The sequence below is a fragment of the Neodiprion pinetum genome, chromosome 1 (genome assembly GCF_021155775.2).
Source record: "Neodiprion pinetum isolate iyNeoPine1 chromosome 1, iyNeoPine1.2, whole genome shotgun sequence".
Taxonomy (NCBI): Eukaryota; Metazoa; Arthropoda; class Insecta; order Hymenoptera; family Diprionidae; genus Neodiprion; species Neodiprion pinetum.
The window spans coordinates 25348623-25459190 of record NC_060232.1 but is presented as its reverse complement, the minus strand read 5'-3'; the positions used below and the strand labels follow the sequence as shown (position 1 = coordinate 25459190).

General features: G+C 40.6%; 1 protein-coding gene and 1 long non-coding RNA gene across 4 annotated transcripts; both read left to right on the top strand.

The window, feature by feature from the left end:
• Window positions 1–46752: 46752 nt before the first annotated feature.
• Window positions 46753–91337, top strand: LOC124218280 (uncharacterized). Of its 3 annotated transcripts, none has more exons than XM_046624877.2 (7): window positions 46753–47784; window positions 55355–55740; window positions 77239–77357; window positions 82144–82237; window positions 83029–83408; window positions 90627–90685; window positions 90823–91337. In XM_046624877.2, exons 2-5 carry the CDS (start codon window positions 55540–55542, stop codon window positions 83197–83199), a joined length of 585 nt encoding a protein of 194 aa, XP_046480833.1. In that variant the 5' UTR covers window positions 46753–47784; window positions 55355–55539; the 3' UTR covers window positions 83200–83408; window positions 90627–90685; window positions 90823–91337. The 3 variants fall into 3 exon arrangements, with proteins under 3 accessions (XP_046480833.1, XP_068992240.1, XP_046480823.1); XM_069136139.1 differs by having other exon boundaries at window positions 77215–77357; XM_046624867.2 differs by lacking the exons at window positions 90627–90685; window positions 90823–91337 and having other exon boundaries at window positions 77215–77357; window positions 83029–89612.
• A 355-nt stretch (window positions 91338–91692) lies between these two features.
• On the top strand, window positions 91693–101356 carry LOC124212669 (uncharacterized). Its single transcript, XR_006881714.2, has 3 exons — window positions 91693–92005; window positions 100681–101124; window positions 101201–101356. It is a non-coding gene; the product is annotated as an uncharacterized lncRNA (long non-coding RNA).
• The last annotated feature ends 9212 nt before the right edge of the window (window positions 101357–110568 follow it).

Genomic DNA, 110568 nt, shown 5'->3' with positions numbered 1-110568 from the left:
CGGGTATTAAAACCGACATTGTGAGGCTGGATGATAACGGCTGGATTTGATATATACATGCATGTAACATACGCATACGTGTGTATTCGTTACTTTACATATCGGAAGTTATGACGGATACGAACGTTCTCGGTGAAATTCATTGACGAAATACCGATGTTCTTTATCCATTCAAAGTGCAACGAGAATACATAGACGTGAAAAGAGATTTCGATGTGGAGGAGAGAAATTTTTAAATTTCCGTGGAGTGAGGAAACATTGAATACGGAATGGTGGCGCGTGCCTACCTACTCCTATTACCATTTCGGCGTCATTGCGCATCGACTTATCATACACGGGGAGTTACGCGAGTCGGGAGAGAGAGCATCATTTACCACTTTATGCGCATTTAAATTCTACGGTGAGAATTTACGCGAGCTTCGAGCCCTCCTCGAGAAAGGGGCTGCGTTTTTCTCCGCCCCCGCCATTCGGCCGAGACTCGCGAGGGTCCTGTCGCGGATTTTAAATATATATTCAATTCCGGACTTTCTAAACTTCGGAGCCCTCGGGCGCTCTCGACATCGCATCGGTCAACGAGCTAGGGGTGAAGTGAAAAATATTATACAACCCACCCGTCCCGTCCCGCGTGCGTTATTTGAGATGCCAAAAAATACCGTCCCGATCGTTGAAAACAAATTCAAACTCGTCCCGCGGTGACTTGTTTCAAAAAATATTCAGCGCGGAAATTTTTCGTGCATCCAACTTTGACGAGATGGGGGAAAGTAAGAAGAGGCTTTAATAAAATCTCTCATTAAACCGCCACCTAGAAAATTCATCACCCGGTTTACCTTGGTTCATGCGGCTTACGACTCGAGGAAGGATCGCTCGCTGCTGACTTGGTTGAAAGTTTAGTTAGTGGAAAATTATCCACAAACAAATTCACTTGCACGCATATGTTGACACATACGTGACTCTAAGAGTATTCAGTTAACCTGGTTAGAGTATCTCGCTCAATTAACTTTTTTTCAATCAGAGTCTGCGTGTCGCTTGTGGACAGTTTCGGGTTCAACCTTTCGCGCACGGAGAGAAGAAAAAGAACAGATTTTACTCAAATCTACGAGAAAAGAGGAAGCCATTAAGGTTTTCGGTAGAAAATACCGACGTCAAAAAATGATTGCTATAAATTTACAGATTTTATTCTGCACACGGTGGTTTTCACTGTTTCTAGAGTAAATTCTGAATTTTACGAAGTATGTCTTACCGAACAACCTAATGTATCCCTTTTTTCCTGCGGTTTTGAGTAAAATCTGCACTTTTATTCTCTCCGTGCGTTTGAAGTAAAATATTACGCAATAATTAACCTCGAATCAATACCCAAAAATGTATTGCGTTCCAACTCTGTCCCCAGTGTTGTTGAGGATGTTCATCACTCGTGAAACAGTCGGTTCAAAACAAGCGTTCAATTTAAACACGTGCCAGAAGACGTCACGAACCAAGGAGTCAAAATTGTTTACTCGATAAAATCAATTCAATATTTTCGAAAGACTATTTTCTACAAAATTACTGTAACAGATTTCTTCTTTCGTTCTTCATTCAATACTGCCATTTGTTGATCATAATCGATATCAATGCAATAATGTGAAATTAAATATATATCGGTAACAACCTGATACATTGCAAATCTAGCGAAATAAGGCCTGACGGATGAAACCACGCATTAGAAACTCCAATTTTTGGCCCAAAGAAACGTCCCTGTAAGTTTCAGCAGAATCTTGGAACCCGAAGTCTGATACTCTCTTTGTCAGTTCTACGATAACCGCATTATAAAATCAACAACAAACCTCGATTTTTGGCTAATTCGTCTCCTTAAACTAACTCCGAATCAAACTTTTGAACGAACCCTACACTCGAAGTCAAACGGATGGCAGTTCGTTGTAATTATAAATTATTCTCCATTATTTTGCCACCCAATTCGTGACGAGCTTCGATGCTTGATTTACTGTACCGCGGAGTCACCCCCTGACAGGAATCAAGCGCAGCTCCTGTTAATCCCCCAATTTAGTCCGGCACTAACCTCGATGTTCGCGATCAGATTTTGTCCGGGATTCGCACCCTAGCATGAAGGTGAATAATTAATGTTAAAACATCGAAAGGAAGAACGCCATTTGCGAGTAAGTGAAGTTTCCACTTTTCAATCGTCCTCACTTTCGTTGGTTACGCGTTAAAGCTCTTTCCTATAAACACGCTCGCCTCACAATCGAGTCCCAGGTTGACAGTTTGCTTTGAAAAAATGTCCTCGCAGTACCATCGTGTGCTTTTCTGAATACTGAAAGCCGCGAATCGCGACAGGTATTTGTCGATCCGTCTGTTCACGTACCATTCAAAACGTCCGCTAGTCATAAGTCGCGCATCACTCAATTCAGTAACTTCGAACCGACGTGATATTTTGCCAGACTTTTTCAACTAGGTGCACTTTGCTCATACATTTCAAGTACCAACTTGATTAATTATTTAAGACTCACGATTTAAATCGAATAATTGTTTGAGTCAGACCTCGTTGTGGAATATAGGTCAATGAAATGATGTAACATTTGCACATTCATCACCATTTTATTCGTCTAAATATAACCCATTCAGAATCTAAACGTGGTTCGATTTTCCATGCATTAGTTGATCATTCGGCTAGAAAGGATATGATATCGACGTGGGGCACTATTGAAGGTCTGTGCAGCGAGCTTGAATCCATCAGGAATCCTTTGATGATACAGGGATTATAATGGAGTAGGTACTTAACGGTAGGTTTCGTTATCGTCTGGAACTATCCCGATGTGTTACGGCTTACCTTCTCTTCAGAGAAAAAAAGAAGCCTCAATTTGAAAACCGATTCGAGAATTAAAGCCTTTAATCTTTGAAACAGAAAATATACTCGAAAAGCACATCGCCCAGCTCATTTGCGGTATTCAATTAAGCTGTGCATTAGCATCCATCGTTGCTGGTACTCCATTAGAATTTCAATGTTTCTAGGACTCGTCGATGAAACGAGAGCTTTCGGTTGCTGACGTTGCAGCTTACAGCCTCCCGATAAATCGTGACGGTGACGCGAGTGAGGGCTATAAGCCACAAAAGGTGCGTTAAGGGGAGTCCAGAATCTTTTCGATGACACGGACTCTTCAGTCAAAACGTGAGACTGCTTGGCAGCAAGGATTTAAACTTTGCGACTGACAATGAGCTTACGTAGCGTTTCTCTGTTTGCTCACCATGTCCGTGCTTCTTTATTTTTCTTCTTGTAAGTTTATCGCTCCAGTCAAGGCGTCTCCTGCATAAGGAACAAAGGAACCGCCAAAGCATAACCGATACTCTTCCCACGAATCCTAGGCACTTGTGATGATCTGCGTTGTTAACTCGACAACCATTGATTTCGATGGTCAATTCTACTGTTGAAATGAATGTATGAAATTCGATGAATCCCTTCTCTCCAAGGACGATGTTCGATTACAAAAAACTACTCCACTCAGTCGGATAACCATAACAGACCGCAAGGAATTGATTTTATCAAATGTCACGTAGACACTCAAAGATCACTCTGCATTTCAGTCAGCTCGTGCCTTTGATGTATTATTTATCAAAAAGTATAAAAATTCTGCTTGCGATTACTCTTCTGGTTATATCAAGTCCCTTTTAATGGCATGTAGACGGATAAAGTGTAGATTCTCTTCACGCAGAGCGGATTTTAAAGAACAAGAAAACAGTATCTCCCAAGCTGACTTGAGAAAATTGTCCTGATAAAGGATTCCCTGTGTCGACATTGAGCGCAGACTGTCATTCCATTCCCGTTACAAGTGCGTAAAGTATACTGCTATTTAACACTCGGGACGTGCAGCTTCAAAGCCGATTGTTCAGATCAGTCCAGATATTTGCATGGGAATGGACCCCCCGGGAACATTTGTGCACACATGTAGACAGAACGGGGTACTATAAGCTATTTTATGTACACGGTTGGGTGCCATAACCGATTCAGAGATATTCACGTGCAGCGCAGTTATTTAACAACCTGCCCTCTCCAATGCTCATTTGCGAATCAGATCACAGGATTCGATAAAATAATTTCCGGTGAAAATTCGAAACGGGTGTGTACCCACGTTTATATTTTCACTTGTTCATAGTTCGAGCGAAAAGCGCTGTCTGCAGCAGCAATTAGAGACAGACGCACAGCGTGCTGTTCGAACTCGAGTACGGAACAAAGCCGGTGGTCTCAGTCTGAGGGAGACTCGTTGTGTCGGAAGACTGTAAGGGGATATCCTGTGGGACTTGAGCTCCAAAATGGCCTCCATCCGTTTCCGCGGGACTCCCGGAAGCTCGCATTCCCATCTTGTTAAGAAGTCATTATAACGTCTCTGTCGAGATCCGGACTTCCCCGCGATTTCCTCCATGACGTAGAATTCGACTCGTATTTCGATAAGTGAAAAACTTCTGTCTCCGCGCGCTCTTTACGCTGTTCGCTTTGATCCAGAGTCATAACGAAAGGAAAGGAGACCAGACCGCCGAGCGTGGCGTACCCTCGGGGAAATTCACTTGGCATTCTTTCCACCCCCTCTAGGTAAGGCACAGCGACGATGCAGAGTTTAAAACAGTTTGTTTCACATGCCTTCGAGGGGCCTTCTCTTCGTTTTCACCTCAATCAGGCAAGCCTGCCTTATACTCTAACCGCTCGACACGAAACCACGAATCTTTTGCCCGAGGCCACAATGCGGCAGAGGCTCGAAAGCACAGGGGAGTCCGTATCCTTGCGGCTCGGCACTTCCGTTAAACTTAGCCCTTCCGTTTTAGGCCTACCGAACCTTCACCTTTTAACCGTACTTCACTAAATTTCTATCACCCGGGGCATCGTTAGATCAGAGACATCAGGAACTCTCAATTGGATTGCGGCACTCGGAAAATCATCAAATTAAAGCAGTCCTGGAGAAAAAATAATGTTTGATTCTTGATCGTAGCGAAACTTCGGAGCTTTACTCAGTCATGTTTCAACGACGTGCAGTCAAGCTCGAAGCGCGAGGTACGTGGAACTTGGTTATCAAGAAATTCCCTCCGACTTCGCAAAACGTTCTTCGTTCTAAGGTATATTATGTATCAACCCTCTCAATTAGTAAAAGTTCCCGTGATGAGCTCAAGGCTTTTACATAACACGCGATGTAAGCCTGCAGGGGAATAATTCAATATCTCGTGATTAGTTCTTGTTCGAAGTTAACTCTTCGAAAATTAATGTCGAGCTTAGATTGTCAAAAGTAGTCGTGATAAAGCACGTTAAATTCTTGGAGAAATTCTTTCAACAACGATCCGCAACATTTTCGTAGCCACAGGCGTTCTAAAGAACTTGGAAATGAATTTATACAGTCACATATGAAGATTTCTCGTCATGATATACGGAAACGATCGATTACTGATAAAATTGATTGATTGAGAAGGAGAAGAAGCCAAAATTTATCCAGGCGGATTAGGATCTTCATCTTATTTTATCGTTTCACGATGAATCGATCTAATTGATCAATTTCAGTAACAGTGATGATAACCTCGTATGTTCATTGAACTGCGAGAGTTCAAGGGTAGTTTTTCTTCAGAAGGAAAATACTTGCGAGGTTCTTTTTTAATTTTGTCAATATGCTAATTCAGCGGTCAACGGGTCAAAAATCGATTTCGGTGCAGATTACTGGATCATGACGTAAATTTTTACTCACAAAATCAATTCAACGTTATCCACTATCAGTTTCTTACCCTCACGTGTATCATCCTCAATTTTTTGCAGGTAAATTTCAGGGGTCGTTCTTACCCCTCAAACGGACGAATGAGCAACATTTTTATACGTACTTATACAACGTATCCCAGAATAAAAAAACAATCCGTGAGGCACACCTCGAGTACTTACGATTAGCCTATCAATTTCATCGAGTTTCATCTACCGATGGCACAGTGGCACAGATGACCGCGTAGTAAATCGGGAATGATTGGCGAACACAAGCAGCGATTACAACTGGGCCGACATTCGCCTTTCCGAAATTGCCGATGCTGTAGATCGAGGAAGAGACACGCGGATGTGATGCATGAATCATTATCCAGAGCGGCGGGGGCGCGTCGCGACGCTCGGCGTCGATCCGACGGCGACAACCGGTTGAACCGGTGAATCCGTCGGCCGCCTGTCTGCGCGACGCCAGGCGTCTTCTCGGGAGGCGTCTGTCGACGCACACTAGAACGTATAACGCAACGCTATTTATTGATCCGCACGCACAATTCAGCCCCAGCCGCTGAGCTACAGTGGCGCTCAGCGTCCGGAATTCGCAAAAGCGAATCCCGATGAGAACCGATCTGCAATTATCAAAATGTTTGGTCAACAACGGCGACGACTTTTTCCTCGAGACTACTCGACGCCGCTGTGTGTCTACACAAGTAACTACCTACTGGGGTAAAGTTTGCCGACGGCCAAGCGAGTATCTTGTAAAAATTCGTGTAGCTTAATGAGGCCATAACTTACAATTTATTCAAATGTATGCTAACTGATATTATGGGGCGTTCTCTATTCAAATTGCTGCAAAATCATATTAGCCAAAATTTACATGAAAAAATCTTTAATTTCCTCCCCACTTCTCTCTCTCTCTCTCTCTCTCTCTCTCTCTCTCTCTTTCTGGCTCTCACTCTTTATTACCGCCAACGTCAGTAGCCGTTTGAAATTACGGGGCAACTGGCTAACTTGAAACGTCTGTGCAGGCTAGAGGAGAAAAACTTTTTTTCCTCATAATATTGTGTGCATTATGCTTTTTATTTACCCGGCTCATTTTACCAACCTCTACTTCGTAAAATTCCTTCCCACCTTATGGCAGGTCTTTCCCTTTCCCACGCACACCCGATTATATTTCTCGATCCTTCGACGCGTTCCGGCAATTAAAATGGCGAGCGATTCAGCCCGCGCGTTATTTCTCATAACGAAATTCCGGGCTAAAAGCAACTCGCATTCAGAGAGAACACAACCAGATAGTTCGAGATTGAATACCACTGGGAAAACGCGTCACAGGTACCAAGGGATCAAAGTTCGACGAAACGAAGTTAAGTCCTGGGTTACTTTGGTCCACCCCCGCAGCGGTAATTGGAGCACGCGAGCTGCACAAAGGATCCAACCATTGAAAGTTGGAGCCTCGTCGAGGAGGCATAGCTAGATTCTCGAAAGAATTTTCTCCTCAACTTACCGTCAGACGGACAATTTTTTGGAAAATGATAAAATAAAAACATAAAAAAACCGGATAAATGCGAGCGGATCTTGCGCGCTGAGAGTTCCGTACAAAGTTGATTGTCTTTTTTTTTTTTGTTTGATACAACTACGAATTAACTGTTTTCGGATTTTTTCCTCTACTTGTGTGCCGAGACGTCGCTTCTCTCCAAATTTCATGATTTAGGTTTTAATGAGCGAGTTTGAGCATATCAAAATATGTGACATGAACGGGCGTATCTTTTGATTACGCTGACTTGGAAGTTTGAATTTTTTGCACCTTGTTCGAAGGTTTTGACCGTTATTAATTGCAACTTGATACTCGAACCGGCTCCTGAGAAAAAGAGTCTCTACAGACGGACAGACCGACGGACGGACAACGAAGCGATCCTACAAGGGTTCCGTTTTACCTTTTGAGATACGGAACCCTAAAAACATGGAATTTATTTCGAAAGCACTCTTTATCGCGCGGAAATTTCTCTCTCTCTCTCTCTCTCTCTCTCTCTCTCTCTCTCTCTATCTCTTTCTCTCCTGGTGTTAAATTTCGCGACACGTCTCTTCACCCTTTCCCTCCGCTGGCGTTCAGAGTAACAATTTCACCTCGAGCAGGGCACGGCCTCAGTCAGAATTGCGAGTCTCTTTTGTGCCGGAGGAAATCCCGTTCCGTTTACAACGGCTATGCGAAAGTGCCTCTTGTCGTTGGGTACAAAAGGGTTGAATTTCGGAGCGCGGATTGCGGCCCGGTCTAATGATCGGAATACGATAAGATAGCCAGATGCGGATAACGTCGTTGGGCCGTCCGATCCGAACAGATCTGCTCGTCCTCCGAACGGTTTGCGAACCCTGAGGCGAGAATGACCCGCGTTTTCTCACCTCAGGAAATTCCGTGTTTTCCCGGCGGCGTTCGCTCCCAACATCCAATATTTACCCCTTGTGCTCGTCGTCATCGGTCAACTGTCATCGAAGCTTCGTCTCGCCTATCTCTTCGCCCCGTGTCGTCAAGCTCGCGTGTTTCACCGGCTTATAAACAAACCGAAGGCGTTTCTCTCGGTGATCCGCTATTACCCCACGTCAATATTTGTCCACCGTCCAACTCATGCCTGCAAATTCTGCCGAGGTATAACCAGCTTATACATTACCCACCTGACCCAGGAATCAGGGCACGTGAAGCTCTCTCGAGACTCTCGGTAACGAGAACGATGTATTTAGAGCCGGTTATCACGCGTTGAATTCCTTCGTAAGCGGGGCTTCAAAGTCCCTCGAATCTCATAGCTTTGACGAACAGAAATTGAGACGCGAACGAGAAAAACCGACGCGGCTTATAGACACGATCGCGCTGTGAAAGATTGAACTGTGTATCTGAAGCGGCAATTTGTTCGACTCTTGGCTCCGCAAACCCGAGAATGGAGATCTGGGTTCAGGGCCCATTTTTTCCGAGGGTGTAAACGCCCGATTTTTCGACTCTAAATTGCTGTCTTCAGACTGTCGAGAGATCGCTGATATGAGGCTATCATCGCTGGGACCGGCATCTCGAACGCTCGCATCAACTTTGCACATTACAATAATCCTCGTGCAGCTTGTACCAGTGAAGCAATTTCAACTGCATTTTGCGGTATAATTTCTGGGGTTCTGTATAAATCCACTTGTGATGTTTCCCTTGGAACCAGACTAGAATTACTGTCTTCAGCTTGAATTGGGACCGCTGATATTATTCAGTCGATCTTGTCAAGTTATGCAGAAGATTGAACTCCAGCTCTGTAAACGCAATATGAATAAAATGGCAGAATATCCGATATCGAAACTTCGTTTTTTGTTCGAATAAATTTACAGTTCGTAGATATCTATTTTTCTGAATCGTGAAAGCTAGCGTAGCTCCAGACAAAAATTACAGATAATTACTCCCGACTCGTTTTCGCCGAACTTATATCGAATTATGTGTTGCGTCAAATTGTTTCACTAATAATTTATGAATCTTTTGAACAAGCTAAGCAAGATTCTATAACTTTACATGTTGTTATCTCAAGGCATAGGAAGTTCTGAATCAAAATTCATCAACTAACTAACATTGACACAATATTTTCATCCAAAGCTCGAACGAATTCACAAAGTTGATCCTGTAATTTTTGAGGGCTGCCAAAATTCCAAAGTACCGTAAGTTTTGGCTGAATGGTTTTCCCGTAGTCAGTGGATGACTGAAAACGCCGAAAATCGTGTTCCTGTGTCGTCTATAAGGTTCGTTTTCAATTGTACAGAATTCAAAGGAACCCCTCGGTATTCGGCGAAACCTGTAATCTCTTTGATATCGAAGAGCGGGTGTAGATTCGAGTGCATGGTCAACGCTCGTGTCTGGGAAGCCCGAGCATAGGCATTCATAGTTACGGGTTCCGGGTTGAGTAGTACTTCAGGCTCTCAAATCTGGCCGCAGAATTGGCCATCTTGTTCGATTTACGAAGGAGGACCAACAATTCAAAGGAGATAGAAGAGAAGCGACCGACGCAAGACGGGAAGCTTCTCTCCTTTCGTCATAAAAATCCAGTCACCCACCCTAAGACCTCTCCTCCCTTATCTCCGAAGGTTCTTTTACTATATACGAGTATATATCTGGCAACGTATTGTCGGGCACCGATTTCTTTGTCAGGGGTTATATTTATGCGCGTCCACTTGGAACACGAGGTATGTGTTTCCACTTCTGGTTCAGAGAGTCACCCTTCGACCTGTCGATGACCCGCGATATTTTTACGGATACTACCGGGTCGTATTCTACTAGTGAATAGAATAATACGTCACGTTAGCGTTAAACTCTGCAGGCATTGTGTGGGCTATGTCTATTTTAGTGATCGTCAATAGGAATATTATTCCGTAATCGCTGCACGGTCGGCGATATTGCCTCCGAAATGGTTCAGCCTTAGATAAGAGTACTCGGAGATTTAGCTTTCGAATTTTCCAAACATCAGTGACACGTGCAGGATACTTGGTTATAATACTTGAAAAGCGTGCTTTCGTTCCACCCGTTTCAGCAACAGAATTGATACTTTAGTTCCCAAAATCAATTGGAAACAATTTTGTCGTCAGCCTGTATTGGGGAGCTTTTGATCGGTGACCATTTGCAGAATATCATAGAGAGAGAGAGAGAGAGGGAGAGAGGGTGCGGATATATCCTGATCAAATACTCCGGAATAAACTCATTTACGTTTGATGAATATTACGGCTGGTTTACCGTTCGCGTTAGTAACTCTGCGGCGATGACCACTCAAATTGCATATTGCACCTTATGCACCCTTCGGAAACGCTAATGGGGCAAAAAGGTGCCAGGTTTAGCAATGAGTGGTGTCCTGTCCGTATTCGTCTGTAAAATGTTCGACTTTATCCAACCGTAGAGACGTTGAAAAAGTTTCTACTGTACTTGAGATAACTGGTTACAATATCTTGTAACTTTTTAACGAACCACGTTCTGCTGAAGACAACTTGAAATCTCGTTTACTTTTGGAATAGAGATGTGTATGAACAGTGTGAAATTATCGTACCGAGCAATCTCGAGTTTACTAACCCGAATTCACTCGACTTGTACGTATTTGAATAGACTGTTCATCGGGTCAGTGACTTTCGTGTTTATTTTCTTCTTTGCCAAACTTTGGAACACGTTTTCAATGATCTCTGACCTCATGAATCTTAAATTCACGGTTTGTTAATGTTCCGCTTCTACTGCTTGGTATAAGAAATTGTAATTGAATTAACAACAGTATTATTACGCGGTGATGACTATCAATCGTGATATTTTGAAATTAGACAAAACCCCAGAGACCGTATTCATCCAGTGATTAGTTTAAAACTATTCTTTGATTTCGTATTACGGGTCAATAATGTAGTATGGAGAATTTTAGTAACAAAATTGTCTAGTTTAACGAAATCACCAGTCAGATATGAATCAAATATTTCTACCGTTGAAGCTGGTTCTCTTCGTATGTTGCACAATCGCATCTGCATGAATAACGAATTTGCGTTTAAAAGTAAGTATTGACAATGACTTTTCAAGGCGTCAGCGGAGAATATGTTGTATCACAAATCATTCGTCATTTGAATGATAATTTTAATCATCGTTTCTCGTTAACCGAATTTGAAAATCATCCTGCTGCAGTTCGTCAAAGTTAAAAGTCAAAATGACACCGGCGGGTAAAAATGAAAGTAACATGTAATTTTTTGGAAAATGCGTAATTTCTCGAGACAATTGAAACAAACTTTGGGTCTTATCGAGTGTAAACAGTTTCAAAGTTGAACGATCCTTTAAAAAGTTAAGACAACCGAGAAATCCATTGCTTTGAAATTAACGTGAAATGAAAAAGAAGAACAAGGATACGAACATGACGTCAGTCGCATAATTTATCACTGTCAAAATTTCATTTATTTCAATTACTATTTGTTACGTACAATTTTCCCGAGTCTTGAGCAAGTTTTTTTTTTTTTTTTTCTTTTTCTCTGGTATTACATGGGACAGCAGCAATACCCGGTTATTTTTACTCGTACAATCTCATTACAGTCTGGTAAAAAATGGATGTTGGATCTGGCTTTATTTTTCGCACCACGAGACGCAAGAGCCGTGGAAATTATGTGGCTGGGTGAATGTTGCACCGGACAGACGTCGCATGGAAACATTACGCGAGAGCTTAGCGGCGAGCGAAATGTTCGCCCTCTTTGATAAATTCTTGAGAAGTTTGTAAAATTTGATGAAAAAGGGATCCTGAGATTCTTTCGGTAGGATATTATCGGTGGTTTATTCAAGGCTCGAGGCATCGTCCCAAAAGCGAAAGGTTCGTGTCACAAAATGAAGTAAAGTAATTTTTCAATCGCTTCTGAAAATAGCTTACAAGGAGAGAGTATCGAACCTTCGAACCATAGACACTACTGAAACTTTTAGCGATGCGTCTTCGTCTCAATGTCTGATATTTTACTTGTAAGTCCACATCAATTTCGTGAAACTAGAATGTCGATTTGCGTGGAACCCCGTACAAGGCGGTGCAAACCGTGCAAATGCGGGAAAACGTAGGTATCGTGACTGGAATAATTTTTCTCCCAATAAAATCTGGAGCGTGATGCCTATCATAGAATCACGACTTGTCAGCAACGTTCCGTGTCGGCGTTGGAAAATTGGAGACGGGGTTGAAGTTCCGAAAGCGTCTAATTCCGAATTATTTGGTGGTGAAACTTGAAGCAAAGAAATCAAATTTTTACGAAAGGACAAAATTTCGAATGGTCGGAAAGCCGACGGCTTAAAGTTCCGAAATGCAAGATTCTGAAAATTCAAGTTACGATAGAGCAAAGTTCCGAAAAGTAAAGTTCCGAGATAGCCAAACTCCGAAAAATAAAGTATCGATTAAGTAAAATTCCGATAATTAAAATATACTCGCACGGCGTTGTTTACTCAACGAGTCGGTATAAAAAATCAGAAAAGACCAGGATTCCGAACGTAAAAATATCGAACAGCCAAAACAAAAAAAGATCACAGTGATGAAATTTCAAACCAGAAATTCAGGGAATTGAAAATCTTGGATCATTCGTAATTTCGATGTTCTAGATTAAATTTTCAAATTTTCGCACTTTCAGAACTTTGACTTGTCAGGCTTTATGCTCCTTCGTCATTTTTTTCCTTCGAAACTTTATTTCTTTACTTGAAGTTTCACCGCAAAAAAATTTGGAATTAGGCGTCTTCGGAGCTCTTAAAATTCGGAATTTCAACCCTGTCCCGAGAATGGTTAAAAAAAAGGTTTTAAAAAACCGCAATTTAATTCGGAGAGAGCGGGACGAGGCGATCTGTTTTCCAGGTATTGAATCGCGGAAAGTCCGGGAGCACAAGAGCCGAGTGATTTTCTCGGAGAGAGGATGAGAAGAGCCGTCGGCGATAGTCGATCGAGCGCGTATTTTCACGAACGCGTGAATTCTCTCAGGTTCCCAGCGAGTGAGTGACGTGCGTGGGCCGCGTGCGTGTCGCTCGGTATCCTTCGGGGATTCCCCAAGGATTATCCGTCTCTTTCCCGTCCGCCATTGCCCCCACGCAATATACTGGCATGTCACGTCGCTTTGTTCCGAGCGTTTATTCCCGCTTATCGAAAAACCACGAGAAGTCCGAATCTAGCTGGACCCCGTTCTCAGCCTCCTTCAACTTCGTCTGGTGCGGTATTATGGTGGAAATTCGCGGCTTAGAAAGCCTGCAGCCACAACCGCAGAGAGATTTTTTACAAGTATTCATTGTTCGTGAGAATTTTCGACAGTTCTGCTTAGTTCATCGTTTCAGTTTCCCGAAGAGCCGCGACGCCTTGGGGTCATTCAATTATCGCCGCTTCGTCAAGTTCCTTCGTAAATTGCGTGATACCTTAATTACTCGAGTGATACCGATCGATACTCGTTTTCATCTCTCTTCTCTCTGAACGTTTTCTGTTTTCCGAGCCGACGGAGAATCGAAATAGTAATTTTCGTATGATTTTAGGAACTCGGTATGTGCGAAGAGTTAGAAATTAGTTTGACCTTGAAAACAGTTAGGTAGAAAAAAAGTCGAGAAAGTTATCCGATAAAAAGATCTCTTTGAGTAAACTGCAAATCTGACGAGATATTGTAAGAAGTTCTATTACGACCAAAAATCCTGATCGATATTGGTGACTGTAATTATTTCCAATATTTTCTGAAAACAGAGTGAGTGGGAGTTTAAAAATCGAAGTATATACGTTCATAGTCGATGGAATCGCAGAGAAAACGATACTTGATGGAGAAATAAACGAGCTTTTATAAGAAACCCGAACACCGAATTGCCGTTGGCACGGTTATGGCGGTACCTATTTCCTCGATACATCTAAATGGCAGATTCCGGAAAGTCGGATTTGGCTACAGGATCCTATACGGATCCTTTTACTTCAAGATAGCGTCATAAGAAATCCAATTCAGTTTCAGCCGTACAGTTTGATCTTCCGTAACTAATGTAACTACACAGATTACAATTCTCGAAAGCCGAGCAATTTTTTAGCGTCAAATATTTTTCTTTCCGATACGTAATGTCGAAGATCATCGTTACGTAGGCTAAATTATCTCGAAGTCAACTTTCTTCTCGTTCTTTTCGATCCTCGTACGAGTCATTCTCGTTACACGAATGGCCAAGGTAAAAAAGCGAAAAATATCGTCCGAGGATCTTCCGCAAGAAAGCAAAACGCGGAGGGGTTTCTGTTTAATCACGGGACAATCAAGAGCCCCGAGTGATCTGGCAGAGCCAAGAATTCGCAGTTTGAATTGGGCGATCGGACAGTAAAGATAGTCGAAGCGGAAGGAGTGAAGGTGGGGCGAAGTTGAGATGATATCTTTTATTGCCTTGGCGAATGTTTTATTTCGTTGTTTGCCTCGGAAACAGCCGATGCGGATTGTTGTTTCAGTTATATCAGCTTGTTCTACGTAGAATAAGATAAACACACCCCCGGCATATCCGTTACAATAACAGTGGGTACCGTTCTAGGAAATCTCAACGTTCCCAATTAATTAGGTACCTATTTGCATGGATCTAGAACGCGTCGAACTTCTAATTAGCGTTATAATTGTTCGCCGTTTACACGCCCGGCGAAACACGCGGTAACTTTGAATCAAAGGACCCGCTTCACTCCCGTCTGTTATCGAACAATTCGTAACGATCCTTCCTGTTCGATAGGAAAAATTTACGGCTATCTCTCCACTACGCCCCAGCTCTGAAAGTTACATCTAACTCACTCGCCGCTAAACGGATATATCAGGTATAAACGGTGGGTTTCACTGAAATCGCATGCGGGTTGCCAAATTCGGTATTTTCAGAAATGTCCTTTAATTGTTATAATCACATTTTGTTTTTTTTTTTCCCCCTACACAGGGAAATTTATCTCACTTTCTGTTGTATTTTGCAGATGAATGGTTACACGTGGAGTGGCCCATTTTTAGATCTCACTGTCAGTTTTATTTTGTTTGTTTCGCGGTAAATGAGAATCGATTCTTTAGGTCTTGAGAATCTGTTAAAAATTGTGTAGCATCGGAAAGTAATTACCGAAAATTATTAAAAATAATGTAACCAACGAAACTTTTGATCTCCATTTTGCAATCAATTTTTGGCAACTGAAACGTTTTAACGTAATTATAAAAAATAAATTTTATTGTCTTAGAGCCGGACTTGGAACGAATTTAATCGGTCTATCTTATTTTTTTAATTCTGTTTTTCACTGAAAACAATTCTAAACCGGTATCAATGTGAAATTGACAAAACAAAGTTGAATGTGCTAAAAAGTAGACAAAAATCGCTCCACAATGGAGCCGGTCTAAAAATGTTGCAAGTCAAAAATAGAAGTTCTGAGAAGTTTCTGGATATTTTCAGATCGTTCGAACAATGTTTCAGTTGATCCTAAAAATGGAATATCCTAATGAAGAAGAAAAAAAAAAATAAATAAAAAATAGGGAATACAGTTATTAAGAATTTTAAAAAAGGTCTTTTCAAAATCACTCTTAATATTCACAAACAATAGAGCAGTTGGATAAAAAATGTGAAAAAATTCGGGGTATTCTTTCAAAGTTGGGATAGTTGCAGAAAAAATTTCACACAAATCAAAAATGGCGAGGGTCAGAGTTAGGTTGGGTTCGCCTGGAATTCCCGATTATATACATGTACGTATTTGGGCGTAAGAGGCAACGTCAGCAGAAGAAGATTGGCTGGAAATTGTGCGCAAGATTGGTATACCTTCGAAACTGGTACGATGGGGTAGGAAGCGAATACACGTACGATCGGGCAGTTGGCCCTTGGCCGTTGGCTGTTGGCCCTGGATAAAAAGAAGCCCTAGCGGCAAGGCAGCAGAATCACGCGTCGTCGGCGAAAATTGATCTCAATTCCGAAATTCGGGCTCCGGAGACACCGGGGTGCACTCAGAGCGCTGGCATCTCGATTTTTCCCTCTTAACTTTATTTTTCTCCTTTTTATTTCGACGCCCTTTTTTACCCGGCGCCATTTCATTCGTTCCTCTCCGCTGGCTTCAGACTTTTCGAATTTTCATTCCCGTACGCGACGGGTTAATGCGGCGTTGGTAACAAATTCAAGCGATTCGTATACACCGGGGAGGATATGAAAAAAAAAAAAAAAAAAAATTGCCGGGTACTCGCTCGACACCTAATCTCATTCGCTGGGTGTATTTATCACGCCGCTGCTTCGGCGTCTCGCTTTATGTAAAGGTTCGAAACTCATTCGAGTATAGCCGATGTTCTAATACTGTAAGAACAACTGGAAAAGTTCGGCAATTTTCCGACTTGCGTTGAGAGAAATAGAAAACACAAGTAACTAATTCAAAGGGCCGAGTGATTGACTAATTAAAAAAACGATGATTCGAAGTCAACCATTTATTGGTTAACCGTGCAGTCCTAGACAATGAGAGAATGTTCGGAGATTAAAAGACGATGGTTCAATTTATCAAAAACACTTATAAGCCAGTGTGATCGGTGTTATAAATTCAATGTACGAGTAAAAAATTCATCATAAGCCTCACAGCGAAATTTGAGTTCAACCAACTTGGCAGTGACAGCTTTCTAGAATCCTTAAAACACATCGACGAGAACTTGCCGTAAAGTTCTACATTGCCTTCATCTTAGGGGATGGAATATGGAATCTAGTGCAAAGCACATAAAAGTCTGAAAATGTAAAATACACCGTTTAATTTGCGTGAAAATTGATTATTAGCGAGTTTCTTGGTGGATCTAAAATCTGATTAAGAATTTCAGAAACTAACACGAGTGGATTGCAAATAGCGAACAGAAATTAAGTAAGTTGAGCGATTTGTTGTCGTTCTGAATTTAACTTTTTCGAATTTGAATCTTCTGTAAAATTTTCTCACGTCATTTGTACCGTTTAGAACAGCTCCTCGAACTCCACACACGCCATTTTAAATTTCGTAATTAGCTACCCGGCAAACCCCGTGAAATTAGATCCCATGAAAACTGTATTATTTCGGGAGTTGTTCCGCGAAGTGTGAATAACCGAATGCTCGGTCACCTTGGTTTCCGAATGAGGCTGAATTTCGGTCAACCCCGGCTTCGCGCGACGGCCCCGTTTGCGTTTTTTCATCTCCCTTTTTTTCGAATCTGCAAGACTGATGCGTTTCCCGTTCAGCGACGTTGTTTTTTCATCGAAAAGCTCGCGGCTAACGTCTGGCCGCAGGGGTTATTTTTATTTAGGGCTTCTCTTGGCCGCCGATTTGTCAGTGCCGCAACATTAAGTGCGCGTTAGGGGGCGGCTTCGGGATGTCGGAGGATCCAACGGACGCCTTGGCTAATCTCGAACGCCCAACAATCGCCCACCTGATAAAGCGAGCCTTTGTTTTTCCCGAAAACAATTAGTAGCCTAGCGCAGAGGCTGCCTAATTTCGTCGCCCATGCATTTTTCTCCGAAGGTATCGTGAAATAATTTTTGCAATCTCTTATCCGGAACAGCGTCAAGAAAACCTGGAAGATTGGTATAAATTTATTAAACATTCAACGATGTTGAGAAAATTTTTTATATACTCACACGAAACTTTAGTCGATGAACGTTAAAATATCGCTGTGAAATTGTCAGAATCACGTTATTGTCAAGACAAAATTCAAAAAGTCGAAAGAGAATTCGTCAAGCCGATTAAAAAATGATATTTGTATCGGCTGCCGATCTATTTTTATAGACGAGAAATACAGGGTGAATTGAAAAATTTTACACATGAATATTCTATTAATGGTATACTGGGTATTACAGCTCGATACACTTTACACGATTTTATACTCTGCTGCGTGTACAGCTGCATGTAGAGTAGAGTTTAGGTCACCCAGAAATGCAAGCTTTTAATTGCCATCCCGTCAATCCAACCGAGGTCGAGCTTTTACAAACGATCCTAGTCGTTGCCAAGCGTAAAAATTTATTCGAGTGTCAAATCGATTTCTCCCGTCCACAACTAGACGGGTTTTAATCCCCATTTCGGTCAGATTCGCGTCGCGTCATTCGGTCCTATATATTACAACGAGTTTATAGGAACATGGAATTGTCATTAATTTTGCAACGTCGATCCTACGTACACAAAATGCAACGACAGATTATTCCATTCAAAGAGCTCGCCGCATTAACCGAATAGAAGCAAAGAAAAAAAAAAAAAAAAACAGCGAACATTGCCCGAAAGCTTCAAGTTTTCAATTATCAAAAAGTTTATTGGTGGACGGATTTGTAGCGATGACCACTAAACTAAAAATAATCGATGAATCGATTAATCGAGTCTGAAAAAATAATCGAATACGATTTCATTGAATCGGTAAAAATGAATCGATCACTTCGTATTTTTTTGAAACGTTACATTTTAAAACAAAATTTCGTAAATTTCAATGTGTAGTCCAAATAGCGAAAAAGTTTTTTGATTACTTATAGTTTCATTCAAAATATTTTTCAATTTCAAATAAAAATATTCATTCATCTTTCACTTATTACGTCCAGTAGGTGCTTAGTAAGTAAGACAACAATAATAATTCACACTCTGATCACATAAATTGGTATTGTATTGCTTCGTTCATACGAGTAAAGAGCAAGAACCAATTCTGAGGAAAAATAATCGAATCGGTCGATTAATGGAGTTTGAAAAAAAAAACGATCTAATAAAAATCGATTATTTTTTATCGTTGCTCTGTTGAACAGACGAACAGCTGTGCCATGAAAAAAGTAAAATACTTTTGATTTTGGAACGAAGGAAAAATCATTTCTCTCTGTCAGTTACTTCGGCAATAATTAACAATTGATAAATCAAGTGTATTTTATTTTTTTCGTGGCAGATGAACAGCTGCGACACGAAAAAAGTAAAATTTTCTAAATTTATCAATTGTTAATTGTTGCGGTAGTAACCACAAGCGAGAGAAATGATTTTTCCTTCGTTCCAAAGACATTTGCTTCATGACCGACAAAAATTCACCTGTCATAAATAAACCGTTGAACGGGTTCACATTGAAACATATCTTTTTCCTCAGCGAGCAGTGCGGTATTGCGTTTCTTTGCGGAGTCAGATCTGGTTCCGCGGAACGGCGGTGTTATTGCCCCATCCGTTACCATCCCCCGCAAAACGGACGCAGACCGCAGCGAAATTACCGATTTGTCAATTAGTCTCTCTCTAATTTATTTATTACCCTCGCAGAGCTATTTTTACCGAGTTATCTTTCGACCGATGTGCAAGACGGAATCATGCCATGCCGAAGAGCTTCGTACCCGCTGCTTCTAAGCTCCGGCCTCAGCTGGCTGTACATCGTAAACCGGGTTGCTGCAGACGCGTTAATTCTGATATAGGACCGCAATATAGTCGAGCTTACCTCGTCGAGTACGACCTTGGATAAATAATTAATCCGTATTGCAATTAAACCTTCTTTTTCTGTCCATTAATACAATTTCCCCACCGACTATCTCACACGCTACGAAATTTTTATCAGTTTTGTATTTTACCTTTAATTCGTCTTCCTGCCAAACATACATGGCGACATTTCATTTCGGGTAAGATCGTATTTTTTTATCACATCTTCGACGCATGCGAAGCGTCAAATTTTCATGATTTTTGGGCTTGATGAAAAAATCCTAGTTCTGTGTTTCGAAAATGAGTCTCTAACTCACCGTGTAAATATGTAAACAATCTTTGGTCGCAATTTTTCAAGATTACTGGTCGTCTATTTATAATCTTAAAATAATATATCAATCCAAAGATATTTTGTAATATTAAATTTCCAGATTTATCCTGAACATTTACTAGCAATGAAAAAAACTTATTTCATATAAACTTCTACTGAATATTTGCTATCGAACTTAACAATAATAATTGAAAGAATAAAAATAAAAAAATTGCCATAACCTTCGCCTAGTTACATTACGCACGATTTATCGTTAGGGTCTTAATTTGCAAGAGTGAAAAAAATCATCGGTCAACTTTTTGACCTTTGGTATAAATTTTCCGGGTCCAACCAGCCTCCGCAAGGATTTCCGAAAGTCCGCGAGACGCGTACCATAGCCGCAGAAGCATTCGAGCGGGAAATATTTCGCAAGGAGGCGAATTTCTTGGCTGATTTTTCAAAGAGCCAACGAAAGCTTCTCGTTGGCAGCGGAAACGCTTCGAAGCTCCGGGTTCCCTCGAGTTTTCACCGCCTGTTGTTTTTCCTTCTTCACGAGGTCTTTTTCCCGTTTCACCCGCTCCTGCAGCTTCCTCCCAGACTCTCTCGATGTCGCCGTTGTCTTTATCGACGCACTCAGAAGCAATCTTTATATTGCATCCTGTCGAGCCTCACCCCACGTGGGAAGGTTCTATCAAAGGAGCGATATTACGCAATCTATACGGAGCAGCAGCCGGAAGGATTATCTTCGGTCTTTGTAATCTCAGCATCCTTGCCCCGATCCCTTGAGCGTTTCCCATTTTTCATCGATGCGCACGTCTCGCGCCGACCGATCGCAATTGTTATAAAAATTTATACCTTAACCTCAAGGCTGCAGAATTTTCTGCACCTACGACCTTTCCACCGAATTAACCAACTCTGAAAAACTCAGCCTCGATCCTGGTAAAAATGGGAAAAAAATATTATCGTTGCGAAAACTTTTTCCTCAAGCTGATTATGATTGGCCCTTGGCGAGACAGATTAGCTGGAACAATAAGGGCGTCTCGAGGCGCGGAAATTGAGGGAAGGTTCTCGGTGGCTGCTCTTTGTGGTTCAGCTTTTCACGACAGCCAAGAAGGTTTAATACCTGAAGGTTGGTCGGGGAGCGAATACTCGTTCCTCGACGTATTCGCAGCCAAGCTGTACGAGTAAGGTCATTTGTCTTGTCTCGCTGGCCCCGCGAGACTTGCTGTGATGAACGACCCGCGTTTACCGGGTACTTTCGTAAAGGCGAACTAAAAACTATCAGAGAGTCGGCGAGCGTGCTTTTCTTCCCGTACGATAAAATTCAGTGAAATTTTAGCGAAATTTGATCTGTCGAAAAAATTAACGCGCATCGATTTTTCTTTATGACTTTTTTCGGCGATCCAATGGCTCGATGACTTCGGATTATCGCCTCAGCTGGATGGATAAACTTTCAAGGTCGTTTTACTTGTTCTCATTCCGAAGGCAGTCCGGAGTTTCATCAGGCTTTTATCTCGGATCTCGAATCCAATTTCATCAGCCGGTTAAGCGCCTGAAAAGAATAGCTGACAATTTGTGAAACTGTGAAAATTTTATAGATAGATTCATTATCGCAAATTCCATTATCCAAGTCGTCGCCACGTTTGTCGGTATTTCCTCACGGTCACGATGCATGTGATAAATGTGGATGAATATTTCATATCGCGCTTGGCCAGACAATCGGCGAACAATTGAGCTTTATTTCTAGGTCACTGTTTGAAATTCTCGGTTTGATTTGCAGATTGTCCGTCATCTTTGAGCTATCGTTGGTAACTATTGAACAGATCGAAATTAACAAGTTGAACAATCTATTCTCCGAAATTAATGCACGTTTTCACTCCGTCAAGTACTTTGAAGAGGTTCAACCACCATGCAGTAATTTCATGAAAATCCATCGTTGCACTCCGGTGTTCTGCATGCGTTGCACCGAAATTGTGCACAACAAATCAAAAGCAACCCTCCCTCACCCTCTCGGCGTGGCCAGTGCCTCGTACCGATAGATATTGTTTTCTTTTTCCGTTCTTGTAGAAGGTTAAATTTGCCATGTCAAGTCACGATTTGCCCCGAAGCAAGGCAGAGGATCCGAGATGAGGGCGCTGGACGGCCGAAGTGCTCGCATCACCTAAGGCAACTTCTCTTTCGCTTTTTCTTCCTGGTTACTTTTGTTCTCGTGAAATTTAACCGAATTTATTCTGCGCTCTCACCCTACGCAGCTATAATACCACACGATATGTTAATTAAGGAGAAACCGACGTCGTTATTTTTCTGTACCTTATAATTCCATTGTTGGAAATATTCTTCTACAAGCATAAGTTCCGTCTTCCAATCTGTGTCAACTTAACGATAGTGACGTCAGTTTTATGAGATACCAAATAAATGATATCACATCGTGCCTCAACTCTTTTACGCCATTTCCTCATTTTCCTTGAAATGGTAAGCTAAAACTGTGACATTTGTAAATAGCGCGAAATTGAAAATTAGGGACTGAACTACGTCGTTCGTTTCACTGACGGCGTCAAAATACAAACAAAGAAGGGCTTTTTCTACTATTTCAAAACCACTCTTCGTCTAACCGTGCAGCCAGCTATCGGCGTTTTGTCTTGTCTAGTCTTCTGATCTATTGTTTCCAAATGGGTCTACTTATTTTCAATTAAATTCTTTCGAATAGTTAAACATAATTATATCTCAATATCAACTTGTTTGTTCATCGTTTCTTTTCTGTGTATATTGTGGTAAGCCCAGTTTATCTTCTCACGTGTTACTTCATTTTTATAAATCGCCCCGAGACCCACGAAAGCGATACCAATCTCGTAATTGACGACATAATTAGATCGAAAGGAAAAATGCTGTGAGAACTATCTAGACCAGCACCACTCTTTTAAGCCTACTTTTGGCGACTATTCAAAATTTACACAACAGGATATATTCAGGAAATTTGACAGCAATTATCGGTCTCCAATCGTAATAAGATAAGTCATTTTCTCCTTCTACGTTGTAACGGTTTTTTTTTTTTGAGGTTCAACCGATACGTTTTGATTTTATGTTATATTAGAAATCTAGATATATTCAATAAACAAAATACATTAAATCAGGAGGAAACAATGTAGAACACAGATTTATTGAGTTTTGGTATAACCTTTTAAAAGAACAGGCAATCATAGAAAATCTCATTCACTCTTTCATTCACACGTTAAAATTACTCAATGCGATTACCGACGTTTTGTATATAATTATTCTGGTAAAATTTTTGTACCATATTAACGAAAGACTGGCTCTCTTTTCCTTTATGGTTCAAATTTAAAAATGATTCTAGTGAAAGAATGAATCTACTGACAAAGGACTCTAAATTATGGTGAGATTACAATAAAGTTAACAGACGAAGATATAAAATACTGACTTAAGAAGGCTATTACAGATTTGTGGCACAATCCACCTACAAATCAGTAATGAAAAGATGACTTAGCTCGGAATATCTCTGATGAAGCGAGGTGGCCTAACGGCTCCGTAGATGATCATGGATGTTGAAGTTCTTTGATATTCCTTTTATAGAATCGGTCTTCACCGATTATACTGCGTGGTCGTTCGTCGATCAGATATTTGGATTTGTTCTTTAGGCTCACAGGCTCCGAAAGATTGGGATTGCGTTGGGTTACACTTCTTGTATGAATCGTCGTCTCAAATTCCTTTTTTTTTTTTTTTTTGGCTTGTTTTGTTTTCCCAAATGTTAACGAAATTATAAGAATGTGAATATGACAGGACTAGACTTTATATCGACCGTTCGCTTCGACCCCGGCTCGCAGAGAGAGAGAGTTACACTTATTTCACCGGATAGGTGATCTTGACCGACGTGACACCTAGAGTTAAGCGTTTGCCCTTTATTTTGAAACGTTGTATGTGCTTAAGGCGCGTACATACGAATTACTTTATATTCTATGTGACTCGCATGTAATATCGTTACATCACCCCCCCCATTTTCGAGATTGTTGTGAGAACGAAAATATCGAAAATTACTCGTTATCCTATATTTGCAGTAAAATCTAAAAACCTCTCTTTAAATTACTTCTTACTTATCAATCATTCAATCCATTCATCCTTCATCATTCATCATTAAAATTATCATTTTAAAATCTAATCACATTTTCTTTTAGCAAACATTTTGTTTAACTGGACTTACATCTAAAAAATTCTATAATCTATGCATGTTGGACTTATTAGAACATTTGAAGGATTCATGACGAGTTTTTCGTGAATTTTCATTACAAAAAATTATCTGTTATTTAGCACTTGGATTTGTGGGCTGATAATATTTGCGTAAACTCACACGATTGAAAGTTCCCAAGTTTTTGTTTTTATTTTTTGTATCTATTAAATTATATGCATTTTCATTAACTTTTTTGTTTATTTTGTACGGACCTTTAAACAAATGGAAGAATTTGTGTGTTAATTTATCGATAGCGGAGGATGGATATGGTACACGTAGTAAAACTAGATCTCCTTCATTTAAAATTACAGTTGAAATTGATTTTTGATTCCGGCTTCTATATTCAAAATTTTTCTTCAAGTTTTCTTTGGCTAACAATATTTTAATATCGTGACTATTTTCAATTCTGTCTGGAAATTTTACAATTTTTGTTAATTCATCATGCGCTGTTTTATTAAAATGAAGTTCGTATGGAATAAAACCGGTGCTATGGTGTGTTGTTAAATTTAATAATTTTTCGATTTCTTTGACATATTTTGCCCATCTAGTATGCTTATCATTGCAGAAGGTACGGAAAAATCTCCCCAGTTCTCTCATCACTCGTTCAGTAGGATTGGATTGTGGGTGTCTAATTGATGAATAGCAAACTTCTACTCCTTGTTTTTCTAATTCGACTTTCCATCTAGCAGCTGTGAATTGAGTTCCATTGTCGGATAGCAATCTTTTTGGTTTTCCTACGTTTTTAAAGTACTCGTTGATTATTTTATTTAATGCTATTGTTGTAGTAGCTCGTTTTATGGGGTATAACGTAACTAGTTTTGAAAATGCATCTATTGCAACTAACAAATATTGGACTCCCCCAATAGATCTCGGCAGAGGGCCATAGAAGTCAATTGTAGTCAATTCGTTCGGGTGATCAGCTGTTACCTGCTTGTACTTTCCTTGCATGCTGTAGGATAATGCCTTTGTTCTTTGACATGTGTCACATGCTTGAATACGTTTTTTGATACCTTCTCTCATTTTTCGCCAGTAATAATATCTGTTAATATATTGGTATGTTTTATATACACCCATATGACCTATTTTTTCATGTACAGAAATTACGAGTAAATCTACTATACTTTGTGGGATTACTACTCGCCAATTTTGATCGAATTTACTTTTATAAAACAACAAGTCTTCATGTACTTTGTAACAACCATCAGATGAATCTGTATTGCATTTATTTATGATATTTTTCAATTCCTCATCTTTTATTTGCAATTGTTTTAAATTTTTCAGGTTTCTTATCAACGTTGGATTCATTTTAATAGTTTGAGATGCGATTTTGTTTAGTTCGAGTTCTACATTATCTACTAGCAGTTGGTTTATTTTTGCTATTAGTAACTTGTTACGTTCGTTTGTACTTTGTTTCCCGTTGATATTTCGGCTGAAAAAATCTGCCACCACATTATCTTTTCCTTTGCAATGCTTGACTGTGAATGTGTACTGTTGTAAGATTACAACCCATCGTGATAATCGTGGACTTAAAAACGGTGCTGTATTTATAAAAGTTAATGCTTTATGATCTGTTATTATTTCAAATGGACTTCCAATTAACCAAATTCTAAATTTATCTAATGCATACATTATTGCCAGTAATTCCTTTTCCGTAGTTGTGTAATTTAATTCTGCTTTCGACAAACATTTACTTATAAGTGAAATAATTTTATGGTTATCTTCCTCATCAATTTGGTACAAAATCGCACTTATTCCAAGATCGCTTGCGTCTGTTTGTACTCTACATATGACGCCAGGTAAATAGTGATTAAGGGTTACACAGTTTATAAAACTTTCCTTTATCTCTTTAAATGCTTTCGTATGTTTCTCTGTCCATCTAAACGGTGTATTGTCTGTTAATAAATCTCTCAAGGGCGTGACATAGTTCGAATATTTTATGCTAAACTGCCGGTAAAAGTTACACGCTCCTAAAAATCGTTGTAAAATCAATTTACTTGTTGGTACTGGAAATTCTCTAATCACCTTGATTTTGTCTGGGTTGGGACTAACTCCCTCAGGTGTTATAACGTATCCGAGAAATGCGATTGACTTCTTACAAAAAAGTGACTTATTTAGACGAAGTGTAAAATTGTGTTTCATTAAACGATCAAATATTAGGCTTAGGTGTTTCATATGAGAATCAAAATCAGTTGAGGTTATTAAAAGATCATCTATATAACAAGTCAGAAAGGAGGTAAATTCATTACCTAATGCCATATTTAGGGCACGTATGAATCCACTTCCTGCCGTCTTGAGACCAAATGGAATTCTGCAAAAGTGGTATAAAGTGCCACCGTGTAAAAAAGCTGTATATTGACGTGAATTTCTCTCTAGCGGGATTTGCCAATATCCATGTGTTAGATCAGTAGATGTCATGTATTTTACACCATGATATTTTCTTAATAATTCATTTATTGGTGGTGGACATTCGTTATCAGACTCAATTATGTCATTTATATATCTGGCATCTAAACATAACCTCACTCCATTCTCCCTCTTTTGTACTATTCGCAATGGATTGCAGTATTGACTATTTGATCTTTCTATAATTCCTGCTTGAAGCATTTTCTTTATCTCTGCATCTACTGCTTCTCTAAGTTTAAATGGTACCGGGTATGATTTTTTAACGATTGGCTTGTCTTTTAGTAATTTGATAGAGTGTTCATAAATGTTTGTACATCCGGCTTTCTCTGAAAATAGTTTTTCATATTTAATTAGCAATTTTTCCAGCTCAGCTTTTTGCTCTTCACTTGTACCCATAAGATTATTCGCGATCGACCGGACAGATTCGAAAAAGTTTTGATCATTTGTTTGAGATCTTGTTACTTGAATTTGTTCTATTAAAATTGATTCGATATTTTCATCCAATTTATCTTTCAAAAAATTGTGATCTTCCGATTCTACTGTTTTCTGGCAAACTAAATTCTTTTTGTAAAAATTATGGTCTTGTGATTCTATTGTTTCTGCGTTATTTTGTTCATGTTCGTTTACATTTTGAAATACAGATTCATTACATTTTATATTATTTTTTACACACATCAAATTTAGATTTTCTAATTCATTATTTCTCGGATTATCTCTTTGATCTACCGATGCAATTTTATCAAATTCACTTATTGCTACACATATATTTTCCTTATCTACTAAAATATTTTTATCAATTTCATCATTTTCTACAAAGATATATTTTAAATTTATTTCTGTTTCTTCATCAATTTTATTCTCTTCTACACAATCAGATTCATTGTCAATTTGCATCACATTTTCATGTGTTTCTGACATTTTATCATCATTATCACATTCAGGATCTTTAGTTGTGATATTTTCAAAAACTGTTTTTATATCTTCATCATCATTTTTATTTTCTTCATTATTATTCTCTTTCTTTGAATTCTTTTTAAATATTTCTTTACCTATTTTTTCATGTTCTTTTTCTGAATCTTCAGTTCTTAAAATTTTGATATATATTTTCGCGTTTTGTGCAAATGAGCTCAACCTTTCCGCAGGTTCCCGGTCGTATGAGAAAAGTGGTGGAGCTATTACTTTACCTTTAATACTAATTGTTTTCTGACCGTAATCTAAAACTACTTTATTAATATCAAGCCAATCGTTACCAAAAATCACACTACTAGACAGATGCGGTATAATTAAAAAAGCTGTTGTGATTTTCTGCGATCCCATATGAACATCAACCAAAATTTGTCGCTTAACCGCTGTGGGCTTTTTCCCAATTGCTGGTAAAACTACTACATTTGTAACTGGTAGTTCATTTAAACTATGATTACCTTTGAGAGATTTATATACTTTTTCAGACATACATGTTACTTGGCTTCCTGAATCAAATAAAGCTACCATTCGATAATTTAACACATTTATTACTACATTTGGACCCTTCGATAAGTTTTGTTTTACTCTTTCAATTTTTTCTTCAGCATTACCAATTTCGTGCATTAAGTCCTCAACTAAATTTGCATAATCCCAACTCGATGTCGGACTTATACACATCGAGCTGTTTATTAGTTTAAATTTCTATTTGGACTGGTTTGTAAATTATTGGTGTTAGTTTGCATTTGAGTTTGTAATGACTGTATCTGATTATTGGTTCCTGAGAAATAAGGTGGTGGATAATTGACGTTTGGTAAATTCATTTGGTTGCTTGTTGATGTTTGAACTTGCGGTTGATATTGCCATGGTGATAAGTTTGTACCAAATTGAGGATTTTGATAAAAGTTGTTTGCAGCATTTGGATAATTTTGTTGCCTACTTGTATTATTTATCTGTTGCTGTTGTTTATGTTGAATTTGCATGTTGTTTACATTATTCACTTGATTGTTGTTACTTTGATTTTGATATTTGTGTTTATTATTGTTTCTTTCTTCATAATTTACATCTAATTGCGATAAAGCTTGTTCTATTATTTTTGTATCCGCCATATTCACAGTTGCTAGAGTATCACGAATTTTATATGGTAATTGTTGGATAATGGTATAGTTTATTTCGAACTGGTCTAGTTTCGGTAATAGGTATTTTGCTTCCTTAAGCTGTTTAAAAAAATATGTTTGAAGTGAACCATCCTGTTGATTATACCTTCTTGAACTCCACCTTGTTTTGACTTTAACTTGGATTGGAATGGAATAAAATTTATTTTTAAAGGCTTCTTTAAAATCATTATACGTGTTGATAGTTTCTTTACTCGCTTCCCACCATATTTTTGCTCTACCTGATAATTTACTTTCGACTATCGACAATTTACACTCTTCCTTCACACATTTTAACCTGAAATAATTTTCCAAATTTTCCAAATATTCAATAGGATTTATAACTTCTTCATCTGTAAACTCGGGAGCTTTGGCATCAATGTGACTTCGTTGCAAACTTACTATTAACTCACTCACCGATATTTGATCGTTATTGGTAACTGGTTGTTGAACTGGATTCTGTATCTGTTGAAGAGCCTGTCTTTGTTGTTCGTTCTGGAGCTTCAACAATGCGACTTCGTTTGCCAGCTGTGCGTTAGTTGCTTGTTGTGCCTGTAGCTGTTCAATCGCATTTCGTAAACCCGCGAAACTCGCCATTTCCTCCTTCAAACGCTCCAGTTCTCCCTCCATCTCGCCTGTATTATTTCGTATTTGACTATTGCCTGCTTTTGATATGTCAGGTTCTGACCTCCTTGGTTTATTTGTGATCCTTGACCTAGTTTTAACAGGTGTTCTTTTAATCGTTGGTGCCATGTACTTTTGAAATTCTTATATTTCTATTTATCGCGTAATATATGTTTCTTACAATTACTACCTAAGGTCAATCATACAAACATTCAACGACGAAGTTTCAAATTTAATCCTATGTTTACTTTCTTTATGTCTAAACTTTATGTTCGGGCGCCATTTTGTAACGGTTTTTTTTTTTTGAGGTTCAACCGATACGTTTTGATTTTATGTTATATTAGAAATCTAGATATATTCAATAAACAAAATACATTAAATCAGGAGGAAACAATGTAGAACACAGATTTATTGAGTTTTGGTATAACCTTTTAAAAGAACAGGCAATCATAGAAAATCTCATTCACTCTTTCATTCACACGTTAAAATTACTCAATGCGATTACCGACGTTTTGTATATAATTATTCTGGTAAAATTTTTGTACCATATTAACGAAAGACTGGCTCTCTTTTCCTTTATGGTTCAAATTTAAAAATGATTCTAGTGAAAGAATGAATCTACTGACAAAGGACTCTAAATTATGGTGAGATTACAATAAAGTTAACAGACGAAGATATAAAATACTGACTTAAGAAGGCTATTACAGATTTGTGGCACAATCCACCTACAAATCAGTAATGAAAAGATGACTTAGCTCGGAATATCTCTGATGAAGCGAGGTGGCCTAACGGCTCCGTAGATGATCATGGATGTTGAAGTTCTTTGATATTCCTTTTATAGAATCGGTCTTCACCGATTATACTGCGTGGTCGTTCGTCGATCAGATATTTGGATTTGTTCTTTAGGCTCACAGGCTCCGAAAGATTGGGATTGCGTTGGGTTACACTTCTTGTATGAATCGTCGTCTCAAATTCCTTTTTTTTTTTTTTTTTGGCTTGTTTTGTTTTCCCAAATGTTAACGAAATTATAAGAATGTGAATATGACAGGACTAGACTTTATATCGACCGTTCGCTTCGACCCCGGCTCGCAGAGAGAGAGAGTTACACTTATTTCACCGGATAGGTGATCTTGACCGACGTGACACCTAGAGTTAAGCGTTTGCCCTTTATTTTGAAACGTTGTATGTGCTTAAGGCGCGTACATACGAATTACTTTATATTCTATGTGACTCGCATGTAATATCGTTACAACGTTGTCTATGGATTGTAGATTCAATACTAAATTATGTCTAAAGAATTTTCGATCATTAAACGATTTAGGGTCTTTTATACCTTATTGTTTTTTTCTTTATTGATTATATTGATTAGCCTCATATACAATTAAAAATTAAAAGTGACTGCTTTTCAATCAAGTGAAGACATATTGTTATATCTGTTTGAAAAGATTTGAGTACGTAAAGTTCCGAAGGTCAACATTAGTAAATTATAAATATTACGAATGAGTCGAGTTTCAGACTTTTGTTACAAATCAGATGTTGAAAATAAATCTAACAGGAGAATCATTCTCTGAATAAATTATACCTCTCGCTATTAACTATATATATATCTCGTTGCGTTTACGTCTGTATGTAATGTTGTAGCGAAAGGTCCGTTACAAAACACATACCAAAAGTCATAGGTATTAGACAAACGATGTACAAAGCATTTTGGCGCACAATTTCGCTACCTCGACAGTCAACAATTTATTATAACGGGCAAAATCCTAAAACTGGTAGGAATTCGGAGGGTGATTGTAAACCACGACAACTAACCAACGGACCGTAAAGCGCGTGTAGTTACGAGTATCTCGTCTCGAGCGACAGCGGCAACCCCTTCGAGAGGGACGAAAATTGTTTTCGCCCAAGTGAACGAGGGATTAAGATTTTTATTCCCAAGAGGATGTATAATCCGGCTGTACATCCGGCCGACCGGTCCCGGGGATCCATAGTCGGCCCTCCGGAGCCCCGGGGACCTTTTTTAGCGTCTTAGTATTCCGAGGATGATTCTCCTCTCGTCAGCGCGGAAAGAGAGCTGCTGGCAAGGGAATGACCGCCGGCTCGCTTTTATCACTCGGAAAAATTCCCAGCACTCCCCCACCTGCCGACTCATCTTAGGGTACGAACCCCGCCCCCCTCAACCCCCGACAGACAACAACTCACGCCGGAGATAAAATGCCTGGCTCCCCCAGATCCTCGAGGCTCGTCGTTGCGGGAACGGCCTCGGAATGTTCGTTTTGTATTTATGACGGTTATCTTCGTTAGTTATGATTTTCGGAAGTATTATCTTCCCGCCTGCCGAGGCCGCTTCGCGCCACCTCGAATTTCCCCCTATCAGTAATCAATAACGCGAATTTACCCACGCGCCTAGCTCAACCGTCTCTTCTTCGAACATCTCGGTAAGGACAGCCAAATCGGTCACGTTAAGGCACGTCGGTCAAACAATGTCAGTGTCAATATATCGAGGTTTAGAGGCTGGTCAAACCTCACCCGCACGAGTAACGAGTAAATATTTGTAGAGGAGACGCAACGTTCGATTGAATAAACCTATCGTCTTACCACTTTTTCATTAGTCAATGTATTACAGGTACGCCCTCGGCTGCAAGTAATCAGAATGTCAGAATGCGAAATTACGGCTCAACAAAAAAAAAAGAAAAGATTTTTCTTCCGTTGGCATGATTTTTTCCGTGAAATTTGATGTTAGAGAACGCAGAATTTACGAATGGAATCGTCATTATATACCTAAGATTGGCTCTAGTTTTTATGCTATTGAAGTATTGTAAGGAGGAGCATGTTTTTTAATACAATCATGATATTAGTCGTAACTTTTTCGTTCTCAAAAACGAAATTCACGGAAAAAAATAGGGCAACAAAAAAGTTATGAAAAAAAAGAATCGAATTTTTCATCTAAATATTGCTTCTTTGAGTCATGTATGAAATTGTCGATAAAATAAATAACTGGAGGCAATTTCGAAAAACTACGCTTACTCTTAGGATCGTCGACGTCAAATCTTGCTAAGGCCACTCAAATATCTCGGCGCAAAAAAACCACCGCTGACCAGCTTAATTCATCCCCTCGCAAAAGCGAGGCCACATATTTGTTGCGAAAATTCGAGAATGACCTATATAAAATTACAGTGTTGCCGAATCATGTCTCTTAATACGTAGAGGTAAAAGCACACTCTCTCGGTGTTGCAGGAACGTCGCCTCGTTGACGTTGTCGGCAGGGTATTTTCACGCTTCCGAGTTTCCCGGGTCTTCGTTGTTCCTTGAGATTCTGGCATGCGTGCTGAATATATTTACATAAATTCGTTAAATTCGTCGGTCGGACCTCGTCACTATACGAAGGATATCCTCTGCATAAAGCCTTGAGGAGTTTCGCCTTGAGTATCGCGGCATGGAAGTAAAGCGTCTCCGAGTGGAAATGCAGAGCTTCGAGTGTATCCGCGGGTCCTTTTGTTTCTTCGCCGTCTCGGTTCCCTTTCGCGATGCATACTTACCAACCACCGGCACCATCGATCCTCGGACTGCGCTGAAAGCTCGCGACATCCACGTCCGAATAATACTTTTCCATTCTCTTTCTTATGCATACTCCTTTGGGTGCTCGTTAAGTATCTTTGTCTGGCGCGTCAGCCAACACAATTCAGGATAATCTACTTCTTCTCATTGTTATAAATAGGTCACACGGTTCGTTGCTCACAGCCATGCGACGATTTGCCAACTTGAAAACCTGCGGGTGGAACGGGCATCAAACGGCGGAAAAGGTGCAGATGAAATATCCGAATCGCCCGAAGGAACGATAACGATAGATCACACCAGTCACGGGGTAAAAGCTCGAGTCATCACGGACGGCTCTCTTTTCCTCTTCGGATACTTTGTAGGCTTGATTTCCATTTCCGAGATTCACACTGCGGCGCGGATCTCTCCGGAAATCACATTTCGTCTGCCGTAGAAAGGCCTCGCGGAATTGTTTATTAGATCCGGAAACTAAAACGAATCCGAGCATCGGTATAGCAGATGTATCCTCCTCGCCGATACATCTTATATATCTAAGTACCTCTGCTGTGCGAACGAAATACGAACGGAGAGATTGATGGATACTTTATTTATATTCCTGGACAGCGTCCTTCGCCGATAATTGATGAACGAATGTTGTTTCGTGCCGATAGCACGGGATTCCGTCTGGGGAACGATGGTCTAATGGTTCGAACGACAGCCAATACGTGGAGAAATGTTGCAAAGTTGAACAGACGGAAAGAACAATGATCGAGGTGCCTGTAGAACTCGACCAAGAACGAATATTCAGGTTGAAAATAAACGAACACGGTCTGTGAGATGAGTGCTACGCACAAATCTCATTTTCAACCATCCAGCAGTGCGATGAGAAGATGAACGAATATGATCCGGTGAAAGTCCTGTTCACAGTAAGAAACGCAGAATCTTTGTTGTTCAGATAACGACATCTTCAATCCGAAGCCAATTAATGAGGCCTTCACCAATGATTGAGGAGGATTATCGTTCATTGGGTCAATCGACTTTGTCCTAAGGAGAGACGCGAGCGAGGTATAAAAGAGATCTCGATCCCGGTGCGATATCGACACTGTGCGGTGTCGAGCCAATCTCGAAGATGGGGCGTCGGGTTCCAGCACGGATCTAAATCCCAGCTCAGTCAATATCACCAGTCTGCAGTCGTACATCAAGACAGAACATTCAGCGGTTGGAATAAACTCCGTCAGTCAGTCCGTGTATTCGCTCGTTTCTAGACCGGCGCCGGGAGTGGCGGGGTCAAAGGTAAAAATAGAGTCAAAGGCGGAGTGCTCCGACCTTTCCTGGAAGTCATTTTGCTCTGCAAGAAGGAGTAGAACCGACAATGCCGACCGAGAGGCTCGAGGTTCGTTCGAGTCCTGATCCGGGTGTCCATTGTGCTCATGTCCGGGCCAGTTCAGCCAGAGATAACACCGCTGGTGTCCCCCGGCAGCCTGAGTCGGCAATCGTTGATATAAAAACCCTCATCGCTCCCCTTCTCTGGACCGAACAAGTGAAGTATTCGCGACGGAACTAAATCGAAACGACGCGATATCCTTGGGACAGACTTGCTGCGGGTTTTTGGCTTCCAGACTTACCTACCGGGCCACTTCTCGATTGATCGATGTCTTTAATACGGTTTGTGAACGATGGGGCTGACCGATATGAGGATACAAATCTTGTGTTGCGGGGGAGATATAAGACCTTGGAAGTGTGTGGACTACTATGCCATAGTGAAATACAGAGGCCAGTGTTACTGGTCATGTGAATTTACTGCCCGCGCTAATTTTTGGTCGCTTATTTTATACCGGAGAACATCGAGAAGGAAAACTATTCCACGACAAGCGTCAACCAAGCCTGGTGGTACAGTGAAGATAGAACTCTAATATTCCAGCTAAGGTACGTCACTTAAATGGAATCAGTTAACCAATTGAATTGATCCAAGCATGGTGTGCCAAAAGTCAAAAGGACTGATGTGAACAATTTCTGTTCTTCTTTTACCGCTCATCAAAGTTGAGGACCACATCAATAACCTTGAAGGTTGACGAATCTGTTAGCCAGCTGATGAACTTTGTTGAATCAGAATACCGGTTAGCCTTAGTTCTTTATTCTTCGATGGTAAAAAGCTGTTTTATTTTCTAGTTCTGTTGAACCGAAAAATGAGTCAGGAAAAACAGTCAGAGTCCTAAGTATAAGCGTAATCAGCATCGATTAAGAAGTGATAGAATCCAAGGCCGCAGACTCGCCGATGATTCGAAGCATGCCTGGAATGCCAGTCTTAGTTTCGGTCGACATTTGAAACGACGAGTCGTTTGTGAATGCGATAAGAAAAGGGCTCAACATTCATCCCAACTGAGCTTGAACCGAGGAGGAGAACGTAAAATAACGACTCCAAGGAACGTTTATTTTCTTCGCTCCGTAGCGTTCCTCGACTTTAAAGCGTCTGCCTACAACTTTTATCGATGTTTGCACCTAGACTCCTTTCCACTACTACAGAGAATATCACTTTTGAAGTTGTCATCCGCAACTCTGACTCTGTACCATACAAATGTAGACTTTTGGAAACACGCAGAAAGTCAGTCATCGCAAATCATGATATCCAAGTCTTGAAATTGCTATGTGAATCAGGTATCGATCACTCTTTTTTGTTTGACGAATCACCGCCGTTCGTTTTGCCAAGTAAAATGAATCGCCTTAAAGTTACGCTGGCCAAGATGCTCGCAAGTCGCATGTCGCTCCACTTTTCCAACAGGTGTCCGGCTAGTTTGGTCTTAGACTAGACGGTGCTCACGTCTAGGCGATCATCCCCAGTACAAACACATTTGAAATCTTTACGACCCACGGGGCTTGGATGTTTTGCAGCCACTTCAAACGACCGCGTTCCCTGCAGCAATTATTGCCTTTCTAACTGGCCGTCACTTCGACAGTGAACGTACTATACGTACTATATCATTGGGTGATATTTTCGAACGCTTAGATGTTGTAAAGCCAACTCGAAGAGTGAAGACTTATCTGTGATAATGATTAAAAAAAATTTAAAACCACCCGTTCAATTTTCTCGAGATAATTAGAAGATCTTATGCTTCTACGGTCCAACAACACCTACTCGCTCCATTAACTGAAATGGCATTTCGTGGAATTCAATTACACAGATGTAGCCAATGTAGACTCCGATAAGGATTGGCTCGGTCCAATAACCGATTATCGAAGTACAAAACTGTTGGGGTCCATTTGAAACTTGAGCATGCGAGAAGAAAATTACCGAGCGCTGATTGCTGCAAATTTGAACGCGTGGTTTAGAGCTTTGAGCATACTGATTTCGCTACTACCAAGTTACTGGAGCACAATCGACAGGATCGATTGTTGTTTGCTCTCTGTTCAATGTGTTTGATTGCAGGCAAATTGTATGTGGCATGTTTGGAAAATGAGTCGTGCGCGAGAATGCGATTTTGGTTTTGCGTAATAATTTTTGCTTCCCCGAATGGTAGAAAATATAAACTGGTGGTTATGAAAAAAGGGATGATTTCGAAGTTCAGGAAGCGAGGAATATTCAATATATTTTACAAACTTTATCTTCCGTTGTTCATTACATGGAAAATGTTGAAATCTGATTTTTGTTCGTAGCTCTCTCAAGCACAACAGACTCGAGTTAGAAAAATATTATAGAAAATTTTCGTCTCGAATGAATTAGAGAATAGCAAAAATATCGACTGATCTACCACTCGAAAAATATAATTTTCAGGAAATATTTATCCACGATACTAACTTGGCGAGAGTTAGTATTTTTTATCAGTGTAGAAAGCATTAGGTGACTCATAGGTCAATTTTCTTTTAGAGGTACTTTTGGCACGCTTATCCGTCTAGACTCGTTTCGGAGTCGGAGCTCCGTAGCTTCGGAGATAATAAGCTAACCCATAGTCTCCGTCTCTTACAAGTGAATTGGAAAGCCGATTTCCCCATTCCCATGTCCGTGTTTGCTTTGGTTTGAAACTTCATTGAATTTGACCAAAACACCGAGCATTCAAACGCCCTGATCTTCCATTCGATGAACGAAACGACGTTACACATACAACGGCAACGGAATTCAAACGTTCTCCGATTATCTGTGCGCAAGTGGGGAAATTATTTCTCAACGAAAATGAAAAATTTTACGGTCTGGTCCATCGTTGGATAGGTTCACCGGGTGGCGCCGCTCTTCGTACCAACCGCTACCTGCACTGTATGTGTGCATGTTTTTTTGCAGAAATAAAGTCACCCACACACGGACAGACGCGGGAAAACAAGGGTGGACGAATCGTAGTGGCTGGAAAATTGCAAACAAAGTCCTGAAAAACGAGAACAATTATGTGCCGTTGGCAACCTCGGTACATCCATTAACAAACGTGCCATGCAGTCCTGGACACCAAGCTGTAGAGTTCCTGTACCAGTTGCTGCACTCTCATATAGATTCGCTAAAGAGAATACTGCACACGTTCCATCTCCATACTTCCCTCCACGGTCGAAATTCGCATTGATGTGTCGGGGCGCAGGAACGAAAATGCTTCAATTATAGGGGATAAAAAGTATCCAATTATTCGCGTCGAAATTGCGAGGCATCCGGCCTGCAGACCTCTTTCGAGGGTCGCGGATTCGCGGGTGAATTCGTTCGTTATATCCAACTCACGAGTCAAATATGAATTATTTTAGTACTGACAGGTTTTTACATTCCTACAGAACTCAGCTGTAGTGATAATAATAATATATAACTCGACTGCATTTTCCGTGCTTTTTTTCCCGAGGAATGATCTCAATTATCTTAATTGTGACTTGTTAATCATCCAAGGCACATTTTTCAAGAATTGATTGCCTAAGTTGAAAGCCGAATAAGTGAGCTTTCTTAATTTTCGCTAATGGTCGCTTCTCGTTATACTAAATTATATGCAAAAAACGTTGAATAATTTTGGGATAATCAACGATGTTTAGCTATCTGGAAAATTGTACTTAGAAAATCCTGCGCTCGATACCTTGGCTTCCGAGTTTTGAACAACAGCATTCTATGCCAAAGTGTAATTCATACGTGGTTGAAACAAGAATACGATCTGAATTTCTCCCGAATGTATTGTAAAAGCGATGAAAATTTTTCAAACGAGTTAAAGTAAACCTACATTTCAACTTTCAGCGAAGCATAACTTAAGAAAACTCACAATCCTTCGCGCCCCAATCTTGTTAAAGAAAACAAAAACGAGGGAGGGAAAAAAGAAGAGACGCTATTCTTTTCACGCTCCAAGATCAGCGAATCGCGAAGACTTTTCTCAAAAGCGAGACAGCGGAGCTGTGAAAATTCTGAGTGGATGTAGTCGCTCGGCGGTGTAACGGCATACACGTTACGTTGCCGGGGGCGAAGGTAAACCTTTGATAGGGTCGTGAGTCATCCTCCCTCACGGCTCTCTTCCTCCCATCGAGAAGCCCATAGAAACGTTAAGACAATGTCCTGCCGTGGTTTTTAGTTGGATTATTAATCAAGGAGGGCGAACCTCATCCGGAGACTACCGAAGAGTGCGTACAGCAAAGGGGCGACGCCAAGGGGCAGCGAGAGGGGGGGGGGGGGGGGGGTGAAAAAGCCCCCGGAATCTGCGAAGGGGTTGCAGGGATCCTAAGAGCGATCCACAGAGCTTTCCGTTGTTCTCTGCCAGTACTTCTGGCATTCTCTTTTCACCATGGGCATGGGGTTCCAGTGTTTTCTTATCGTTAGTCGTATGTAGGACCGTTTTATGGGGACGTGTCAGTCAATCTTTAATCTTTTTCGATTGACGTGCAATTTTAGGTATCAATAAAGTTTCGAGAAAACAAGCATCGTCCTGTTTTTCTGAATTGAAATGAGTAATCTATTTTTAACGAGTAAAGTGTATTCAGATTTTGAAGATTGAACTCCTTTAAAGTTGGTCTAAATTTGCGAAACTATGATTTTAGTTTCAATGTTTCGTTATATTAACGTTACTAACTTCAATCTGGTTTGAATTGAGTGTATTTGGTATGGTCCCAAAAATTGGTGCTCTTTTAAAAACTCCTTGCGCCAAAAGTGGTTATTCAATTGGCAATCCGATGATAAATTCTCAAATCATTGTACTTGTTTGAAAAAATAAACTTTCAAATCAAGAGAAGTATAATAAATGTGTTAAAATCTATAAAATCTGAGATTAAATTCTTCTTTTTTCAAATTTAAATTCATCTGAATATTAATTGTAAACAAGTGACATAATCTGATAGTCAATTATCATATTAGAATTTGACACCAACTTCTGTTCTTTGTGTTTTCGGGATAGTTATAAAATTGTTTCTAATATTTGTAAGGAAAACTAGAGTGCCGCTCAGAACCTTTTAAAACTTACTAATTTTAACGGTATTTGAATCTGCAATAACCAAAAACCTACGAAATAGACGACAGACTCACTTTCTTCAAGCTCTTCACTTTGCATTGCAAATTCTCTATTTTTAGATATAACAGATCATAAGCCAGTCATTAATTACTGTACCGAGTACCGTAAATACAAATATACATCAAGAAGAATTTCATTTGTTATAGTAACTAGCAAAATTTATTCTTGCAACAGTTACAAGAAAATATAGTAACAGTGATCGTAATGAGAAAGAATAGTAACGGATACTAGACTTTCCGGTAACAGTTAGAAAACTAATTTTCATTTTGTACCTAGAACTATATTTTTCGATTCTGATAAAAAATGAAAATAGTTAAGAACTGATCGGTAACCGAAACTAAAAATTTCTCTCCGTGTAGGCAGAAAAACATTCGTTTTACGAAACTCGGATAGTGCGGCTAAAATTTCAAGCCAATAGGAAATATTTTAAATTTCAGTGAAGCTCTCTTTAAGGGTCTTACAACGTTTTATTGGAGGGTCGTGAATAAATTCTGATCCGTTTTTCGCATGAGGAAAACCGTGCTCGAGACAGTATTTGCGGGGCGTCAGAATTACTCCGTAGTGTTGCGTCACCCGTAGCAAATTGGTTAACGAATGGTTCACCCGGCTCTCGGCCAAAATCCGTATATATCTGAGAGAGCCGCGGCGATGCTGCAGCGTTTCGCGTATCTCATTATGGATCCAATTTTGACGAGGCGTTTAGTATAATGCGATAACACAATCGGGCTAATGTATTTGCCAGCATCCGCTATTCCTCGCACACGTCGCGAACGGAGGCGTGCGAAGGGTGAGCTGTATCAGAGGTTCAGCTTGCGGACCGAGCTTACAGCGAACCCTCGCGAACCGTAACGACATCGTTTTACGGTACGAAGGGCGCTGCCATGAGTCCGCTACAAAATTCCGTACCTTTACCGAAATCTGGGACTTATCGCTTTCGGGGATGAGGTGCCGTCGATATCGGTGCATATTTGCCTAATAGATTCGACCTATTTGACTCGTTGTTTGTAAAACAGGTACGTCTCCGCGTGGGTGGAGAATAAATTTTAATCACGACCTGACGCTGGGGGCGTATTACAAAGTTCAAACGATCTCTTTGTGTACGCGTCCCAGCTTCAATTTAGCCTTTAACGTGGGCATATACTCGTGTAATGTACTCACCCGGTCTAAAGCTTTTCACCTCTTCCTGCAGAACCGCCGCATGGATAATTTTACGAAGGGTGGAAAAGCTCGCGCGATGATTTTTTAACGGTGGAAAAACCGGATTATACGCTGTTCGAGTCAGTTTTGAGCTGATCTTTTTACTTTACCTTCACAGTGTTGGAGAGTGTAGATGTTGACCATTTTCCAACGAGGTTTGCGACGTCGAGGCGTTCGGCACGTGACGTTTATCGAAAATATACGCATATACGTCTGCGGAAACCTATTCGTGGTTATCGAAAATCTATAAAGTTACAAAGTGCTTTACGGCTTGTGTATAATGTATGTACTTTTGCCGTAGCTTCTCTTTGCTACCGGGATAAACGAATTGCAGGACTTTTCACGCGAGGAGAGATTTTCGCGCAATATCATTGTGTCTTCGATTCAGTTAGCTTCACTCAATCTGACGAATATTAAGATTCCTGTAGGATTTATCATGAAACGTTCGTAGAAAAAATACTGTGGGAAATAAAAGCCCTGGATTTTGAAACATCATTTTTTTTTAAACTTTGATACGTTATCAGCCAGCTATGTGTATATAATGGTTGGATTTGATGGATGAACAGATGATTTTCTTACGAGAACTGAAAAATTCCAACTTTGTCAAGATCAGTCAGCGAGCATTGGAGATATTTACATACTTTATACAGTGTTCAAAAAATGTAACAAAGTTTTTCCGAAATTTTCTAGATTCCAGTAAACAAGGAAATCTTTATTTAGACCAATTGTGACCCGACTGATCGTGACTTGTGACTGCAGATTGATATAATACAAAGTTTCGTTCCAAAATTTATGAAACAGACGAATGATTTCGAATAAATCGAGCCATTCATTCCATCTCAATTGATCTCACGCCGTAGCCTCGCTGGATGGTTTTTAAAATAACTGCTTCCAACACTAAATTAGAAAAGATGTCAGCGATTTTCTTTATAAAGTAAGGCTACAAGAAACCGGATCCGTAAGGTAACGCGATACGAGCGAAGACCGAAATCATCGCGCGCGTATGAAAATCCTCTCGCATTTTTGACGCACATCCATTCGGAGGGGGGATGAGATCGGACGGGATCCGTGACACTCTTCATCCTGCAGTGACTGCGAAGCCGAACACCCGTTGAAGCGAGAAGTGGAGAGGCGATCGTAATTCCCTCCGCCGAAGGGGGCTGACGAGATTCTCCCGCGCCACTCGTTCTCGGTGCACGTAGGCAAAAGGAGACCGGAAGTACGTGTCGGCCGCGATGCGTCGCCTCGTTTTGGTCCGCAGCCTTACACGCACGCATCGTGACAGGTGCACCGGGATCAGGCCTCTGTCTGAACCACCATCACCACCATCACCACCATCACCACCATCGCCACGCGTTCAGCCAAGTCCCCATTGTCTGCACCGACTGGCGACGCCACTTGCTCTCCTAATTGCGTCGTTCGGTCGAATATCGCTAGGCTTGATGGGAGGGAAGTCGGGTCGCATCCTCATTTGTTCCCCGTTACCCGAATCGCACCCTCGCTATTTGATAGGCTCCAAAACCGCACCCTCGCTCCGGAAGACAAAAAATAAATAAAATATGGTCGATAGTTTTTATCATTATTATTTCTTTTTCTATTACGAAAGACCTTGTATTTTTTCAAAATTATACTGCAAAGTCCAGTGCCAGGGGCTGAAAATTTGAACTGAAATTGTCGTGCAAGCTCCTGAGACTTTTGGTTGAATCCAGTGACAGTTGCCCAAACTTGTGGTAAATTTAATGAGGATGAAGTTAGTAACGTTAAAGTACCGATGTATATTGAGGAAAAATCGCGTCACTTCGCACATTTAGGATTATCTGAAATTTGGTAAACAAAATATACTGATATGTTTCGAAAAGTTAACTTCTTGGAAGTCATTCGGATATTGCACGATGACGACTTTTGTCCCTGACGTTTCGTTGCGCCAACGTTACTAACTTCAGCCTCGTAAAACTGACCACTTTTAACATTCTGAATTCATATTTGTACAATTAATTACAAGTGATCTTTTATTGTCGGTCGAACTTGTACAGAATTATCAGATTCATAGTCAATTTAGGCGAATATCAAGTGAAAACCCGTGCAATAAACGGATCGGTTGTGGTATAAAACTATACACGTTTCAACTACTATAGATTATTAAATTCATCGGAACAATTTTTTTGACCCTGTAATTTAATATGATCGCTTCAAGCACGCCCATAATCTCATCGGCATAAAGAAACATAGACGACACAAAGCGCCTCCGAATATTCCTGGACGTATCTGTAATCTAATTCCAAGTACAATTGGTAGCAATTTATCAGACTTGATATAAAGTTCAAAGGTCGGACAAGATCGATGGAGAGGCTTTGGAAGTGGAGGGGATCACTTGGATTTAAAGAACAGGGTGTCCAGCGATTCCGCGAAAGCTCTGGAGCTTTAGAAATACCTTGAAATCGATGAACCTTCGAAGTAGCAAAAAAGTATTCTGTAATCTCATTTGGAACCCGGCCAGAATTCGTCAGATTTTCCTCGCCTATTTGGACTCTTCAAAAATTGTACAAATTGCATTTTCAAGAGCTGCGTCACCGCAACTTTTGATCAATTTGCTACTGATCGGTTGTTTTTTTTTTTTTTTTTCGAAAAAGAAACGAAGAATCCAACTGGACAAAGCATCGAAGTTTGGTGTGAAAAGTTTTTTAGGTCATTCGTCAACTGGTTCACTCTTAAATCGAGGAAACGCGTGATTCGAAGTCCATGGCCTTTCCAAAGTAAAGACCGAGCTAGAGAAGCGATCGTATTCTCCGTTCACACACTGTATCAAGAAACGTTTTATAGGGCTGTTAAATTTTTAACCACAATCACGTGATACCGCAGGTATATCCACCGAGTCTATGGTATAGGAACGGAAACAAAACGATTAAAAAAAAAGTTACAGTATTTGATTGAAACGTGGGACGCCAGTGGTAAGGGCGATAAAAATGTCTTCCAAGAAGAGCCGTAACTCTGTACAGCGATAAACCTCGGGTATCGTTCACGTGTCGTTACCAACCTGAAGCTACCTACACTGCCGTCGTTGTCACCATCGAGGGTTATCAGCAATTAATTCTCGACTGGCAGCACTCGAGCGTTCAAAATGCCACGATTGCCGATCGCCGCCTCGTCGCATAGCTCGGTGTCGCACCCAAAGCTCGTCTCTCCTCCGGCGGTGACGACGACACGTGAATTACCATATAGCTTCAAGGGTCCGAGAGCAGCGTTCAAAGTGGCTTCGTCACGTGCGTCGCGTCGCCCAACGCCGTTTGTACCGCGGTCACTCCGTATCTTGGAAATCGAGACTTGAGACGGTAATTAACATCTGCGATAATTAATACCGATCCGGCCGAAACAGACTCTCGTTTATACTCGAGGTTCGAGGTTTTTGAACTCGCTGTGTTATACATTTTGACATGCGCGTGGAGGAGGACGAGGAAACTCGCTTCTTACTCAGGGGTTCAATTTCTGGACCAGCTACTGGATTACTACGCCGGACTTTTCATAACTTCCCACTCTCGGGGCTGTTGAGAGGATGTGATAGTCACTTTTTACCGATCGCTTTAAACGTCAGTTATTTTTACTATTATAGTAGTATACCTTTTCTCCCCACACTGAGAAAAATTTTTAGTCCTTAGCTATTTTTAATTTTTACCGCGACCGCAAAATGTAGTTTTAGGTAGAAAATGAAAATTAGTTTTCTTGCTGTTACCGGAAAGTCTAATATCCGTTACTATTCTTTCTCATTACGATCGCTGTCATTATATTTTCTCGTAACTGTTGCGAAAATTTAATGCTTGTGCAACAATAAATTGACGTTAAAGCCTTGTTTAACTAAAAAAGTAGAGAAACCTCACAAACTAAGTTTGCGTTGCAATTGCCAAAAAAGGATCGACAATATCGCAAAACGGTTACGCGTACCTCGTTTTTCGTAATTCCAACAATATTCAAACAGTTTTTTTAACGATACCTGTTTTATTGAATTTTTCCAGTTACTGTAACAAATGAAATTTTTCACAGTGATACTATTACCGACCAAGTCCAAGTATGTAACATTTCACTCAGTCGGTAGGAACCGATCCACCATGGCATCGTTTCATGGGGAAAAACGCAACTTGTCAGTGCTCGGTCATAATTTTCAATGCTCGATGTTTTACCACTGTGTCGAATTGATTCCGAGTTCAGTCACCGATATTTTTCAGCCGTTACGTGTCAAAACAAAGAAGAAAAAACATAGTTTGTCATATTAGGCGACTGCGACGGAAGATTGAGTCCGTCCTTACTCGTCGACGATGAAATCGACATGCGTCAGATGTCCGGACTGCGTGACGAGCGTAATAGTCACAATTGGAGGAAGTGGCTTAAGAGTGCCGTTCGGTATACAAACTAACGCGTTGCTGATGTAGAAAATGTACGTGCAGCATTCCTCGTTGTGCAACGTACGAAACTCTCCGTGAATGAATGCTTTATACTCATTACGTTCGAATGAATGAATAAATACCGAGAGCGTAGACGATCCTTGACTCTGGGAATTAAGTATGCATCTTCCCTTGGAATTCAAGTATTGTTTGCAGTCTCTAGGCCAGCTGCTACACTCGAGGTGTTGATTCAGATTTGAATACTTGGTACCGGGATTTGGAATTAGTTATTCAGAAACCCTGGAATACTGATTTGTGGAAATTATACCAAATTATAGGTGCGTGAATCTTGCTCTTGCAAAAAAAATTTCTTATACCCCCTTGTTTTCAGGCCGAAATAAAATTGAAGCCATCAAAAGTGGGATGCTTGAAACGACGAAAAGAAGAAAGCCAATTTTTTCAACAGAGTAAATTCAATTACGTTCTCAACTCGTTTCCCTGCGTCGCGAAGCCCCTTTCCTTTGTTATTTTACTCAGTCAAAACTTCCTTTCGCCGTTTCAAATTCGCTGGGGTAAGCATTTCCATAGAGTCTATGGGTGGCCTGGCGATTTCCTTTTCGCTGATACCGTCTCCCCTCGTATACAACGGCTAACGACATCGCGACGCCCCGGATTTCATAATTTAACTTCGAGGTTTGTTCAGATCATACAGTTCTCGTGACTTCGAAGCGTTGAGTAGGTGTGTCATTGATGCTACTGCACGGTGCTCAAATTTCTTGGTGATTAAGTACATCGATTTCTCCCGACAAATTCGATAGTGTATTTTTTTCATTTCACGTGTGCTTCGAACTCTCATCGTCAACATTTCAAAAATCGTCGTTATCAGGTTTGTAAATAATTCTCTACCGCTCAAGTGGGGGAAAAGCTATTGCGAAGATGATTGAGCATGGTTCTTACAGCGTTTGAGTAGACTATTATATTACAGACTGTAACTAAGATTGATTCATAAGAATACAGCAGAAGTTCCATAAATCGTCAGAAATTATTTCTAAATTATCAGAATCTTCTATGGCTAAATTTTCGAATCTTTCACATCATAGGTTGACAAAGAATATTCTTTGATTCCGATTCTTGAATTCTGCGATATAATTCAGCTGTACTTGATTCGGAAAAAAAAACATCTATATCTCGAGAAGAAAAGTTTGATTACTAGTCGAAAGTATATTATCGTAAATATTTCCTTACAACTGATCAGAATTCATTGATTTTATCAAATTATTCCACACAATAGTTTCTATAATATCATATCTTCGCTACGATTGTAATATAAAATAATTTCACGAAGTCTGAAAAACTTCCTTCAATTTCGTATGAAATTATTTACTACTTCGTACGGGTAAGTAGGTGTGACGATCAATTTCTCTTACTTTGTTGTGAATTTTTTTGTTTTCCGAGTTGAATAAAACTGGATTAAGTATTCCGATTAATCAAGGAATCAGGTTGACAGTCAGCTTGAGGAATAACTTGCCTAGTCTCATCAGATCGACGCCACCTCCTCGATATTAAATCATTGAAAAACTTTCCCCTTGTTGAAAAGCTTAAATCCGGTCCGATTTTCATTTCGTCGAGGCGAAAGTGTTCCCCGTTAAAAAAATCGTTAACTCGCATCGTCCTCGGTAAAAAAAAAAAAATTGTCCCAAACGTCTTTGGCTCCCGAATTTGCTAATTCTCATCGAGAGGCGAGTGCAGCGGCCGGATTCCCTCGCGCATTCCCAAGGCTGGGGGATGCGAGCATAACGCAAGCGCGGGTTTCTCCGTTTCCACCGCGCACATGGCCCGGATCCCCCAGGATGAGAGGAACGCGACTGATCCACGAGCACGTCTCGGCCGCTCTTCGTGGGGGCGAACGAATATTCGGTCGTCCGGAGGCCTCCGACGTCAGTACGCCCCGCGCCGCCGTAGGAAGCGTTCCTCGCGACTTCGCCCGTAGATTAGTAGAGAGAATTCTCCGCGCCGTTTCGGTAGCCGCGTATCAAAGTCGCTGGAAAGCGCCGTTTGACCCTTGGAAAAGACCGGGGAACGAATCCGAGCTTTGAGCTTTCGCCCGGTTCGGTTATCGCCGTTAATTCCGCCGAGCGTGTAAGCGTGGCAATCCCTCATCCGGATTCTCGAAATCTTTTTCGCACAGCTGAACGACCGTTCGAACTTCTGATATCCGGTCTGATGTTGTTGCATCTTCGACGAAAGTTTCGCGGGAAAAATAAATGCCGACAGATCAGGGAACTCAAGGAGAGCTGATCGCTCGCTTGAAAACTCTTCGAAACCCGATGACCAGGAACGAAAAATGTGTTTCTTAGACAGCTCTTCACCTTGAATCGACACTAACGGAAGTCTGCCGGTTTGACATACGATTTTCAAAACGGAACTGTTCAGCTGAACCGGAAGCTTGAAATATTCTGTTTTCTTCAGCCGAGGAATCGACTAATTTCAATCGATTTCACATCGAGGAAAATTGGATCCGGGTGAAATTGAATCTTCGTCGCCGAAGAGGGACTGAGCTAATTTTCGCGTTAAATACAATACCGGGTGAGATCGATACGAGTTTTGTGAAAGGCTGGAACGAGGGTTGAACTGAGGAAATAATCATCGGGGGTATCAAGGTACGAGGAGCCAAGAGTAACGGTTCCAAGTTCATTCGGTACATCCGGGGCTACCTAATTCCCTGTCTTCTTCAAGCCCGGATCCTCTTTTTGGGCTGTTTGTTTGAACGCGGGAACCGTGTAAACATACAAAAAACGCCTAATGGACTTCTGAAACAAATTCACCAGCCCTTCTTAAGACGTGTATACGCACAGTAGAGATGCTTGGACAGTTTTGAACCTGGCTCTAAAGTAAAAAGGAGAAAAACGAGTACACGGTGTGCCTGATAAACGGATTCTAAGAAAACACGACATCTGCCCGGAAGCTCGAGAGACTCGGAAAGAATCTAAACGTAAGCACGCTTCCGACTAATTGACTCGCTCGTTAACCGTTCATTTTATTCTGTATCACGAATCACACCCGCCAGAAATTTGTCCCGCTGAATTTTCCTTTGTTTCTTGGAAATTTACCATCGGCCATTTATCGCGTGTTAAATTCGCCTGCATTTATGCAATTTAGGGTCCGTATTACCGATCGTCAATTCGGAAAGCGAGGAGGAGTCGGCTGATCGTAAAAGACGAGACAAATGCCGATCGGTGAAAATGTACTCACGATTGCCGAAATGCAGGCGCGTTTTGAGGAAATTCACCGTAATCTGTATCGTTCGAATGCAGGCCGATTTATCCTACAGATACAACTATCGGAAAATCGTTTATTCGAAAGCACATTCGGTGGATTGTATTCGTTCAATCAGCACGACGATACAGAGTCGTATGCATTTATCCTAACACCGATATACCAATATAAGATGAGAGATAAACGAGACCTGAATAATTTACAAGGCCATTTTCTCCGTCCGAATTCGGTGAGTCGTTATTTCACATTGCTTATTTCCATTTCCATTAAAATTTCATGAACCTCGCGGTTCGTCGTTTCGTACTTTTATATTCCTCGAGAGCCTGCGGACACGGAGCAGATATTCTGATCCTTCCAGTCGCGCGTGGCGGTTTAAAAAACCGTATAGTATATAATATACCGAACAAAATGGACAAGCAAACAAACGATGATGGAAAAATATTCAAAGCAAAATAGGAAAACAAACTTTGACACGCGCGGATAGATGCGCGAGGGAACACGTGGCCCTTTGCGTTGATACGCGTTGCTTAAGAAGATATTAATATTACGGACCTCGAGTCACTTCCAGGCCGCAATTTTTCTTCTCGGTAATTTCTCGTTACAGCTTTGACCCGCGGCGCAGGTATAACAAACCGTGTAATTAATTTCACGATCTTCCTTGAATTTTTTATTTATTATTTTTTCCTTCTTCTTTTTGTGCGGTCTTCTCGCGTCTTTATATCCTTTCCGTTCCACCTGACGAAGAAACATCGCGTGCGAGTCTGCGGCTCTTGTTCGTTTAGGGATTTTTTTTTTCCCCCCCTTACAGTTTTTTTCGAAAACTTTTCCCCACGCACACAAGATCTGAGGATGTTGTACGTTGTATACACCCACACGCAACCGGTCGACGGTTACTTTCTCTTCTTTTCCAGCTTCTACTCTTTTATCTCTCTGACAGTTGGCAGGGTGGTTCGGGCTGTTAGGGTGAAAATTGAGGCCGTTTTTTCCCGCTATAATACCGAGAGCCGAGCAAATTCGTCGACCAGTTTGACACTTTGGTCTGTCTTACGGGAGAGTGGCTTCACCTTAGCATCGCGTGTGTTTGTTATCTTTAAGTCAATTTTCTCTGACTTCCTTCCTACCCGCCCGCTTTCGCTTCGATTCCTGCAGCTCGTCTTCCAATTTCATCGTATAAATTCTCCCTTACGATAGAATCAATCAAACTTTTGAGTGATTTCTCCCGGGTAATGGATCCTCCTCGATATCACCCAGCTTCCGCATCTCTCTTCTCGTCCGTCAACTTTACTTCGTAGGCTCTTTACGTTCTCCACTATTCACTGGCTGTAACACCGGACGATCGCATATCACATCCCTCGATTCTTTCCCGGAATTCGCAAATGCATTTGTATTTTCGAGACATTGTGATAAGATCGTATCGTTGATAGTGAACGCCTCAGAAAATCTACTAATTAAAAAAGATCCTGCGCATTTTTATGTAAACTGAATTATAGTTCCGAAGTGTTGCTATTATTTCGTTTATCAATAAATCAGCCTCATCATAAGCTGAAGTTCAGAAAATTGTTTTCAAATGTTGAGAAATTAGTGTATTTTTATTCAACTACCGTACAGTAAAAATTGAAAATTTAATACATGCTTTCCGCAGATTTCGATGTATCGATACTCTCCACTGCAATTTAATACTCCGAAACTTTTTGTTTACTTTAATTATTTGATTCTGTGAGGGAATAAAAACGAATCTCTTATTTCAAATTGGCCTCCGCGGTTGTTTGAATATTTTCAAGTCGTCACAAGATCTCGTCTCCATTCCTGACACGTCAAAGCTGAGCGCGCGAAGAAGGGTGCGTAAAAAGCTAGCATCCCTCAAGGCAGCTTGTATACGAAGCGGGACGTCGAAGGTTCGATCCCACCGTCGGAAGAGGATCTTATATGTACCTATATAATGCGTGCGCGAAGAAGCGGGATTCCGGGACGCAAAAACTCGAGGTGCAAACTCCCGGGGAGATCTCTCTCTCTCTCTCTCTCTCTCTCTCTCTCTGCATAGAAAAAAGAAGAGAGAGAAAAGAGCGTTATTTGCTTTATTTGTGAAGCGAACTCGCCCGCAAGCTTTTTTTCCGCGACTGCAATGCAGACCTGCCACATTGTCCGGTTGTAATATACATTTCGCGAATCAGCACATCTGCAAATGTAACTCTTATAGGTCGCTTGATTAATGCAGAATTCTTTATTCTGGAAATAATAATTTTTTTTTGTTTGTTTTTTTTTCAGCGTTACGTTGAGCGAAGTTGTTCCTATAAAAAAAGAAAAGAAAAAAAAAACAACATGCATTTCATTGAGATCGGTAACTTTACGTAGGCAATACTTTTTTTCTCACCAAACGTTTATTTGTGAATATATTTGCGAGAAAATTAGTCTTCTTTAAATGGAAATGCTTTTGCCGGAGTCGTAAAAATCAGTTTACCAATTGGATGAAAAATTCATCTGAATTACAAATTATGTTTCATACAAATTAGAGTATTTTATAAATTTCAGCGATACCTAATTCATCGTTTCCGAAAAGAAAAAAAAAAAAAAAAGGCACTTGATGAATAATACTGAAAAAATAAAGCCGAATCCTTCGGCAGTTTTTGTATAAAAATTTTTTGCCAAAGGTTTACCAGTTTAAACTTTCAACGTATAATTAATTAAACAGAAGTTCATTTATAAACTTTTCCAATCAAATTGAACTCGATTAACTTTTGCAGTACCGTTGAAACCTTTGGCCCAACAATTTATACATCCTGAAATAAAAATAATTCATCCATCGTTGTACTTTTCGGCTGCAGGATTCCAGGTTATCATTGAAATTGCCGCGTATGTATCCACACGTGGTAGATACACGTTAACGCCACACGTCCATACGCGTTCGCAGCCGATAGTAACTCCTACTCGTGAGGGTCGGAGAGATTAGACTGGACACCAGTTGCTATCGCCGTAGGCGTCCGCGTGTTCTTTATTTCACGGTGCAAATTGCTGAGTAGATTTCGCCTCACCCATAGGTGAACAAGACAAGTATCTCGGATAGGGAAGGCTGAAAACACGGTGGGGAGAAAAAAAAAAAAAATAGGTACGAAGCTCCGAGGGTGAAATACGAAGTTGATGATCTTGGGGAGCCAACGCGGTGACGGTTCGAGGACAACGTGAGCTAAATTAGTTGCGAATACGCACAAGACGAAGAAAACTTGCTAAGAGGATTAAAAAATTAAAACGAAGCAGGAGGTTGCAAAAAGAGAGTAAAAAACGTAGCAATAGAAACGACAAAAAAAAAAAAAATAAAAATAAAACACCAAGAGTCGGCGAAAGTCGAGAAAGAAGTTTACTAATTTAGGACTTTCTTCGAAGGGCCGCTATGAATTGCCCTGGAGAAACTCTCCAAGACCCTGCAGCTATAACTTTTCTCAACGACCAACGGGGAATCGACCTCTCAGTCTTTTAATGCATCGGCAATTTTTTTTTCCCTTTTCCTTGGTCGCGGTGATATCGTTATATTCAGAAAATTTTTCGTGGCTCACCCAGGGGTCTTTAAATATTGGTTAGATGTGCTTTTCGCTTGAATGACCGTTGATTTCTTGGAAAGAACGGCACCGTTGGAAGGTTAAAATTGTTGAAATTTCCCGCATTTTCTTTGGCATTCTGAATTTTTCTTAACAGAAGTGTATAATGCCAGTTTTTTAATCCTTTTGTTGCCGTTTTTGAATCATATTTTTTTCTCGGGATACAAACGCCTCTCGGGAAAACCAAATTGTGTCTTGGATATATTCTGTTAATTCGATGAAAATGCAGATCCTCCGGGGAACGATCAGGCTAATTAATTGCGCGTAGGCTCAAACAGTCGGGGGTTAGTTTCGCATTCAAACTGTACTGCGGGGAATATCTTAACCTGTGTCTAGAATACGAATAGCGACCCGTTTCACGTATCGTGAAAATGAATTTCATAGTTGGTTTTTTCAGTAATTATATAATTCGGCGAAATTGATTATACCAGGTTCGGGAATCCAAATACGTCAGCTTTCGAATAAGCACATAAACTCAGTTGCGTAACTTTACTCTTTTATTTTGCTTCCTCAGAATTTAAAATCCTGCTCCTTCGATTATGTCGCAGACTTTCACCGAAAATTTCGTGCGGTGAAGGAAGAAAAAAATTAACTCATTCCCGTATGTGGCAATGTAAATTTTTTTTCCCATGCCAAACAATTTTAAGTATCAAAGGGTCTTGAGCAACACTTTGATCGACAATACCAGTTAAACGGATAACAAATTCACTTTGATATAAACTTTTGATTCAAAGATATTCAGCTGATTATTTTAGAGGTATGAAATCCTCTCCTTACGATATTTCTGCACAACTTGTCGACTAAAGTATACTGAAAAGATTGCAAGGAACAAGCCACAAAGATAACGCTCTCGCGTTAATTTGCACTAAAAATCAGAAGGTATTTTTACAAAGATTTACCAAGATTCTCGTGTATCTTGAACATGCAAAGCTGTTATTATTAGTATTAATGTTAGCATTAATGATTATACTACAAAGAAAGTCCGGTTTTATATCACATTAGAAATAAATGTCTGAAGTATTGAATGAGCTTGGCTTTTAGGCAATACATAAGCGAATGTTTCGAAATCGGAGAACAGCAATTTTTTTTTTTTTTACTAAAAAATACACTTTCGAAATTTACGAACGTAGAATGGGAAAGAAGCCCGATTAAAATAGATGGATAAAAATGGGTGCGTGTACTTATGTACGCGCGTGAGAAGTTATACTTCTTTGGCATCATTAAAAAATACACAACATGTCAAAATCTTCTGTCACACAATGATAAAGAAAAAAAGTATATAATAAAAAACAATAAAACAAATAACGGATGTCTTACATTATATTTAAATAATCTATTAAATTTTTGTCACGAACTTTTTATTAAATGTTCTATTAAATTTATTTCTTTATTTTGTAAATATTAAAAAACCAATAATAAATATTCAACATTGATAATTTAATAATATTTAGTATTAATTATATTAAATAATGACATTTTAATTTATATCAATAAATAATACATACGGATAACTAACCTCAATTATATTGGAGCACTTGAAAAAGTATTTTAGCACAATTTTTTCACGAATATTCACAAATTTTTCGAGACTTAATGAATTCGGTTGAGTGGGCAACTTCATCCTGTTAATTTTGTGTTACAATTTTGTGTTACAGTGATGCGCGCGCATCTTGAAATTTCACTCTCATCAGTTTTTCATAACGCGCCTAAAGAAGTATAACTTCAAAAAATTTTCACACAGATGCGCAGTAATGTTAAAGTAAGATATAATTTTCTGGATAAAACCTTACCGAAAATTTATCGAGAGTAGCAGCCTTACGTGACGATTTGTATCGTCGTCAATCTCGAGTTCGACCAGATCAAAGATTGATTTCATAAAAATAGTTTCTTAACCAATGCAAGAAAGCTTAGAGGACGTGCTCACTTCGAAACTCAGGAGCTTATAAATCAGACGTCTGGAGCTCGGAATATCGCGCATCCCGTGATACGGAGAAATGTGTAGGAGGTGATCAGGTCTGCGGAGTTTCAAATTCGCCGGGGGAGTTGAGAAAATTGAAAGAGAAAAGAGAGAAAAGCGCAGAGATGTTCGGTAAAATGAGAGGGAGGCGAGCTAGTGAAATAAATAATGATAAGAACCCGTGCAGTCGGTATTTCCGGCTCACTTTTCTTCCGGACTCTTCCATTGCACCGGCGGTCTCATCTCCTCGGAAAACACGATAGAGGCGTCCCGGTCCCGTTTCCTCCTCCTAGGTCAGGTCCGGGGAAAGCCTCGTTAATTTCCACCGTCGGGAGGACGCGCGGGGTAAAATTGCCGCGTCGTGTCGGAAAAGACGGCGCAGGGAAATCCATTAAAATTCTGAAAGCCCTCCGATTCCGGGGTATTTTACTAGCGTAAAATAACAGCTCGGTTAATAGGCGACCCCCTCGAGTCTCGCCCTCCTTAAACGCCTGCACGGGACGAAAGAGTCCTCCTGGGTGTTTTTGAGTGCGGGCCACGCCACCCTCTTCGTCGTCCTCCTAACCGCTTCTTTCGCATTTTAACTTTCCGCCTTGCCGCCCAATCGTGATATCAAGGACGAACAAGAAGAAGAAAGGGAACGAAGGGAAACGCTGGAGAAACGCAAGCTTTGAAACGTGAAGAATTTTGTTCCTCGTGCACCACGTATTTTTTATGCGACCGAAAACTTTATGCATCGCGAAATTCACATCGCAACTTTTTATTGGTTTGTGAAAAATCTTTTCTCGTTTAAATTCTCAGCATGTTGGCATTGTTTACACAATGGTCGAAACTTACGTTTTGTTTGAAATATCAAATTAATATAGTTGTCACCTCGAACTTATTTTCAAATTTTTTACTCGTACAAGTTTTATCGTGTCATTATATTTTGCACATTCCCTCTCAATTTACTGCTTAATGCTGAATCAGCTTCATAGTCCAGTCAAAAACGTATTAAAATGTGAAAATATTTTAGAAAACAAAAGTGTAGAATCAATAGCTGATTGAAGTCCCGATAACTCGTATCAAAAAACTATCCCCTTGTTACTACAGAAATAAAAGCAAAAATTGACTGTCGAAAATTCTGATCGTAATAAATTTGGGATCAATTATCTGAGACAGATTGCATTATCGAGCACATTTTGTTAGCGTAAGATTTGCAAAGCATATTTAATTTCAACAAATAGTTGGATTCTTTTTGTTCTTACATAAATTCTGCAAAAAATCACTCGGCATGGAGTTTTGATATACCATGAATACATTTTAAAATATAGCGGTAGTTATTTCTTAAATGCTACTTGCCTTTATTGCTCGATTCAATAGCTGAGTGAAAATTTACGTTTTGGTCGTTGTTAGGTTATTCATTTTTAAACATACTTAATCACCGCTAACTTTCATCTCGTAACAAAATAAGTTGTATTCGGTGTAATATCGAATATGCAATAAATGTTTGTAACTTATTTGACGAATGCAGCATACTACAATGTCTCAAAAATTATTAATCATCAACATTACATCTTATTTTTTCATATACCGAGAACGGACATCACTTCGACCTATAATTGATCAAAGCTTCACTTTTCCGATTTTTACTTCGTAATCCTCCGCTCGGGCATGGTTCTCACTGGACTCTACGTTCGATAAATCCTCAACTTTCTTCAATTCCAAAGGTAACAACGAGCCCCTTTTTTTATTTCCAGGAAAAGTCGCGAAATCGTCGGAAACACTCAAAATGGCAACCTTCTCTCGGCGCATTTTTGGTGGCTTCGACTGAGGCGGCCTCGGGCCCCAGAACGAGACACACGGGATTAGGGGCTGTTGTCCCTTTGAGGGTGGGGCGAAGGACGGGGGCCCCTCGGGTCAGGGGCGACTCAGGGCCCGTGGGATGGTCTCGGGGTGGTGCCCCTGCGTGCCGCTTGGGCGTCGGCAGCTTCCGCCCCCGCAGAATCCGAACATCAACGGAAACGGGGGTCCATTCACCGTCAGCGCCGCGACGGATCACTCAGAGATGGTGCAGATGTTCTACTACGAGAACCGGGGAAAATGCTGCAAGAAACTCCTGCGGTACAACGGATATCCAAACAAGGTAAGCTCCAAATATCGAATGATGCCAGCCATCTGGTAGCAGAAAAATGCGGGCTCGATATTTAACGATAGAAGTCCTTCTTCAACGTGTATTTTACTCGGTATCAATTCATCCTTCCTAAACAGAAGTCGAATCACTCTTGCAAGAAGTTTTCTGCCTCGACATGTCGGTATATTTCAGCTAAGCCGACCAGCTGTTAACTCAGTGCGACGCCATATTGCTCTGGTCGCGTCTCTACTTTGGATACCGATAATTAGTTATCGCGTTCAGTTCTGCGTTTCATGATTATGAAAGGCTTTCACACCCAGAGAAACTTGGCTATTAACTGCGAAAGAACGATTCTATTCATAAAACTTTTCAAACTGCTACGAATTTTTCAACTTATTCAATAATCGTTTCGTGTATCCTAAATTACAAAAGAATTGCTCGAGTGATTTGGACGAAGTTTTAGGATAAGTCAAGTACTTGGTAGAAACGTGTCACGAAACTCTTGAAATTTGTAACATTTCTGATAATGTATGTTCTGGGTTTCGAACGAACGGCTAAATTGATCTGAATGCAATTTGAGGAGAGGATCAACTATTTATAGTTGACACATTCATTCTCAGATACGCCATCATTTTTTTAAATATCTTTCGACTTTTAGTTACAAAATAGCAGCAGCCCAACTATGAAAATCTATCGCTTGAATTAACTAATCAAATATCGCATCATCTCGGATAATTTATTAGTATGATCTACATCATTGAGTAATCCAATTTTATTGTTTCGTTATTTACTTTTTCTCAATGTATTTCGATTTCTAGTCACGGTAAAAAGAGACATATCCCAAAATCACTCCTGAATATAACTTTTTTATTTCTTCGATTTCTATCGTACAATATTTCGAATGAATTCTTATTTTTATTTTTGAAAAATACGAGTTGAACATTACCAACAAATTTTTTGTCAAGGTTTTTTGATATTCGAAAAAATTACTTGATTTGCAAATCAACCGATTAGAATGATTTATTCAGACTCCTCGTCGTGTGTTAAAACTGTTTGGAATACTGTGAGAAAAGGTAGTGATCACTAAAAATAGAATCGTTTGTCAGTTAATATGAACATGTTTCTTTACATAATTCCAAATTTAGTTGCGCTTATTCCGAATACTCACTCAATACTTATGAAAAAAAAAAAAATTAAATAAAAAAATGCTCTCATAGTTTCGTGTAAAAATAAATCTTTTCACCGGATATCTTTCCGCCTAGTCGTAGTTGAAGCTTCCGATCATTTTCATAAAATATTCCATCTCCGAACAACGTTTACCGATTTGTTCAGTGGTGGCGAGGCAGGTGACATTTCTCGGTGGCGGTATCTCGACAATATTGTGCGGTGGAGTTAGAAATATATTGGAAATATCGATGGAGGTTTTCCTTGGGTCACCTCGGGAGCAATAACTCGATAAATTCCGCTCTGAACAACTGCAGAAATTGCAGAAATTGCATCGAGTTACGAGGAAAGTAAGTCTTGAGCCTCTTGGCGCTTGGCAGAATGTCAGAAGCCGGCTGCTGTCGCATTGTTACCTTCCAATCATGCCACGCCGGTTCCTTCCAACGGCTTCGACCGATCGAGGAACCAATTTATCCGTGAGGAAAATATCTCGATCACTCCGTATAATTACTGGCAGAACTGTAGAAGCGAGCGAAATTACGAAACTGTAGCTTCGAACTCTGCTGTGCTAGGATAAAAATATCTGTCATCGCAGCGTGAAAAATAATTCCCGTATAGAGATATCAACATCGAATGGTATCTGCAATAAAAAAAAAAAACTGTCATATTGAAACCGATTTCAACACATCGCGGCTCACTTTGTTTCTGGTTTCTTGCAGTTTGTCAAATAAATGTGACTAGAGACATCATTATTAGCGATGCCTTGATAAAAAATACTCCAATTCCCAAGTGAAAAATTCAGAACTCGTTCACGATGAAAGTGATCACGAGTACATTAAAATCGGTCAATCAATGCGATTTTTTCGTTCGAGAAATTATTTAGTAATGAAATCTCTTCAATGTCACAAATAATCGAGCTATCGTAGGTGAAATTTATGGTTTTTAATTTTTTCTACGTGAGGGAAATATCGTTTCAATTAAATTCGACATGATTGGCTTGAGTCGCACTTTCAAACCATTGTTATATCACATTTCTGTGCGTTTGGCAGACCCTTAAGATGCAATGATACAGCCTAGTTTTGCTGACGAGAGCGAAATTCCGAGTGTTATTTTCGCCCGCGCTGGGCAATATTTTACTGATTTGAATAATTACGGCATTCGCTTTCCGCCCTCGTTCCTCTCAGCCTGCAGAGTTGCTTTCTCGCCAGGGACAAATCTGCGACTCGTCAAGCGCAACGAGATATCCCGAATTATCCCAAATGTCACGTGAAAACTTTGTAAGTTTCTTACCTGCTCCCTCTCTCTTTCTCTTCTCCTTCTCTGCAGACCACGAGGTCGATAGGGATTTGCCTGCCTGCCTCAGTTACAGCTTATTTGGTTGCCCAGAGACGTGACATTCGTTGCAGCTGAGCTTTGAACTTATTCGCGAGGAGCCGTTTACTTGGAAAGCAAACGAATGATTCCCATGCGTTAAAATTGATTTCGATTGATTTCTTTGATTTCTATCTCATTGTGTTAGTTTAGCTGATTTATATCGTGCCGAGTCATTTCTATTGACTTACATGCCACCCATGGTTTCAATGATTTTCGAGGAGTTGAGGCGATTTTCAGTGGTTTCCGGATTAGATAGAATCACGAGAATTCACCTGCAACTTTGGGAATTTATTGGAAATCATACTTAACGTAAACTGGAGATCAACGAAACCACATGATAGGATAGTAATCGGTAGAACGCGGATGGATTGAAACCATTTGCCCTTTATCGCAAGACTTGCAATTCTAAGTGATCTGTAAGCGTTTCCAATAATTTTAGTTATCTCGATAGATTTTAAAAAGTATTTCAGTCATTTAAAAAAATTGGTTGGTTAAAAATCAATGCCGATAATTAATTTGAGTCTTTATCGTATTATTCTATTACTAACCTGCAAATATTTCTTCAAAAGTACAAGAATAAAAAATACTGGAATGATAAACAAAAACTTGGAAATATTAGCTTCATTTTAAATTTCTTATAAACGGTTAAAAATCTAATAGATTCGTTCGATTTCGCTCTACAATGACTCATTTCATTCAAACAATTAGTTTATAAAAAGTCGCTAAGACAGATTTTGTAACGTTGTAAAATTAAATATTCAACGTTGAAAAAAAGTGTGTCAGTGAATTTGTAAAAAATAATCTTCCGAATAAAATGAGCCATCATGAGGTGAAACCGAACAAACAATCCAGATTCCAATCCATTCTGACGTGGTTTATTTAATAAAGCATCGATGTCTGAGCTTTTTTTTTGTTGTAATTTGCAGCGTGTTCAATTTTGACTTTTACAAAGCAATCTTCATAGTTGACGAATATTCACTCAATGTACGAATATCTCGTAACGAAATTGATAAAAAGTATCGATGTTTGTCCAACGAACCTTTTGAGATTTCCCTGGTTAACTATTCTATTTCAAAACGTGAAATTTACGACTTCCTTAAGGGACCAGCCCTCCCGCACGTCTATATTTCTCAACGCCGGGAAAACAAATAAAACCCATCGAAAAATATTTCATTCTAATGATTTTTTTTCTCCGGTTGTAATACGCGGTTTTAAATAATTAATCCGAGCCTCGAGTTCAGCTCCTCGACTGTCTCGGGTGAAAACCTCGAGTCGACTCGTCGAAAGACGATCCGACGGGTGCTTTGAATATGGAATTTTTTTGGCCGTCGGAGAGCCGAGAATCCCGCTGCAGTCTCCGTCGTATCAGTTTTATTCCGCACTCCGAAGGTAGTTTCTCTTCCTTTTTCCAGCACGATTCAACGCATTCTTCAAATTTATTTTAACCTCCCCTTCGCTTCCTCATTCTTCTCAGTGTATTTGGGATCCCTTTATTGCTTCCCAACGTTCCCGAAGTTACGGGAAACGCGATTCCCTCTCACTTCTTCAACTAACTTTCGAAGACCTGTCTGGAAAGTACCCAGAATCACGTCTGCACTCGGTTCTTTAGTGGCTGATGCATCGCGCGTGTACCGCAAATGTTGCACAACTTAACGAGCTCCCCGCAATAAAGTTTCAATGATCGCTGTTGGGAAGCGGGTAAATTAGTTAGAAGCTCTTCGATCTTAACCCTTCATTAAATCCTTATTACTATTATTATCATAAGCAAAATAATTAACCAGAGAAGATAATTCTCTGTAACTGTAATTAATCCCCCTACCGCCAGTTTAATTAATTCAACCGAATTACACTCTGTTTGATATAAACTTTTCGAATCTGAGCATTCTTATAAATTTAATTATACAATATGATTATTGTACTAAACGAATGACGGTCAAGTGATTATATTCGAATGATACGTTCTTCCTGTATCCAATCAAATATTAAGTACATTTATACTTCTTTGATAAATGTTCGATAGTTTCTCATGCAAGTTCATTTAAAACGCTGGACTCAAATTCTTAGAACGATTCGTTTAGTTGTTTCGTAAAAATATTCGATCAAATCGAACCACAACGAATGAATTCATTAGATTCAAGTGACGAACGACATTTGCAAATTGCATCGGAGTAAACTAAAAGGTGACGCGGTTCGTTAGGTAAATCAAGTAAATGTAATTACTCGCCATTTAAATGCGGCGCATTTTCTTCCTCAGCGTGGGAAAATTGATGCAGAGAATCAATGTATCGATTTGATATCCGAATAGCCGTTATATGCCGAGGGCAAACAGGGTGAATCAACATCCCAGCTCCACTTTCGAACTCGGGTAATGTCTCGAGTTTCTAAACTTTTACAGGGTTTTCGAAATCCCTTATTGAAAATAACCATTCAACAGTAACCGTCTCTTCTCCGATCGGTGCAGAATCAGTTCTGGAATTTGTTGCACACCAAAACAATTATCTCTCTAATTTTTTCAAACAGCGAGTCGCGTAAATTCATTAGCGGAATCCCAGTTTATCCAGAAGCGAAAAAATGTTGGCCTAAATTTTTAAACCAAGGTGTGACTCTGGGTTGATTTTTTCTTTACGATTTTTCGTGTCTTATCGATCAGTTTCTCTTTTTCTTAGTCTTGAGTTTTTTTTTTTTTTTGTAAAAACACCTTCCACGACGATTTTTTTCCGTCTTCTTTCTCGGTAAGTACATCGACTGAAAACTGAAACGCGCGCACTCTGCGCAGCATTTTAAAGACTTATACTTATGGCCTCCACGTCGTTAAAGTTTGAAAAGCTTCTCCCTCTACCCCCTCCTTCCATCCCTAATTCGCATCCTCAGCCCGAGATGCGCACGTCTAACTTCCTGCAGCCACTCTTAACTACTACCATCAAATATCTGGAAAGACATAACGCGCAGATCCATTCCGCTCATCTTTATTTGATGATTTAATGTAAAAAATGTCAGCGAAAATGGATCTGAATTTTTCATACGAACCTTATCATATTTGGATAACCGATCATTTAGTGAAATAAACGGTTGATGAGACACGTTAAAAAATCGACGTGCTCTTCCGTTTATCCGAGGATAATTAACATGGTCGAGAGTTTTTGCTGTACCCGTAAATCCACCCGTAAAAATTGAACGAAATTGAATTTTTCGCCGTATTCCCTTCGTCACATTATTCACTTTGATGAACTTTTCTCATCCGGTAAGATATAGCAGAAGAATGGAATTGTGCTTTTTGTCTTGAATAAGTAATTAGTTGCCGAAGTTTCTTTTTCTTTTTGTGTGCCAGTTTTTTTCTTTCTCGTAAATCTGTGGAAACATCAAAGCTTGTACCGTATTACACGAATATTTCGGTTAATTGGGTTGCAACGATTTATTTGTACCGTTTATATTGACTCGGAAATTACTTCAAGTTTCCCGTTTGACATTTTGCTCAACGTTTCTTGATACGTAAAGAATGTCAGATGATACTCATTTCCCAGACCACGTATACGGGATTCTTGATATTCGATTCTGCAAACAAAAATTATTTTAAATCTCCACGTATTCCATAAAAATCATCCCTAATATCCACCGTACTTACGACATAAATTAATCATCGGATGAAATGTGAAAACTGCAAGGAACGGCTGTGCAAAGCAGAACGAGTATTCTAAATTTCAGTTAAGCGAAAGAAATAATCACGAACTCATTTTTAAACTGGCAACGAGATTATGAGCCTACAATAAATCAAGGAATAAATCAATCATGAAGTTTTAATTCCGTACAGAAGAATTATATGCAGGGGAACGTGGGACATGACGGACCCCTTGACAAATTTGCAAAAAAGAAAAAAAAAAAAAAATGTATTGTATAATTTTTTTGAGGCGGTCCGTCGTACTCCGGAATCTTTTTTCTTCTAAATTATGGCAATACAACGATGAAATTTTACGAGATAGATCGAAACAACTTGTACCCGGGTGTTTAAAAGCCCCAAAAAATAGTCAACGGCTTAGGGGTCCGTCGTACCCCAGGTTCCCCTACAATAATTCCAGGCACTCATTGTCAGTCAGTCGACTTGGTAAAATATAATTACGTCCACCCATCCGTGAAATTGAATCACCATGAATCAAGGGATCACGTTAAATTTTGACTCGATCCGCGAGGACCTTTTCAGCCCAGAAACAGGGTCTGTACGGAGCTTTCACAAAAGCCCGAACCACCCAGGGGCGTAACTAGTCATTTAGGGACCCCGAGACAAGGACTCAATTTGGGCCTTCTGGATAAATAATGAAAAATATTTTTCCGGAGCCTGTCCTTCCACGCTTCATCAATTTGATCCGAATAACACAGTAAGATATACGATTTATGCATTATTTGCCGTTGTTAGGCGACTGAAGAGTCGTTAGATTGGCTGAAATGACACGTTGGTATCTAACGGCAAACTAATGAACTATAACCAAACCTCCGGGAATGCATCTGAAAATACGATACGAAAACAAAAGAGCAGACATCACGATAAAGAATCCGAATTACATGTCGCAATTGCATTTTTCACCCCCAGTCTTGGGCCCCGCGGCATTGCTCCTGTTACGCCCCTGGTCCTACCTCCCGAACGAGTGGAAAACTGTGTAGAATCCATTGTTTAGGACATAATGCTTGCGTAAGAACTATTCGGGTCTTTGGGAGGTGCGTAAAACCGCGGTATGCGTAATGCTGAAAAATGAGTAACACGACTCGAGCCGAAGAAAGAGGCGGTTTTAATCCATCACCGAGGCTAATGTTTAGTGATTAACGAGCGGTGCCACCAACTTAACACCGTGACACGTGTTTTGTCGGTTGACAGTGGCGCCACCGGGTCCCAAGGCATTGTGCCCTGGTCCCGCCGCCTGTGGAGCTACTGTGATTAATCGTAACCCGAACCCGTCCACGTGTAACGATCGATGTGTGGATGCGTATATCCGTACCTGCCCTTAATCCACAGGGCGTAGTCGTGCCCTTGCGTGAAATCCGCCGGGGGAGTTATTTTTGAGGGCTTCTGCAGTGTTATAGTATAATTTATTGTACGGCAGCAAAGGACCGCTTACGCACAATTGATTCAATTTTTTAATACCTGTACGTTAAATTTAAACTCAGGTGTGGGACGATCGTACACGCGATCGGACGAAAATCAAGTTTGCAAAAATTTGCATTAAAAACAATAAAAAATAAAAACTTATTTGTTCCGATGGTTCTTATCGTTGGTAAATGATTTTTTTCGTTCCTCTTGAAACGGTGTTTCGGAATCACAAACTTTTGTATGGTTATTCAGATTCAACAGATTCTATATTCTCAGATTATTTCCAAGCCTTCTTTGCAGAGATGGGATGTAAATTTCATCCTGAAATTTTCAAGATTCGTAATTAATAATCGATTATCTCATCAGTTTAGTCGATATTGCGTTATAATTTACCCTTTCAAAGCTTTATTTTATAGTTTCTACATTTTTTAGTCTCCCTCATCTGATAAGCAAATATGAATAAATACATATATCATATTGCGTATTGTTCATAAACTTGAAAATTAATTTCTCATACTGTAAAACCTGTGTAGTTTTGTTCTTTGTCAACCTCAATTTATTGCGTGTTTAACCAACAGTAATATTTGATCGAGATTACGATTGATCCTTGGTTGAGAATATATTTTCGTCGGCTTGTTCGAAATTTGATATCTAAATCACCATTTTTAAATTCTATCCGTCAAGTTTTCCCTTTTTTATAAACTCGATATCGTAGCCTTTCGATTTTTTGATCCTTCTATATTTTTACCGCCACTCTTGCCACGAACTCGAACCAGCCGAATCTTCATTAACGCCGTATATATATATATATATATATATATTATATGTTCTGTAAATGTATAATTTCACTGCATCCTGGAGAAAAACCTCATATACGCGATGCGGGCTCGACAGAATCCAGCGAGGTATCTTTTCCGTGTGCGTAGAGATAGGGTATATCATTATTCACGAGTGAATGAATCCGGTTCCAGGGTTTTAAATCCAGACCCAAGAGGCGGCGGGTTAGGCGACGGGGAAAGTAATTAGTTTTTAACAAGCAGAATACCCCAGTCTCATTAACGTCCCGTGCGTACGGCGGCAGGCCGGCGCACCAGACGAGCGGAAAGAAGAAAAAGAATAGAAGAGAAGAGAAGAAACGAAAGGAAAAGTGAGCGTCGAAGGGCTGAGTTGAAATGGCCGCGTTTTAAGGACGTTGGTCCAGGAGAAATTGATACTTTCTTATAATTTTTTAACGAGGTAGTCGAACATTGACCATTTATCAAATTGTTGTATTCGTAAACTACGAAGATCTCTTTCGAAATGTACGGAAATCGAAAATAATGTAATCTGCAAAAAGAAGCTTCGTTTCAAATCACTTCAGCATTGTTAAAATTCACTTTGCGGTAAGTCGTTTCGTTCCGAGGACTATTTTTTACAAGTTTGCTAAAACAGATTCTCTTGTACATCAGCAGTCGGTTCAATATTGCGATTTGATCGTCACAATCAACATCGAATATATAAAGCTGCGAAATTGAATATTCAACGATGACAAGACGATAAAAAAAGTGTTCGATCGACTTTGTCGAAAATAGTCGTAAATCGTAGAACAAAATCGAACCAATAATCTTCCGAATGTTCAACTAATCTAAATCGACTTGAAACGAAGCATCCATAATCCAAGCATAATTTGCTTACAACTGCGGTACTTTTTTTCATTCTTGCATTCCTAAAAGCGATCTTCCTAGCTTAGGAACATATGAGAACTCGACGAATACTCAATGTACGACTATCTTTTAACAAATCCAAGAAAAAGTATCGGTTCTTGGTCATCCAACCTTCTCATTAAGCCTCGTTTCCAGCCGGGCTGCCCGCCTGAAGACCGAACACTGCGATATGCGGGGGAGAATCGGAGAGGATCCCATTCCGTTTCCATGGCGACCGACCCGAACAACACCCTCTACTCGCACCCGTCAAGGGGGCTGTTCTGCGCTCTGCGGGGGTGGACGGGAGCCTCGGCTAAGCATTGCTTTCCGATTATACCGATATAATAGTTATCCCTACTCGATTTCGGACTCCTCCATGCTGCCGGGGTCGCGCCTGATGCAGGAACACATTTCAATTTCCGCAGGACACCGCCTTTTCACCCTTTGACGCGTTCCCTGCCCCAAGTTCACGAGTCGAACAATTTTTCGACAAGAGTCCAACGGGTCACATTTGATATGGACGGGTAATTGGATGAGTGGATTTTTTTTTTATTATCTGGAGATTCTTACGATGTGAATGAATTTAGCTTGCATTAGAGAGCTTCTGGTTTATTGTATTTTCTTCTTTTAGCTGGGACTAATTCACTGTACCTAGATACTTTAGTAATATTGTCAACGAATGCAGGACACTGATAAATCCAGGTGTTTTCACCTGACGATAGTCGCCGCATGTATATTTTTCAGTTGGATCTCTTTGTGCGCCGTTTCGACGAGCTTCCAATCACGTCGCATTGGAAGCTCAGATAGAAGGACAGTGTATAAATAGCTGTAAACAATTTGTTCATCCGAATACTGAGTAGCTTGGTCTCATTTTTTCCCAAGATTCCATGAGACTTGATGATACATCTACCGTGGCTTCAGAAAGTAAAAAAATGGGTTCGTTGTTTCAATTCAAGTGTGAATGCGTTGAGAGAATCACAAAGAACGATCCTGAAGAACTTCTTTCCACGGACAACCGTCGATCGTATCATTAATTGATCGATGCCTCGAGTGCTTTCCACCAATTTTGGTTGCTGAAACAGTTAAGTATCCATTGATTCGCTTTTTGTCTACTTTATTCTATCCCCTTATCTTGTGCATATCCCTGTGTCCTAGGTCAATCAGGATTTCCCCATTTCATTACGTCAACCGTAAGAGGGTCGCTGTGTGAAAAGAGACCGTCTCGGCACTTCTTGTTGCTTTCAACAAAGCCATCCCCGCCGACTGTCAATGTGGAGAAAGGTCAGGTCGTTAAGTCAGTTTCGTCGAGCATTTGGTGTAAGGACCGTAATCGATAGTTGAATAATTAATTTATGCTAAAGAATTCCTGAAATTTCTTTGATCGGTTCTCACTTCGCTAGCTCGGTCCCGCATCTGGTGCCTGTTTTTCTAAAATACACGGCCTGATGGAAACGCGTAAAAACGCTGGAGTAGCTTCTATAATCCGGTAATTTGTAAAACGACCGGTTTATGCTATCGCTTGGATCTAATCTCACTCCGAACTCAGCTGCATAGATGAAAAAATCATATCAAGCGAACGAAATGGTGCAACTGAAAGTCACTTGATGACATCTTTTTATGCACTTTTGGAGCATGCGATTCGTTCCATTTCTAGATAATATACGTTTCTGAACAAGACATGCACCTTTGCATCGGTTTGGCGATGCTGTTAGGCATGTACAGTTCGGACCGTTACCTAATGGTGCCGGCAGTTTTAGTCGGCGCCACTTGTTCCTAACGAGCCTTTTTGTCTGAACCCCTTGCGAAACCTTTTGTAGCCAGGACCTCATCGCCCCTGACCTAGGCCTCTAACCCCTTTTCCACTTTACCCCGGATGATGACGAAGCGTCGTTCCGCACCGCTTCTGTAAACCTCGTTATTGTTTACCCGGTAGGCAGCTTATAGCTGGTTACGTCTGCGTTCCACTGTACTCAACACCTTGTGTGTAACGCGTATATCGATTGCTACGGCCACCCAATGCTCTGGCCACTGAGCTTGTTTTTCGAAACCACTTCGCGGCGTTCGATCGAGACGAAGGTATAATATTGTGAAAACAGAATCATTTATAACGTCAGTCGGCTTCCAAATCGTTTGATCCTATTTTTCTCCAGATTCTTACCACGTGTTATTGGATATTCGTACCAGTTGTGGCCATATTCATCAGACGTAATCTGAGCTTATGGCCACAGATGGTATACCTGGAGGTGCTTTGTTCCGTGTAAACACGACCAATTTTCAACCAACAAAGTGTGCCGAATATTGAAAACTTGTTTTACATTTCAGTCGTACGTACGAATCGAGTGATCGAAATGGTTAAACGCCAAATTGATGAACACAGAATTCTATAAAGCTGTCCACAGCTGGTACAGTGACCACAAATGGTACGACCATCAACAACTTCAGCGGCTCGGGTGCTGGGCTGGGCAACAGATCGAATCTGAGAATGGTCACTGCGCCGGGGTTCGTTAGCCGCTCGAATTCCGCGACGCTGGAAACCGATATGGAATCCATGATTGGCTCTATTTGAATAACTTCCCAGCGAACTGGAATACTTACCCCATTCGCCCTAGAGAGGTGTATGCTTACCCAAACAAACTCGGAGACCATCCGAGGAGGGGGAGGAGGCACCTTGTGAAAATATGGTCCGATGAATATCGGTCATTTTGCCCGGTTCCACGAATCTCCGCCGTCCGCGCCCTCGATCGAAAATGGAATAACAAGATCATGGCACCGTCAGCAAGGGTTCAAGCACCGCCGGAAATTGCGGAGTCTCTGAGCTGGCGGTATTGGTCACGTCATGAAAAAGTCATGTTCACCAAATTAGGAGGAACTTGCGGTGAATTTTTATCGAAGACATTGGGCTTGGAACGGTGCTTGCGACAAGATTCGTGGGGAAAGAATCAGTTGGATTTCTTTTCCTCGGTGAAATTCATCGTCGCGTTGCGAGATAATCTATTCGCATTATGTCGAAGATTACCGGGTGAAAAATTTAACCGGCGAGAAATTCCTTGAAAGAAAACTTGTCGAGGTATTCCAATAATTAAAGCACTATTAATTCCAGCTTGTCGTTGTTCTTTCGCCATCGCGGCAAGATTTTCTCTGTACCGGGCGAATAATTTGAAATAATTTGAAATAATTTGCATGTCTAACGATCCGTGGGAGTTTCAGGTAGAGAATACGGTGCGATTTAATAAGTCGTTAAATCGGTAGTCAAGAAGGCACTGGGGCAAATTCAGATTAACGACTGCTACCTTGTTTCGCTGTTTAATTGTTTGTTACGAGGCTTTTTGCAAATTAATGGACGAGTCGCGGATTAATTAGTTCTCGGCTTTATACGATAAAATTACCCTGGGACTTGGGATTGATCGTCGTGTACTAAAAGCCACCCATTCATCACCTCCGCGCACTTGTTCCTGTAACTCACGTATGCGTGCACATCATCTACGTGTATAAACTAAGCTCGTTATCAATTACGTCGCGTAAAAGCAGCCTGCAAAAAACTGTTACATCGACACGTGCAGCTCTCTCTACAATTCCAGACGAGCATCGCTAATCATCATCCGAAACAACATTTGATTAGACACCACCTGTCGTCGTCTCGTAATTGCGTTAAAATCAAAATTACACATCCGCACCCTGCGCGCCCATTGGCAAATATTTAGCAATGGCTTAACGAGGCTTAACCGTAGCGTAGCTTATTTGATCGATCGATATAATTGGAAAGACACATATCTCGGGGTTCGTGTTCAAGTGTTTATCCTCATTCAATGACGTTTGAGGTACGTCTTTAACGATCATGTGCACATCTGTGTCCCGGTTGATCAAAGTTACCCCCAAAGCCCCGGATTGATTTTGGCTTGCGTACCTATATAATAACGTCTCGAGTGAATCTTTATCTATTTTACAGGCCATTGTTTTTGCATCGAGGCCTGAACCTGGTTAAATTTGTGCCCCTCGATTTGATAATGAAGGCAATTCGTCCGATGTAAATGAATTCTCAAGGGACGGGGGATGGGTTGTCGGAGCAGAGCGCGCCAACAGCCAATTTTTCACCAGGCGATTAGGAAATGTCGAGGAACGCGGCGATGCGCGGGGCGCAAAGGGATTGATTGAAATCAATGCCGGGATGCGAGGCGTGATTGAAGTGGCTCCGCGAAGCGAAGCTGAGGTTCGCGGTACGCTGGTTAAAAATTGTAATCGATATGATAAAATCGGTAAAAAAAAGCGAAGCAAACAAAAACATCAAAAATTAAATGAAAATGTTCACCTTCACGGATGGAGAAAGTCTCTTCTCGAGATATTCGATCGAGACGTCAAGTTCCGCTAGGTATTTTCTAGTCGATTGACGCCAAGAGGAATACAAAAAAAAAAAAACATCGAATACAAAGTCGATAAAGCATAAGAGATACGGGAGAATTGCATGCCCGGTATAAAGTCGAACGGTGTGTCAGGACGCGGGAAGCCGAAGGAAGTTCTATATATTCGAGGAGTGACGTAGTTCGGCGCCACTTTTATGCTACTACAATATCCCGCGTCATTGGTTTCCCCTTGACAAATGACAGGCGCTATGTCGTACCCCGTTTGCTGGAATATCCACTTCTGCAAACTTTGGCAAATCGATACACTTGCAGCCGCACACATTTACCCGCATGACGTTCTCTCCAACTTTGTATATACATATATACAATGTATATATACTACATATACATATACCTGTATATATATTCAAGTTGCGGAAAACGATGCAGAGAAATCCGGTGACCGGATGTAATTCTGACAACTGGTGCTGCTGCTGCTGCTGCAAGATGGATAGTGCTGGTTTCATTTTTCGAGCTGATTATAGTAACAAACTTTGCAGACTTCCTCGATTACGTTCCAGGGTTAGGGAAAGTACTGATACCAATTATTCCAAGTCATTCGATCGATTGATACTCCGACCGTTGCAGCCAATCTTGATTGTCATTTCTTTCGGAACTTGTCCGGTACCGTACATATACAGTATAGGACTCCCATGGTAGCTGTAAATAAAAATGGACAATGGATTGAGTAACGGACATGCATGCACGTTCCGGGTCGAGTTAATAAGTCGAAGCACGTACTTCTGTATCCCATTCCACGCCACGTCACTTTGAACAATACCCAGGAAATTGACCTCCGCTACCAAAAACGCACGAGAACCCTGTGTTCTAAGCCAGGAGTTTCTCTTTGCGCATCGACTGGGTGAGACTTCCGTTACGAGAGATGATATATTGACAGTATATTGCAATAACTATCGAAAGTGACAATTCTCTGTTCACAAAAGCCAGCAAAGCTTTGGAGACTTAAAAGTGTCACTGATATCAGCACATGCAGTGTCTCAGGCGAAGCCAGCGATCTAATCCGGGCATGGTGTAAAATTTCTGACCCAGAAACCGGGGTGATCCGTGTATGTACCGGAGTGGTTTAAGTTACAGGAGTCGAGAATCACTGCAAATGCGCCTCGCCTCCATCAGGCACACGCGTTACACGACTCTCTTTCTTATTATTCTGCTTAGCTGGCACATTTATACTCTGAGCTCTTCACTCGATGCTGGCTTTCGTTGCAAGCTAATTCCTCTCGCAGTTGGTCCAGTTTCTATCGCACTACAGTACCTGATTCCGACGTACACAAGTTTCAGCGTCAGAGTTGCAACCTGCAGGTAACACCGCATGACTTGTTTAGGAGGGATATGTCAGGGTGACGTGATGGCTTTGCACTAGTTGAAACAATCACAACAGCAATTGTACGTAACTATGATGTATAATTTTCTTTATAATATATTACAGGGGTGGAATATTACGTCAAGTTTTCCAGTGATGCTATGTCTGTTCTATGTCTGTTCTGTAAGGAAGTCGATGTCTAAATAACTCTAGGAGTTCTTTAATGAGCCTCTGAATGAGGGTTGCAAATTTTCTAAGGGTGGAAATTTGTTAGTTCCCGCTGATTGGCGAAAATTGTTTAAGGAGGGACTCCTAGTCGAAGAGATTATGAGTTCCGGGGGTTGGAGTTATGATGTCCGGTTCTACATGTTTTAGCAATAGAAGGTAATTAGTGTCGGAAAGTCAGGTGCAAACCGTGCTATAGAAATTTGAAATAACTGAATTTACCACCAGTCAAATGTTTGATGCGAGAGCGAGAAAGTTGAGAAGCCAATGGTTCGGACGGGTTAGTTTATACTGTAGACTGTCTTGTTATAGAAACTGAACTAGCGTTATTTTCATTATACCATTGATCGAATTAATTTTACGAATATACCATGATCTTAGTCGAGGTAACCGTTGAGCATGACATTGCATGTTACACTGAAATATTAATTCTACCGTGAGACTCCGACTCCCTCTTAAAGCACCTTGGGGCCGAACACGAGTCGTCATCATCAATCTCCATAGGCGTGGAACAGCATGTGTGAATCTGACTCCAGGGTATACAATTGCGCGCTCTTTCAACTAAAAATATATTTTCGACTCCACGTGCCTCTTAGGGGAGTTATTTTCACCATGCAACTCCCAGGGGTTGAAGTGGGGTATCGTTTTCTCGAAACATCAACGATACGGATACTTTAAACCGGATTTCCATGCACCCGGAGCCGCGAACACGCACCGCTATACCCTTTTGCGTTTCTCTCGTCCCGAGAGGGAACCCCTCGAGTCAATTCACCCTCGCCTTTCCCTCGACAAGCAAACGCCTCTCCCCCCGATGATGTACCTATACGATTTAGAGAGAAGCAGGTAATGGGGTGGCCAAATTTGCCAGAATAAGCGACTAGATTCCGGCTCAACCAACCGCACCATTGGTTTATCACATTAGCCTGCCTGCTCACGCTTTTCAGTGGTCTCCTCTACTCCGCCCACCACCCGCGCTGCCAGGGACCATCTCGTTTGGTAATACTCATTTCCGGCGGCTCGATGGTGCCTGACTGTATCGTTCACTCCAAGTTTGAACAATCCAACGCGATGGAATTTTGCACAATCTTTCAGATCCGATGTTTGTCAGCTCGGCGATGGCTTTTGTCTGCATCGTCTTGTCCTTCGAAAGGATTACCACTGGCGTCGCTCGGCGTGAGATAGAAATTGATCGTTATAATCGCACGATTAACGACATGTAGATTAACGCAGAAACGACACTGCCACATCTCGTTTAACGCGTCGCTTCGTTGGATATCCTGGAGGACGTGGGTGGTCCTGGGCTGTTGAACCTGGAAGTCGAGGCTAGACGCGGCTTATTTGCACCAAATTTAATCCGGATTATTGTAATAGGATTTCCAACGCGTGGAAGCGGTCTTGACCGGGTTGGACGTGGGATTATAATATCTATGTAAAGGCTGTTTAATATCCGGTTATATAGTCAACAAACCCTCGAGGCTTTTGCTGAAACATAGCGTGTGCAATATGCGTGGCCGAATATCTTCGAAATAAGATACAAACAGCTTCATAGTCCAGTTTCCCTAAATTGAGAAACCATCATCGTTTGCTCACCGCCACGGTGATGAATCTCGTGGAAACGATGAAAAACTCTGCTTTCTAAGAGCTTCGTTTCTGACCGCGAAAGACTCGAAGAGCCGTTATAACGGTTCGAGGACTGAAGAAGCACTCAATGAGCAGTTTCTAGCCGAATAAGCTGCTAATGGTAAAATTAGCAAAGCAAACGTGCCGTTTCGAGTCTCAATTAAATACGCCAGTAATGTAACACGCCACCCTTGTACCTTCGCCTTTCTGCCATGTTCCACTGCATTCCCTCTCGAGGATCACGGAGTTTGCGGCTAACTTTGCAGCCGGGGTTTGCACTGCACTTTGTTACACAGTTATACGGCAGACTGGCACGTTTCTAACTTGCTCAATTACAGCGCTAAATCAACGTTACGCCGTTCTTCCCAATCGCTGGAACGCGAAATGAAACTGCAAATTATCATCGCGTTATCTCCGACGGAATCCAACGTCCATCATTTCGCAGTGCACACTACCAATTCCGAGGGATAATTAATTCGGTTTATTACCGTTGAATCGGAGTGACATCCCGCAGGGTCGGGTTGTATTTAATATCTGGATACCAGAGGTTGGAGTTCACGCTCAGTCCTCGTGCGGTTCGTCAGCTTGACGCGCTGACGAGAGCAGGACGTGACATGCGCCCGTTGCTAACAATTTCCGGAATGTTTATGAGAATTAATATCATTTCCAGGGCGTGCAATTGGGAGAATCTGCCGATCATCGCTTAACGCGTATAAAGTGGTTGCGGCTCAACCTCGGTGCTCCGTTCAACGGACGAAAAGCTCGCCAGCTGCGAGATCCGAGTCCAGCTGGAAGGCTGTGCCGATCATCCGGCTTATAGCTCTCGCTCAATCAGCTCCAATAATCTCTGCAATCTAGCTTTTCGTCCGGGCGATAGAAGAGGGCGAGGGATTGTTTGCTCCTGTTATTTTATCCCGTTCCTTTCCCATCGTCCCATTCGCGAAACCCCGCCGAAACTCTCCTCTGGAATACCTCTGGCCGAACAATTGACGCGATCGTGTGATTCTCGAAAAAAATCGTCCGGATTACGTTTATTCGACCATGAGATTAGAAGCTAATCTACGTCGTGTCGCGGTTCATGTCACGGTTATGGGAGACAGAGGTTTGGATTTCAAAGTGACGACGAGTTTCCAAGTTTTCTTTGTTTTCCGGTGTGGCACGTGGGGCGTTTGCAATATTCATAATTAGAATGAAGAACAACGCGTGCCTCTTTCGCAGAGGGCTGAGGGAAGCTGCCAGGTATTTCCCTAATTATTTTCAGCCAGTGCTTCGTGTTTCTCATTTAAACACGGAGGAACGGGAGGAGCTTTCATTTCCCTTGGACGAGTTCTCCTTTTTCTTTTCTTTATATTCTATCGCGCGTTTGCTTTTTTCTCTTTCTCTCATTACTTCCTTCTTTTTTTTTTTTTTTTCTTCATTTATTTCTACTCTAGTTCTTCTTTTTCTCAGTTTCGAGCATCGTAAGAGGATTACAAATTCAACAATATTGCTGGAACTTTCGAGTGCTGTTGCCGCTGCATCGGCGTAGCGCTTTATTCACGCTTATAAAGCTCAACTACTCTCGACACTCTTATTGTTCCTAATTATTTATTCCACTCTCCCGATCCTGCTCTATATCCTCTTCCGCGCATCCTTCTACCTTGCAGTTTTTCCTCACGAATAATTTATCTCCTTTGCATTCTTTCGCCCGCTGTTCTTTCGTCGGACACCGTAAATTGAGCCTTTGATTTACAGTCTTACGAATTCGCGCGACGTAATATGCCGGTGAAAAAAAAATATTTAAAACTATTCAAAGTGTTGAGTATGCCGGAAAGACCTGCGTCATCGCGCCTTTTGCGAATGGCGAAAGAAACTCGTTGTACCGGACAAGAGCACCGAGAGATAAACCGGATAACCCTTCTGAGCTCCGACAAATGTGAAATTATGCGAATAATTTGCATTCCCGACGCTTTGGACGGGAGATTGGAAACTTCATCGGCCGGTAGGATCAAAGTGATGCGAATTTCCGGGTGGAATTTCGTCCGAAATTAATAGACTGAGCTCGGTGCAGCGTAGCCAACGGCGTGCATGAATATTCGCACTCGTTAAATTGCATCGAGGAGTAGCTGCGCGTTAATTTCCGTTACAAACAAAGTTACGGTGCATTTAGAGGGAAATTGATTGCCCCGGTGTAGTGTAAAAAGTTTCTATTTCTGTTCCGAGTATCGGGGAGGTCCTCAAGCCTCTTCGGGTCTCCTTCAGGCTTGCCAACTCCGGTTTTCTTCCCTCCGAGATCCGAGAGCCTTCAGTCTCCTGACCCTGCACGAAAATAAATCTCGTAAAGCGAACGAACTCAGCAGATTGAGCCGCGGGAAGGGGGAGGAGGACGGGGTTTGAGGGAGCCTCGAGTCGGTTCTCAATATTCTTGTTTACGCGGTAGATCCGAGATTTTGGCTCAGGCTCTCAGCGGTCTTTGCCGAGGCGGTTTGCTGCCGCCGGCGCGGATGCTGGGAGTTGATAAAATCTCCAGACGACCCTTTGGTCTCGATCTAAATCTCGATATCGCGCTCTCGTTCCCTCTTCCCTCTCCCGTCGTTCCGCTTCTCATTCCGATGCTTCCCTCCGGAGTCGCGGGGGTCGGAAAAGCGGAGAAGAGCGGTAAATTGTCTTGAGGATTTCGTGCCATGCGAAACGACGCCGGTTAAGAAGTTTCTTTCAATCGTTTCGACATCCCGTGATGCGTGTACAGTACACACACACACGCTAACGCGTACGTACGCCATAAGTCTTGTAATTTTCTCCGAAAATGCATCAGTTTCGGTGCACTGCTCGGACAAGCGAGGCAGCAGACAATTCTGATGAAAAAAGCTAGACGCCGCAGGTTCCCACGACTAATGGCTTTATGGCTTAACAACTCATGCGGTCTGCTTCTCTAAATTGAAAACCCACACACCTCTCAAACGCTGCTGCTGCTACGTGCTGCAATGGATGTCTGCTTTATTTGAATCACATGCTCAATGCACTTTCATACAGTTTGGATAATGTTTTCATTAACGGAACGGAAAGAAATCCCCCTCCAAGTTGGCTTTATTCGTTTTTCGGATTCAGCTATACGCTGTCGGTTATTTTCTTGGATTACGAAACGGATCAACGGTAATCTTATTTCCTGGACGTTGTATATATTGTATAGAGACTGATTTGAATCGGAATAATTTGTAGATCTGATAAGGTCTCTGACTAGAGTTGAAACTTCATTTGTTGCTAACAAACTATGACAACTTATTTTACCGACCTACCTACCAAATCAATCACTGTATTATCAAATGTGTATACTTCAACAGTCGTTTATCCCAAAATTCATGAGTTTAACGAATTCAGAGAATATTCAGCAAGGAACCCGATCGATCAAAACCGACATAATTTATTCACGATACTGCAGATAACATAAAATATTTCACATAAATTGTCTTGTCATGCTGAATACAAAAATAAGGTAATATCGTATTAGTAGTTAAGTACATTTCATACTTCATTACAATATTAATTAATCAATATAATCACTTATTGTGTTATTTTTTCGAACAGTATGACTTCCAACGAACATACAGCGTCGTTGAAATTGTTTATTATCAACTAGCATAAGGGTGAAGAAAATAGTGCCAATCACGTGTCATCTGCATCAGATAAAACATTCTTTCGTAAAGGGAAAAATCCTTGACAGTCGAAGGCGTGAATCACATCTAGTTTTGAATAAGGTAGAACGTATCTGTTCACTTCAGAGATTTCCGAACGCCCTGCAGAGTCTGTCAAGAATATCAATATTTCCGTCAGATAGTTTCGCACTGCCGCGAAGCCAGGCCACAGAACCCAGAAGGCAAACATTGACGGTTGCTCTTCCCCCTGACACTCTTGCGCAATGATCTCTCCTCCCGTTTCAGTCAGCATCCCGCTCTCCTTGTAGCCTTATTTTATTTCAACGGTGTGCCGGGTTGTATAGGTAAGTCTAGTGTATACGTAACCCGACCACAAATTCCCCGGGGAATCTCCCCTTCGTCCCAATCCTCTCAATTCCACCCCCGCAGGGTAGAAAAATATCGTACCCTCCGATCACTCAACCCTTTTTCTCCCCCTCTTCTTGCCGACATATCGCCGGATGCTTTTTGCCGCAGCTTTCGCGTCCGTCATCTTTTTAGTCGCCGATGACCATCGCCTTACACCTGAACTCATTTCTCAACTCTCCGTCGCTCTCAGACGCGCCGCGAGATATCCTCGAAGGAAAACCACGCTGTCGCGTGATACAGCGCGGTACTCCAACTTCCGGGGCTGACGTTAACTGACTCCGCTAACTGGCGTGAGCTTTGAAACTTGGATTCTCTGACAAACGTACCCAAACGTTTGCGCAGAATGTTCAGTGACGTGCGGCTTCCAGGTTTCCGTAATGGAACGAATTCTGCACGCCTTGCAAAGTTGCACAATTGCGTTTGTCACGCGAAACTGACAATCAGTCGAAAACTACCCTCAAGATCACAGCGCACAGTCGGAATCCTTGGCTTTGGTTCCTCTAAACTCAACGAGCCATTTTCTTCTCTCCCCTCCCCCGTCCCCCCAAAGCTGAACCGAATCTATTACCTACCCCCCAACTGATAGAATACCGGTCAATTCTTGTTCCAGGTCCTGTTATTCCCAGAGGAGGGTTGGGCGAGGAGTGCGAGCAGTTCCTACTGGACCCTGACGCCGTTCTGGTGGAGCAGAAGCCGCTGCAAGGTGGTCGAGGTGGCTGGAACGAGGAGGTAATAGACTTTCGAGTCAATTTTTCACCCCCGAATCGATGATTGGCGGGACGATAACTCTGACGCCGGTGTTTCCCCGAGAATATAAGTTGGAAAAGTTCCCCCTGTACATATTTTTCGATCTATTTTCTTTCTCGTTTCTTCGCTCGCGAATCGGAGAAGGGCGCGTTGCGCGCCTTAACAATTTTACGATTTCAATATCTGTCGGCATGGCACGGCGCTATCGATGCGTGGGGGATGAACGATTGGCACTCCCCGTATACTCCTCCTCGCCCCCCGGTCTCGGACACGATGGAAATATCCTGGCACAATACGTCGTGGCTTGCCGTCCGGAAGGGTCATATACAATGTTTATGGGCACTTCACCGTCAATATTCGGGTCATAAATTACGTTCGATTCGACACAAAGATCGCGACTCAATTCTGAAGCCGAGACCAAGAATACACCGAGTTTCTACTTGCGAGGAAATTAATGCACGCCGCGAAGCGGAATATCGCTAATTATTTATACATAGAGTTCTGATCATTGCTGCAAAATCCCTCCTCACCTTGATTATTCATCGAGCGAAATCCCTCCACGCGATGTTCAATTCTGGGCACGCAGTGCCAATTCAAAGACGCGAGGTTCCCTTGACTGTTTCGATGCTACGTGCTCTCCTCATTATATCTGCCCAGCTATGGAATCGTACCGTATACCTCCACCTCCCTGTTTCATCGTCTTGGCTTGCGCCAGTACACCGCGTAATTCTCACGGAAGCGTCGCTTCCAATGGCGTTGTCGCTGGCTCCCTTCGATTCCCTTTGTCCTCTTTCCTCTGATGTCTTCATCGCCTCACCCTCCGGACTTCCGTCCTTCTGCTACCTTTAATATCCACTCGATCAATGGAAACCAGTATGGATAATTTTTCTTTGCGATCGTTTGTTCCTTCCTCCCGGAAGTATCTTTCATATCTTGATTTTAACCTCTATTTCGAAAAGTACCGTAGTACGGAGCCGGATATTGCGTGTCGACACCGCAGTTCCACATCACGGTTAATGAAACTGTAAGAGGTGCAGGTGTACAGAGTTTCAATCAAGTGTCTATGGTGCTTTATTTTTTTTAAACTTCACTTTTACATGTGGAAGAAAAATGGTTTTAACGTATTGTCGTAAGTCTGAAATTGTTGATTCTAGATTTTCTCTTCATCGAAAGTATTGCAAATTGATTATTTTACTTCGTTCATGTGATATTAGATTCGAGTGACAAAAAATTTTGCTCATTGCGAGTGCCCTTTGTAATGGAAACCTTGACAAAAAAAACTCGCGAAAACATACCAAGTCTTATATTGATCCTCTTCCTTCACACGACTCGTCTATATAACACACGTGAGTTGGAAAACTGGAGCAGTATAAAGTTAGCGAGGTTCTTCTTGGCACAGGTTTCAACGCAAAAGAAGGAAACCGTTCACTTTTGACATGGTAATTTTTGATCTCGAATTTTGGCTAGCTGCCGTTCGAGGATACGAGGGCATTGCAATTCCTACGGTACCGGGATGAATTCTTTGTCTTTGGCGGTCTGGTCGGTCTAAATATCATCCGGACGGCTTCATCTCCATCCGTGTTTCTCCCGGGAGATGAGGATTGAGTTAATTCACTCACCGCGTAGCTACAGAGCTAGAGCTGCAGTTCTCTCGGAAACTAGAACTGGAGATACTCGTCCCATTGCCTTGCCGTAATCTCCTTCTGTTCCTCCATGTCATACCCACGTTTCACGACTTTGCAGGCACCAGCAGTCTACACTCCGGTTTGCTACCAAACTGCGATACGATCTTTCCTCGCTTCGGTAGTTCTTTTTCATGTTAATGGACTGTCTTCGAAGTACAGCGTGCCGATGTGTAACGTGTACGTGAAAAACGATCTCTTTTATAAATCATCACTCATCCCCAGATTTCTCATGTACGAACAACATTCTTCGTGGTTTTTTTTTTTTCTTGTCATTGATTGACCCTCACAGCTGAGGAGTCATGGGATTAAACTACCGAATTTTCATAAATCTCATGCAATTCGCGTCTCTCTAAAGTCGTAACGATTCTAGAACTGTTGCTGAGCGCATGAGGCGTGAACCGCAGGTTTGCAGGTGGGTACGGAGTTGTTTATGGACTTGGTACGTACGTACATGTCGGAGTTACCCTCCGGAGGGTGGTTTGCCTGGCACCAGACACCACGGCTTATGTAATGTCGACGGTTTCCCGCTACCTCTTCACCAAGGGATTCGAATAAAAGCCTCGGGTCCTGGGACCCGGGTTCAAGTCGACCGCAGATGCCATGAATTGCTCAGAAATATCCACGATAGTTCGACGCTGGCTAGCCGTTGGCAGCTTTCGCCGTACTACACTAGCCTTCCGCTTCTTGACCGCAGATTCACAACCCTCACATACTCGTCGGGGGACAACGATATTTTTGATGTTTCACACCGGTGAAATAACTCCTCGTATTTTTCATCCTCGAGGAAAAGGTTAGAATAACATGGGGTCGTATGGTACTTCTTTTTTTACGGTTCGTATTGTGCTGTCCTGTCGCACAGATTCTGCACCATGATAGGGATCCATGGTTTCGGTAGGTTTTGGAGCAATGCAACATTTGATGTTGTCTGACTCGTTTGCTTCGGTGTGCAGAGCTTAAATCGTCAGACAGAATCAAAGCCGTTCCCAAAGGGATTGAATGGAGGATTTTAAGTAATTTTCCTGTCTCTGAGAATATCTTCGGTACATAAATTATACTTTTACGTATAATCTAGGTGATGTGTGTGGAATACATTTTCGAGAGAGTAAAAATACTCGCGGGATGGAAGCTTAATTTTAACGACGCAGGGTATAACAACATCGGTACTTCGAAATTCCCATGAAAGGAAGTCCGGTGAAAGCATGCTGCAGGATAGAGCCATTATATCCGCTCGCTTTACGAGCTTGACGAATACTTTGTTCGACATAAAATCATCCGGTAGCAATAAATGGAGTAAATAGCTTGGAAAAACGAAAAAAACAAACGAATCAACGTTTTTTCAAAACTTCCTCCACCCGGAGTTTCCCGAACGCTCGAGATTCAAAAGTTTGCAAGCTCACAGAAGCGTACAGCTCGCTTTTCACTCAAACATTCCCAACTTAATCCGCGCCATTACTCAAATACCCTTAAAAACCCAATGCTACACAACATACGTTGAAAAGGATGCTCCAAGTTTTATCTCGTGGCTCTGATTCCTGATGCGCGTCGAAGGATTTTAGAAACGAGGGTCATACGTTCAGTGCCTTTGTTCCATTTCGTTTGCGTCCAAACAGCCCAGCTACGTATAGGCTGGAATTTCGATAAAAGTCGAGCGCTTGATCCCGCGTACTCCACGGAATCTCCTATCGTTTACACTTTTAACAATCTCCATTGATCTCGAGGGTAGCTATCCGCCCTCCATGCCCTTGTCCTTCGAACTCAGAGTCTGATCCACCGCGTTTGGTCCTCGGTGCTTAGCCTAAATCCACAGGCTCTTTGAACCGGCGTTTAGTTACAGAAGTAGGCGGTGCTTTACGGTGAGACTCGTCAATTTCAAACCAAAGATATCCGGGGAAAAAGACGGCAGAAAATGCGCATCGGGAGCTTTCACCGGGATCTCCTAGCTCGGTAAGGTCGTCAGCTCCGAGCTTGCTTCTCGAGTTCGTTCGGCGTGATCCCTGTAATCTCTCTAGGTTTTCGGGTCCCCGGTTTCATCACGTAACTTTTCGAGTTTCGGATCAAACAGCTGGAAATATCCCGAGTCGATTAGATGCCAGATAATCCGAGAAGTTCCCAGTCAAACTTTGACGCGAATTTTCGTCACCGGAGTTCCAATTTCGAACGTCTTTCCTAACTCTCGTCTATGCCTGCTTTATCCCTCTGGTAGAGAGACTCTGGGTAACGATTTATCTAGGATACCGTACGCTGGATTTTGCTGGCATAAGACCCTCGAGGCTGTGACAAGCGGAGGGTGTGCGATGCGCAAACAAGTACGTCTCTCGGTATCAGCTTGTCTTCACAGCCGGATTGGGAACACAAACGAGCATATCAACTTCGCTAGAGTTCTTCGCTGACGAGGAAAACTTCTAATGTTGCGATGATTTTGTTTCCGAACCGATCTCCTCGTCATTTCGTAAAAGAGACAGAGAGCGAAAAGCACAATGTGAATCTGACAGATGAGCTTTCCATGAATTTAACCATCGCGATGAAATATTTGTGCAAACACCGTGATTGTTGCTACTTCGACTAGTGACTTTTCGAAAAGCTATCTAATTAACCCTGCGAGGTATTTGTTCAAAATGAATGACACTTCAACGTCCCTCGAACGCCAATGAACCCTCCTCAATCCACGTTGAGATTCGTCGGACGATTTAAAGATGCTGTTATCTTCGTTTGAATAATAAAACTTTTTCCTCGGTTGGTTAGTTATTAACTTTGTTAGTCAGTTAGAATGAAATTTTTCCGACGGTATTCTTTCCTTCCTTCAACCAACCCGTCATTGTAGCAATGGCTGCGCGATCTTGTAACGAAGTTCCAGACCAAGAGGGGGATGGAATCAGTCGGACGTTTTGACGATGGAAAGGATCTGTTTCAAACTCGGTCTGAAGATAATTTCCGGAAGATTTTCTTATTCCGCTCGGCATTACATTATAAACCTGACTACGGCGAATACCCCGGTAATCACTTTTTCTCCCTGCCTCAACTTCTGCGGTAAACAAACTCTGCCCGTCGTCCCCTTTAACAAATCTCCGTAATTTCTGTTCCAGATACAGCACACAGGCAAAAATGGTCGACACTGGCACTGGGACGCTTTACATCATCGGGTCCTTCAAAAGGATGACGACGGATCCAGATTTCAAGGTAAATTCCCCATCGCTAATGTCGAGTCATTCCGTGTGAAGAATTTAACTCGATGCCGCCGATTTGATCGTTTCTTTCTATTTCTGTGTAAGAGAAATGAAAACGCTTATTTTCTTAATTGGTCCTCATATCATGGCTTCAAATTTCAGATGAGTCTGAATTCTTGAAAAATATTATAAAAAAAAATTCAAAACGCGCCCTCCTCCGAACTTTTGTATCCTTAGTTTTTACTCCATTCAAAGAATTGAACTGCGTCGATGAAATGACGTTTCTCATCGCTGCTGACCGTAACGAACATTAGGTGAAAATGCACTTCCAAGTACTTCTAAATTAAGAACCGGGGATGTGAAAATTTGTAAATTAGCGTCTTTCCGATTTTTAGCCTATTTTTCATGAATCTAGTATTACCATATTACGTCGAAATACGCGTCTTTTTTCTCTTCCACAGAAATTGTTGAAAAAAAGTCAAGACACTTTTAAAAACATGGTGTCGTTCAAAAATTACCGAACTCATTGATCGGCATGGGGTAAAAAATGAAGTGAACGATACTAATTTTACAACATGCGTGGAAAAATATATATGCGAAAAATGTATGAGCACATATTATGCTCGTTTTCCGCAAATTACGTGATTCTTATTACGTACATCAGATAAACGAGGAATACATTTCAGATACAGCCTCACACATGATTAAACGAACATGACTACACATTCGCACGTATACATCGCATTCTTATTCAAAACGTTGTTATCGGCATATTTGCTGTCAATCCTTCCCGTTTCCGAGCAGCTCTACCTAACGTCGAACGTCTCCTCGAGCGACTTCAACATGGGGTACAGCATGACCGGGACCCTGGAGAGGGGCTGCAAGAAAACGAACTCCTTCCAGATGACGCACTTCGCTGTGATCCGTCGACGGGACTACGAGAAGGCCTACGAGGAGCCGAACCACCCCACCTAGTGTCCGGAGACACCCACATCGTCGGAGTGTGGGGACTACGAGCGATATACGTAAGAATTATAAGGTGTGCCCCCGACGAGCTGTGACAGTCGAGTATTGAGGAGATGCAAATCAGTCAGTTGTGTCATTGCGTATCCGCGCACAGGCCTGAAGCTTTCTCATTCTTCGACCTGGGCTTATTGATCGACGGATGGAGGATTTCTGCTCAGGTGGGTGTTGATTAAGGAATTATAGTCCGCGCTATGATTTGGCTGAGTGTTTGGCATTTTTTGGCTGCGGTTAAACACGCTGATATAACGTGTACACGGTATGCGTTGCGCGTGTAGTTGACGTTACCGCATAGAACGGTGGCATGACGATTTTTTAGCAGATATCATACTCAATGAAACAAAATGAAAACTTGAATCAAAACTGTAGAGCAGACTTTGAATGAAAATCAAAAAGGGCTTAAGGGAATTATAACTCGATCACTCGTTGAGGAAAGGGAAATTCACGTTCGGTCGAAAGCTCTTTATTCATCGACGACGATGAAAGAGGTTTTTTTGACTCTCGTTTAATTGTTGTCGTTTTAATTTGCGTTGTTTTTCTTTTTCCAACCGTCAAGCGTGCGTCGTAAATCGCGAGTTACGACGATACCTACCGTCTGTGAAAACCTAACGAGTATTTCGTATATACATATGCGTGCGCATAGGTATGCATTGAAACCGTGGGGGCACCCCGACGAAACAGTAAACGTCCAGATATTTTAAGATTTAGGTTAAACTTTTACCGTCGCCTGATTAAGTGCGAGAAAGAAAGAAAGAAAGAAGGAGAAAGGGTGAACGGATCGATTGAAACGTGATAATGTAAATGAGGAATTAGCGATTAACCAAAGCGATCCGATCGATATACATATGTAACCTTACCAAAGTATTAACGAGTAAGTTTAGTCTCATCGCGAATGCCTGCAGCGTTGAATGAATGCAAGGGCGCGAGTTCCTTTCGAGTGCTTGAGTCAAGGCTTAGATTATAAGTAATACTCTTAATTATACGGTAACATATTGAAAACTAATAACGAATTCTTCAATTTAAACTTTCGACTATATTGTATGTTTTCGTTGCTGCAGACGTTTCGTTTTTTAGCGCCTAATTGGTCAGTTGCTTAAACTGATGTATGAAATTATAACAGCGAAAAATCTTACGCGCGATTATTAGAAACATACTATATATATATATATATATATATATATATATATCTTGTACTATGCAATGATACATATGTCTATTATATACTCGACACGTAAGTAAGCACATATTTATGAATAGCATATAAATATGTGAGATTAAAATTTTGCGCCCCTTTTTTCGATGAATTCTTTTTTCGTAATGTTCATAAAAATAACGTCGTCCGTTACTATAATTATACACAAATATAAACGATGCTGACAGTTCTACGTGATAGTTATTTTTGCTAACAGACAACGCTTTCATTATAATATATTATATATATATATGTGTGTACATATACGTTGTGTACGGTAATTGCTCGGATCCGAATCAAAATGCGAAATTATATGCTCAATGGTCGGTATAATTATCATTTGCCAAAGAGGCCCTGATACAGTTGACCGATTAAAGGGTTGGTCTTTGGTTTCGACCTTTACTGTAGTTTGTACAGCCGTAGAATTCTGCGATTATGATCGTTGTCAAAATATACTTGTCATGTAATAATACGCATTTCCTTCCTTGCTCAGCAAATATGCATGGTATTATTACAAATATAAGTCAAGCCAAAAAAAGCCAAAGAAAAATCGAAGAGTTGAAAAAACTGTACGAATCAAAGAAATCAGTGCAATACTGCATACGTGAAGGAATTTTGACGAATTAGAAAAATACAGATTTTGCCACGTTGGTAGTATTTTTCGTAAAACGGAAATGAACGAATCACGAGCTTACGTAGAGTGAATTAATAGTTATGGAAAAGAAGTTTTTGTTGGAATAAAACCATTTTTACAAACATTAAGAAAAATTGCATTTCCTGTGAATCAATTCAACAAAAAAAAAAAAAAGATCTAAGACTAACATGCTTGTCCCAAAATCTTACTATGACTGTTTTCGTAAAACCAACATCAATGGCCGATGATCAATAAACGAATCCGATTTGCCGAAATTATAAACCTGCACATCCATTATTGCGGGTTCGTTTTGTTAGTCCGAAAAATTAACCGCTTGCATGCAGAAAATAAACTAACAACGTGCTGCTAAATCCGTGTTTTTCCTCCATGTTTTTCTCTTCTATTGAAAGCTTTGAATTTGGATTAAACCACGTCCAGCTGCTGAATACGTGTGTAGGTACAAGGGTGTGTCAAAATAGCCTTTTTTTTTCTCTTGGAAACAGATTCAAAAGTTTCATTCGGGTAAAAAAATACGCCTGTTAAAATTTGAGCTCTTAATATTGATTTAATATTAACACGGGAAAAATGTTTTTTGTTCCTGCTGATTTTTGTAACTAGCTAAAGATGCGTTGTAGAGGAAATTCACAGAAACATTTTTGTAGGGAATTGAACGTTCTACAAAAAAGGTCTCTTATCATTTTACGACGAATCAACTGTTTCAAAAGTTTTTCGAGGTCGAAATTTATTTAAGGTTCTTTAAAAAAAGAAACAGAAGGAGCAAAAACCATTTTCCCGTGTAATTCTTACGGAAAATATAAAAGTGTGACGAGCGACCTCTTAATATTAAATCAATATTAAGAGCTCAAATTTTGACAGACGTATTTTTATACCTAAATGAAATTTTTTAAACTGTTGAAAAAAAATATATATTTTTTCCGATACATCCTAGAGTGTCCTCACAGCGGAGATAAAAAAAAATGTCAATTCATCTCCTGCGTCTTGAGTGTCTGTGAAAAAAAAGGCTAGAAAAAAAAATACCAGAACAAGGAACATGCAAAACGAGTTCGTATATCAACGGTGCAGATGCAGATTCGTTCGCGATTCTCACGACATACTTTGACGAAGGTGTGAGAAAGTTCGGCAATACCATGTTCGAAAACTGTTTTAAGAAGAAAACGGGAGTCTGGACCGTTCCTCTAGCATTTTATAACTCTTCTACATCGATCTGCATGTCGTAGGGAAAAGTTTTTCTGACGTCGATGATATACCTTCAAGCCGCGAATGGTCTCGTATTTCTATATTCTATAACTGTGTGTAGCTGTATATTATAATAATAAAAGTATTTTTATCAACTAAAATTTATCTGAGTAATTAGCGCGGTACAGGGTTTCGCTGGACGTCTTTTTCAAACGGCGTTCTTCTTAGCTGCGGAAACAGCAGACGCGTTTGGTCCATAAAATGATGATTTCGATGTCGCAGCCGAGTTGTTTGTTGCGTGTAAATAAACGCATCGTCGCCAAAAATTCCTGTCTAACAAACGGGGGGAAAAGTGACATTGGCATGCTTGTAAATAGTTGTAAAAAAATTAAATTCAACTAAACGATAATTGATCTTCAATTTTCTCATCGATGTTAAATGCAGCAGGTACATATATATATATATGAAATATATTATGGTGTTACAGAAAAAAACCGATTTACGATTTTACACCGTCGCACCCCTTAAAAAGTTTGTGCAGGTTGAAAGAAATATTCTGTCAAAAGGTGAGCGTTCTACGTTATGTGGAAGATCGCACTCGGTTAATTTTTAAATTTTTTAAGGAACACGCTGTAGCACTTCAATTATTATTTCCTCTCCGACATTTATATTCAACCCAAAGATCACGATCCATAACACAACGATATATCATCCGGTAATCTTATCCTCCTAAATTAAAAGTTCACATTAAGTTACAACTATTTTATGAGATTGAATTAATAGTGAAAAAGTCGTCAAATACAATTCTCAAACATCAACTAGAGACTTGATATTCCAAGTGTGGGTCTTTGTTAAGTGAATTGATGTTATGATTGATGAAAGCAATAAAAAAAAGAAAAATTATTCACGATACTTCATAAACATAAAATAATGTATAAAAGTGAAAAATCAACCGAGCGCGTTCTTCCACATAACGTAGAACGCTCACCCTTTGACAGAATCTTTCTTTTAACCCGAGCAAACTTTTTAGGGGGTGACATGGTGGAACATCGCAAATTATTTGTTTCTGAAACACCCTAATATAATCTATACATACGGATTATACCTACCAGCTCGTTTGTACACTGCATTCTTATTCCATGTATGTACACTTATAATCAACTTATAGTTACGTTCTCACTTACTTATCCTATACTTAGGTATCTCACTCTGATAAAACTCACTAATTAGACTAAGTAAACTGTCCTAGTCAACACGAGTCGTAGAATAGACTAACGATTAGTATACCCGCCGGACGTCTAGTTAATTAGTTTATCCACTCTGGATTGGGTTCGTATAGCGTTAGAGCTATAGTACCTACGTCTGTCCAAAGCCACGTGTTTAGAGCACGGAAGCGTTTTAGAAATTTCTACGCTCCATCCATTATAACGGATTTCCAGTTGCAGTCAGTTTGTTTTATTGGACCCGAAACGCATACCCCGGGGTGTTATATTTTTGGAGAACTCGCGTATCTCGGTAAAATTTTTCCACACTCAACGCAATTCGATTCTAAAATCGCTCACGAGTAGAAAATAATATTCTACGTATAGATATTTGTCTTTTTTTTCGCGACTAATCGAGTTTTAAACATTAATTTCAACACGAACGAAATATTTCTTTGAGATATTTCACTCCGAATGGAAATGTGACGTTTCGTACAATTCGCAAGCTAATTTTTTATTTATTTTATTTTGATTTTGCTTAGGAATCTTTCGTATACGAATAAGGAAATTTCTAGTCGCTGTTTACCACGACTAATATATCGTTGTGCGATAACTGTGTATTGAACTCGGTTTACTATAAAACTACTGTGCGTTGTGTAGCCCCTAGAACGATTTATAAGTGAAGTTCACGTCCGATATCACGGTCCCTCCTAACTATGTAGTAGTAGCCTAGACCCAAAAATGCACGCTCAAATTTTTTTCTCACCTTCATATCTAATAGATAGATTTTTATTCAATTTTTTTTTTTTTTTTTTTTGTAGAACATGCGAATTGAGCCTTTTTTTTTAACAGCTGCATACGGGTCTGTTAGTTCTTCATATTGTATCATGCGTCGCTTCTGTACCTTTCGTCCTCTGTCCAAATTTCCGAACAAATACCTAATGGTCAAAGGAGAGAAAGTAGCAACAGGATAAAGAAGAAAGGCCCGAGTTACATAAGAGACTCTCCACGCTGCATCGATTGAAGTCTATATATATATATATATTCGGAACTATGCGGCCCTCTGCTAACAAACAGACTAAAACCACCGTGGAATTCGGAGTTTGGAAAAGTTGGCGTAGTTATTCGGCAGGACATTTTGCAGGACTAAATTCTCGATCAAAGGAGCAAAAAGTATACGTAATTAGAAAATAGTTCGATTCCGTTTTCGCTGATCATAGATTTGATAGATAATATTAGGTTTTTTGCCTGAATAATCGCACGGCTTCTTTCTTGTATATTAGACAAGTTGTAGAATTAAAGGACGAGTCAAAGACGTTGGAAGCGGCGCTGTATATTATAATTACTCTCTTCGAGGTAAATTCTCTAGGGTATTGTTTAGTCCGTAGAATCCATAGCGAGCTGAACCAGTTAATGTCGTCTTTCTGGATTACATACCTATGTAGATGTTACACGTTGAATAGTCGATGCGCAGATACTGCAAATCAAGCAGTTCAACTTCTGTAATAAATTGTGAATTTAAAAGTTGAATTTTTTTCACCTATTACGCAATTTTAAGGATATTTTTTTTTCTTTTCTTTTTTTCTTTTTTTGAGGTGACAAATAACATTTAACCGGCAATTTTAATATGATCATGAAATCGAATCGGCATACATGCAGTATTTGTGCAACGGTTCAACAACCACTTTGGCTGATCACTGCCGGAACAATGCGCAGTTGTTGCTCGATTTTCTTAACTATCAAAGAATTAAACGTGCAAGAAAGAAGAAGAAACGAATGTTCGTGAAATCGTGGAGTCGAGCCTCGCGAAGTGAGCAGAGAAAGGAAAGGCAATTTAGCGAGCGTATAATTGTTGATAAGAGGATTGTATTTTTACAATCGTTTACTGCAGCTGCGTATTATTGTCGGCTGTCGGCTGAAGTGTAATTAATGTGGTAGTTATTTAGTGCGTAGATATCATCGAACTTAAAATATACACTTACGCCAACATTAACTATATTATTATACTGGTCTTAAAATACGAATTGAAGATTCGTATTCAAAGCAATGGCTGTGATCCCATATACTAATCATATTTAAAAACAATTGGAAAAAAGAAGAAAAAAAAAAAACGGTTCAATTGTATCTGACATTGTACGTACGTAGGTTATCGCATTATATTATATTATATTATATTATATACATACATACATAATAATATATATATTGTAGCAAGAAATTGATATTTTCAAGACGGTTAAGCGTTTATATTTAATTTTCAAACTCACCATATGAATATGTATTATAATACGTAAATATATTCATTGTGCGGTTAGCTGAAGTGCAATGTATCTGACGCTATAAACGAGACGCTCAATTAATAATCAATGTATTATATTCAATCCTTGTTGTTATTCTCGATTCAATAAATTTATGATTCTTAACGCTGATATCTGAATTGCCCGTAGAACGTGAAGAAAAAACATCCACGTAATTTGTTTGAAATCAGTTGATAAGCTCGAGCAATTATCTCAACTCAGAATTGTGGTACATACGATATAATAACACCTGATCAATTTATTGAAATCAGCTGTAATCAAGGATTATAAACCATTTGCGTTGTTTTCTGCGAAGGCAGGTGAAACACCGACGGGTTGCACAAATTGTGCAGATATTGATGTATAATTACTTACATACGCCTCTAATTCTCGATACGAATGTATTGCATATACGCGGGGTGTTTAAAATCAAATCGTCATTAAAAAGCGGAAATTGATTTTTTCCCAGTTGGCCTCACTTATGATTGTAAAGTGTTCGTTTCGTCGAGATATAGTTTTCAAACGCTCTGACATCACACGGCGCTTAACCATCGACCAATAAGATACCCAAGGGATTCGTCGAATTTCTTACTTTGCGTTAACGTCTCTGTATATATAATCACCGAAATTGATACGCTGAATGACGAATGGAATGATAATAAGACGGTTATGAATGCAGGCAGTACGCGATGTATTGAATGGACGATGTATCGAACACGATAAGTTTACATTGTATTCTCACCACAGTCCTGTCTAAGTCAATTCATTTTGTATCTATACTTAATCAATGTATCTATTGTCATAATTTATGCCAAATAAATGTTACATTTACGCAACCTCCGGCCCTTTGTTCATAGTTGTTAGCCCCCCACGACCAACCCTTCTACGCCAACGTCGAGCTTCAATTCCAGAAAAGGTACGTAGGTCCTGAAACCTAAGGTAAAGTCAATTCAAAGGCAATTCAACCACAAAAGTAACGGAATTATTACGCCTCAACTCAACTGGTCACTTCTTATAGGTTTAGAAAATTTATCCAAACTTTATTCTCTTAAGTTTTTGAACAAGAACGAAGAGGAAGTGTTTCGACCCTCACTACTGTCAGTCGTGTCATGAAGGTGTGGTCAACACCTGCTGCTGCCGTCATTTGCATGCAAGCACGAGTTATACTTGAGGAAACCACGCCGTGGTTGGAATCAGAACCAGACATGAACTATATTGCTTGGTGGTGTAATCCACGGACCTGGAAAATTTCCTTTCCGAAGTAAACTCCACATCCTGACACCAAATCGCGAGCATCTCTCGCTTCTATAGCGTATCAAGTGAGTCTGTATTCGAGTTTCAACCACCCAACTTTGGGACTTTAGTGGTGCTAATTCCGCTAATTCTAAAAGTTCAATGAAAATTGAGCTAAAAAATGGGTGTCATTAAATTATCAAATATTAGAATGTTATCAACATAATTATAAGGATGTTCACTTATTACAAAGTTATGTATTCTATTTAATTGTCATTCTAGGATTTTACGTCGTTAGTTGTTTATTTTTTTAAGTTTCTGTACCAGGCCACGAACAGGTAACTTTGATTATCTCTGTGTGATTCATTTAACGATTCTGAGATTATTGTGTAAATCATTTTAGTTGAATAAATAATAAATAAATAATTGCGATCCAGTGAAAGCATTTTTGTAATCGAGAAAGAATTCAGTGCTACAAATTAATTACTCTGTGAAGATTATTGTATTGCGAAGTAAACACAGTGGGACAGAACGTCTTGTTGACAAACGAGCAGATCGATTGGTCGTACAGGGCTAATACTATTTACAATACTGTCAGTCCATTTCAAAACATAATCGAAGTCAAGTTACCGGTTACACTGTAATCAAGTGTTGAGAACGTCAGTCCATCAGCGAACGCTGCGCGATAAACACTTGTCAAGATCTCTCGGACGTTTGAACGGTTACAGATCTGGCGATATTAGTGTTGAAACAAGTTCGGAGTACTGTTTACATTTTGCGAAGCTTGTTGGATGAAAATTCGGACAAAAATTGATAAGAAAAACCGACGGTGAGGGTTTCGAAAATTGACAATTAAACAAAAGGATTCGTGGTTATAATTCTAGTTTGAAAAGTTTTATAGTTGTGTGAGTTCTCCCTCATTTCACGGACGATGGCATTTGCTCGTTCTATTTCACAAGGAAGCTCGTTACCATTCACCGAAAAGGAAAAAAAGGAGTTCAAGGTAAAGTTGAGTTTCTAGGTATACGTATTTCACGTAATTTGAAAGTTCGTCGACGAGCTTGAGAAAAAAAGACGGTTAATGAGAGAAAATTATTGTATCGTACCTGCAGTTATGTTGGTTAATTACCAGTTATGTGTGGGAAATATGTTCAATACACGGTAGCCAGCTAGAATATAAATTTCAATTTTGTTGCCCTTCAGTTTGGGAACTTGAGAATTTTTATCAAGATTCAATGTGCTGGAGAACCGAGTGTGAAAATTAAAGTTGAACAGAGTGGGCGGATTTTGCGAGTTCGCAAAGCTGCGAGATTCCGTCGAACGAGAGTGAGAAGATTGAATGAATTAAAAATCGGTCATTTTGAATTGGCAGGAGATGAAATGAATGAATTTTTTCAGTGACATCTAAACTTGTGATAATTACTCTTATAATGTTCACTATGTATCAGCATAAAAGATTCGTAAATTTTTCAAACGATTTTAAGCCTCTTTCGTAGATACAGGTAAATGTGGATATCTATTTTCAATATTTTCAAATCTCGAGAGCTTGTGTCCCTGCGTATACTTATTCTGTCATTTTTATACCCCAGCTGTAGATAATGTCTTTATCGATATCGGCCAATAAGCCGTTCCTCTATCAAGTATTACTCGTTGTAATTCTGAGCGATCAAAGTCGAGTCTTCTAATATCCGACGATACGATTTGTTATTGCTAATACAAAAACGATCATTTATTTTTTTTCACTCAAATTTGAAATATCTTCGGGCCGCGGGTTTCGATAATTTTTCTAAAATTTCAAGCAATCGTCACTTCGATTTTTTCGGTTGATTCGACATTTTCGCCGTGTAGTTTCAAATTATTACACATCTTCTGCAGGTTGGTTTACAACAAATTATAGTTTCCTTCGTCGTTCCATCGCTATTCCAAAAATCAAGAATTCTTGTTAATCTCTAACTGCACCGATTAATCTAAACCACATTGTTCACTTCAAAGCTTGTGCAGGTTTATCGTTTCTCACACGAAATTATCAACGGAGTCGTTTGTAGTACCTATGTTTTATTGGCGATACGTGTTTCTAGATAAAAGTCAGAAACAAGACTATTTTTACAATAATACTGGTCGACGCAGAAACTTTATTCATTCTGTGACATACGAAAGCTCTTGTATGTTTTTTATCTACGACGACTAGTAGATCGGAAAGAGGAAGGGGGGGGGGGGGGGGGGGGCTAAACCTTTAATTTGACCTTTCGTAAGAATACCACATTCAGACTGAAACCAGATTCTTCGCATGTAGTTGAACTGGCAGACTTGTTCATGATTCCCACGGTGAGCGACACTGCGAACCTGAATCGAATTACGTAATTACTTGTCGATATATAAACTCCAAAGATTCATTCACATTTCCAGCTCTCTACAGTCGTACGTACAAACCCCGTTTATAGCTTGAACCGGAAAGCTCGAACCTTGCTCGAAGCAGTAATAATCGCGTTACGTTCCATATCCGGAGCTTTCGTTATTCCCGACAAATAGCGCAAGTGTACCGGAACTGACGACGAGCGGGTCGATGTGAAACAATCGTCGTGAAGTTACGAGTGACTCTCGAGTCGCGTGGCACTCGAGATTGTCACGACTTTGAAGCGCATATTTGGGTAAAAGTATTACGGATATATGATGTTACATTGTATATACGTCGATAATGTTACGCCGCGTTACTCGGCGGTGCGTAAAGGAGGCTGCTGCGCTACGCGGGGTTAAAAATACGCTAAATCAGTGATTCAATGTGCAATACCTGAAACATAAATCTGAAAGCATTTACATAACCACCGTGCGGTAAATTCGACCCAGCCGCTTTGCATACAAAGGCCTTCTCGCCCCCTCCCCCCCCCCCCACCCCCGTCCTTCCTCTTCACCCCAATGTTCGCTACTATTTTCAACCCCCGACCCCGACCCGCGATTCGAATCCTCGACCTTATATGCCGCCGAAAACTTCACCGTGTCACGTACAACATCCCACATTATCCACCTGCAGCTACGGTTTGCCAATCAAAGAACAGAGTAGAGTAGAGTAGGGTTTATTACAGCCATCGGAAATATCCTCTAAGGCAGCGCAGGGCAAGTAAATACAAAAGAATAATAATATTAGGGAACACGTACAATAGTTAATACGGATAATTGCTAATTACGGGGAAAGGCGGGAGTGTACGTCAGGTGATACATGGGTAATAAAGTTTAGACAGTGAGTTAGTTAAACGTCAACGTATGTGTGAGTATGGCGGAAATAATAATATTAAAGTAATAATGTAGAGATACTAAGACGAATAATCGGCTGAGTACATATAATTGGATAGTATAAATTTTCAAATCTAGGGTATTTTGTTTTGTGATGTATTAAAGAAGCCATCTTACCATATACACTGCATTATTGTGATCACTTTTTTTTATAATCTGCGCGTTATAATGGATTGCTCGAAGTTAACGATCTTTGCATAAAATTTGTGAGTAAGATAATCATGTTCGAGTAAAAAGATGTTTCCAGCTGAAAGTCTGTAAAAAACTGAAAAAAAAAATGTTCACAAAATCGTCCCGGAAACCGATAGTGTTGTATTGAAATTGAAAAATATTTTCTAGACATGGGTGAAAATTTTTTAACCAAGCATCTCGAACAAAAAATCAGTTATCATTAGTTTTAGATTGCTCAAAATTCGCTGGTTTCTCAATAGCAAATCCTTATTTTTAATCGAAAATGATAATTAGCGTTTTTTTTTTTCATGAATAAATTTCTCCAAATAGTAAATTTGGTGCACGGAATCATTACAGATTTTTGAATTGAGAACAAATGACTTGTTACGTAATACTTTAAATTTATTGAACATTCATTTCTAAACCTAACCCATCAGAACTGGATAAAGAATTCGAATATGGTATAAAAAAAAAAAATATATATAACAATAAAGTGATTAGAATGAACTAAACTTTTTTCATTAAAATTTCATGTTTTTAATTTTGTTTCGTGCTAAAGTAAAATATTTTTTCTCATGAAAGATGGAGATTGAGCTTTAGTTTCACTGTATCATCTTTAATTTGATTACGCATCTATTGAATTTATGATTTTACCCAACTCCAAACTTGATACATCCATACGGTTATACTTTTGTAAATGCACGAATACTCGGCAGTTGAAAAAGGATTTGTTATATTTTAATCAACAGTCTGGAATCACGATAAATTTATTTGTCAAATAGTTGAACGAGTAGAGATAATTGGAGCACGTTGAGAAACTCATAATTTCACGATATAGATAACAAATCCAATAATACAGCGTCCAGTGTTAATTGTTCAATTTGAGCACGAAACAGTATTGCATTCGGTTTATTGAAAATATAATCAGTAACCTCTGCTCTTGAAACTGTATGTTCGGTCAAGTGCAGAAAAATTTTGACGAATCGCATTTATTTACTATCCAAAACGTGTTCGTGACCTTATTCAATTAAATACATACTTCCAAAAGTTTTTTGGCACACGGTATTAATAGTTTGAGTTTACTTTCTAAAAACGCACTTTTATTCTCCACCTCACTGGATGATTTCTTCACCACACCTATACACAATAATCAATGAATGAGCACTTCGTCAACCAATTTCCAGGACTTCCCTTGTATTTTCTTCTCATTCGTCGTCCCAAAGTTCTGACATGAGACCGGAAGTACCGCCTAACTCGGGCAAGATTCCCTGAGAGCGATTTAAGGAGGCTGCGTCAGGCGTATGCAGAGGATAAAGGTAAATCCCGATCTTAGCAGGCGCGAAAATCCCTGTAGGTGATAAACTCGCCCACATTTGCAGCTTTATTTTCCCTCTGTTTTACTTTTTCCAGCTTTTCTCGTTCCTCGCGATAGGCAACTAAGAAGAGCAAGGGTATAAACGAGGGGCGAGAGGGAGGAAAGGGAGGGGGTAGATTTTCCGAAAGATATTATCCGAGGCGCCAAAATTGCGGACGTGGCAGAGCTAACGTCTTCGTTCCTCGAAATTACCGTCACGATTTAACCGCACCGCCTCGGAGGCCGTATATTTTTTTCCGCGTTGATTTTCATTCGGAAATGAGGGCGGAAAGGAAACAAGACAAAACTGCGGCAGAGGTAGCCGACACATTCTTATCGTTTTCTCCGATCGCGTATATATTTGCAAGCATCACGCACGTGTGCGCGTACCTTTAAGAAAGATGTATCATTCCGCGGAGCTTCCAGACGCAATTCATCATTCGGCGTAATTTCGGTGAAAAAAAATTGATACACGAGTACAGATTGGCCGTTAAATTTCCTGTACAGAAGCAGCCACCTTCTCTGATAATATCGTCGTTAGCTCCTTAATGGGATCTCGACGGAACGCGTTGCAGCGGTTTCAGAACAGCCGTGAATTACACTCGCAAGTGGTGAAAAGGTAAACGTCGTCCGGGGTAGATAACCTCGAGAGTAAGACTCTTTGATAATTAAGTACTCGACGGGCTGAACGTCGCCTTTCGGTGTGCTCATGGTGTAGATATCTGTAACTCTGAGGCCTCTCATCTTTCAAAACGTTGCTCCGCAATGATCGACGGTTCATTTTTAATTGCACTTGCCCTGTTATTAGAAACGAGCTTTTTAAGCACCCGGCGCGCAGAGGCGCCGAAGTTTCTCGACTATGATAATTCGGTTGAATTAGTTTACGGTTAGTTGATTGATCGTTGTTCCCGCAAAGAGAAAGAGAGAGAGAGAGAGAGAGAGAGAGAGAGAGAGAGAGAGAGAGAGAGAGAGAGAGAGAGAGAGTGAAAGGACGGAGAATTAGGTTGTACGAGTTGCACAACGAAACCAGAATCGTTTCAATTTATACCGGGATAATCGTTCAGGACTCGGTAAACGTAGGTTACGTGTATCATACCGATCATAACCACTGAATGGAACACGATATTTGTGGCATTGAAATTAGACGAATGGAAGGTGTATGTACAATTAGTTATTGAAATTGCGATGCTCGCAGCAGGGGTTGACAGCACAATTACTCCACGAGACGTATAATCTATATATGTGTATTAGACCCCTGGAGCGCCAACAATAGCTGCACACATCGGACGAATTATCACGACAGCTGCTTGTCACGAGCAGCGTTTACTTACAGTGTGTGTAATCTCGTCTTGTAAACAATCGCACGACAACTATTCTCGATCTTGCACAAATTAGGAAATTATCCCAGAGGCCATGAAAGCTTCGTACAATTTTAATCGCAATGATAGGTACAGGAATTAGATACAGGCTGTTTATTATTACCGCCCTCTCAGCGTAATTTTATCCTTGTATGTGATCAAGGGGACTAAATCAAGTAGGTGCAGAAGTGTTTGAAAGCTTGCGTAAAATTTTGAAGGAAATTAGATAAGACCATTTCAAATTAGGAGGGAATTCAATTGTCTGGTTTGTAAAAGGATTGCGACTTATGAACTTGACATCGTTATTTTTTACAAGTAAATGTTATTCACATACTAGTCCTGAACTTCAAAATCAAGAACTTGGATCCTCCTTTTTTAAAAAAGTTCAAGTTCTGAATTTGAAAAGTTTCGAAAGCACCTAATTTCGAATTATTTGGTGGCGAAACTAAAATTATAGAAATCATACTTTTAGGAAACCACAAAGTTTCGAATGGTCAAAAGCCCGCTGGCTCAAAGTTCCAAAATGCAAGATTCCGCAAATTCAAGCTACGATAGAGCAGGATTCCAAAAAATAAAGTTTCGATAGAGTAAAATTCCGAAAATTAAAATATACTCACACAGCGTAGTTTGCTCAACGAGTGGGTGTAAAAAATCAGAAAAACCTAAAATAAGAATGACCAGGATTGATCGTACGTAAAAATATCGAAAATCCATAACAAAGAAAGATCAAAGTAACGAAATTTCACCAAGCCAGAAATTCACGGATCTAAAAATCTTCGTTCATTCGGAATTTCAATATTTCAGATTTTTCAATTTTCTCATTTTCGCACTTTCGGAACTTTGACTTGTTGTTAAGCCCTTTCGGCATTTTGTCCTTTCGGAATTTTGCCCTTTCAGATCTTATCACTTTCGGAACTGAGTGTCGGGTTTCAGATCATTGAAAACTTTAATGTTTCCTCAAAGTTTGATTTCTTTACTTCAAGTTTCGCCGCCAAATGATTCGAAACCTGGCGTTTTCGATCCTTTTCAAATTCGGAATTTCAACCCCGCCCCGCGAAGATTGTAGTTAGCATTTCCCAATAGCAGTTGCGTAAACCTTCAGCAAAATTTCCGGCTAAAGAAACATGCGACCGTTGAAGCGATTAATACCAGTAGAAATCCATTAGTTATGGAATCAGGCTAAAAGTATCGCGTAACCATTTTACGGTCAGACTTACATTCTACGTCAGCTATACCCTGTGAATGTTTTTTTTTTCTTTGTTTTTTCTGACATCCTCTTTTTCACATTTCGATAGAATATTTTTTCACCGTCCTTAAGGGTGAAAAAGGGGAGAAAGTACAGGAAGAAAAATGTGCGGAAGGAGCGAGTCAGGAAGGCAGGAGAACCTAGAAAATTCCAAGTATAAGATTGCGCTTATCATTTTACACGGAATATTTTCTTACGCCCAAGAAAATATATGCACAGATATGTATGTACTTGGGTGCGATGAAAATTTAGAAATGAAAATCTACGGCCTTCTTTCCTTGATATTTTTTCGCAGTTCATATTGCGTTCTCGTTTTTCTTCTATTCCTCCGAAACGTCGTCTTGGACCAACCCTAATTGACGTAATTGGATTTTTTCAAATTATCATTCTAATAAGCATTTGCGTAAACATTATATAAGAGGCGAATAAAGTCTGGCGATCAGTAAGAAATTGTTTCAATGAACCAAACTGATAAAGGAAAAACGCAAAAGCTGCAACGATAGTGATCCACGAATTTTTTCCGGAAAAAATCAAGTTACTATATTAATTTCGGAGCAATTACAACATTAGTGAATTTTTTTTTTTTTTTTCGGAGCCAACAACATACCGTTCCATCAATTATAATGGACTTGAGCTCATTTTAATAAGCGTGAATAAATCCCGTACAAATCGCATCGGATGAATTATTTTCATAAAAGCACGATTCATGCTGAATTAACGTTAATTCGCTGCACAAAATATATCTATTAACATCTTGTGTAACTTTTAAGAATAATGCTCTGTTCCGAACACATGATTACGAATCAATTGAATTTGTTAAGTAACAAAATTCACATTCTTACGCTCGTCAACTTCTTAAAATGACCGGTAGGCCCGGGGAATTGATTGTGGAAGTTGCGAATAATCTCGAAGGCTTTGTGATCCTCGTGCTACTACAGCGGTGTGGTCGAGTTTCGGCAAAGCATTGTCTGAGTTCTGATTAATATGCAACTCGATGTCGCGAGTCAGAGGGTGGATGAGGGTGTGCTAAGATATAAATACACGCTTGTACAAAGGTTCAAAGACAGCGCTTCAACACGTACAGAGCGCCCTGATTCGAGCACCGTCGTCTTCGCTGATAAGAACAAGATAATCAGCATGCAAGCTTCGTTCGCCGTGTATCGTGGCTCGAAATGATTGAATTTCAATAGCAGCTAATTCAATCACCTAGGCTACAGATAAGGCAGAGGATTGTCTGTCCGTTGCCTCCTCAGGATTCCAGGCACACTGCTTAGTTCCCTTCCTTTCTTCCTGCACCTTCGACCTGCAAGCTTTCGGCCCAATGGAGGTCTCGTTACGGCTTTCAGACCTTATATTCCTTTCCCACATTCTTATAGTCACTTTATACCCTCACTGAGAGAAATTTGTAGTCCCGTTTACCGCTCAGTCCTTAACTATTTTCATTTTTTATCACAATCGAAAAATATTGTTGGAGGTACAAAATGAAAATTAGTTTTCTAGCTGTTACCAGAATGTTTAGTATCCGTTATTATTCTTTCTCATTACGATCGCTGTTACTATATTTTATCACAAACTGATTTTGCGTTGCAATTACCAAAAAAGGATCGACGATAGCGCAAAATGGTTACGTGTACCTCGTTTTTTATAATTCCAACAATATTCAAACAGTTTTTTTAACGATACCTGTTTTACTGAATTATTCTAGTTACTATGACAGATGAAATTTTTCACAGTGCTGAATCCTCTTCATCTCTAAACTACAACTACCGAGTCTCCCACATTCTTTTAACTCTTCACTCGTAGGTATCTTAGCTTTCACACGAGTCACTTCTAACTATATTTCTCCATATCAATCCAAGCGCTATCCTCAAATCAACTCTCTTACATTGATCACTGTTATAATTCAATTACTTGATCATTAATAACAAACCAAGCATACCGTTGTAATCGCCCACCTCCCTTAAAACCGACCCCTTCCTTCTTCTATCACTTCCAGCGTTGGGAGTAGCGGCACGTAAGTGTTTAACAGCTGTGTAGGAAGCCTGAAATAGCCAAACAACACCTTGGATAGGCGTAAAGTAGTTCCGGTAGCCGCTGATCGAAGCCTACACGATGCAGACCGTAAAACCATCGAAGACCAGGAATATTAGGCGGCGCCAACTTTTCGTACGTGGGTGTCGAAAAACCAGCGGGTGACGAAGACAGTCTCACGTAGTGCCTCCTCGAGTCGCTCTCCATTACGACGCCCTGTTTATTTACAGGAAAGTGGTGAGCTCCCGGGGCGCGTCACGACGCCCGAGCTTTCTTTCCTGCACACGATACAGTAAGCTCAAAGGCTCACAAGGTTCGGCGGTCCGAGTCATCGCTTATATATACGCACACAGACGCGGCTTGTACTCGATCAGGAAAGCCACTTCGACGGGGTTGAAGTCGTCCGTCGGTCCCAGGAGTAGAGAGCTTGCGGGAGGGTTGGCCGCCGCAGACGTTGATTCGGGAGCGTAAGCCGCAGGAATAACATCAAAGCCCGACCAAAGGTAACGCAATAAAATAAGATTAGAATAATTCAGACCGCGGTGCGAATTGATTCCCTTTGTGAGGACGCCGAACTGCCTGCCGCCCTACGTAAAAGCTCCAGACAACCGGTGCGGGAAGCAGGAAGCAGGAAGCAGCCAAGAGAAGTTCCCGACTCTCTAATCAATCGTTGCGTAAATATTTTCAACCGTTTTATTCACCTTGAGTACTTCGTATCGATTTCATTCAACTTCTAACCGCAGCACAAAGCTTCGAGGATTTCAGGTCCTGCTCAAATGCTGCAGGCACCTTCAACGCAACCGTCTATTCTGAGATCGTGGATCGGGTTGAAACTATGCCAGAAAAATATGTAACGTCGAAATCAACGTTGAGAATGGGTCAAGGACAGCTAGGCAGAACGGAAAATCAATTGTAAGTACAATGGTGTCGAACGAAAGCTATTATTTATAAAACTGTAGAATACATCATTTTACAACTCTGTGCCTGTACAGTGACTCTGAAATAACGTTGAAACTGAGTAAGCTCGACATTCCGGGGTCGAAATTAGTGACGATGCATGCTTAACAAAAATTGTTACTTCGCACCTTGAGGATAGTCTAAAACTTAGTAAACCGTAATAAAAAAACATGCTCATGTCTTGAAAAGTCAGCTTCGCGAAAGTCGTTATAAAATTGCACAATGATTATTTTTACCCTAAAGTTTCCGTTAACGTTCAGCATTCATGGAAGAAGAAGAAAAAAGTTGAATTTGACATTTACATGTAAACGCCTGTCCACGATGTTTGTACCGTCATAACGGATCAGTAAGTGCACAGCAACAGCTTACTTTTTTTAACTCAAACAGTTCCACCTTGAGTGTTTCGGATATTTTCATTGCTCCGTGGTGTCTCACCTTTTGCTGTTTATCCGATACACATTTGGAGCATGTGAAAATAGCCGCGACGATAATTTTCCTGAAAAGAACAAGGCGAACTGTGATTTCTTATTTTATTGTCTGCAACAGTTCTGATACTGAAATTGATTTGTTTAATTATTTCACCAAAACTGAACAAGTACTTCACTGATATCGAAGTCGGCTTGTTGCTGGCCAACTTTGTGTTCTTAGGAAAATCTATTTCACTGTAACAACTCGGTGGCAGACCAGTGCCTCGGAAATGAGTTTTTTAAAACGTAACGAAAGGGCGAAAAGTTGTGCAACGTTTGCCTCGGGAGGGTCATGGAATGTTGGCTTGACGACGGGATATTCGTCGCAGAGTAAATGATTGTGCGAAACGGCGAGGGGTTGTTAAAAATTTAATCGTCCTCGCGACTCGCGAGAACGAAGAGTTATTGAAAACCATAAGCATTGGCATATTTGGCACAAAAGGCTCTTTTAAGCGGGGGTCTAAAGAGCTGCGAACTGCATTGTTACCGGGACTTTTGACGATGAACTCGATTTTCACGCGGAGAAATCTGCAAGAGCCGAGTTATAACGGGGGACGAGAAAGTTTGCCGGACGATTCTAATAACCGGAATGAAATCTTGGTTAGCTGATAAGAGGAGATAATTTCCCTGTAACAACGTAACGTGACAGTAGGATATACACCTAACAGGTAGGTCAGCTATAACCAACGAGCACACGAGGGTAGAAACATCCTCGAACTCTCAAACTGTCGGCAAACTGCAGTTATACCATTGTTGCCGGCAAGACGTAGCACATTGTTCTAGGTAACTTTGCTAACGATCTTCCGGCTAACCGGCTTGTTTTTGTTACCTGCCGTAGAACTTTGAGATAAGCAAAGGACCGAGGCTCTTCCGTGCCTGTTATTACCGGCGTTTAAAGTTCGGGGAATACTACCAAGAGAAATAAATGCCCTGCGTTGCTTTCTCCCAATTGGCTGACACCTCGTGTTTTCCTCTACTTTCATTCGAGACAGAGGAAGAGAAAAGATGAGAGTCGCGGAGATGGAAAACTCCGCGTTTTGGGGATGAACACGAGGCCCGGGAGGCTGACTCCGCATCTGTGACATCTGTATCGTTCTCACGCTGGCTGCAAATGTCGCCCACCCCCATTAAATTATTCAGAGTATTCCGAACTCCGTTGGACGGTGGATGGGTGTATACGGTATCCAGATACGCCTCTAACCACTCGACAACCACGTCTGCATCCTCTAGGTGTACGTTACACCTTCCCCACAGGTGTGTGCATGCACGTTCCCTGCAGTAATGGCATCGAAACATCCAACGCGCTATTTACATTTGCCAGGATTAAGTGTACCACTGCATCTATTAGTCGACGCGACCACCCCGTGATTACGTTACGGCCGACTAATTGTGAGGGATGAATCTTGCGCGCGTAGCCATGGCGTTGTTGTTGTTCCCTTATTTCCCCTTGTTCCAACAGCCTGTTTCAAAAGCTTTCGGACAATCCTTGCCTTCGATGTCATCGAATGCTTATATTCTTTTCGTTTTTCGAAAACAAGTCGTATTATGCGTGTCGCTTTGTTAAACTCGTGCTGTCAGCTGATCTAGATTATACAAATTTAGCGTTCAATTGCGAAAAAGCTAATTAATTAGATACCACTCACTGAATTGAACTCACCATGTTTATTTGATTTTTTTTTTTTTTTTTAAATATACATGTATACGAATTTATTCCTCGGTCATCTGAATAAGAATCGTTCGTACAACAAATGTAAAAAATTCAATTTCGGGTAGATGGGGACAAACTGCTATGGGGATACAAGTGTTCTTTTTTTTTGAAAGTTAATTAGTCTGACGCAGATGTGTACAATGCATCAAATCCAATTACGAAGTGATATATAGGACGAGAAACCAATTTGTTCAATTTTACAGCACACAATATATAGCAACGCAATTAACTCGGTTAAATATGGTGAGTATCATAAATGTCGCGAGATGCGTTATTAAAATGATTCAAAAAAATTGTCTCACGCTCTTCCGGCAGACTAATTTCCTTAATTTGAAAAGATTGAAGTAACTTTCGAAAGAACGTACGAGAGTCGTTTTCTCCAGTACTTCCCACTTAATTCCTAATTCTTTAGAAGAAATAGTTTGTTCTGAACTGTTCTCGCGTAATGCTTCTAAATTTCCTTTTTAAATTTGTTCAAAATTTCAAGGGAAAAATCGAGGCTTAGTCTTTTTATGTCTGGGTCATTAAAACAAGGTATGACCTCATATTGTACCTATGCTAAAAACTTCGAAATGAATTCACTGTAACTTCGATATTCTAAAAAACCGCGAACTAACCATAACTACCCTCAAAAACTTCACCAATCTTCCACAGTGTAGCAAACCCTGAAAAAAAGATGCGAGAATCCAATTTTCAGTGGGTGCCTCAAAAAGTTTATCTCTCTCGCACGGTCTTGGTTCAGGCTACAGAAGCCCCGTCGTAATTTGAGGTGGATAGGAACCTTAGCAGAGCAGGAATGCCCGAGTAAAACTGGTAAAACTGGTAAAACTGACATGACGTCCCGGCGGAACACTGGCGTGACTTAACCCGGAATTTTCAGAACCCTTGGGAGACAGTTTTGTCGTATAAAATTCAATTACTCTGTTATTATACTCACCGCGGCAGCGTTGGCGTCTTTTTTCCTTCGTCGATCGCGTGCTCATCTTCAATCCACGATGCAACCGTACACTGGAGAGAGAAAAATGCGGTGGATGAATCGTCGCGTTTGTGCCTCAACCTCCATTCATGGTTTGGCTTACCCGAAACATGGAGGTTTTTACCATTCTTCACATGGTCGGGATGACGTTTTTAATGGCTCATTGTGACCTCGAGCGAAGTTTGAGGACGGTTTTACCATATGCTTCTTTCAGTGCGGTACGAGTCGCATTTCCGGCGGAAATTGAGGCTGCGTTGCGTCGCGTCGCTCTAGTTCCTCAACCACAAGACGACACCTTGTCAGACCAGACGCAGGTGCTCCGGCATTCTGGAGGGTGACCACTGCCGTGGTTCCATCCGCCAATATACATGCATTCGGGGCTGTATACCTATGTGAACATTGAAATACAGCTGACCCGAGTGCCTTGGCCAGCCGGCTTTCCCCTGAATAGTGTATCGACGTCTAATGGACGGCCGCTGCAGGGCTGAATTCTGTTTATTCAAATTACGTCGCGTGCAAACTTCCCTCTGAATGGAAGGCTGCTGTTCGGATCCTTGCCCTCCCTTCCGCCCCCAGCGTCTGCAAAGCAGGAAAACTTTTCACCGCCTCTTCGGAGCCGTTTTCTTGCATCCGCTTCCGTTAGGGAAGCGCGAAACTCGCGAGGAGAGCTGCGATTTGACACCGCACGAAATTCCTCGCGAATAAACGCGAAACCGTGGATATTCAACTGCGCGTTGAGAAGAGTACGGGAAAAGTTATTTTCCCTTCGAGTTGATACAGCTGCTTGCCGAATTCTGAACACGAATCGTTCCGCAATGGCAGCCCCGAGAGTGAATCGAATGTGACACGTGCAAGACGTCTTATTTCCTTTTTTGGAATACTGCTCGACGCGGTGAGTCGAGCAAAGTTGATCGTCGGACGATTTTACGGGTCGAGTGACCCATAACATCTGTACGTAACGTTGAAGATTTAACGCGATAAGAGGGGTATGAAATACACCATGGATTTCAAGGGTGACGGACCAAAAAGTCGACTGGTCGAAGACCCGAAATTTACGAGATACGAATTTTGTAACAAAGAATGATCAGCGCACCGAATTTCAGATTTTCGATAAGTCACCCGGGGGAATAACCGTTTTCCCAAAAGTTCACTTAACCGAACGCTCTCTTATCCGATAAAATATTTTCAGAACAGTCGGCATTCCTAATGACCAAAGCACGGAACGTGGAGATACAGAAAAAGGAACGTTCCGAAATTAAATATTCAGAGCGGCTAATACTTCAAACAACCGCAAAATCGAAGAAATTAGCTGGTGACAATCAAAATTCAGAAGGAGCAGAATTACGATCCAAAAAATACAGAAGGGCCAGAAAGCCGAAAGGCCGCAATACTGTTGTCATAGTTAGGTAGATTTATGCCAGACGTGTGGCTTTGCAGAGAACATATAATGGGTTTCTGACGTCATCCAACCTTTCGGCATTTTGGTCATTTCGAGTTTAGTGGGTTTTGGGATTTCAACCTTTCGAATCTTTGGTCAGTCGTTATTGATAAATTCGGATTCGTAGATTTTCGACAAAGGCGCGAGTCTGACATTGGAAAAGTCGACTTTTTGACTGTTCGGTATTTTCGCGATTCAATGTTTTGCTATTCGTAATCCTGGCTGTTCTCAACAAAAAAAAAGTCTGCGTAAATTTATTTATAGATTTTTGCGTTCTCAATTTTTATTTTTCCATAAGTCGTCTCTTCGTATGCGATAGTGCGAAAGATTATTGAAATGTAAGTGTTTATTATCTCTACAGTTGTACAATTGTTATGAAAGTGGTTGCAACGTTTTTCACATGGCAGTATAATTTCCCCAAACCTGCGATACGAATTTTGAATATATTTCAGATTTTCACCTTTGTACATATTTGAATTAACGATAAAAACAAACAGCCGTAATTATTTCCAACATTTCGCGACGATATATCTGTATATAGTACTTTGCTGAAATTTACTTAATCCGAGATCCACGAAAGACAAATATATGTGGTGTTACAGCATTGTCATCGAGTTTTGGGAAACGCAAAATTACCAAAAGTTTTAATCACGCTTAATTTATTCGTTTGCTTATGCTTTATACTGACATTGTCAGGTCAGCTTATTGTTAATGAATTGAAATCAAAGGGGACACGTACATTTTTTTAAAAAGGACTATAAATTCTGAAAGTTTTTACAAATTTATACGCGAAGTTTACCGTTTGAGTATCGAGCACCGTGTTTTACGTCATTGATTCGTGGGCATTACACAGATCAGCACATATGTTGATTTTTCAGCAAAACTGCACTTGGCTATCGTTAAGTCGAAAATACACATTTCCGTTCAAGCATTTTGACTTCGTAAGCCACATGTCTTTTCATAAGACACGCTATTTCTGCTCAAGTGTGGTGAATGATTTCTGGCTTTTCATTTTCGTCTTGAGTTATGGTAAAAAATAACGATGTATGTATTTTTCTCTTATTTTCATCAAGTCTAATACGTGTACGATACATCCTAAATAAGACTTTTCAATCACGGGTTTCCTCATTCAAGCAAAAATAGAATGTTTTCTGACGAGAACAGCTGTTCTTTGTAAAGTAAAACTCAACCAACGGAAACGTGTACCTTCAACGTTACAGCAACAAATCGATTTTGCTGAAAAACGGACGTTACATGTGTCAACGTACTAATACCGACCATAAATGGATGATTTAAAACGTGGACTTGGATCTTTAACCGGCAAAAATCGACTACGAATTTTTCATAACCGTGAAAAATTTATAGTAAACTATACATTTATACACGTATCGTAACGTGAAAAACATCGATATTTGCGTCCTGTAACAATCCGTTTCCGCGACATATTTTTTCCATCAAATCAGTCGATAAAACATGACCATGAGTAGTGACAACAGTCTTCTGTACAAACAGCCAATGCGCGAATAAATTATACATAGTTCACTCGTCCTGATTCGCTAACGAGATGAATTCGCGCTGTTAATTGACAGCGCGTCGTATAACCGGAAACGTATTCAGCTACTATACGGTGTTGCTCCTTCGTATAATCGGATTCGACGGCCACGCCATAAGGATTAGCCGCTTCTGAGCGTTGGGCAATGTATTGATGTGCAGGGCTCGTGATGGATGAACTCTTGCAAGCCTGCGGCTCGTGTAGCTGTTCCTGGCAGGTACCGAAACTTTACTAGTGAAAAAATGATCGATCGACGCATCGATATCCATCCTTCAAGCTCGTTCCCGGGAATCAATTTCACCGACGGCAGGTATTATTTTCATATCCGGTGGATGACCGAGTGCAGAGTTCGCGCCATGTTACAACAGAGTCGAATATGCAATGGAGTACCTACGTTTTGCGTCTCACATTTTCGCCCCCTCAACTTTCGCTCTTCTAATTCCGGGCACTTCCGGTCTGCCGGAATCAAATACCGGCTCGTATCGGGACAAAGTTGAGGGCTGGTAGAAGAAATTGCGAAGCCTGAACGAGGTCCGCTCATTCGTGGGTAATTAATCGCGGACCGATTTCATTTAGTGAGATGCATCGAGGCGTTGTGATTCGATGGGGCTTTTCGAGAGGGCGGAGAGTGGGCAGCGAGCCTCGATAAAAGTTTCCGTATTTGCTCGATGGATATTGCGACGATATTATTTTATCCGCTTCTCGACAAAGTAAACTTTACTCGTACCAGCTACGCGGCTACTCGCACTTCACGTATACGAGGCGAAATACTCCCAGCTGAGTTTCTGCGACGGCCGTCCGTGGAGAAAATTTTAGAGAAACGATCTCGATCATGCGAGACTTGAGGATTCACGTAGTCTCAAATCCCCTGGAAGACCGATGCGGTGCACAGACCTCGTCGTGAGAAGACTACTCGACTATTCTTCCTGCCCGTATTTCCGGAATAATCGACACGGGTACGCGATAACTTTGAGGAAGAAAATTGCAATCGGGCCAAGTGTCTTTCGGAATTTCGCTTCGATGAGTAAATTCAAACTTAGGGGACGATCTAACGGGTGAATAATTAGCCGAAAACCCTTCGTGATTCATGCTGTCCTAAGATGTGTTTCACCGTGATATAGTAGAGAGAACGAGACAATGAGTTTGTCGATTTTTCCAAGTTTGGTAAAAGAAATGATTTTGTAATTCATATTTCGTTTGATTTAACAAAAAAAAAATCGTCGGACCAACAATATTTGGTTCACCGTATTTGCTAGATTAACAAAAAAAAAAGAAAATGACTTTAGAGAACTTTGCAATAAAATCGTTTCGAAAAACTTTAAATAATGCTCGTAATCGTTGCTTACTGTTGGAACAGTTGAAGACGTTTCGGAAGATGCAATTCTCGAGTAAAATGTTACGAGTTTAGAATTCTTTGCCCTCCGACTGTTTTCCTTCTCCTCCTACTTTATTTTTTTTTTTTTCTTAGCTAAACGAGGGTTGCCATTTCCGTTTAATCTAAATTTACGGTTTTGTTTATCGTGCAGTCAAGTCATCGTAGAGAAACGTGAAAATGATAATAAATCTTCCGAATCCCGTGCATACACATTATTCTGATTACTCAATTACGAGTTAGCGAAGTCCCGAAGTGCCAGCTTCAGAAACGAACCAGCCAACATGCGATGACTCACCCACGCCTCGTTGCGTTGGGCTACAAGGCAGGAAAAAAAAAGAATTAAATTTCATTAAGTTAATAAAAAAGCGTACCGTAGATTACAATTCATTCTTTTTACTGTAACACGTGATATTTTACTTATAATTATCGTATTGTAGCGTGGTCCCAAGTAGACTGACTTTACTAGTCACGTTACTCAAATAGGTACATTATTAACGTGACGAATGACAGGGTGACAAGATAAATAAACTTCAAGAAAGAAATCACAAAGAAAAATCAGTAAGTTTGCGAACAGATGATCGGAAATATTTATTTGCCGATGTATTAGAATCTTGTTGAAAATCGGTTCGACCTGTTTTTGGTGAATTAATACATTTTGCTGTTTGTATTATGAAAACTTGACGAGAAGGGGATTTTTAGGTAATTTATTCCAGAGTTGAGCGAGTATGTATATTAATAAAATGACTTGCCTATTTACGGGCATTATTTTAAAATCACGGTTATAAATGTACGTAGTTTTTTGGGTATTCTAATACTGGTATACGCGTATACGTAACATTTCTTATTTTACCGGCATCGCCGTATCTGACTTCAAACAGAATCCAGCGTGTTATTCTTTCTCGGAGCTTTATATACGACTTCTGTTCAAAACACGACAGACCAATTTCAGAGAAAATATAAACCGCACGTCAAGTTTGTGTAAATATCAAGATCACTGGGGGCCGGGAAGGGTGTTCAGGGAGAAGAAAATCTTGGTTTTATATTCGAGAGGAGAGTTAGTTAATCAAACACTGCTGAAACAAGATTCGTACCTTAGTCCCGGAATGTGGTGGTTAATCATTTACTAACGATCCGAAACTCATCTCGTATTCCGTACCGAAACAAGGTATCTAGTCGTCGCTGGCAACGGATGTAAATCTCAACTGGTTAGGCAACTCGGCAAAGTACATGTACCAAGCAGCTATCCGTTAGTAGTATTCGTTTAAAGCAGTCAATGATTCACGCCGAACGCTGTGTGAGCTGTTAATTAAAACTCAATGATGCATTGGCGAGAAAATTTAATTTTTTTGTCACACTGGACCGTTTAAAAGGAACTCGGGCTTTATAGAACGAAAAAACTTTACAAATTTTTTCTGTTAGATTGGTTTCCTGATTTCAATGATCGAAAATATTGATCACGTGGTGGAAGTCGTTTGTGTCTTATATAAATGGGCCGTTTTCTCATACGTACTCAACAATTGAAAGAAATAGAGAAAGAAAATATTTTCAAGTACAAGGCAATTCACTCAGGCTTAACTTTAAAACTGCAGCCAATTCGTTATCAAACAAATAAGATTTCGCTGTTTTCTTTGTCGATAGTTACACG

Bases quoted from the DNA above. Each gene is read 5' to 3' on its own strand.
- LOC124218280 (XM_069136139.1), top strand. From the start codon at position 55,540: ATGGTCTCGGGGTGGTGCCCCTGCGTGCCGCTTGGGCGTCGGCAGCTT. The intron at 77,358-82,143 runs GTAATAGACTTT...TTTCTGTTCCAG, and splicing joins GAGGTGGCTGGAACGAGGAG to ATACAGCACACAGGCAAAAA. The intron at 82,238-83,028 runs GTAAATTCCCCA...GTTTCCGAGCAG, and splicing joins CGACGGATCCAGATTTCAAG to CTCTACCTAACGTCGAACGT.